The sequence below is a fragment of the Brienomyrus brachyistius genome, chromosome 16 (genome assembly GCF_023856365.1).
Source record: "Brienomyrus brachyistius isolate T26 chromosome 16, BBRACH_0.4, whole genome shotgun sequence".
Classification (NCBI taxonomy): Eukaryota; Metazoa; Chordata; class Actinopteri; order Osteoglossiformes; family Mormyridae; genus Brienomyrus; species Brienomyrus brachyistius.
In genome coordinates, this window is record NC_064548.1 from 26,808,604 (window position 1) to 26,952,782 (window position 144,179).

General features: G+C 40.4%; 1 protein-coding gene and 3 long non-coding RNA genes across 7 annotated transcripts; 3 read left to right on the top strand and 1 right to left on the bottom strand.

Annotated features, from left to right (window-relative positions):
- The first annotated feature begins 29,129 nt into the window (after positions 1 to 29,129).
- Positions 29,130 to 30,378, top strand: LOC125709585 (uncharacterized). The gene is made up of 3 exons (XR_007382750.1): positions 29,130 to 29,887; positions 29,949 to 30,009; positions 30,132 to 30,378. It is a non-coding gene; the product is annotated as an uncharacterized LOC125709585 (long non-coding RNA).
- A 2,795-nt stretch (positions 30,379 to 33,173) lies between these two features.
- LOC125709588 (uncharacterized) lies at positions 33,174 to 75,682 on the bottom strand. The gene is made up of 3 exons (XR_007382756.1): positions 75,449 to 75,682; positions 36,837 to 36,942; positions 33,174 to 33,375 (listed from the first exon to the last, which is right to left on the bottom strand). It is a non-coding gene; the product is annotated as an uncharacterized LOC125709588 (long non-coding RNA).
- LOC125709586 (uncharacterized) lies at positions 35,024 to 35,897 on the top strand. Of its 4 annotated transcripts, XR_007382753.1 has the most exons (5): positions 35,024 to 35,149; positions 35,341 to 35,391; positions 35,477 to 35,544; positions 35,615 to 35,733; positions 35,820 to 35,897. It is a non-coding gene; the product is annotated as an uncharacterized LOC125709586 (long non-coding RNA). The 4 variants fall into 4 exon arrangements; XR_007382751.1 differs by lacking the exon at positions 35,477 to 35,544 and having other exon boundaries at positions 35,341 to 35,442; XR_007382752.1 differs by lacking the exon at positions 35,477 to 35,544 and having other exon boundaries at positions 35,341 to 35,408.
- Positions 42,928 to 45,843, top strand: LOC125709583 (POU domain, class 4, transcription factor 1-like). The gene is made up of 2 exons (XM_048978179.1): positions 42,928 to 43,351; positions 43,695 to 45,843. Exons 1-2 carry the CDS (start codon positions 43,229 to 43,231, stop codon positions 44,670 to 44,672), a joined length of 1,101 nt encoding a protein of 366 aa, XP_048834136.1. The 5' UTR covers positions 42,928 to 43,228; the 3' UTR covers positions 44,673 to 45,843.
- Positions 75,683 to 144,179: the final 68,497 nt, after the last annotated feature.

The window sequence follows — 144,179 nt, forward strand, 5'->3', positions numbered from 1 at the left end:
GGATTACACTGACTTTCCATCCGGTTACTCAGCTATACAGTGGTTCACATTCCCAGTGTTACAGTAGGTAGGTGTCAATGTATTCAGCAGTTGTATGTGAACAAATCATTAAATTGATGGGTGCTGTGGTCAATATTTAATGGCTTGAAACTAAAGGTTGTTTTTGACTGAATGTGTGATATTGTAGCATAGCACACAAATTATCGTTTCCTAAGAACTTTGCGATAATATATCAATATGAAAAAAGGTGTTTTTAAAATTTCAGTTTTTAAGTTTTCTATTCACAAAGGGTTGTGATCCTGTTTTGTTTACTTGGGGGTGATGTGGATGTTGTGTGGCTCACTGGATTAGAACACCGCACCTATCATCTGAAGTCTGCTGGTGATGTGGATGTTGTGTGGCTCATTGGATTCGAACACCGCACCTATCGTCTGAAGTCTGCTGGTGATGTGGATGTTGTGTGGCTCACTGGATTAGAACACCGCACCTATCGGCTGAAGTCTGCTGGTGATGTGGATGTTGTGTGGCTCATCGGATTCGAACACCGCACCTATCATCTGAAGTCTGCTGGTGATGTGGATGTTGTGTGGCTCACTGGATTAGAACACCGCACCTATCATCTGAAGTCTGCTGGTGATGTGGATGTTGTGTGGCTCACTGGATTCAAACACCGCACCTATCAGCTGAACTCTGCTGGTGATGTGGATGTTGTGTGGCTCACTGGATTAGAACACCGCACCTATCAGCTGAAGTCTGCTGGTGATGTGGATGTTGTGTGGCTCACTGGATTAGAACACCGCACCTATCAGCTGAACTATGCTGGTGATGTGGATGTTGTGTGGCTCACTGGATTAGAACACCGCACCTATCATCTGAAGTCTGCTGGTGATGTGGATGTTGTGTGGCTCACTGGATTAGAACACCGCACCTATCAGCTGAAGTCTGCTGGTGATGTGGATGTTGTGTGGCTCACTGGATTAGAACACCGCACCTATCAGCTGAAGTCTACTGATTCCAGTTCCATGGTCAGGAGAGTGATGTCACTGTTAGGCCCCTGAGCGAGGCCCTTTAACCCTGCAGGGACTTTCTGACTCTGCTTTTTCTCAGAAAATGTACTTTGCTTTGGACAGAAAAAGCATCTAAATAAAAGGTAAGTGTAACTGAATGACCACTTAATAATGTGCAGTACTGAGCGCCACAAGCAGCGAACAATGCTGCAGGTTTGAAAGGGAAGCACAGACATTTACAACACAGTTCCCACCGCGCCCCCTTTCTGTTCCCTTGTATGACTTTTTTATCCCAGTACTTGGATAGATTGTATGGTGCAGACAATAGGATGCTCTTCTCTCTCATTGCCTTACGGGCTTGATGCTTTGCATATTTACTGCCCATGAATCATAGAGCCGTGTGAGATGTGGAAGAGGCTCAATCTTTCCTGCTAGATACACCTCCAGCCATTTAATTAAAACATGTATTATTAATAGTACTATATTTAAGTCATTTTTTTCCAGTGATATGACTGGTGCATTAAGTGTAAATTGCTCTGCTGAAATTCCTATTAAACGCGTCCACCATAATCACTATTTGTGAGGAAAGGATTAAAGCACGGCATGAAAGTATGTTTCTGTTTGATTTGTTGATTGCATATCGGCCCCCTTCATTATGCCAGTTCTGCAAATGATAGCCCCTCCGACTGACAGCATGCTGCTGCTTTGCTCTACATTCTGCTCTTTGACTTTCATTCAGTTCCAGTCCTTTTTGTCTATGAAATATTTATAAAATACAAAATATCTATAAAAAAGAATGAATGGTTTTACAGATAGCTGAATTTGATGTATTATTAAATTTTCTATATATTAGTGGATAATCAAAAAGTTCAACTAAATTATGTAAGCATTAATAATAAACCACAGAGTTTGAAATGCATTCCAACAGATATATAATTCCCTAAGTATCAAACGTAACTGCTGATGACAGCTTCCAGTGGTTATGCTCACTTGATATAACTTTAACTATGTGAATAAACACATAACCGGTGTATGTAACTGTAACTAAATATTATTTTATTGCATAACAAAAGTAAATTGGGGATGTCAAACTTACAGCAACAGTCAGGGTGTCCACATCATTTTTTCTGGACGTGTAACCTCTGCACATCCATTGCTAGATCAGGACAAAAACTTGTTTTGCAATATTAAGTAGCAAACGTTTCACCTTACAGAAATACAGTTGTATTCATTTATATACATTTGATTGCATTTTAAATCTAGTTTTTTTTTGAGCATCTGATTAACCACTATGTTAAATAACATTTCAGTTTATTTTTATTTGTGTATTTGTATGTGAAAGCAGCTTATCAGTTAGAAACAGAAACAGCACTAAATTTACTAATCAGACATAACAATGACAAAAAGAAATCAAATAGAAGTCTTACTTTATTTATTTCTTCTAGCTTCACTAATCCGGTGCTACGGTTTAGCAATTGACAGCAAAGGCCATCCAGACTATCTATGCAGTGTAATTTATGGGGCTTCACTAGTGATGTTAACCATATTGATTTTATTGAAGCAATTTGCTAGGAAATTATTTTAAAACATGAGTTTTATTGTGGAACCATTTCATTGTCATATAATGGTGTAATTTGATTTTAACAAGGAGAAGGAAGACTGGTACAAAAGAGCATGTAAATAATTCTGACAAAATCTAATATGCAGGTCATTTTGAATTTATTAGTTTTACTGATTTCCTTTCTGGTATCAGACAGATGTAATGAACACTTGGAGTGTGAAATATGATGTTTTATTCTTTCAGTCATACATAATTTACAGTTTCAGTCCATAATTCATAAAAACAGTTGAGCCTGTTCCGACACCTGTCATAAATAGAGCATTACAGTCTTTATCTCACCTTAGTGAACAATTTAGAAAATGACTGTACCCACCTTCCTGCAGAATATGCCCTAAATATGTGAGAATTCCAAAAGCAATTTTGCTGTTCTTGAGAAAATGACACGCTTGGTCCTTTCTTTTAACGTTACTAGTGGAGTCCATTTTTCACATTACGGCAAGTACAGCTGAGACACACTCTAAGTACTGACGTGCATCTGCTATGTAAGTGCTGATTATATTTAGGAATTCTCAGACAAATTTGATATCCCCCATTCATATGGTCGTTAAATGGTGAGATACTAACTCATAAACCGTTGACTTTGCAAGCAAAATCACAGTGATTAAGGGTTTCATTTTCTGTACCTCTTTTTAAAAAAGAAGTGAACATTCTTAAAAGGCCTACTCATTTCCAATTATTACTTGATTTTTCTTAAAATTTACATTTTTGCCCATAATGTCATAACCATAAAAATATCTTATATGTTTATAGGTTTTAAAAAAGGAAAAATACTACAAAAATGGCTTTAAAAGTCAAGGGTTTGAAAGGGTCGTAGGAGAAAACCCAGCTTAGTTTAGTCCTCACAACACTGCAGCCGTCCTCATGTGGAAGATTGCTGAGATGACTAATTGCTGTAACATTAACCTGCATTATTTAACACGCTGGAAGTGTCAGAATAATGGTGATAACCACAGAAGCTCATTGTAGGTAAAGGAAATTATATGAGCATGGTAATACCATAAAACAGTGTTTAAATATTTTAATTTCATTTGTCAGGGCAGCCCTAACACTTCATTACTTGGATAACCATATCTCATCAGTGGAATTAGTGCATTATTCATTACTGCTAATTATTTTCACATAATGGCTGCCCTGATATATTTAACCTCCACATTATATCTTAGATAATGGGCTGGTAAAATTGAATTGTGAGAACAGTGGAGTTTGAAGGCTCATTTAAAGAACATCAAAGAACGAAAAGGGAGGGGAAAAGAATGTTAAGTACTTTGGGATGAGTTTCCCAGCTGGGACAGAAGATTTGTTTCTGTCTAATTTACATACTGTAGTCTGAATGCTGCTGGAGAACCAAGCTGACTGTGATTGTCTTCCTGCCTGACGTTAGATATACTGAAGAGCACGTACTTTCATTATCCTCAAATAAAAGTCAGACGAACGGTTACACTGACAATATTAGGCACAGCATTCGTTTTACCTGATGAATTACTGAAGGTGCACACAGCAAAAGCACAAGTACAGTCACGGCAAGCACTGGGATATGAGACAGACGTGCCCTTCATTAAATGGGTATGATGCATGCAAATCATCTTGTCATTAAGTGGATTGTACCTTGAGCCTGTTATATGCATGCTTGGTGACGTCAATAGGCAAGAGTATATGTGATGATAAGCAAAGTGCAGGGGTACCGCTGCTGGGTCTCATAGTACCAAGGCCTCCGGAGAATGTTGGGGGAGATCATACTCAGTATGGTCTGCATAACTCACGGAAAAACAACCGGGAAGACGAGCGCAAACGAGACGCAGCACGGTGCCGTGGGGCAGCCATTGACCAAAGTTTTAACTTCTTCTTCATGGGGGAGAAGGACATTGTCTAACCGTGAGCTGTGCTGTTTCTTCAGTCCTATAGTCGATATTACGGCTCATGTTACCAGGCCTAGCAGAATTCTACATTGCTGAAGGACTGCAGGGGGATTTGGAGGATGAGAATGGTTCAGTCCACCCCTTGCTTGGTTACAATGTTCGAATCTCCTTTAGAGAAAAGAAAACCCCAAACATAAACATTCCATTGCATCACTTAAGTGACAGTATTTCATGATCACTATCTGGACAGAGTTACATCGACACATTCAATTAAACTCAAAATCAGTTCTTTTATGCGTTTTAAATCGCCATGTAAGTCATGTGATGTCATATTGTCCGTATACAGACACACACATGTATTTTTCAGATATCCGAATTTTAAAAACAAATTACTAAAATTACATGTGAAATTATGTCTCTTGAAGTTAAAACATGAATATATCAGCATTTAAACTCTTTGAATGCCTAAAGCAATCACTCTGTAGTTCTGTAAATACAAAACAGTGATTTTTTTTACAGCTTGTTTTCATTGTAAATGCGGAAAAAATGCAGAGGTGACTTGCTTACCTACTGCAGGCTACTTCATTAAACACATCTTCAATGAATCTTTATCATAATACAAATAATAGAGCCACCTTCGTGTATCAGGAAATACATGTGAAGTACAGTTGAGAAAGCAGGAATAGCCCCAGTTTCTAGGGTAAGTCAGAGTTAATTGCCTAACAGTGGAAGCCCTGACCTACTGATCACAGGCCATCCCACTGAGCGATACCCCCCCGCCCCATTACATACTAATGCCTCAACCATTCAGCCTCCACAGCTTACTAAGCACCTTTTTAGTTTTAAGTTTTTACGTTTCTTATTTAATATTAAGGACAACCCCAGTAAAGGGGCAGAAGAGGCGTTTCAGCTCCTGATTAACTTGCACAAATGATATTATGCATCATGCAAAATTAGAATCTTTACTTTGCCCTCACTTCAGTTTGTTTTATCTGTGTATCCTCTCTCTACTTGCAAACAAACACAAAGAATATTTAATCCTAAATAACAAGCAATATAATACAGCACACTTCCTGTAAGCAGCAATGAATGATACAGGATTTATTGTCATTCGAATATAATTAAATGCCTCATTATCTTGCCAGGAAGATAACAATGACCTAACAATAGGATTTTCTCGGTTGTTTTACTCTTTGTCTTCTCCCCCGCTTGGGACAGTGATGCAGGCTGGATCTGAGAGCTACTCCAACAAACGGCACATATTACAGCCACAAACCCATTTGTATTTAGATCTTTCATCTTTGTAGGGACTCTCCATTCCTCTCAATGGGGAAAACCCTAATCCCAATAATGGCAACCCTAACCTCTACCATAAGTAACCAAACTAAATACAAGTCTTCCTTAATTTTTTGATTGCAGCTACAGATCTTTTTTAAATGTGTTTCCCCACAACATCAGAGTAGCATGTTTTTATAACATTGTAGAGATTCAATATATACATAACCCCCCCCCCCCCCCACACACACACACACACACACACACACTGATTGACCTGCTGGAACCCTGTGCAGTAAAGCAATAACATGAAAACCACACAAACTCAGATTTGTGGTGGTAGATACAATTCTTTTTTCTAAAATCATTTTACGTGGCACAAATATACATTTCTATACAGTCCCATTTAGATAAATAGTTTTGTTTTCTTCTCTAAGGAGAAAACCACACCAATGCTATATTTCATTTGTTCCCGAGAATTTCCAATATGTACAACTGGCAGCCATCATAAAATCAGCCATGAGACAAAGTCACAGTTCAGAAATCTACTATCACTTTTGCAGACAGTGACTTTGAATATGTTTGCCGTTTCTAAAGTTTGTAGGTTTTTTCGTGTGTAATTTACAGTTTACATTATTCAATATACAGCAAATGTAATGACAAATACCTTCAGTCATACTAACCCTAAGCATCCTGTACCAGCGACATGCTTGGTGGAAGCCGCCATGTAGACTATACCGAGCCACGAATTCAGGATGTCAGAAATGTTAGGTGTCCACGGGAATCCCTCTTTCTCTGACACAGAATCCATGTAGTATAGATTGAATTTGATGTGTCCCGGGGGCTACCCAGCACCCTGCCATCAGTCTGAATATTACCTTGGGGACAAAGTCCAATTTAGCCACAACTGCATACATTTTCAAGTAATTTTTGCAATAACAGAATTGCCTTAAAAGAGGAGACAAGTGTTACCTTATTAGGCTTAATAAAATAATAAGAACAAGATGTGTGTAAAATGAGAGGATTTTCCCAATGACATTATTCTCTGGGACAGGACCCTCTTCATTAACCTAAGCCTGTTTGAATGGGGGGGTCCTCTGGAATTAATATTAGAAATTCCTTTGAATGTCTAAGGGCAGCTTCAGACTGGCACGTGCCCAATTTCCATGCATCCATATTTTAATAGATAGATGCATTGACAAACCCGCTGATATTACTAAAAAAAAAACTCTTGCATTTTACGTCGAATAGTCTAGCACTCTGTTATATGTGAAATATAAGTACTCCTTTGTCAGTATCCATCCATCCATTTTCCAAACCGCTTATCCTACTGGGTCGCGGGGGGTCCGGAGCCTATCCCGGAAGCAATGGGCACGAGGCTGGGAACAACCCAGGATGGGGGGCCAGCCCATCGCAGTCCTTTGTCAGTATGTGTATGAAATATTAAATGTTATAATTTACAAATTCATTTTAAGGCTAAGAAGGTGCACCATCTGTCTGCAAACTGCTCAGATATGCGTGTTTTCAGAAAGATTTTGGTTTGCATCAAAATGCATAAAAAAACAAAGACTATTGTTATATACTTGTAAACATATTGAATCTGGAATATTTTTGGAAGTTTTAGAATTAGAATTTTAAGGTAATAATTAGAAATCAAGTTGTAAAAGTATACAAAAACAAGAGAAGGTACGAGAGGAAGAAATCAAATATATGAAGGCATGACTTTATCGGCAGTACTCTGGTAAAGGTGATGCATGTTTCCGGTAAAGGAGGCCACAAACTCTTCTGGGATCTCCCCTCTCCTTCCTTAAGAACAGCGATTGGCCGCATAAATTTGCTTTTCAGCAGAACCACAGCCGCAAGCAGGATGCAGAAGAGAGAGCCACCATCCAAATATAGATGCAGTTTAGTGCTGCAGACAAGCTCCCGGAACCCACAGCAGCTTCCATTAGCACTGCATGCAGTGTGTGTATTTTCATGAATTCCATGCAAGCCTCACATTGTCCTACACCCAGTGTTACAGGGAAAAAGAAGAAACCACAACAATGACAAAACCCATTAAGCAGACCATTCCCAGTCTGGCTGTGGGGGGGGGGGGGTGCATATGTCTGACTTCTAAATGTCAATGGCTCGTGTCAGCACCAGTTCTCAGGAAGTCCGCAGATGTAAACAGCTGCAGTGTGAGCTTCAGCCTCCGCTGACACTGTCCCTCCCCCTGCTTTGTGTGCTCATGCATAATGCACCCAGTTATTGACAATAAATGGTATCATCAGCCCCCCCGTTCCATTCACGCACTGCTTATACCATTTAGCAGTAATTGCTAAAAGCTTTTCTCTTATGATGTACATTCTTTCAAAGTATAAAATAGTTTGATTGTTAATTAGATGAACAACTGCCTCATATACAGTGAATTTAGCATCTATTCAGCTATATAACACCTTCATATAATTTTCACAAAAGCTTTATTTAACAACCTGGTATTTGTTATTGTTGATGCAAAATTTGAGTTTCCGAATATTAACATTTATTCATTTTCTATAACAATGTCAAATACAAAGTAGTACAAGAGACATACAGTAAATATGACATAAAAGTCTGGAATGAGAATATTCTAATACTTGGGTGTGCTTTAATGACATTATTTTCACAGATATAATTCTGGTAAATTTCTCACAGAATTGTTTAGCATATTGATGTATATCAAATAGAACTGAATGAGCGTCAGCACAAAGCCCCAGTCCTGTCGCCTCACCTCCCCTGCATTGGCCTTTCAAACAGTTTGTATTTTTTCGCCTGGTACACGAGGTTCCCTTCACAGTCCAAAGACATGCTGATAAATTAGTAAATGTGAATGATCATGTAGGTGTATGTGCCCTGTGATGGACTGGCATCCCATCTGGGGTGTACCCCAGCCCTGTGCCCTGGGTTAGACTGGCACCCCGCCCACAGTGTACCCCAGCCCTGTGCCCTGGGTTAGACTGGCACCCCGCCCACAGTGTACCCCAGCCCTGTGCCCTGGGTTAGACTGGCATCCCACCCACAGTGTACCCCAGCCCTGTGCCCTGGGTTAGACTGGCATCCCACCCACAGTGTACCCCAGCCCTGTGCCCTGGGTTAGACTGGCATCCCATCCACAGTGTACCCCAGCCCTGTGCCCTGGGTTAGACTGGCACCCCGCCCACAGTGTACCCCAGCCCTGTGCCCTGGGTTAGACTGGCACCCCGCCCACAGTGTACCCCAGCCCTGTGCCCTGGGTTAGACTGGCATCCCACCCACAGTGTACCCCAGCCCTGTGCCCTGGGTTAGACTGGCATCCCACCCACAGTGTACCCCAGCCCTGTGCCCTGGGTTAGACTGGCATCCCACCCACAGTGTACCCCAGCCCTGTGCCCTGGGTTAGACTGGCATCCCACCCACAGTGTACCCCAGCCCTGTGCCCTGGGTTAGACTGGCATCCCATCCACAGTGTACCCCAGCACTGTGCCCTGGGTTAGACTGGCACCCCGCCCACAGTGTACCCCATCCCTGTGCCCTGGGTTAGACTGGCACCCCGCCCACAGTGTACCCCAGCCCTGTGCCCTGGGTTAGACTGGCATCCCACCCACAGTGTACCCCAGCCCTGTGCCCTGGGTTAGACTGGCATCCCATCCACAGTGTACCGCAGCCCTGTGCCCTGGGTTAGACTGGCATCCCATCCACAGTGTACCCCAGCCCTGTGCCCTGGGTTAGACTGGCACCCCACCCACAGTGTACCCCAGCCCTGTGCCCTGGGTTAGACTGGCATCCCATCCACAGTGTACCCCAGCCCTGTGCCCTGGGTTAGACTGGCACCCCCACCCACAGTGTACCCCAGCCCTGTGCCCTGGGTTAGACTGGCACCCCGCCCACAGTGTACCCCAGCCCTGTGCCCTGGGTTAGACTGGCACCCCGCCCACAGTGTACCCCAGCCCTGTGCCCTGGGTTAGACTGGCATCCCACCCACAGTGTACCCCAGCCCTGTGCCCTGGGTTAGACTGGCATCCCACCCACAGTGTACCCCAGCCCTGTGCCCTGGGTTAGACTGGCATCCCACCCACAGTGTACCCCAGCCCTGTGCCCTGGGTTAGACTGGCATCCCACCCACAGTGTACCCCAGCCCTGTGCCCTGGGTTAGACTGGCATCCCATCCACAGTGTACCCCAGCACTGTGCCCTGGGTTAGACTGGCACCCCGCCCACAGTGTACCCCATCCCTGTGCCCTGGGTTAGACTGGCACCCCGCCCACAGTGTACCCCAGCCCTGTGCCCTGGGTTAGACTGGCATCCCACCCACAGTGTACCCCAGCCCTGTGCCCTGGGTTAGACTGGCATCCCATCCACAGTGTACCGCAGCCCTGTGCCCTGGGTTAGACTGGCATCCCATCCACAGTGTACCCCAGCCCTGTGCCCTGGGTTAGACTGGCACCCCACCCACAGTGTACCCCAGCCCTGTGCCCTGGGTTAGACTGGCATCCCATCCACAGTGTACCCCAGCCCTGTGCCCTGGGTTAGACTGGCACCCCCCGCCCACAGTGTACCCCAGCCCTGTGCCCTGGGTTAGACTGGCACCCCGCCCACAGTGTACCCCATCCCTGTGCCCTGGGTTAGACTGGCACCCCCGCCCACAGTGTACCCCAGCCCTGTGCCCTGGGTTAGACTGGCACCCCCACCCACAGTGTACCCCAGCCCTGTGCCCTGGGTTAGACTGGCACCCCGCCCACAGTGTACCCCAGCCCTGTGCCCTGGGTTAGACTGGCACCCCACCCACAGTGTACCCCAGCCCTGTGCCCTGGGTTAGACTGGCACCCCACCCACAGTGTACCCCAGCCCTGTGCCCTGGGTTAGACTGGCACCCCCGCCCACAGTGTACCCCAGCCCTGTGCCCTGGGTTAGACTGGCACCCCCACCCACAGTGTACCCCAGCCCTGTGCCCTGGGTTAGACTGGCATCCCATCCACAGTGTACCCCAGCCCTGTGCCCTGGGTTAAACTGGCATCCCATCCACAGTGTACCCCAGCCCTGTGCCCTGGGTTAAACTGGCATCCCATCCACAGTGTACCCCAGCCCTGTGCCCTGGGTTAGACTGGCACCCCGTCCAGGCTGTACCCCAGACCTGTGCCCTGGGTTAGACTGGCATCCCACCCACAGTGTACCCCAGCCCTGTGCCCTGGGTTAAACTGGCATCCCACCCACAGTGTACCCCAGCCCTGTGCCCTGGGTTAGACTGGCACCCCCGTCCAGGCTGTACCCCAGCCCTGTGCCCTGGGTTAGACTGGCACCCCGCCCACAGTGTACCCCAGCCCTGTGCCCTGCGTTAGACTGGCATCCCGTCCAGGCTGTACCCCATCCCTGTGCCCTGCGATAGACTGGCACCCCATCCAGGCTGTTCCCAAGCCCTGTGCCCTGCGATAGACTGGCACCCCACCCACAGTGTACCCCAGACCTGTGCCCTGGGTTAGACTGGCACCCCGCCCACAGTGTACCCCAGACCTGTGCCCTGGGTTAGACTGGCACCCCGCCCACAGTGTACCCCAGCCCTGTGCCCTGGGTTAGACTGGCACCCCATCCAGGCTGTTCCCCAGCCCTGTGCCCTGTGATAGACTGGCACCCCACCCACAGTGTACCCCAGACCTGTGCCCTGGGTTAGACTGGCACCCCACCCACAGTGTACCTCAGCCCTGTGATATATGCTGCCTGGGTAGGGTAGGATGGGCTCTGGGCTGTATTGAATCTGGCTGGTTGTAAGGTGCACAAATGGTGTACAAGAGTGTTTGACATAATGAAGGTGCTGAACCTTTGGTGTAATTTTGCCATAAATGATCGTTTCTGGAATACTTTGAAATATTCAGCCTAAAGCAATCAAGCTGGTTTCTGAGTGAAAATTATTATGAAGACAATTATTCATATGACATATGAAAGGCAAAAGACGTATTCTTTTTAGAAATAAATGACGCATGCCGATTTTTTATTTAACCTTTCGGGTCGAGGTTAATTATAAATTTACAAGGTTAAAAAAGAAACAAGCTGAACATATGTTTGATGAAACATTTGATAAAGTATGTTAAGTATTATAATGAAATATTCCCATTGCCACAATGTGATACCGACAATTAACATTCGCATCGTTAATCCATTCTAATGATCAGTACCAATCATATGCGTATATTCAGCCTGCCTGTGGGTGCTTAGATGTACAGTGCGCCATGTATCCATCCATCCATCCATCCATCCATAAGCTTTTCATGTTATTAAGGAATGATTGCAAAACAAAATCCTGGATGAAAATCGATCTGTTCCACTGTGCAGAGCAGGCAGCTCTATCGTCTGCCAGCACATGACGCCCCATGACACTGTCTGCTGGCACCAGCTGCCTGCCCTCTCTTCTGAAGCCTGCTATGGTGTCACAATGTGTCTACAACACAGAGAGGACATGCAAACTCAGAGGGACTCGAACACTGATCCCTGAGGTAAGAGACCTCACTACTGCACTGAACCCACAATAATAACAATAATCATCCATCCATTTTCCAAACCACTTATCCTACTGGGTCGCGGGGGGTCCGGAGCCTATCCCGGAAACAATGGGCACAAGGCAGGGAACAACCCAGGATGGGGGGCCAGCCCATCGCAGGGCACACTCACACACCATTCACTCACACATGCACACCTACGGGCAATTTAGTAACTCCAATCAGCCTCAGCATGTTTTTGGACTGTGGGGGGAAACTGGAGTACCCGGAGGAAACCCCACGACGACATGGGGAGAACATGCAAACGCCACACACATGTGACCCAGGCGGAGACTCGAACCCGGGTCCCAGAGGTGTGAGGAAACTGTGCTAACCACTGCACCACCATGTCACCCCTAATAATACTAATAATACTACTAATAATAATAATAATGATGATGATAATAATAATAATAATAATAATAATAATAATAATGTTGATAATAACAATAATACTACTACTAATAATAATAATGATGATGATAATAACAATAATACTAATAATAATAATAATAATGATATGATAATTTTTTATTTTAAAAAATTTTATTGAATTTAATTTTTAACTTCTTTCTGTTAATTTGATTATGCAGCACTTTTAATTGAACCCAAAAATGTATTCCAAGGAATTTTTTTTAGGTTTATTGTTCGTCCGAAATAATCACACAGCATGGATTCACGTAAAATTAATAAAGGTGCAGCCAAATTTGATAAAGACTCAGATACATCATCGCAACAGTCTTTAGAAAATAATCGACATAGAAGGTCATAAAATAATGTCCATGAGAAATACATGCATGTGAAACATAGAATCATATTAAGGTTATCTGACACATTTCTCCTGTCCTGCGACTTTATAACTTTCCATGAAGTAATGACAAAGGTGTAAATACTCTTTTGCATTCACATTCTAAATCTCATACAGGGCAGCCAAATCAAATGTTTTATGGGTTTGGAAATGCATACGAGTCAAACCGGTATATACAACCTGGAGAAGTGCCACAGAGATTTGGCGTCTCTCGTATCTCTAAAAGACGGATGTTCACCAAGCCGGTCTGATCCGTCACCAGGCTTTCTACTTCTTTTTGTAGCAAATAGTTCAGCACATTAACATACTGATGGCTGCTGAGGCTGTGTTCAGTCTGCAAACAATGGCCAGCATTGAGATTTGTGAATGGCTTGCACAGAGAAAAACAGCTTTCTCTTCCATTGTGTAATCATAAGGGTCCCTTTTCACATCTTAGTATCCAATCAGATTGCTAGTTTCTCCAACAGCACTAACTTGTTTGCCTTTGTCAATCTGAATAACACATATTAGGCCTTTCAGGAAAGTTCCACGCCTCTTTCCATGTTTCCAGAAAATACAGGCTTTACAGTGGCACTCCATCATAATATTTATTCAAATAATTATGTTTAATTGCTGGCACTTATGAGGTTTTTATTACCTCCAGTGCTGTTACAAATTAATTGCATTCTGCAATTATACCGCAGAACACACAGTGCTACAATGAGTAAATTCATCATCCCTCCGTTTAATTTCCCTGAATTGCTAAACTCAGGGGCACCACCTTTCTGTGTCAATCTAAGAAACAAGCCGACCCACAGAACCCGCAGTGAAGGTGTATGACTAATTAGGTGCTCATGTGTATTTAATCGGCACTCTCTTTGTTTCCCACAGTGCTGGTGTCCCACCAAGGGAAGCTCTCACTGCAGGCAGGAGTGAGGGCTGAGCTGGCTGTACACTCTGCTCTGAAAGACCACCACCTTTCTGCACTTTGCTCTTATACAGTAACCCCCTTTTTTTAAAGTTATGGCTAGAAATGCCTGACCAGAATCTCAAGCTACTGTACTGTCATACCCAGAAAGAGACACGGATGATACCTCTTATATTTCTGAGATGCATTTCGAAATCTAAATACTATGTATTCCAAAGTTCATTCTGAACTCTGAAATAAGTAGTGCAATATAACAGAATAAGTATAAAGAGCCCAGTGCATTTTGTTCTCTTGCCTTGACATGTAAATGAAAAAAACTTCAAAAGACCTCAAAGGATGCAATTAAGTTTGAAATCATTTACTCACTCATTCATTGATTTGAGGAGTAGTTAGAATTGCAAGGCAGGGAATAAGTCTGGACACGCACACACACACACACACACACACACACACACACACACACACACACACACACAGTCATGTAATCATATCATTTTGGGGACCACTCATTCATTTCTACGGGAAAAATGCTAATTATGACAACCTTAACCCCCACCCTAACTGCCCTAACCATAACCATAAGTAACCAAGCAAAATAAAAGAGATTTTGTATTTTTAGTTTTTTCATTGCAGTCATGGATTTTTATAAAAAAACTGGGAACTGGTCCCATCCATCCATCCATTTTCCAAACCGCTTATCCTATTGGGTCGCGGGGGGTCCGGAGCCTATCCCGGAATCAATGGGCACGAGGCAGGGAACAACCCAGGATGGGGGGCCAGCCCATCGCAGGGCACACTCACACACCATTCACTCACACATGCACACCTACGGGCAATTCAGCAACTCCAATTAGCCTCAGCATGTTTTTGGACTGTGGGGGGAAACCGGAGTACCTGGAGGAAACCCCACGACGACATGGGGAGAACATGCAAACTCCACACACATGTGACCCAGGCGGAGACTCGAACCCGGGTCCCAGAGGTGTGAGGCGACAGTGCTAACCACTGCACCACCATGCCGCCCCCGGAACTGGTCCCCATAAAGTAAAAAAACAGGTATTTGTCAAATTGTGGGGACCACAAGGTATATCTGGACCACACACACACACACACACACACACATCTACCGATGATCTGGCAACTCCAATTCAGCTTAGCGTGTCTTTGGACTGTGGGGGGGGGGGGGGGGGGGGACCCCACAATGACATGAGGAGAACATGCAAACATGGCAATTAGACTCAGAAATCCAGGCAAAATGACAGTGACAGAAAAATAAAGCCATAAAAATATGAATGATAATCAATATGTATGTGCTTATGTATGACTGCAGGCCTCTGTAATGAACAATGCTGTAGAAGCCTTTTCACAGACAGACAGACAGACAGACAGACAGACAGACAGACAGACAGATAGACAGACAGACAGATAGATAGATAGATAGATAGATAGATAGATAGATAGATAGATAGATAGATAGTACATCATAGTGAACAAAATCGTAAGTACACTAAACAATAGAATAGCAATAGTAATAACAGATAAATAGTGCTTCAGCAAACCTACTTTTTCATTCATTAGATTCATAATTACCAGTTTCAATTAGGTAGATAATGGTATTTTCTGTAAAGTGATGGTTAGCTATATTTTAAGTTAACAATGAGCTCACCAACTGGGTTGTAATTAAGACTTAGTCTGTGATTCATTAGTATATTAAGAAAGAGTTGGTTCATGTTTAATTACGAGCACAATAGTGCATAATACTGTATGTAACCCTCCAGGTAGAGTGTGACCCCTTACAATAATGAAATGTTCCTCAGAGGGTTTTACAACTATCAGTCTTTCTATTAGCTAAAGTCTAGATTTTATATGACCGAAATAGAGTAGAAAATGCAATAACACAAGTAAAAGTTCCTAGACATCCTTCCTTTTGATGCCCCTACTCCCCTCATCATAAGTCTGCATTCTGCAGCGCTCACAAGCTTTATCCAAAACCTTCCAATCCACTCAGCAAGCCTGAAAGCATTAGCAGTGGTGGGACTGTGATGCTCCTATGCACCGCATCCATGTGATATATCCTATCTCCAGAAGCACCAAAACTACATTTCCAACATTTAAATCCTACCAAAGCTGTTTATCTTACATGTATATATAGACCATAAGAGAATGTTCAGTACAGCAAAGATTGAAAGCCCGTGTGTAATTATTTATAATGACCTTGCTTGGAAGTTAATTTTGATTAAAAATCACAGATTTAAGAGAAGAGAAAACATCTGTTAGAACAACCTTGGTGATGAACTACAGCATAAGCAAGCAGACTTCATCCATTGTGCTTTTGTGCGGGGCAGGTAAGATGAAGGGCCTTGAGTAAGAATCGCCAGGACAGTTTTATCTTCTAGGCAGGGAGATGGGAGACACTGTCACGGGAATTTGTCTCTGTTAAAGGGTTACAAGCACCTTTATTAAAGTCATTTATCATGCTTTGAATATTCTCCATTAAAATTGGAGCCCTTTCTAATTACCCAACTTTGTCATGATAGAAAGTCAGCATTACTTCAGTTTATTCACTAGAAAAATGTAATGTTTCCTCTCCTCTCCTTTTATTGTCTTTTTTTCACATTAGTGTGCAAACAGATTAATATAAAAGGATGTTTTAGCCCTTAAATATAGATTCTTTCCTAAAATGCATTGAGGTCTCTACAACATACACATTACACCACTGCTTATGGTCCTGATGTAATTATTGCATTATAGATCGAAAATCATTTATTTGAGAATATTGTTGTGATTCTACAGTAACACATTAGGACAATGAAAAAGCAAAGAAAAAACTAAACTTTTAAGTGACTCTAACCATAATTCAGTATAAAAGGCCCACTATCAACTCATCTACTTGTAATTCCAAAGAATGTCAAGGGAAGCTTTATGGATGTTCTTGAATATCTTGCTATAAAAGTGACAAATACAAGAGGCGTTGTGTGTGCTAGCTGAACAGCCCACTGGCGGAGGCAAATTAAGAAGCCACTGGGTCCCAGCTCATCTCAGGGACGTCCTTCCAGAGAGCGGCGGTCTCCGGCATCTTATTACTGCTCTGGCTAAATTGTTAGCTTTGGTCCTCTTGGGGCAGCTGCTATAAACGCCTGCCCCTCTCCTTTTTTGTATAGGCTTTTATGAACCTTTGTAATTAGCCACAAGCAGGGAAAATGAAGCTATCGCTGTAAACCATTTACAAGAGGCTGAATGGGACACATGACTGCCTTTATTTTGCAATTAGTTCTTTGAATGTGACTGATGTATCCCAGTGTCTAATTAGTTTTCTCAGCTGCTTGATAAAAAGAATACAACTAAGAAAAAAAGTGCTTGAGTGAACTGGAACTGTATTCTTAAACATTTTATTTGCTAATGCAATACCAGCTTAGCATCAACTTTTAAAGGCTCCGTTTCCGTAAAACCATAAATAAAATAAATGTGGATAACAATATGTTTTAAAAATAATATGTTTTAAAAATACAAGGATGTTTTGCAGTCTCTTCAGTGAATACAATTTCAGGTTTAGGCCTCAATCATTTATTCCTGACAGCTGAATGCATGCAAAAAGCCAGCTGCGGATTGACATTCATTATAAATATATGCTCATTTGTATTAAATGTTCATTAATTTGCTTTCATAATTACTAATAATTAGTACAGAGTATTTGTAAAAAAAAAAAAAAAAAAAAGTCAAAGCAAATGAAAAGAAATTAATTTTAAAACTAAAAAATATTGTATCAAAATATAAACAAAAGATAATTATGAACTACTCTATTATTAACAGCTGTGAAAGGTTTAAACAAAATCTATATGAAAAGGCAGGTATAATAGAATTAATATTTCATTTGCATAACTAGTAAGTCACATATTTGAAACTAAATATTTATATGACTAAGCAATTTATTTAACTTAACGTGTTACTTATATTGCTGGCTATTTTTATTGTGCGACTTGCCGACGTCTCTATAATCGCCCTGCAGTTCCCTTTCTGTCCAAAAGAGGCCTCTGTGCGAACGAAATTTATTTCCTGACTCTAAAGGCATGACTATTGGCGGTGAAAAGGGTCCAAATCATCAAGCTCTTACTTCAGCAACTAATACAGGGGCCCAAACCTGAACCTGAGCATGAATTATTACTATTAATGAATAGTAACAGGTACATATTTCAGCAAAACAGGAGCCCAATGCACTTTACTGAAAAACTCCTCAAATGTTTTCAACCCTTCAGCTGGGTTTATGGTAAAATGCCTGAGGTTATGATAAACACCTTATTGTCAATGACTGCAAATTACACACACATTCAAACTTGCTAATGTGTAGATAAATTCCCTTTAAAGCAAAGGCTTTTCAGAATGAAATCTTAATCATTGAATTTCGTGCAGAAAAACACATCAAATGCATGCAATATTATTTTAATTATAATTTTTAAAAGTTAAACAAAATCAGAATGCGTATATTAATTACACAGTACCTGTAGTATACAAATAGCAAATAAAGAGAATCAGGTCTTAAATTAATTCCTTGTTCATCATTTAAGTACAGAACCCGGACTCATACACAGAAAAAAAATCTAATTTGAAGTAAAATAACGCGAATAAACTCTATATTCATGGATTGTTAACAACTAAATGAGAAGTAAGAAGATGCATCTATAGCAGAAATCTGAAAGACCATTGCTATTTTTAAGGAGACCATTCTCAAGAAGGTACTCTATGGAAGAAGAAAATATCCTTATCTCCCTTATGTCACATTAACATACAGATTCTGTATAGACGCTTTAGATATCAAAGTGATTTTAATTACAGATCAAAAATCATTTCTGGCCTGCTTTTTCAGACTGGATGCAGTGATTATTGTTTTGTGTTATAACAATCAAGCAATGTCATCTTGTTCAGTTTACTGTTCACCACTAATATTAATGTTTATATTTAGTTATCAGCTTAATTAAAAGGCATATTGGTCCTATACAGTAGTTGTATACATAAAGAGTTTTGGATAAAGCTTGTGAGCGCTGCAGAATGTAGGCTTATGATGAGGGGAGTAGGTGCATCAAAAGGAAGGATGTCTAGTAACTTTTACTTGTGTTATTGCATTTTCTACTCTATTTCGGTCATATAAAAATTAAGAAATCCATAAAAGGACACGATAGCTTTCTGATTTGATGTCAATTGTCATTTGAACTACATTGTTTCCCAGTAATGACAAGTCTTTATGTGCAGATTTACTACATAATACCGACGGACACATATTTGATGTTTTCCAGGTATGCAGTTCAGCATAACTAAATGAGTAGATTGCTACTAAATGAAAGCATAACATATTTAATAATATTGTCTAGTCTGTTTTGATCAATCATTTCGAAGCCTTTCTGCAATTAGGTGAGATTACAATTGCTTTATGTTATTCCTTGATGATCAATACTATATACTCAAGATTCCATACATTTGCGCATCTACCAGCCAATTTTCAGTACAGGGTTGCGAGGAGCCTGCAGCCTCATTGAGACGGCATTGGCGGCAAAGTATGAGAACGAGAATTAGAATGAGAACGAGAATGAGAATGAGAATGAGAACGAGAACGAGAATGAGAACGAGAACGAGAACGAGAATGAGAATGAGAATGAGAATGAGAATGAGAATGAGAATGAGAATGAGAACGAGAACGAGAACGAGAATGAGAATGAGAATGAGAATGAGAACGAGAATGAGAATGCCCCTGATAGGCCGTAAGTCGGCTGCGGGGCCCAGACATGAACACACTCATACGCAAAGTCAGGCTATGGGCAATTTGGGGATGATATGAAGCTAACTGGAGAAGGCGACCCTTAACACATGCTAATGATATTACAGAGATTCCAGACAGCAAAAGATTTAGTTGAAACCTCACTTGTACAGTAAATTCTAGTGCAACTACAACATTAATTCTCATTAGCACAGATTATACACCTTCACCATAAACAACTGTATCATATATATGACTTTAGAGTTTGGATGGGCATTAGAGTGCATTTAACGTACAGCTACCATTTTGCATTAGTTATTCTGGTAATAATCAATGTACTGTATTGCTAATGACCTGGAGAGGATTCAAATAATTTGCAAAGGCCAACATGTGAGAAATTACAGTTAAATCATTCTCCCTAATATACTATTACTTATTGTCAAACAACTCAATTAGACATGTGGTAATCAAAAAAGCAGAGGGCAGGTACTTTAAAATCTAACATTGAAATAAAATGAGCTCACTTACTAATTCCGAGTTACAATTGATATTGCATCTTAAACTTAGTTTATATCACTTTGTTGTGTTACTGAATGACAGGGAATTTGACACATATAACTGACACATCAGTGAAGTCTGCACCTTAATTGCTGCGTGGAGCTGCCTGCCCTTTATAGTGACGGACCCTCAGCAGAGTCGTCCCAGCGTGCCTACCTGAAGCCATGAACCAGCTGTGTCCCGTACATGGTAACTGGCAGCCTCTCAGTGATGCAGGGCAGCATTTGCTTAACAAGACCGACGTGTGCTATAAACCGTGTTACGGCATTCTTCCTCATTAATCCTGCAAACCACATACAAGTGGTATAAACTGAGCCAACGCGTCTGTCCAGTGAGTCCATGAAGTGTAATTCCATTTTACTGGAGCTTAAAATCAGTGTTAACTGGTTAATGATTGCTGTTTAATGATTGCTATTGACTTTAATCACTCAGAGCGTGATGAGGCTTCGGCGTGACCGTAAAAGGAGTCTTGCTAATTGCGCCCTACACTCGTAATTATGCATATGCGAATTTAAGTGCAGCTACTTTACAATTTCACAATGTAAATGCAAGACATAAATTAGGTAACATTGCTCCTGTTATTTAAATTAACTGGAAATTTAGACGTAATTGTTAAAATTTCAATAAAAATAATGTGACTTTGAATAAAAATAAAGTAACAATTCAATAACCTCTAAAAAGAATCATGCGTGACAGATGCTGTCAGAATTAAGGTAATTATTGATTTGTTTTGCTTTAGAACTCGTAAAGTTATGCAATTTGAAATTATTTTATGGTACATTATTACTAAATATTTTAATTCATGATAACTTGTCAATCCCAGAATACCCCCTGCCCCCATCAGTAGAGGTACTTTTAAACAGCAATATAAACATTAAAATAAAAAAAAGATGTAGAATGTCAAGCTTATTTAATAATTATTTTTGAATCCATATTTTTTTTGTTAATAGTGCAGGTGTGCAAGAACATGTTTAATAACCCAGCTGCCTCTGATTCAGCTCAATTAGCTGTGGATTGATAAAATGCAAGACATTTCATGTTACATATTTAATTTATGTGTGTGTATGTGTGTGTGTGTGTGTGTGTGTGTGTGTGTGAGTGTGTGTGCATAAAATATTTTCCATGATCTAAAAACAGAAATGCTCTAATAACAACTCTTAATTCCATTTAATTTACATTTATAGCTTGTTCTATTTGAAGCAAAAAAAATGTCCACCAATCACTTCAGCCCAATTCAATCGATTCAATCTGTATGATACTGAAAAAAAAATAAACCTGAGGTATGAAGCTGTGATTGTACAAGTGACATTTTAAAATTGTACAAAGGTGAATTGTTCCCAGGTCACTGAAAGTGACTCAATGAAAATGCTGTTTGTTCTAAAAACCACACAAACACCATCGCAAGTTATTGACAAGAGAATCTTTGGAAAACATAGCATGCAAAAGAAACTGCACTCAGTCCAAACTGCAAAAGACCTTAACCTTCGGGAATAAAAGCTTTCATAGGCAGAGCAACATTCCTGTTTGTGATTAAAAGAAACAACGTTTCCTACGCTGCACCTTGCACGCACGCTCTATCCACAGCACTTTATTAACACTTTTTCACACTGCACATGGCCTGTTAGTTAGCATCCTAGTTTGCCCCCTATTAATAAAAGTATATCTTCTAACTTACAAGCAAGAGGCATGTGTCCAAATGCAATCCCCGATTTTGTAATAACAGCTAGCAGTCAGCATGTTCAATTATTTATGGACAGCATTCAATACAAACAGGATGGTGTACACACACCTTTTGCTTGACTGGCCTGGTTTTTATAGCGTTCAGTCTGACAATTCCACAGAGACTCGCTCTCATCATTGCAAACCTAGAATTGTGGGGTCCTGCCCAAATAAAAGGTCTGAAGTTATCAGGGGTGAACAAGAAAGGTGGCGGCAGAATGCGGGATCCGTCTCAGAGTTCACTGTGTAAACCCAGTTCGGGTCACTCAGATCCCAGTAACCTACAGTGCCGCCTCTGAGACACAAGCTAATGCCAGACATGAAAGCGGATCAATCTGCAGACATCGCCATTGTCTTTTAGTTTTGTATAAAATGCACTGAAAAGTCGGGGTGCTGTCCTTGGATAAAATGACTTTTTGAAATAAAGTCGAAAGTGGCATGAAATATCAAAACAACACAAATCAACAGAGGAGGGTTCTTTCCTATGTAACCCATACAGTAAAAATGTAAGCCGTAGACTGAAATCTATTTTTTTATTTTAATTTGTTTGTTAATTTATGGGTTCAGAAAATCACACAACATTAACCTGCCATTATGATAATATAATATTTATTTGCCCATGAAGTGGATTAGAAATTCCGAAACCTTCAGCTACAACAATATATTACAAATATGACATATTTAAGCAACACATTTGAAAAGCCAGATGCTGAGGTTATATAAAGACGAGCTTCAAAATTCTCTGCTGGTGCACAGATATATACATACAAAGCATCCATCCAGCCATCCATTTATTCTAGAATCCATCTTCTAAGCAGTAGAGTAGTGAGGTCATGGAGCCTGGAATCACAGTTCACAAGACGGGGTAAAGTGTGAAGGATGCGTATCAAAGAAAAAGTCTGACATTTATACTGGCTACATGTGGCTGTTTACATTCAGAAGTTGTAATTCGGCAAAACTGCAAAAAAACAAGACATCCTAAAAAAGCAAGTTAAGGACTTCAGCTGAGACTATCGTCTAATCAATAAAAGGGTGGAGTCCGACCCGGCATTAGAGGAGAACTCACCATAATCAATTAACTACTTGAGGTAAACAGATCTCTCCTGTCAGCAGCATGGTAACTGAAGAGGACTTCCCATTCCCCCTGACAACCAGAGAAATGAAACTGTCTTCCCTTGCAGCGCCCTGCTAATGTAAGAAGGCTGAACGAAGCCACATCACTGCGATCTACGTCTGTTTGCAGCCAGGTCTCCCAGAAAAACAGATTTAAAGGCAGTGGCTTCTTCCAATGTTATCGGCAACGTCGCAGCTGCATGCATTTGGCATGGCTCTGAGTGCAGAAAGGACATTTAATCTAAAAAAGCTCAAATAAATACAATATATAAACAAAATATTCATATATTTATGTATGGTGGTAATCAGAATTACCAATGAAAAAAATGTCCTTTCAGTCCAGTTCAATCTTTACATGAATCTGATTTGTTAACGTAGAAGAATACACTAACGTATGTGATTTAATTTAATAAAATATCCATTTATTGTGGGAGATGATGGATGTAGAGTTTTGTAAGATGAAAGGTCTTCTTTTTCCTATTAATTCTACCCAAGTACGGGTCAAACCTGCTTGGAGTTGTAGAAAAGGTTGACGATCATAAAAGCTCATAGTAATAACAGTAAAACCTAAATTAAAATATAATATGTATCTGGAATTCGTATATACTGAAGTAGCACAATACACACATTAAAACCATAAAAACACATTTAAATTTGAATAGACAGTAACGATAAATAAGACACAGTACAGTACAGATACAGTATCAGTACAAAGAATGTCAGGGAATGTATTGCAGCGAATTCCATAGTAATGGCTCAGAAATAAATAATAGTGTAGAGTAGGTATTGCACAGCGAACGAATGAATGTCCAGTGACAGGGTCCAAGCATTTCCGGTCCATTCTGACAGTTGGACGCCCCACCCTGCCATGGGGTGACTCGTTGTCGAGCCTCATGGCCGAAAGTAGGAAGGACCTTATGCAGTGCTACTCAGAGCAGTGCAGCTGCCCCAGTCTGTTGCTGAAGGTGCCTCTCTATTCAGCCAGGATGAGCTGTAGAGGCTGGGTTTCATTGTTCAGCACAGCCAGCGGTTCAGCGGTTGAGTGCCCTCTGCTCCACCACGATCTCGTCATTCAGGACCAGCTTCTATAACAGAGCTGGCTTTCCGAGCGAGCTGGTGGAGCTGTTTGGCCTCCCCTGTCACTCATCATCCGAGACAAATCAGCTAGCTAAGTTGGCGTCCCCTCAGAAGACGACGCCCTATATCACATGACTGTTCTGTGCCAGTACTGCAGAGGACTGGCATACTTCTGGGTGGGGAGGAGCACACAAGCCAGTTTAATAACTGGGATGATGTCAGTGCCCCTCAGAAGTTGGCCCCTCTAGGCAGCTGCCCAAGTCACCTACAGTACACTGTAGGAATGACCAGCCCTGTGCGCAAGCCAGTGTTTCAACTTTTGAACTTCTGTGCTTTACGTGTAACTCATGACGGCAACTGAGCATTTTGCATCTGTGCTTTATTAACATTTACATTTACTATCATTTAGGAGATGTTTTGTAGGAAGCAATGTACAAGTGAGGCAAGTACTACATTACAAAGATAGACGCTGCCAAGGAGTCGACCAGGCATGAGGGCAGCAAGGCTGAGCTTCCTGTGAATGCTGAGGTACAAGAGTAAACAGCATCTTAATACAGTATCTTCTTGAAAAGGAGAATATCATGCAGGGGAGCAGCAACGCTGCAGACCATATTTGCTGGTTTCCTCTAATGTAATAATGTGTTAAATACACAGACATGGGCAAATTTGTTGGTACCTTTAAACAAAAAACAAAAAAAGGCAACTATCTCTGAAATAACCTGAAACTGACAAAAGTTTAATAGCATCCTCTGTTTATTCCATATTTAACACAAATCAGGCTTTTAATTATTGATTCAGCTGAATATTTTATATAATTAGACAAATGAAAATGGCACGGACAAGAAAAGATGGTCGCCTTAATTTAATATTTTGTGGCACGACCTTTTGCAGCAATCACTGCAAACAAGCGATCTCAGTACTTCACAATGAAACGCCTGCACTACCTGCACAGGTAGTTTGCCCCCCACTTCCAGCGCAAACTGCTCAAGCTGTCTCACGTGTGAAGTGTGGCGTCTCCACAGTGCAGTTGTCAGATCTTTCCATAGATGTTCAATTGGATTAAGATCTGGGCTCATGGAGGGCCATTTAAGGATAGTCCAATGATTTTTCTCAGCCAATACCAACACCTCCTCCAGCAGCAGCCCAGCTTTCCTAATTGGTCTCCCATCCAAACACTGGCCAGCCCCATGTAACTCATTGGTTAGTTGTCCGACTTATCGTCCTGACTTTGTCATCATCATACTGAGGCATCTCACAGGGGCTGGTGACCAGTACGCCACAGCAGATTCGATTGCCATGCATGTAGGAAACGAAGGGTGGTCATTCATCACAAATAAGAAGCCATTTTTTTCTTTGGGACCTTGTACGGTGTATTTCAAATTCATTTGTTATTCTTGAACGAGTGCAGTACTACAGGTTCAGCCACACACAGCTCAGCAGCGACAGGCTGGGTTTATATATTCGTCAACAAGTGACACTCTACCTTCTAACCTGCAGGTTCCTGCTGAGTCTCACACTCAGCCGTTTCGGCTTTCATTAAACCCCCTATAGTGTGTCTCATGTTAGACATTCTGCCAACGCTTTGTTCATCAACCTGCAATATTAGTGTCACAAGTATCCAAAGGTATATTGAGAGAAGCATGATACAACATTTTACTACAAAGGAGTTTTTATGCATTATATTTCTTATTGCTTAAGAAAGAGTATCAGCATTCTGTGTGAAGTCGTTACGTCACCCTAGACTTTGAAATGTAAAGACACGATACTCTACTGAGTATAAAACAGTATTTTAATACATGTATTTTATAAAACTCAAATTTACCATATATACCAGGCTATATACCTGTAATGTCCTAATTTATACAAATGTTATGCATGTATGAACAGCTAAATTGTCCTACAAGGATAGACTAATATCCCAAAATGGAAGGCTTACATAACTAGCCATACAATCGAAATATACAAAGAAATTTCTTTTTTTCTTCTTATATTTTCTATTTTATTCTATTCTATGTATCCATTGTTAAAGTCATTTTATATTGTCTGCACTTTTTTATACTCTCAGCTATTGTAAATTGTAATTTAATTCTTGTTTGCTCTTTGAATCGGTTAGGGTTCATTTCACTACATGTTGTACTTGTTATAATTATGCATGTGACGAATAAAGTATCTTGAATCCAACAAGGACAGACTAACATCCCAACTTATACAAAAAGTGTTGCTTATATACCTAGGTATATATCCTAAAAGGGTAGACTAACATCCCAGCTATCTTGTTCCCTAGATTGAGTCCCTCTGCATCTATCTCCTGAATAAGTGGAGCGAAGATGGATAGATTAAAAATATGAATGAATATATGTATACATATTGAGAACTTATTCAGCTATGAATTGCAAAAATAATGTGTCAAGAAGCCTGAAAACGCTCTCGTAGGTCTGGTGTAAGTAATGAAACCAATTCCCTTTAATCCACATGGACAGGTATGGCTAAGGACATTCCACCACGCAAACTGGTTTCAGTGGTATTAATTATTTACTGCATTATTGCACAGGTGTGGTGGGCATAGTTAGATATACATTTTATAAAAGTATTTATCTTATTGCAGGGATGTTTCCAGAACAGGGACTTTAGGAGCAGCTATTAATGCCTCTGCAGAGGGATTAAGAAGTACAACATTTGTTGAAGTCCTGAGCTTTTTAGGTTCTACTATGGATTATCACTTGATCCTTCCTAAGCATTTTTATACAAGAGTGCATTACCCTTGGAGCCACCCTGGGCTCCATGTCTCATTAACCTGGGTGTTAGATAAATCAAAGGCAGACACTCCAACAAAGATAAGTGAACTGCAGGCCAGCCGGGTTCTGATGTATGGATCTGAGGGGCTAATAGGAATGTATTGACAGGTAAATAGCAGGCTTATCCGGCCACTGCTACATTCTGCAAGAGGAGGACCCCACATGCAGACATAGGAACCTTTGGGAACTGTCTCTCTCTCTCTCTCTACGTGTGTATGTGTGTGTGTGTGTGTGTATACACACACACACACACACATACACACATATGTATGCAACATATATATGTAAATGTTTGCTTGTTTGTTTGTTTACGTGTTTATATATAGACAGTTCTTTTCCCAAAATTAGATTTTCACGAGGGAGGAAGTGCTTATTGCATCTTGAAGGGTACGTCTTCTCTGCTTGGTGGGTGGGTAGCTACCTCCCTTTCCTTTGTCCTTGTCGTTGCCCCCTGGGTCTGGGCAGGATACTATGGCTAGTATTTGAGTGGGGGGGGGGGGGGGGCATTACTCTTCAGTGACATCAGAAAATTGATCAAGATGTAGGACTCAATTTCACAAGAAAGACCTGTAATGCTGAGGTCAGTAGATTATCACTGAAAGGCCTCCACCGTCCGGCGTTATTCTTCTTAGAAATTAACTCTTTTTTTCTTTCAAATCAGTCATGTTTTCACATGTTTAATCCTGAAGGTGCCATCCTGTTATTACTTGTGTGAGACACCTCTTCAAAACAAATAAAGTTTATTAATAAATGCAAATAAGTAATACAAGAGTTGACATAAACTCATGGCAAAGGAGATCATAATCATTTCGGTGGCATGGTCTGTAGATATCATACATGGTCTGTAGATATCATACATGGTCTGTACATATCATACACGGTTTGAAGTCTCTTCCATCCAGTCACTTACAGCCATTAGCCTAATTTCTGTGACTGACACATACGTATCATTTTGTACATTCAGTTTAAAGTGACAAATTTAATGTTCAAGTTACTTGCATCAGAGAAGTGGGTACAATGGATGGATGGAGGTAACATGAAGGTGGGTGGATGGAAGTTCTCAGTTCTCATGTTTTCTAAGCCATTAGGCCATGAGAGCCATTCTGCATATGATCAACTGTAAGATGAAAACATAAAAATAGTCAAAAAAGCTCTGACTTCATTTAAAAAGAACCATGTAATGTTAGGTACAGAGGTTTACATATCATTTCTTGTGCTCGATTTCAAGCTGTAGGCTTGCACTGATAAGAAAACTACATGGTGATCTATTTATTGTATTATTGTTTAAGCGTATTTTAATGCAAATTAAGCTTTGTCCTGTAATGAACTGAAATCCACCCATCATCTGTAATGGCTGAGTCTTAGAGTCACAGAGCCGTTTCTGGAGCTATGGCTGTAAGGTGGGAATATTCCTATAATAAATCATGGGGTGCCAACATATCGTGGGGGGGTGGGGTGGGTGGGGGGCATGCACAAACGCATGCATATACACACATACACAACTACGGACAGTCTGGTATATCTAATTCACCTTAGCAGGTTTTTGAACTGGGGGGGGGGCAACCAAAGTACCTGGAAGAAATCCCATAATGACATGGAGGGTTCATGCAAACTCCACACACAGGGTGACGGCAGAAACTCAAACCCTGATCCCAGGGGTGCGAGGCAACAGTGCTAAACATGCCGCCCCCTCAACTGAAATGTTATACAGTATATTAAATGCCATAAGTCATTACTTCTTTAAAAAAATATTATTCCAAACATATCTTGTTACCTGTTTGAATTCTCCCACTGCTGAAGACCATGTGTGGAGTTTGGGGGGGGGGGGGGGGGGTCAAAATTGAAATTAATTCTTAGCGGGCACTTTGCACCTTTGCATAAGTGGTTTATTGGTTTGTAGCTACACAAAGTGCAAACATCACTCAAATGCAAACATCAAACTCCACCTATGCTGAGGACAGGTTACAGCTGGGATTAAATGATAAATATGGTGTCATTAAACTCTACCTATGCTGAGGAGAGGTTACAACAGGGATTAAATCACCAAAAGTATGGTGTCATTAACCTCCACCTACGTTGAGGACAGGTAGCAGCTGGGATTAAATCATAAGTATTGTGTCATTAACCTCCACCTACATTGAAGACAGGTCACAGCTGGGATTAAATCATAAGTATGGTGTCATTAACCTCCACCTTCGTTGAGGACAGGTCACAGCTGGGATTAAATCATAAGTATTGTGTCATTAACCTCCATCTACGTTGAGGACAGGTAGCAGCTGGGATTAAATCATAAGTATTGTGTCATTAACCTCCACCTACATTGAAGACAGGTCACAGCTGGGATTAAATCATAAGTATGGTGTCATTAACCTCCACCTTCGTTGAGGACAGGTCACAGCTGGGATTAAATCATAAGTATTGTGTCATTAACCTCCACCTACATTGAAGACAGGTCACAGCTGGGATTAAATCATAAGTATGGTGTCATTAACCTCCACCTACGTTGAGGACAGGTCACAGCTGGTATTAAATCATAAGTATGGTGTCATTAACCTCCACCTACATTGAGGACAGGTCACAGCTGGGATTAAATCATAAGTATGGTGTCATTAACCTCCACCTACGTTGAGGACAGGTAGCAGCTGGGATTAAATCATAAGTATTGTGTCATTAACCTCCACCTACATTGAAGACAGGTCACAGCTGGGATTAAATCATAAGTATGGTGTCATTAACCTCCACCTACGTTGAGGACAGGTCACAGCTGGTATTAAATCATAAGTATGGTGTCATTAACCTCCACCTACATTGAGGACAGGTCACAGCTGGGATTAAATCATAAGTATGGTGTCATTAACCTCCACCTACGTTGAGGACAGGTAGCAGCTGGGATTAAATCATAAGTATTGTGTCATTAACCTCCACCTACATTGAAGACAGGTCACAGCTGGTATTAAATCATAAGTATGGTGTCATTAACCTCCACCTACGTTGAGGACAGGTCACAGCTGGTATTAAATCATAAGTATGGTGTCATTAACCTCCACCTTCGTTGAGGACAGGTCACAGCTGGGATTAAATCATAAGTATTGTGTCATTAACCTCCACCTACATTGAAGACAGGTCACAGCTGGGATTAAATCATAAGTATGGTGTCATTAACCTCCACCTACGTTGAGGACAGGTCACAGCTGGTATTAAATCATAAGTATGGTGTCATTAACCTCCACCTACATTGAGGACAGGTCACAGCTGGGATTAAATCATAAGTATGGTGTCATTAACCTCCACCTACGTTGAGGACAGGTCACAGCTGGGATTAAATCATAAGTATGGTGTCATTAACCTCCACCTACGTTGAGGACAGGTCAGAGCTGGGATTAAATCATGAGTATGGTGTCATTAACCTCCACCTACGTTGAGGACAGGTCACAGCTGGGATTAAATCATGAGTATGGTGTCATTAACCTCCACCTATGTTGAGGACAGGTCACAGCTGGGATTAAATCATATGTATGGTGCCATTATATTAGTTAATGTGGTCCACCTCATAACGAGACCCTCAAATCAACAACCATGATTCCTTTGATACTGCATATAAAGATCTTGAAGTTGGTAAAGGAACAAGCATGTTTAAAGGGTTCATTTTTTCTGCCATAAACACCAGAGTTGTAGCTATACATCTGCCTGATGTAGCCTCCAGCGCATCATAAGGAGCCGCAGACTTCACATTATCCGCATCGTCTAAGGTGTCAGGCAAAGTTCCTAAGCAAGCCAGTGAGCGAATTTAAAACCCTGTTGGCTGCCATATCAGAATTTGCTGTTGAAATAATGATGCCGCTAAACAGAGCATCTGGGCTGTAGCGACTGGCCAGCCGCCCACAGCAGATGTTCTCAGGCTCAGCATCCTGCGAAGCAGCTGAACAGCAGTTTAGCGACTGACGTCTCTGTGAGCGTTTGCATTCCCTAGCTGTTCATCCAGTGAGTTTGGGGGTCACCCCCATATCGTAAAAGTGACCATTATTGCAATGCAGCTTAATTATAGGATCTCTTCCTCATCGTAAATCAAACTAGTTTGCTACTCCCTCAAAGAAGATTACTGCAAATTTAGTAATCTGTCATAGAGTATAATGCAATGTTTTTTTTTCTTCTGATATTAAAATTTATCGTAATGTTTTGTTATAATGTTCCATTATAAAATAAAAAGCAAATTACATTGTGATAGCCTACTTTCTAAAATCAGCAGTACTAAAAATGCAAACTCTGGTTAAAAAGCTATAGAATGTCTTTACACCGAATGTTTTATTGCATCTGACTGTGCAGGACTGCAAGTCTTGTATCTTTTTTATTTTTCCTGCATCGTGCAGAAATCAAGTATTATCTATGAAAAGCAGATGCATTTTAATTAGTTTCTGTCAGCTACATGCTTTAGCAACCTTTAATGAGAGTAGTTAAATATTTGAGCAGTTAGGGGGCAGTAACTTGATAAGCCCTGGATTTACTCGATGAAGTAAAAGCTCCTGAGCTGGCAGCATGTGGCTCTTCGGCCCTGTGGGACCGGAAACCCTATCTGCCCGCCAGGAACATTCTCCTCGGTTAGCACTTCTTATCTGTGCCATCGTAGCAGGCTGATAGCAGGGTAATATCCAATAACAGCCGCTTTATGGGCGATCCAATACCCCAATCAATCCAATGCCTCTCTCATGTCCATTAACCCTTCTGAGTGGAGCAGAGCCTGCATCTTCTGCTCACAACTTAAAGGCCTTTTTTAAAAAGTATTTTGTGTTGATGTAAACATGCATTGTTTGACTGGGATTAAATGTAGGGCAGTAAATAATTTAGTCGAATTATTTGGCCCCAAACCCCCCCCCCCCCCCCCCCCGCACCCCCCTCGCACACGCACACACACACACACACACACACACACACACGCACACACACACACAGACACGCAGAAGCACTCAAATATGGGTCCAGCAAACACAAAACAACTCTTCCCTCATACACACTCTCATGATGTGCTTTCGTAAGGAAACAAACCGACTGTGGTAGTACAGCAATCAGTAATGTAATATTAATATACTACCAGTAATAATAATAACAATAATAATAATAATAAACTTACTACATTTTGAACTTTGTACTTTGAAAACTTTCGAAAAACAGTGTGTGTGTATATATATATATATATATATATATATATATATATACACACACACACACACACACACACACACACACACACACTGAATCCCAAGTTCTACCTTCTTTCTGTACTACTGTTTTATAAAAACACTTTATTTTCTCCTTGACAGCAGAAGGATATCCTGCCCAAAACCCACAGGTTCATATGCTACACGACTGTCAGCTTCTACTGGCGTTTTAAAACACATTTGTGAAAGCAGATTTCATATGTGATTTGACATAAGTAACAAAAAAGTAACATAATTCTTTTTGTTACTCTTGCATACATAAAAATATAGTGAATGATTTCCACGTTATAATTTTGCCTTGATTCTCACAGCACCCTGAAGAGCAGTCAAAATGAGTGTTAGGGAGTATGAAAATGCAAATATCTCATCTAATCATCCCATAATATCCCCTTGTTTTAAGTTTCACTTTGCAAAGAAATACATCCCTTGACAACATAGTGAAAGATCTTGTGAAATCACTTGTCACTTTATTCACAATATCTATCCAATCATTTTATTGTTTTTCAATATGTATAATTTATTTGATAAAAATATGAGAAGCAAAGAAAAAATTTGTGAGCATTAGAAAGACTGGGATTGTGCGTGTACCGCTGATGCATTATTAAATGTCAAATCATTATTACTTTGCAGTTAATTCCATACATAATATGAACAACATTGCTCATGACTACGCTCAGGTGTATAACATTTGATTTGTAATCCATGAAGGTTTCCTTTTATTGGATTCCAAAGGTAAAGCTTAACATAAGCTCCCGTTTCAGAAAGAGATGATCGTTATGCAGTTTAATGGTGCTGTTGAACCCACTGGTTGTAATGCCCAGTAAAAGTTGGCAGTGGGAGTTTCAACACTCTTCGTACAGTTTCCAGATACACACCCGACAATTACAAAAAAACAAACAGTCTGATAGCAATATAACCCAGAATTCAACATCCAAAAATCTTACATCCCTGATATTATAAATATGGCTTTTTTTTTTTTGGTAAAAGATACATTAAAACGTAGCAGATAGTAAACTGGCTCAGCAGGACATTTATCCAGGGTACTCACATCATTCGAGGGCCAGCGGTGGAGAAGCAGCAGAGAAAGGCTGCCGGCGATCTGGGATCCACTGCAGGCTCCAGGGAGAGGTGCAGGCCACCGAGTCAGGACACCGCTTGGGTTATGAAAAAATAAAAACAAACTGCGCTTTGGGTGTCAGGAAACCGGGCGAAAGGGTCAAAAGAAGCCCAGAAGACTGTGCTCCGGCCAGTATGAGAATGTGAAGGGAAGGTAAAAGGCAAAGCACTGTGTGCTCAAAGCCTATTCCCTGCCCTGAATGAAAGCAGTCCCTAAGACTGAATGCGTAATGAGAGCCTGGCTCCAGAGATTTTAGCTTTCTTAATCATGTTCATAATTAATTCAAGAACATTGATAATTTCATTACATTCTTTTTGTCTTATCAATAAATGATGTGCCTGCACTTTTGGTCTTGTGTACCAGGAGAAGGAGATGCGTGAGTAATATGGCAGGAAGAACAGGGAGATAAATATGATACAGACAGCAAAGTGGTAATTATAATCCCTGACCAGGCCACCAGCATCAAAACATAAAGTCAGACGGCCACAAATAATTAATAAGCTCTTATGTGGGGGAAACGCGACCCTAATAGCTATATTGGTTCTGTAAGCAAACATTTCCCCATCACACCTTGTTAAGGTGACACCAACGAGCCTGACTTGCACCTCAGCTTCAGGTAAATGTATTTGGTGATCTTACAATTAGCCCTGCCTCTTCTCTCTCTGTCTTTCAGATGAGTTAATTAGAACTTGTTTGAAGATTATTATAGGGTCAAGTTGCTGCTTCTGGTTTCTAGAGAATTCTATGCAGCTGAGCAAAAGCAAAAAAAAAAAAAAAAGTGTGACATGCTTATAATTAAATGTAATTAGACACTATATGTAATTAAATATGTAACATATATAATTAAATATTGTGATTTTTTTTCTCTAGTTCATTTTAGAACATTCAAAAGGGCCTTTCCTCTCGTTTGTCTGTAATTGATTTGCTTCTCTATTAATATCTGCATAGAATTACATTAAAGTGAAGCACAGAAATAGAACAAAGACAGAAAGAATTAATATTTGATATCACAGAACCATCTTGTTTCTTTGAAACAAAGTATATGACGACAGAAAGCACTTGATGTCATATCATGTTTCACACGGTTACCTGCTTATTTACTGCACCCTGTGGTAGAGGCTGATCATATGGACACACAACAGCAAAAAACGTGTCTCAGTAGTTGCCGGTGCTGCCTCGTACCCCCAGGGCTCAGGGTCACCTCTCTCATTTTCCACAATGTATGTGCATTTCCTCAGCAGTCCAAAGCGTGCAGGTACTGCCCATGGAGCGCGATTGTGCATGTGTCCTGTCATGGAGCCCAGTCCTGTCCCAGGTGTCTCCCTGCAGCCTGAAACAGGCTCCAAACGCCCCCCCCCCCCCAACACTTACCCATGGCAGAGTAAAGAGTTAGAATCTGGACAATTGTACAATTTATATTTGCAGATTTCACATTTTAATGAATGTTGTGTCCAAATATCATATTAAAAGCCAAAAAATATTAAAGTTCGAGTCTCCACCAGGGTTTCACGTGTGTGGCGTTTGCATGTCCTCCCCATGTTGTCGTGTCACATTTCCTCCGGGTACTCCGGACCCCCCCCCCCCCACCCCAAAGGAAAAAAAAAACATGATGAGGTTAATTGGCGTTACCGTATCGCCTATAGATGTGAATGGTGTGTGTGTGAGTGAATGGTGTGTGTGTGAGTGAATGGTGTGTGCGAGTCAATGGTGTGTGTGAGTGAAAGGTCTGTGTGAGTGAATGGTGTGTGTGTGAGTGAATGGTGTGTGTGAGTGAAAGGTGTGTGTGAGTGAATGGTGTGTGTGAGTGAATGGTGTGTGTGTGAGTGAAAGGTGTGTGTGAGTGAAAGGTGTGTGAGTGAATGTGTGTGTGTGAGTGAATGGTGTGTGTGTGAGTGAAAGGTGTGTGTGAGTGAATGATGTGTGTGAGTGAATGGTGTGTGTGAGTGAAAGGTGTGTGTGAGTGAATGTGTGTGTGTGAGTGAATGGTGTGTGTGAGTGAAAGGTGTGTGTGAGTGAAAGGTGTGTGTGAGTGAATGGTGTGTGTGAGTGAATGGTGTTTGTGAGTGAAAGGTGTGTGAGAGTGAAAGGTGTGTGTGAGTGAATGGTGTGTGTGAGTGAATGGTGTTTGTGAGTGAAAGGTGTGTGAGAGTGAAAGGTGTGTGTGAGTGAATGGTGTGTGTGAGTGAAAGGTGTGTGTGAGTGAATGGTGTGTGTGAGAGTGAAAAGTGTGTGTGAGTGAATGGTGTGTGTGAGTGAATGGTGTTTGTGAATGAAAGGTGTGTGAGAGTGAATGGTGTGTGTGAGTGAATGGTGTGTGTGAGTGAATGGTGTGTGAGAGTGAATGGTGTGTGTGAGTGAATGGTGTGTGTGAGTGAATGGTGTGTGTGAGTGAAAGGTGTGTGTGAGTGAATGTGTGTGTGTGAGTGAATGGTGTGTGTGAGTGAATGGTTTGTGAGAGTGAATGGTGTGTGTGAGTGAAAGGTGTGTGTGAGTGAATGGTGTGTGTGAGTGAATGGTGTGTGTGAGTGCATGGTGTGTGTGAGTGAATGGTGTGTGTGAGAGTGAAAGGTGTGTGTGAGTGCATGGTGTGTGTGAGTGAATGGTGTGTGTGAGAGTGAAAGGTGTGTGTGAGTGAATGGTGTGTGTGAGTGCACTCTCGGATGGCTTGGCACCCCAATTTTGGTTCTTTCCTGCTGTGTGCCCATAGGCTCTGGACCCACCGTGACCCTCTGTAGGATAAGTTGTTACAGAGACATGGATGGATACATACAGTACATCCTGTAAATGAACAACAATGTCCCCCTAAATGCTAATTTGAGGATTTGTCTACATGTCATTATGGACACAGCTGGTTTCATTACATGACTAAAGAAAATAACCACTAACAGTTAGTAACAGTTTCTCTGATATTTCTGGCATGTATCTGCGATGTAACCAGTAATCATATCATTGCCTGGATGAATTAATGCTGAGATGAGTTTTGTCATATGAAGCCTTGAGATTATAAACTCGATGTGAAACACTGTAAGTCACAGTCCACTGAAGGATGGTAACAAAAGGGATAAATTAAATCAGCCCAACTAACAGAATGACTGCGGTCTAAATGAGGAATCATTTCAGCCCTAATTTTTTACTTACCTGGCAAAATGATGATTTCACATTATATAATTAAAGAACAAATAAAAAATAGAGCCTATTCAAAATTTTAGCAAAAGACTTTACTAACAAATCCCCTTAATTAAATATAATAAGCCTCATAAAACATATACTCAGAAGCACGTACACACACATGCACACACTCACATTATCTGGATAACTTGAGCAAGGGGCTCAAGACATGCTTTACATTTCATTCAAGCTGCAAATTTTAATCACGTTACACGTGAACTATGCGTGTAGCGCTCATCCTGTGCTCCGGCAAACAGATTGTTACAATACTTGTAATGATGCGGCAGCCCAGCTGTGCTGGTGGAGAGGGCAGAAGGGCTATAATATTACCATAATAATCCGCCTGCAGTCCCCAGGGTCTTCTGATGAGAACAAGTCGCTGTGCTGCAGGGCCTCATCTGCAGAGTGGCTCGCTGACATGTGTGCCGAAACCAGCCTGAAGGCAAAGCAATAAAATCACCTTAATGCCAAATAACAGCATAAATAACAACTCCTGAAGTGCTTCAAGTGCCCTCAGTAATCCAGTGACGGACTTCGTTTGTGATAATCAGCTTCCTCCCCAAAGATATATAGCATACATTCATATATGCACACAGGAAACATTCATATGGTTCATCAGGAATGCAAGGAAATAAATGAACCTGTTTTGTTAGTATTTGCTTTGGGGAAAGATGTAGACCATGAAGGTGAAGCTTCCTTCGTGTGCTTTGGATGCTGAGTCTATGTCCGCTTGCTTCCTAACTTCAGAACAGTGTTAATAAAAGGAAGGTCTGGCTGGAATACTGCTTCAGAGAGCTATTTGCAGGATTAAACAGAAGATAATAACCATGCCTGTGAGCATCATACAAATGTCTGAAACGATGTAAATAAAATGTGGAATTTAAGTCTGATCACTGCCTTTTATTGAATGTTCCTATCTTAATTATTATTATGGAGACGGAGTACATTACTACTGTATATATCTGAGTATACTAGTGTTTATGTGAAGCAATTTAGCAAAAAAAAACTTTGGAAAGTTAAAGTATTATCAAAAATTGCTGATATGTATTGTATTTGTATTATATATGGGTATATTGTTTATATTCTGCATGACTGCTTTTTCATTATCATTACCGTAGTTCATCGCGTTAAGTATATTAGGTCTAAATATAGCAGAGAACTGGGGAAGACCTGGGAGAGATCTGGGAGAGATTTGAGAGAGAACTTGGGGAGATTTGGGGAGATCTGGGAGAGATATGGGGGAGATCTGGGAGAGATTTGAGAGAGAACTTGGGGAGATTTGGGGAGATCTGGGAGAGATATGGGGGAGATCTGGGAGAGAACTGGGTGAGATTTGGGGAGATCTGGGAGAGAACTGGGGGAGATTTGGGGAGATCTGGGGGAGATCTGGGAGAGAATTGGGGGAGATTTGGGGAGATCTGGGAGAGAACTGGGGGAGATTTGGGGAGATTTTGGGGAGATCTGGGAGAGAACTGGGGGAGATTTGGGGAGATCTGGGAGAGATCTGGGGGAGATTTGGGGAGATTTTGGGGAGATCTGGGAGAGAACTGGGGGAGATTTGGGGAGATCTGGGAGAGAACTGGGGGAGATTTGGGGAGATTTTGGGGAGATCTGGGAGAGAATTGGGGGAGATTTGGGGAGATCTGGGAGAGAACTGGGGGAGATTTGGGGAGATTTTGGGGAGATCTGGGAGAGAACTGGGGGAGATTTGGGGAGATCTGGGGGAGATCTGGGAGAGAACTGGGGGAGATTTGGGAAGATCTGGGGGAGATCATGGGGAGATCTGGGAGAGATTATTGTCAGCACCGTAAACATCCAGAGGTCTAATTTGAATTGACACATGCAGAATAAAGCCTGTGGAACGAATAGGCATCCATGGAGCAGACTGCTATCACCAGCCACAGAACGTGGAAGCCATCTTTGCAAAGGCATATTTTGAACATTATGAGTCAGTATTATTATGTAATGATGATGATGTAAGATTATCATAAAAGTTTATTCCCCACATGGACTTGTAATTAGACTAACATTCACTGATTCTTTATTTACACCTTCATACACGTGTTGTTTTAAGCTCTGGGTGAAACACTGGTACTTTTTGTTTCACTGTTTACTGAATTTGTTTTTAAATTAAGGCCATTAATGACCACAAGTAGCAAAAAGTCCCTCATGTTAAAGCAATGTCTCAGCGAAAGACGACACATGCTAATGTCATCATTTTGGGGGTCGTTGCCTGTTTTATACACTTGTTCCCTTGTATCTTGTATTAACTTTTAAGATGCTCGAAATTTTACTTAGGAGTAAATGTACATCGATGACAATTTACTTGAGGAGACACGGATAATGTAGTGGTGCATTCTTGCTTAATGCATTGATTAACCAGTAAGTAAGTGTTAGCGACATGCTGATCCCATGTTTGTTCATCATGAGGCAGCCATGATGGTTCATGCATTTCATGCAGGAATTATAATAGCTAATGATTTGTTCTTGAGCACTGAGTTACTTCTGCCACCTCAAGTAAAGTGCTACCTGTATATCTAACCAAGAGCTATACTCAGTACATAAAGCAGCCAGTAATTCCATCTTTCACAATCCAGAGACGTTACCCTGCAATGCCAATTCTGTCTGCCTTTCTTTCCAAATAAGCCTGATACTTATTTTGCGATCCGACCAATCATTATTAACCAACCATATTCCCACCAATCACTAATAAATGGATACAAGTGCAAATAGCCAATTATGTGCAAGGACACATTGAACAGTCATTTAACATTTATGGACTTGATTCACATGAAAATCTGCCTGGCACATACAAGAGACGTTTGAAAACAAAAAGAGCTACTGTTCTGTGTTGAATGGTTGGTATGTGTTAGCGACACACAGACAATGTTTAGGGGCAACTGAAAGTTACGAACATGAGAGTGGAGCGAAATAATAAGAAAAGCCAAAGTAAGTTCCGGCCGGGAGTGAGTTAATCTGAAAATCTTTACGGAGCCATGGATCACGCAGTGCATCCTGCGCTTCCCAGGGTCACTGCCAGTGGGGCTCAGCACGGTCAGCGCCGCTAATCAGTAAATGAAAGCTGCAGGTGGGCAGGACCCGGTCCCACTGCACCCAGCGGCGTGAAATGGTGGCAATGCCTCATCCGCCCCCAGCCGCTCTGCACACACACACACACACACACACACACACACGCTAATCAGCGTGTCGCCCTCCTTTTGAGTCACCGCTTGGAGGCATAGAGGCTCTGAGGACTGGGATGGGACTACAGGGGTAATTAATGCAAGCATTTGTCACTGATTAAGCTTTGAATGGAAAAGGTCAGCTGAGAGAAGCGACCACTCACCTTCTGCCTTGCTCTTAGGGCAATCTAAACCTTTCCAGGCGAAATGGTAAGGTGCCATTTCACACGGAGGGAAGCCTGATATAAAGACACCATGTGGACTGCTGATTCGCAGGCCTCCATTACCCTTACAATTCAGACCTGGAGATGTGCGCCACTTCGGGATGAAAAATAAGGCCATAGACAAGATCAATAGACGCTGCAATCAGAAGTCATACTTCTTAATTGTCTGGCATACATCTATGGCTGGAAGATCACAACACCCAGCTTTAGAATTTACTCTGTCACACAAAGAATGTATTTGTATTCTATCCATGTCATCCTTAAAAGCACCACAGAGTCCTCTCAGAGTAGTTTAACTTCAGTATTTTAATTCCAGCAAACACTTAAATGAACAGGTTTTGTCAGCAATGCACATGCGCTCATGATATCCATACTACATGGAATGCAGGGTTATATCGTTTGAGATCCTTTATGGCATCTTTATGTAGTTAATAGTACAGAAAATTAAATGTACACTTTATAAATCTGGAAATTTTATAAGAAAAGTTTATGTTACAGTAAAATCTCTCACAATTTTCAAAAGTAGGATTATTTCTGGAACTGTGAGTAAGAACTTTACGGATCCATTGTTTTTCTTACAGCAGATTCCCATAAGGAAAGATTGTACTAGAACTCAAATACTGTAAAACCCAACATGCAACATAATTGTAATAAAAACACAAATAATGGGCAATTATTGATTTTCTCTTTTTTAAGGATAAACCTTTTCATCCATGCTGGTTGTTTGTCCAGGGAACCCAGCTGTCTAAGAAATTCAGTGCCGTGTGCTGCCTGGACTGGACTCCTCTCCATCACAGGACCCTTAGACACAAACACTGACCTACTGTTCTGTTGATGAGACAGTCAACACTGGGAAAATTCCAGTCATCAATTCACCGGATATCACAAAACCTCAGAACACAATGAAAAACATAATGTCCACCATTACATAGTTGCATCTGGATTTGAATCCATAAAGGAAAGTGTGAAGCATTTAGCCTGTTTCCCAATAAGACACTATTACACATCTATAAAAATCACGGGCTCCACTGCATTGTCTATCATTAAATTAAAAACAATTACTACAATGCTAGATAGCTAGATAAATTTAACACCCACATAACCATGTACACCAAATTCATTCAATCTTTTCACAAATTCAGACCCCATTCATCACTTAAAATTCATGTTGTGATTTTATGTATCATATACATACGTATACAGACACACACACATACATGCATTCATACATGCATATATACAAATCAGTCGTACAACTAATTGCATGTATATTGTTTCGATAAAGATTTATACTATACAACGCAAAGACCCGACGTAAAGAGCTGAAACGTTTGGAGTAGATAATACAGCATACAGAGTTTAATCAGTTTGCCAGTTTGATGCTAAACCCATAAACCTCGCATTACGTAAAACGGCCTAATCAAATGCGCAATCAAAGCTTTGCCAAATTTAATGATCCAAAATGTTTAATTATATGAAGATTTTACGAGTGTTATCTTTTACACATTTGTTCACCTTCTTCATTCTCATTTTCGGCTAAGTGACTATGACGTGCAGTCAGTTGCCGTATTCAGACAGCTTCCCCAGTCGCCACCAGTCCTGCGGTTCCGTCACACCAGGAATTCGGACGGGCAGAGATTTGGAGTGACAATTCTAAAGCAGAATCAGTTTTAAAATGTTCACTCTTGGACCTACCCGTTATTAAGACTGCTACGTGACATAACCAAAAACAAATTCATGCTTGACTAGGTACACTATCCTTGACTTATAAACTGGATATTAGAGAAATTACATGAAAGTACATTTTTAATAGTTTGTTACGAAATCTACGTTTCGGACTATTTTACGTATCGGATGTAGACCCGTAAGAGTGTATTATAACGGTTGCGTATTGATACACGTACCGAGTGTGAATAGTGCAGGCAGGGGCATAAGTGGCGGAGGAGGGGCGAGAACCGCCCATTACGTCCTTTGGATTCATTCATCCCCCCAATCATAGACCTTACTATTTAAATTAAGTACCCCTCCCCATATCAAACTGTCTCTTGCACAAATGAGTATAGGTTACATAAAACTTGCATGAATATAGGTTACATAAAAGTCGCTGTCCGAGTGATCAGTTTATTATTATATTTAGTGATCAGATTATTCCTGCCAAAAAAGTTAAGTCTTATGATTGTAACAAATGGGATTTTAATGCGACATTTCGAATTCGTGATAATTCAAACGTCAAGTTTCTTATTAATTAATGGCATGTATGCCTGCATAAGTTAGCGTTTCGTAAATTTTGATAAACCACAAACATTGCTGCAGTATCAATAATTAGCCTATCTCCGCATCCATAGGTAGGTGAAAGAATTAAATGCAATGCGTTTTAAGTAATAACAAAACCCCACTTAACTTTGCAATAGCTCTTCTGTTTACTCAGAAACACTTTATTGAACTTGACGCTAATAACAAGCCAGACAGTTAGGCAAAGCTCGCGAGGCGTCTGCATCCCCCAGGGAGCTTCGGATTCATCAGGCTTCCATTTACTCCGTCCAGCAGATGTTATCGATGACGATATGATACTGAATTATTTTATGGTTTTAATAATGATGATTATATACTGTAGATTACATACGTAAGACAATCATAACTCATTATATCTATCTATAAAGTTTTAGAATATATAGCGTCTACCAGTACTTTTAATGTAGGCAAAAAATTTAAGTTTGGACGTGGTGAAACTACTTTAATTATTATTATTATTTTATCATTATTATTATATGCGATTATTTTTGTTGTTGTATTGAGATTTCCAGGTAGTAATTAACATTTATTATATTAACAAGTTAAGCCTCACATAGCACGACAAACCTAAAACAGATAAATTAAATGAGTATGATGCTAGTAGGCTATGTTTGCTTGCTCAAAAACAGTAGTCAGCGAATACGCCTGCGCACAATCTACAGGTGTAGAAGCCATGCTTTATACCTCCCGGTCCTCAAAAAGAATCCCGCCGCCGACGTGTCGGAGTGCCGGAGAGGCGACCGGACTTAAAGCGTCTGTCATCTGTCAGCCTGCACGGCTTAGTGTCTCGCGAGAGAAGCCGCAATCGCTTGACGAGATCTGAGGGACTCAGGTGTAGGAGCTCTTCTCATCCCAGCAGTAGGAAACAGCGAACAGACGAGTGCGACTGGGGCTGCAAGCATCAGCGTATGATCTGCCGACTCGAAACCTGCACTCAGCAGCCCTACTTATTGCATCACTGGTGAACAAACCCGGAGCGGTACCTTTCTCCTGTGCACTTTAATTATTTCGAGGATCCGCAATTATGATGTCCATGAACAGCAAACAGCCACATTTTGCCATGCATCCGACTTTACCTGAACACAAGTACACCACTCTTCATTCCAGCTCAGAGGCGATTCGGAGAGCCTGCCTGCAGACTCCACAGGTAAAGTAGCTAAAGTTATCTCGTGTCTCCTTCTATGCCAGGCTCTGCCCGTTTGTAATAAGAAGGAGTACTGCGAGGCACAGGCTGACAAGCGGCGCTTAATGTTTTTTTCATGTATTCCTCGGCAATCATCTGAACGCCTGTGATCTTTTTTGAAGGCATATTCACCGAAGGCTGCGACTTCTGCCTTTTTGTATTAATTTTTATGACTTCAGCTTCAGAAAGGAATATTCAGAATATGCTCTATGATGACAGTATTCCCCAGCTGAGGTTAACATATCCATTTATTCCTAGTCCTCTTTTTTCTCACCATTACCGTTTCTCTCCTTCTTCCCACTTTCAGCTGCAGAGCAACATCTTTGCCAGCCTAGATGAGACGCTGCTGGCCCGCGCCGAAGCCCTGGCAGCCGTGGATATCGCAGTGTCTCAGGGCAAGACCCATCCCTTCAAGCCTGATGCGACGTACCACACCATGAGCAGCGTGCCGTGCTCGTCGACCTCCACCGTGCCTCTCGCCCACCATCATCACCACCACCACCATCATCATCACCAGAACCTCGAACCCCCAGACCTCATGGAGCACATAAGCTCGCCTTCTCTGACCTTAATGACCGGTGGACACGACGGGACCGGAGGTGGCGGAGGCGGCGGCGGTGGGGGAGGACTGATCTCCACCTCTGCCCATCCGCACTCACACATGCACGGCCTGGGCCATCTTTCCCACCAGGCTGCAATGAACATGAATTCCCCCCTTACGCACCACGGGCTTTTACCTGGCCATCACGGAAGTTCCCAGAACACGCCAGGACTCCACACAAACGGACTTCCCTCCATTAACGACTCAGACACCGATCCAAGGGAATTAGAGGCGTTTGCGGAGCGGTTTAAGCAAAGAAGAATAAAGCTCGGTGTGACCCAGGCGGACGTTGGTGCTGCGCTTGCCAACCTAAAAATCCCCGGTGTGGGATCCTTAAGTCAAAGTACGATTTGTCGCTTCGAGTCATTAACTCTTTCGCACAACAACATGATAGCGCTTAAACCTATTCTTCAAGCATGGCTGGAAGAGGCTGAGGGAGCGCAAAGAGAAAAAATGAGCAAACCTGACATTTTTAACGGGGGAGAAAAGAAACGTAAGAGGACATCGATAGCAGCTCCGGAAAAAAGATCTTTAGAGGCATACTTTGCTGTTCAGCCTCGGCCGTCGTCAGAGAAGATTGCAGCAATAGCAGAGAAACTGGACCTCAAAAAAAATGTGGTGCGCGTATGGTTTTGTAACCAAAGACAAAAACAAAAGCGGCTAAAATTTTCTGCTACCCATTAACTGACTGAAAAAATAGTTGCTTTTGACCGTGTTTTGGGACCAAGGAGCATCCAAATAAATATAAATTTCTGTCTTCCTTTTTACGAAGGCTTTAAACGTGGTATATTAATGGAACCGGTTGTATAAGGCTTATTATTACGATATATTTTATTTATTATTTTCTCCCCAGTCATCTTCGTTTCACTGATGAATGTGAAGAATGCAAATGTTTGCTGATTCAGTATATACCCCATTCTTGGTTGGTTGGATAAAAAGCCCTCTGTTCTCTGAATTTTATTTAATTTATGTATTTCTTTTTAATGTGGTAATATGCTTTCATATAATGTGTGTCTATTAAATTGCTAAACATTGTAAAAAAAATAAGATTATCTGTTTGTTACCTCATTATTTACGACTGTAAAGTTCATTTGCTAGCTTGGTTATTTATTTATGTGATTACATAAATAAATAAACAACGTTTGAAATTGCATTGTTTTAACATTAAAAAATCCATCAAATATCGGGCTCAACTTTCAGTGTTGCCCGTAATCCGCGTAACTTTTCTCACTGGTCAATATTTCTAAGGTTTGCATGATTATAAAAAAAACTCCAAACGTAGAAATGGCCACTGTAAAATGCGACCGCAGAAATTTACTTTGAATTTGCACTAAGATATATAGTTATTTAGGTTATGTTCATTAGCTAGATATGTTAATATGGTTAACTGTATATATGTATGACACCTTCTCAGAATTCAGAATCTGAATCCCAAGTTAAAAAAAAACATGGATAAATGGATACGGAATTTTAAAATAAAAAATGGATCTTTAACACGTACGATTCAGTTTTATTAAGTTATTCAAAAATATTATTTCTTATTTTTTCCGATGGTTTCTGGTAGAACACTTTTTGGTATCCTATAATTTACAGTACAAACATTATGTGCGTTCAAATAACCATATAAGCACTAACGGTAGACCTTTGTGTAAGGCATCAGTACAGCCTGTTCTCACGTAAGAACAGAATGGTATTTTCGCATTGCCTAGGGAAAACAAAATGACAACAAAAAATACAAGTGAAATTTTATTTTTTTTGCACAGATATGTTTACAAACTACGCCCACGTGAAACGTGCACCGTGACGATGTCTCGCTGTCTTTTTCCTCGCCCCTGTATGTTTTCAGTCTTCAGCTATGATTGTGTCTTCCTGAGTTGTGTTTATATTCAATAAATTCTGTAAGCCAAATCCAACAAAAGGGAGCTACATCCCCACCACCTTGAAATGATAATAAAAAAGAATAATCATAAAAGTAAGAGAACTCCACTTACGTTTTTGAGTGAAACACGTAATATTTTTATAGTTGATAGATCGACTGCTCATTCTTGTTGTTCCATATATTTCATGCCATTATATGAAGTTCTCAAATAGGCAGTTTCTGTTTAACAGCATCATCACCATCAAAAACTATAAAAATCAGATACAACGGTGATAACGATATCGACTGTGCATATCTAAAAGGAATACTTCAACACTGTACGAACAGTTTTCGTGTACAATGTTTTTAGTGTGTGGATTGTTTAAATGAAAGTGCATGTAGTTATGAAGTTATGCTACTTACTGATTGTTTTTCAGGACAAAAACTCAAAGAAAACATGCAAGTTTACGGACAAATTTTCCTGAATAACCGCAGTATTGTATTATTATGAAACTATTTAAAATACATTTATACATTTTGCGAAACAATCTTGCCTTCAAATGTAGGCCCATAGACGATGAAATACAAACCATTTACTGTTTATTATTATTATTATTATTATTATTATCATCTTTGTTATTATTTGCTTGTTTGTTGCGACTAAATCTCACTTTGTGCAATTCAGAAAATTGGTGAAGGTCAGTCTAGAAAGAACAATTGACTACTTTAATACGTTTTTTATTATGTATTTCATTACTCTGAATTGACAGCCCCAACTATTTCCATTTACTCCGGATGTCGGAAGTATTGTATCAAAAACTGAGAACATGGGAAATACACGTGAATCGTTTGCCGCCAGTTGTTTTCCGCATAGACAATAATAAATTGGTAACTCACACCCAGTGCATGACACTGTCGATATTAGAAATGTTCTAAGATGTTTTAGAAATTTCATATATTCTAAAGCGCAGTTCGGCGGAAGTGTAAGTGTTTACTGTACATCATCCCATGACTAGTTTTTAATTATTTATTTTTTTCTAACAAATTGCATAACAAAAGCAACAGACACAAGAAGAGACATCAACAATAATAACCAGAGCAAGAAAACAATAAGTGATTTGTCTTTCAATATATGTATGTCATTTTATTTTTTTCTAGACTAAAAAAATAAATTAAGTAATCATCTCAAAATTGTCATAAGCAGAAAAATCCAACAATAACAATAATATAGCAGTAAAAACCAATAAATTCGGATATTATTATTATTATTAAAATGATTTGATAGGTCTCAAATTAGTTAGATCTATATTATCTGGTTAAATAATAATAATACAAAGCCCGCACTTTCCCGAAAACGAATTGTTTATGTGATGCAGTATTAATCGACTTTTGGTGATATAAAATGCAATATTTTCAGAGAGCTAACGGGGTTTTGACAGAATCGGCTGATGAAAGTGGTCACAGCTGTAGACCGGGGATATGCGACCTATTTATTGCTTTTGTTTGGTATTTGGCTTCGGAGAAAGGGGATGGTTGATTTGTGAGTAAGGACATTTAGTTTAATTTCTGGGAAAAATAATGAACAATTTAATTATAAATATAATAATAACGGGCTTCGGGTGTTGTTCTGTTCTTAGTATATGCCATGTGTTTTATTTGATACCTATAGTGGTGGTACGAAGAAGAAGAAGAAGAAGAAGAAGAAGAAGAAGAAGAAGAAGAAGAAGAAGAAGAAGAAGAAAGTTGTGACGTGTTAAAAATGCGCACCCTGAAGTTGGACGACAATACATTTACATATTATCCCAAACTAAGGGAGGCAGCAATGATTCTCAGCTTTTAGATCGGTCTATAAAGTTTTCCAAATTTCAGCGAGTATTACCTGATGAGATCTGATTGGTAGGTGAAGTTTAAATGAATGTTTGCAGCAATGTAACTTACGTTAAAAATTTGTTTTTCGAAAATAATTGTTTTCTTTTCAAGTGTTTTGCCAAATTCCAGAAACTTAGAAAAACGTAATCAACGTTTTCACTGCACTCTGCAATATCTAATAGTAATAAAATGACCGTCTGGTTGTAAAAACAGTAGAACCCACTTAATAAAAGTATTTTAAACATAACGGATGTCGATATTTTATTTTTATACGCATTCATTTTTTCATAGTTCATTAAAACACTATAGATTTTATATTTATTAGAATCGTTGTTTTGGTAGCTGTATTTTTATCCCTGCAGAACGATCTCGGGGAGCACTTGCTAATGTACTCATGAACGCAGGCTTCACTGGGGCTCCAGATTTCAGCCATATTTCAGTACCAAGAACAGCTCCCTCGCAGACTGAACGGTAATGCATTATTGAAAGCCTATATCAAACAGCTCTGGGGTGCTGTCTTTCTGAGCTGGGCACGAGATGAAGTCCGACTGTCTGACTGCACAAAAGCTTCTAATATGTTAATGGCCGTAGGGGATGCCTAAGGTACGATTCCCAGCTGCTTCGGCAGCCATATGTCAGGCTGTTTGCCACACGGATCTGTTAATCAAGTACGATTTCATCAGCAGAGGTCTGCGATAATCCGCCGTCAAACTAAAAGCAAAATAATAATAATAATAATAATAATAATAATAATAATAATAATACTTTCCTTTAAAATAATCATCTAAACTACTGTGGTATGAAGCACACCGAAAATCATGCTTCTGAATATTTTACGATCAGCAGAATCTTGTGTACGGTTCATCCTCCAGTCCTTTCATTGCTCTTATGAAACAGGCCAACACGCTGGGCTCCTTTCATGCAGAGACGCTTCCTATCGCTTCTCCCTTTTCCTCAAACGGAAAAAAGGGATTCTCGTCATTGTCTGTAAAAATGACTGGGAGGTTATTTTTGGGTCTTTTCGGGGCTAAAACATTTAAAAATAAATGCAATTATTCCTGTTTAAGTCTAGGTAAAGGATGAACATGATCAAGATTTTTTTTGCAGTAAAATTAAACTGAAGATTCACGCCTATGTGTTTCTTTAAGGTGAGTTAATGTTGACGTAAGCGAAATCTAAAAGCTAAGGTCCACATGAAAGGTGAGTAGGATTTTCAAATGCATAATTTGTTGTCTCCCATATACTGCGATATAGAATAAATTTCTTTAATCGAGAAACTGGAAAATATTCAGATAAAATGGTTTAGGTAAATAAAGCACTTTTTATTAGCAAAGCCGGCCATGTATGCGTGCTTTAATTTAGTTGAACTGCACGACCGCCATAAGGTATATTCTACACAGCTGCGCCAACTGTAATATTGCTTATGAACAATAATCGTGAAAAATGACCCCAAGATACAGATGTCATATGGGAACAGGAGCGTAGACCTTCGAAATCTGTATTCATTTCCAACTTTTATTTACTCAGGAATCTCGGCCAGTAGCGCCGATTCTCGCGCCTCTGATATGGGGTGCTGGCGATGTTGACACAGCGGCAAAATTCAATCACAACGGGTTCGGAATCAAGCGGACAACTTATTTATCCAATAAATCCGCCATTTAGTAAGAAAAATATTTGAGCAGCTGTATTTGACCTCTGGTCACATTTACTGCAATGCCTTTGGAGGAGTAAAATGAAAGCAAGACCTTGTGAGTACTCTGAGTACAGGGGTCCACACATTAGACTGAATCCTGTAGACTTCACAAAAAAAAAACACAAGCCCGCAATAGCAAACAGTTTCTTTTCCAGTTTTAATAATGGCACTTGTGTTCTACCATTTCTCTTCTTGAAATCTAACAGAAAATCTTTCAGCACATTTAATTGCTGAGAATGAATATACTTAACTGCTCCCCCTTTCACAGAATAGAATAATAATAATAATAATAATAATTAATAACTGAAGACATTTCCCAGAAAGATCCTCACATCAGTGAACAGCATAAGGTACTTTATCCTGTAGCCTATACCCTACTTACCCAACTATCCACCATTCTACTCACATTCCTTCATCATTGATGTTTTTTCTCTTTGTATATTAACTTTCTATCAGTCTTCGAATGCATCTGTCAAATGTTCCCTTTTCTGTACCCTTTGCTGTTTGACAGCTTGCTGCTCTGCACTTTTGACCCCATATTGAACACATTTGTCCATCATTATTACCATCACCCACAGCATCCGGAATTCACGGTCGGCATTCTTGATCGTTTTATTGCAGATTTTTATAAGTGCACTCACCTTCAGGATCAATACGTTTTATCATTCGTGTAAGATGCACAAAATGCACATTCCAAATTTCAGGACTCTTTGAGATGTGGCAGATAAAGACAACAGTGATTTCCAATGGAATTTTATTTATATAAAGTCGCTCCACGTATGAATTTTCCTATATGACCCATCTGGAATATCTATTGAGGGCATCAAGTGTCCAACATTACGATTAAGCCTTAATTATATAAGTTCAAACAAAATGAATTTTAAGAAGCATGAATCGCTGAATCTGCTCTATTTCATAGGGTCACAGAGAGTGTAGTTTGCCTAGCATATCGATTCTCTCATTTCCATGACATCATTCAACAATCAAAAAAAAAAAAAAGATTGCAAGGAGGACTGGGCTGGTTGTTTAGAAGCATATTAAATATTTTATGAGGACACTGAGAAGATAGGGAAGACTGTGGTCAAAAAGGTTAGTTCAACTCATTTGCTGAGCCCTGGTAGGCCCTCACTCATAGAGGTGGAGAACAATAATTGTTAATGCAACCTGCTTTGTCAACACTGAGAAAATGGTAATGCCTGCACTGGCCACGAGCCAGAGCCATTCACACAGCACAGTGTGCATATTTAATATCCCAACTTCTAATTTTCACCCTAAAGCTGCCACGGCCCAATAAGAATGTACAGAACGTGAAACACTGACTACTTATTACAACTCTTTTATGTGAAGCACATATTTTGCACACTGGAACCTTAACATTACTGTGTTCATGCTGCCTGGTACCATAAGGTGCAAAATTACATGCAATAGCATTCAAGCAGCCAGACGAGCAGTGTCATCTGAAGAACATTTGCATTAAATGATTATGCAATCATAACCTGATATTAAGGAGGGTTTGGGGAAAATAGCAACAACAATGAAAAACTGCGTAAACATCAGGGTACCTATATATATATATATATAGTGGTAACAAACCCAAATCCAACTAAACAAACAGGCAACCAAGCAAGGAAACAAATTTAGTAGATAGATAGATAGATAGATAGATAGATAGATAGATAGATAGATAGATAGATAGATAGATAGATAGATAGATAGATAGATGGATGAATAAATTAATACAAGCAGACAGACACTAATGAGGATGCTGGGGCAATTTTGTGAGACCATCTCTTTGAACATTAAATGAATGATAAGAATGTGATTAATAATAATACAGAGGTCGATTCTGTCAGCCAACAGAAAACCCTCAGTGGGTTCCATAATTAAACTACATCAACATTTCAAAAGAAGTGCCAGTACTATCATTGCTTTTCAGCCCCACTGTAATTTCAGCAGTCAAACTGTTCATTTGTGTAAACAAGATGAGCAACATGGGTGAAATGGAGACTATTTATTTCCTGGTGAAAAGCCAGAAGTCAACAGTATTGTTTCATTTAGTTCTCCGAATCTGCTGTATGCCTTTTATTAGTAGTTTTCATCAGGCTTATGTTTTCTACATGTGTTTTATGAAAGACGTTCTTCAATGACCCTTTAGGTTCCTCACCGGAAATGGACAAACAAACAAACAAGTAAACAAACAAACAAAGCTACTCCTTCACTACTGATACCACTATGGGGTCTGGTTGATATCGCTCCCCCTGTGTGAGGGTTTGAAAGAGGCAGAGCACCTAATCTTGCTATATATTCAAGATGGATCCCATAACATTCATTGGGACATTCATGTTAAAGCTTTGTTCCACTGGGCCACAGAAAGTCAAAGTTTTGACATCTTCTTACATTATAAACCACAAAAGGAGCCTCGTCCGAGCGTGGATTCCTCACAGGATCTAGACAGTCTCACTCCCGCTGATACTGTTGTGTGCTGTCATTAATATTCCTGCCGTGGCAACGCATGCAGCCTGCAACAGTATCCACTGTATCCCATTGCCGTAACTCTGCACTGCAGGCAGACACTGGCTGGGTCAGCAGGCTAGCTGGCTGTTATAAATCTCCAGTATCAACTCCAAAAGTGACAGATCTGGTGTGCAACGAGTTCATCTAAATTTTGCACTTTGTGGAAAATCACCTCTCCCATTGGTGAATTATACGGAAAGCTGTATACAAACAAGTGGTCATTAAGAATCATAATTAATCATCAAATAAGAGAAATCATATAGTAATTATAAAAACTGATGCAGTATTAGTCCTAGCCGACACCCCTCCACTGAGGTCCAGTGAAATTGGCTGGCAAGTCGATGCCCTAGTGTAGGCAAGTGCCTATGCTGTCTATAAGACTGACCGGCCCTAAGCATTGATTACTGTACAATCATACATTTAAAATAGTTTCTTCTATTTATACTAAAGATTTAAGAGGACTGACATATTTTCATGTTTTAAAAATGTTATACTTGATAATGGTCCAGGTTTAATATTTCATGCTAAATATCATTAAGTCCATTACCTTGAGGCAATAGATGTCCATTAGCATGAAATGATTATGCTTTCACTACTATCCCCTTAATTCAGAGTTGCAGCAAATACATTTTTAAATGGAAACCTTCCAAACTCATCACATTGCAGAAACCCAGATTTTTCCCCAATAAATATTAAAGTGTGCTCTCTATAGCTGTGTTAATGCTGAACTCATCCTAGCAAGCACAGAGCTAGTCCATCCCAGGTCATCGCATACTTTAAACAGGCGGAATCCAAGGGTAATTTGGTGCTATTAATTCACATGAAACTCATTTATTTGGACTGTGGCAAAATATTGTAGCACAAGCAGACAAGAGAAAAATAGAGGAAAACTCATCACACAAAGATCCTTGACTGATTGACACCACCCTGGAGGGGTGAGGACTGACTGTGCAGCACAGCCTGAATCAACCATTACCCATATTAACAGATGAGTTTGCACCTGAGGAAATTCTGCAAATGTGTCAGTTACCTCGCTGACCTTTTCTGAATTAAAAATGGCGATAGAACACGTCTGTATACTATGTAATAGTTTAGGAATTAATTTTTATTTTATAGAAATGTAATCTCGTTTTGTCATAAAAGCAGGGCTAATCAAACCTAGCATTGGTTACTTAAAATTTTTTGGATTAAAAATCATAACAGGAAAGGGTGCACCAAGTGAATCATAAAGAATTATGGGTAAAAATTTGTTTCTGGATTCTCCTGCCAAGTCTATGGTTTGAGTTGTATTCCTCTGTCAAATACTGCACAGTGTGGTTGAATATCCATGTACACTGGTGGAAAAAACAAAAGGTGATGCTACTGCAGAACAGATCAGCCAATACAGTCCTGTGGGGCGAAAGTGTAGCTGAGAGCTTTTATTTTGCAAAGTTACTCTGTGGGGGGATAAAGTGCTGCTGAGAGCTTTTATTTTGCAAGGTTACTCTGTGGGAGGAAAGTGCTGCTGAGAGCTTTTATTTTGTAATGGTACTTCCCCAACCCCCCCCCCCCCCCTTCAGACTTTCTTTGCTGGTGCAAGAATATGAAACTTAAATTTTGCTATTTCCAACAATTGTTGATGTTGGTTTCCACTTATTGCTGCTGTTTTATACTTATATATACTCACCAAAGTGGTTTGCATTTTTAAGTACAAGATAGACCTAAATAGTCCCCACTGTGTACTTTTGTAAGGGTCCTCTGATGGATTCAGCTCAGGATGCTCCATTCTTTAAAGTGCTTTACACCCCATGCTCAGTGACATCCTCTACACTACTGGAACACCCTCGCTGTGTTTATTTAGAAAGACAAGCCTGGGACATCGTGAGATTCCTGAATTCCTTAGTGCCTGAATGCACGCAGATATTAAGGAGCATGGCCTGATCAAGTCAAGAAACAAATACTTTAGCCCCAGGTAACCGCTAAGTATTAAAAGTGTTTAGTTTTCATTTGTCAGCATAAAAGCATGGCATGCTGCATATTCTACTTCACAAATTAGACTTAACAAAAAAAAAACAAATAAACTGTTATGAAATACGTAACATCTGAAAGAGATCATCTGCATGCAGTTTCTTTTAATAAGTGAGTGTAATGATAAGATATGGTTTTGACTGAAACAGAGAAACAATGTAAATTTCAATGTTTCAGAAAATGCTATTTATATTTATTTATTTGCAAACTGGTAGAGCATGTGGTTCATTAAACACTGGGTCTACATTTCAAAATAAATAAGAAAATTCATACAAATATACTAAATATGTATTGAGAAGCTTAAAGAGAACCAACAACCAGCACAACACAATGCACACCCTACTTTATGAAAACTGTACTCGCTACATTTTCAAAGGTTTTTACTTTTGGTTAAAAAAATGGATAAGTGATCGATGAAAACAACTCCTTCCAGATTAAGCTTTTCAATTACACTTGTAGAACTTGTTAACGGGCAAGTTGTAACTCAATTAAAGCAAAAAGTTATCCCTATGGGACTTGAAAATCAACCCCAATATATCATATGTAATTAGTAATTTCATGAACTTCATTATTGTCAAGCTGAATAAACGTGGGTTCTGTAAGTTCCCTCAATGACTTAAATATTGTAATGCGACTATAACGAACGTGATTTATATCGCAGATGTTTAACTTGCTGCCTAAATTCTCAGCAGTAAGTAAATGCTTGATGAATAAACAGTCATTCTAATGGAAGCTGATAGCAGCTTTTACATGAAATATAATAAAGGTATAACTAATGAAGCGTACATAAAACAAGCAGGAGACATCCTGTCCAGTCTTTAAAACAAGGGGAAATGCAGGTCTGCTGCCATAAATAACCCTAGTTATCCAGAACCGTTAGTCTCAATGGGAACAACAGAAATGGCAGCTTCAGTTAATCTGTCCACTCATTTGAATAGATACTGCGATCTGTCAGGTATGTTCATAGACGCAAATGGAGAGGCTTCAGTGTAGAACGGCCAGTGACGATGGTACACGGAACATGTCTCGGGCCAAATAGAAGAATAAAGAACACTTAGAATAAAGAACACTTAGAATAAAGAACACTTTTGCCATGAAAATGATGTGTTATACACTCATAACTGCATTTATGAGCGTTATTAGAGAACATATGGACATACATTTTTCTAGCATCGTTTCTTTGACCTGCTTTGACTTGAGCCGGTTTACTTTAAAGGTTCCACAGGTATATTTTAACTTGTAGTATTCCTGCATCATGGAAAGTCTGGAGACGCCGCGACATACAGTATGTGACCCTCCCCTCCCCCATCACTCACTCTCAGTGGCTTCTTGCTTATCATTAACGTGTTTCAGTTGTGAAATGGTTCACGCGACACTACTGGATATTGTTTGTTTTTTGTGAATTGCATTTACAGACTAAGTGTAGTTTCTAGATCCTCTCCGGAGTAATATTAGTGTGTGTAACATTTCTGAAGCAAGGTGGTCAATCATTGGAAGCTATGCCTAGCGCGTCACTGCAAGCTTAGCTTAGCAGCGTTTCCACTTAAATTGGCTCCTTGACAGTTGTATACTTATGTATTTGCTCCACTTGCACTTCGCTTTGGACAAAAGCAGCTGCCAAAGAAATTAATGCAAATGTGTCAATCTTGTTCGGTGATGTTTTGCCTGTGTAATCTGCAATGTTTAGGCACTCCTAAGTATAGGAATGCTTATTCGTGATCATTCATAGTTTATGGAACTTCATCAACATTATCAATGGGAGCACGATAATAAAGGTAAAAAAATACAGTTACATTATTGGATTTATTAAACAGACTTAGCTGTTTAAAGATGAATATCAAATGAACCACAGTAATTCTAATAAAGAAACCAGGGCCTCTAAAGCACAATTTGCATGTTGGAAAGAGCAGAAACATGTCAAAGTTTAACACCGTAATGATTGCTTTTCTTTACTTTATAAGAATGCAGCAATCCATGCACACGAGTCTTCTCTTCGATTAGAATAAATCTAAAATGTTACAATGTGGATTTCAGCATCACAGCAAGACTTTGCTTTCTGGTTTGGCATCTGTCAGAAATCTTAGGTTTTAAGCCCTTCGCCGCTCATTTCTCCATCACAAATTAAACCCGACGTCCTCGCTATGCTGACATAGGAATACAAAGTGACTTGTATTTGTGTGCATGTGTGTTTTGTTTTAATTTTGTGCTGCGACACGAGAGAAAGGCCTGGTGCCAGCCATTTGGTGGCTTGAATGTTTCCATTGAAACAGTCTTTGTCAGCACAAAGCATAATGCCAGCTGGCAAAATATCCATCCGTTTTACTTCAGTCTGCTGAACTGTACAGTATATTGCAAGACTTCCTCTTCTATTAGGGACAAAAAAATGACTTTTTCCTTAAAGGGAGCTCAGTGCCGAATCATGAGCATATTCTGAAATATAAGGTGTTTAAAATCACCATTACCTACAAATATGCGGATCGAAAAACATTTGTTCAATACATACATTAATTAGTGCAAGTAACACTAAAATTATCAATGAGTAGCCTGAAGGCAGAACTAATACTTATCAGCAGAATGCATGAGCAGAGAGAGCCAGCAGTTTCTACTCAAAGCCACTCTGATCTGCTAGAATAATTCATAGAGAAAGGTGCCATGAACTTTCTTTAAACAGATCATACTGTTACATTTATGGCTTCCTGATGTGCATGATTAATCCCACCCACTAAACATGCTGAACCCTACAATCCTGCCTGAAGGGTTATCATATCATATCATACTATGGGCAGGATGTTAATGCGATTCAGTTTATCTATCAAGGTAATTTTTGGTGTTGAATTCGCTTTTTGTATATATTGAATTTTAAGGCTAATAAAATAGTCATAATTAATGAACAATCATGATTTGGTTCCTTTAATGAAGTAATATATTGACGTATATTGATATTTTATTCAGACTTTTGGAAATAAAAATGAACTGTAAGTTAACTGATGGTCATTTTCATTCTTTTGATGTTTTGCTCTAAGCAAATCTGCTTGTAGAATAGAATCGCAGTCACAGAAACAGAAAGTGGATAATTAGGGATGCATGCTTACAACTGTCCTCTAGTATGAGACAAAGTACAGAAATGCTGCTATGAAATAACAATGCATGCTGGGACAAAACTGTTTCTTTTTCTGAGACGGCCACGATCCTCGTGTTTCCTGTAACCGGAGCTCCGGTTGTTAAGATGAAAACAACGGAAAACAAAGAAATGTGGAGAAAATGTTTACTGTTGTTTTCTTTTGCTGAGAAGATTTATAATATTATTTTATGCATTTGAAGGTATGTCTGAAGCAGTTTGGGGTATTTTGTTCATCATTTGTTCTTTTGGTGTCTAAAAAATAACTATTGTGTTTAAATTTTAAAGCTCCAAGTAAAAATGGCACATTGTCATAAATTTTTCTACCTTTGACAACTTTTTTTTTTTTTTTTTTTTTTTAAAAAAAGCCAGTAAGCCAAATGAGGACAACTATTATTTTTGTCCAGTTTTTACATTTAATGTTGAGAACCATAAAAAAATGAAAAGAAAGACAAAAACACCCTGCCTCGTAATTGAGAACCATGCGAAGAGTTAAGAATCTAGCGAGAGAAAGCCAATGTTCAGTGGCATATAAAAAGGAACTAAATTAGCTTAGCATGAATCTCTGCACAGCGTCTATGAGGCAAATTTGAAGACCACTGACTGCAAACCCATTTGCCTTTTCTACTAGCTGAATTATTAATGATAATTATTATGCCAGGGTTATTGCATATGATAACAATATATTCATTGGAAGAAGGACTTCTGCATGTTGCACTGCACCCTTACCAGCATGTGCCTTTGAAGACGTGGACTAGACCATAAATGGCATTTAAGGTGAAGGTATGGTGGGTAGTTGTGAAACTGACAGGGAGGCCACAAGTGAGAATGCTCATAGAGAATCAGTGTTCAGCATTTGTTTATCAGCAAACCACACAGACACAGTCATAATGACATTTCAGTCAACGATGGACCGCTGTAAGATTTTGACGGAGCAGAAAAATTCCCATTGCTTAGCGGTATCTGTCATAACTTCATAGTGTAAAGTATTACTGACACGTTTGTGGCACTGCCAGTCATTTAAAACTATAGCAATTACAATTATGCTCAGTAAATAATACTTGATAATGATCATAAACAACTATGTTTCTGGTTTATGTGTTTACTGTACATTTTAATCATTGTTTAGGCTATAACATGTAGCCTAGGTACTGTATGAAGTAGGCTATACCATCAGGTTTATGTAAGAATGCTCAATGATGTTAGCACAGTGGTGAAATCATCTAACAATGCACTTCTCCGAACGTATCCCTGTCGTTAAGTGACATATGACTGTATTGATTTTGGTAAGTGAAACTACACCAATCATACATTATACTTTATATAGGCTGTGTATTTATCATATAATTCCTGCTTTTACTATATTCTATAGTTATTTTAGGTTTTATGTATAATTTGGTAGGCTATTTTTCAGTCTGGGAATGCTCAACATTTTTCCCCACATAAATAACGGTAATTGCTTCTTCACTTTATGCCATTTCGACCTACAAAGGATTTCATAGGAATGGTCTATTTTCAGATGTCAGGGGAAAGCTGATAAGGAGAGCAACAGTGTCGCATCACATGACCTGGCCACCTAACATAAACCTAGTAGAGATGGTTTTGGAGGAGTTTGACCAGAGAGCGAAGGGAAAGCGGTCAATCGGTGCTCAGCCTACATGTAGGACCTCCTTCAGGACAGCTGGAAAAGCATCCCAGGAGGCCATAGAGGAGATTCAGGGTCAGCCTGTCCCTGGAGCAGCCACTGGGGCTAAGGGCCTTGCTTGGGGGCCAATGGTGGGATCACTCTGCCGACCACAGGATTTTTACCAGCAACTTTCTGAGTACCAGCTCACAAAGCTTTTTTAAATACTTTTTTTTTTTTAACAATTCATAACTCCCAATTTGTTATATTATTGTCTTGACGTCTTTACAGTTATTCTAAAATGTAGAGCTTTCTATGCATAGGTCTGTCCAAACTTTTGACTGGTGCTGTATAAGTATTCTCACTTGTGGGCATCCTGCCGTTCTTCAGTTTTACTGGGTTAAAGATCAGGAGAGGTCTTAAACTGGCGAACTTTTCACTTATATCGTAGTTTTACATAAACATGAGGATCATTTAAACAATTTTCATTGACTGCAAAACACTTTTTCTGCTGCATATATAATAACTTCAATAAATTTTGTTCTCAGAAAATGGAACACAGCACAGCTTTAGTCTTAGTGTATCTCTGGCTGCTCAAAAGGCTTAAATTAAAAGCAAATCCACTTATTTCTGGGAATCTAGTAAATAATTGCCAACAATTAACTCAGCAATTAAACACGCATGTATGCATTTGCTGTGCATGCAATTGCTTTTGTTTTGAGAAGAACTGAAATGGTGTTCAAGAGTTAATAATTACATCATCACATTTATTAATATCTAGATGAATTTGCAGAATGTTTTACTCCAAAATGATTTCACTACAAATGTGTTCGGGTTAAGGTAAGCTTAGGTGGAAGGCCTGCGCCTTTCATTATTTATGTATACATGACATATAAAAATATTGGCAATTGATTTTCCATTCTTTTTTCTGTCAGATTTTATTCCCACCATTTCTAGAGCTGCAGCGAATGACTGAATATCACCCCGTGCATAGCCAGAGGGCAAAGAACTACCTGGTGGTAAAAAAATACCTATCAATTAGACTGGACGTTCTGGGCAGTAGCGGGATTCACCTTTGTCTATAGTGCAATATTGATTAGACCCGGTGTAGTGTCAAGTCAGACTGAGGCAGCCAGGTGATTTAAAGGCTTTCACTGGAGACGACCAGCTTTCTTGTCAGGTTCCTGAAAATGCTGATGAGCTCTGTTTCTTCAGGACAGCAAGAGGAAACAAAAGTATATTTCACAGGAAAGACTCTGGATGAGAAAGTCCAGCGGACACACTGTCAAAACTGTGATAGCAGAGAATTGACAAGTGCATGTAACACTTTTTTTTAAATCCTATGTAGCAGCACTACAGGGAAACAAACCCACACCACTTTTTACATTTTTTAATTTATTTTTTTTCCAACTCTAGAAGGATGGAAATTGGTGAGGTTTTGCTGCAGGCATGATTCCTAAAAAACTGACAGGGAAAAGAAGATTCACTCATGCCAGTCATGTCCAGATATGCTAACTCTCATATAATAATTGGAATTAAACATCTATAGCTGGGTTCTGTAAGGATGCTATCATTCACCGACTGGGAGATACATATGATTTTCCATATCAGCTAAATGATCCAAAGTGAAAATATTTCATAGATAGATACTAGCCATATATATATATATATATAAACACACACATTCCATCCATCCATCCATCCATCCATTTTCCAGACTGCTTATCCTACTGGGTCGCGGGGGGTCCGGAGCCTATCCCAGAAGCAATGGGCACGAGGCAGGGAACAACCCAGGATGGGGGGGCAGCCTATATATACATTCTGTGTTCTACAAATATACTCATTAGTTTTGGAACATATTTTTGAAACTCTTTATAAAGCGACTGATTTGTTACATTTCACAATAACCCATGTAAGCATAATTCTGGAATGTGATTTATTTCCTGAAAGAGAAAATGAATATTCTAACTGCTGATCTCGTTTGTCAACACTTAATTAAAGCTAAATGATTATCATTATTAATGGCTGGCATGGCAATGTGTTTGGAGACATGACACAATCATTATGCTGACAGGTGGCAATAGCTTTGTACTTGGCATACTTGAGTATTATTGAGTATTATACTGTGAAACAGTAGCACTAAAGAAAAAAATGGGGGGCGGGGTGGGGGGCTACTGCAGTAACAACACCATCTCATACCTTTTCTCCTCTACACAATCCCCCATTCCTGACCAGGGAAAAATGGCTTCCCTTCAACTAGGCTTTATAGCACAGAACAAAGCAGCTGTGAAGAACAGAAGCCCCCTGTAGTTTTCTCTTCTCCTTTGGTTAAACTGTCTGTTAGAATTCCTCTTAGACAGTCACTTCTGACAGACTCTCAGTACCTCACATTTCTTATTCAATGTTATGGGTAAGAATGTAGCGGTTCACAGGAACAGAGTTTAGAAATGTAATTCAGTTTATTTTTGCTGTGTGCGGCACGCCTGCAGAGTTTGTTTGTGAATGTAAAAACATTCCCCAACACTGCAGTCCATGCCTAGTGTTCTTGCGCATATTTATGGTTCATTCTATTATTCCATTTAATTATTTCATATCATTGAAGTATAGTATACTAAGTATAGTACTGATATTATATTTCACCACATAAGGACATTCTCAAGTGATCTACCGAGCAAACACGGTTCTGTGTGTGGTAAAGAAGAAAGCTACACTCTATTGTCCATGGTAAAAATAAATAAATAAATAATAAAAATAAAAAGGGGGTAGTGCGAAATGACTAAGAAAAGAATGATCAAAGTCTTCAATCCATGTTGCTGAAATATCATTACACATAAACTTGACCCTGGTGCCCGTTTCTCTGTCCCCGTAGACTAGTCTTAAGTTGTCTTCCGCAGGCAAACCTTGCGCTCTCAAACCCTCAAATCAATCTCTCACAGGAGTGAAGCTGAACAGTGTGCTTGACTGGTTTCATGAAAACCTAATCAGGTATTCATCATGAAGATCAAACACACAATGTGTAATTATGAGAGAAAGCAATCTGATAATCCTTGAAGGGGCAGCAGTCCACATATAATCACTTCGAGATTAGAAAAACGCCTTTCCTCTTACTTTGTAAAGTTCGCGGAAGGAATAAGAATTTTAATTTGTAATTGCATGTAATGCCTTTAGCAAGCTGTGATCTACTCCTTGTGCACTTTCAAAACAAATCAGTATCGAAAAATGTTACTCAAAAGAACAAATCTAACCTTGTCAGATTTAATTTCTACTATTCTGTGACAATATCAAAAAGAGTTTAAATTCAAAATGATCTTGTTCAGGGGTACTCTTTGGTCTTTATTACAACTGCAGCAGAATAACCTGGAGAATTTCAGAAATGATATTACAATAACTACAGAGAAACACAGAAATACAAAGCTTTACAATTTACTTTCTTGAGTTTCATTTGCTATTATTAATTAATGTTATCAATATGGCAGCATAAGGATATTGCATATTATCTTTTGATAGTAGCCATAATAAAATAATAATAATAAAAACAGAACTGCAATAATCCTTATGAAATGTTGAAGTATTTCCTTGAAGAGAACTGAATTTCTACGGCATTCAAAACTATTTTAAGCTTTCTGTAATTAAACTATATCTTAGCGCAAAGTTGAATTCTTATAGACTTAGTGGCTCTTCTGATTGCACACAGGTGCATGTGGACTTATTCTACATGCCCACTTGGGTTTTAGTTAAGAGAAAAAAGACTCATTGAAATGTGGAAAAGAACCTGATGATTAATTAATATCATCAGAAAATGGAAACATAAATGAATTACATGCAACATACCAGATGTCAGTTAGGTGAATGAATTGGGAACAAATTGCGGACATGCATTGTTTCGGTCTCTATGGAACATTTGGAAAGTGCCGTACAGCATTCCACAATTGAATTAGGTGTCCCTGAACTCTGTAATGAAGTGCTTGCACAGTTATTGAGAATATGTTGGTATATTATGAAACCAAAATACATTGTATACTAACATATAATTCTAATTTCTAGTAAAAATAAATCCATCCATCTATCAGGAATGGCTTCTCTTCAACAAAAGTGACATTGAGATGTACTGTGTGGCTCTGTGCTGTCTTTTGGGACCCATTTAACATGATAGGAAACATGAAACTTGCATGTTTGTCCAGATACAGATACAGTCCATGCGTATTAAGTGCCAAACTCCCCTCAAGGGGAACAAAGTAATCGGTGGGAATGCGCCGGGGGAGGGGGGAGCGGGGAAGGGGGAGGTGTCGGGTGGGTGACTTACCATAATTAATACATTGAGGGGAAGATCATCCAGCATGTTGTCTGTATATCTGTATTTGTGTTTAGTGGTATGTTGCATGTCTTGATTCATGGTGTTTAACAAACAACTGAATTCCTCTGCTATCCCAACCCTTGAAAATTAAAAAAATGGCTGTTGTCAGTTTGGGAGGTAGCATAAATGCAGAAGTTCTTACTAAGATGCAAGCACCGATCAGCCATTAATACCACCTGCGTAGTATTGTGTAGGTCCCCCTTGTGCCACAAAAACAGCTGTGACCCATGGAGGCCTGGACTCCACAGGACCACTGAAGGTGTCCTGTGGTATGTGGCAACAAGTCGATAACAGCAGATCCTTTAAGTCCTTCGAGTTGCGAGGTGGGACCTCCATGGATCAGACTTGTTTGTCCAACACATCCCACCGATGCTTGATAGGATTAAGATCTGGGCAATTTGGAGGCTAAGTCAACACCTTGAACCCTATTTCATGTTCTTCAAACCATTCCTGAACAATTTCTGTAGTGTAACAGGGCACATTATCCTGCCGAAAGAGGCCACTGCCATTGATAAATACCGTTGCTTTGAAAGGGTGTACTTGGTCTGCAACAATGTGTAGGTAGGTGGTACGTGTCACAGTAACACTCACATGAGTGCCAGGACCCAAGGTTTCCCAGCAGAACATCGCCCAGAGCATCACACTGCCTCTGTTGGCTTCCCATAGTGCATCCTGGTGCCATCTCTTCCCCAGGGAAACGACGCACACACACCCGGCCGTCTACATTATGTAACAGAAGATGTGGCTCATCAGCCCAGGCCACCTTTTTCCATTGTAGCATGGCCCACATCTGATGCTCGCGTACCCATTGTAGGTGCTTTTGGTGATGGACCAGGGTCAGCATGGGCATCTGACCGGACTATGACTACGCAGCACCATACTCAGCAAGCTGCGATGCACTGTGTGTTCTGACACCTTCCTATCATAGCCAGCATTAACTTTGTGCTTCTGAAGCTCTCCTTTGGGATCAGAGCAGACGGGTCAGCCTCCACTCCTCACGAACATCAATGAGTCTTGAGCACCCATGATCCTGTCGCCAGTTCACCAGTTGGACTTCCTTGGATCACTTTTGGTAGGTATTGACCACTGCATATCAGGAACACCCCAAAAGACCCGCCGTCCTGGAAATGCTCTGACCCAGTCATCCATCCATCACAGTTTATCTCTTGTCAAAGTCACTCAGTTTCTTATTCTTTCTTATTCTTTCTGCTTCAAACACTTAAACTTCAAGAACTGACTGTTCACTTGCCTGCTGTATAATGGCACCCTTGACAGGTTCCCATTGTAAAGAGGTAATGAATGTTATTCTCTTCACCTGTCAGTGGTTTTAATGTTATGGTTGACTGGTGTACAATGTAAGCATTGGGGACAATAACTTAAGTTGTGCTTTCATTGAAAGTGAATTGAATTCTTTTACAAATCTGATAAATTCACAGCAGGAAAAAAATGTGATGTATGGGCAGATAGTTAAAGTAGTGCCTTTCAGCTAGGAGCCCCAGCTAAACTAAGGAAGACCATGTGCTGTTTGACAGAGAAGACAGTCCTTACCGACGACAATCTTATGATACATTATATGGACAAAAGTATTGCGACATGCCTCTTAATCACTGAATTCAGGAATCTCTTTCAGACCCATTGCCACAGTCAGGGTTAAAAAAATTTGTGAAAGATTGGCTTCTTCTGAAGAGCTCAGTGAGTGTGGTACTGTCATCCTCAACCCTTCTGAACACCTTTGGGAGAAACTAGAATGGAGACTGAGAGCCAGGTCTTCATGTCCAACATCAGTGCCTGACCTCACAAATGCTCTTTTGGAAGAATGGCCAATAATTCCAGAGATATACTCCAAAATCTTGAGGAAAGCCTTCCTAGAAGAGTAACAGCTGCTACAGCTGCAGAAGTGGGACCAACCCCTATGGATTTAGAATGGGACGTCATAAAAGTTCTTGTAGGCATAATGGCCAGGTGTCCCAATACTTTTGTCCATAGACCGTATGTTTATGTGTCATCATAGTCAGTTGTGTAGTGATGGCACCAAAGCAAACTTCAGTAACAAAGGGAGAGTGAACGGCCCCTGGGAGGCAGAGAAAAGCCATTCAATACATGAAGCACTGAGCCACATTTAGTGTTGGCACACAAAAGAAGATGACCTACAAAAAGCTAGGTAACGAAAGAGTGACTGAAAAAAACACCCAACAACCAAATGTCTCCATACAGCATTATAATTACGTAACAGTGGATTCCATATATTTCATAGTAATGTTTGCACACACAACTTGTGCACATACAACTTTTGTTTCTGGTGGCTAGTCAGTATGAATACTACAGTACATGATGTGCAACTACAAAGAACTGAATCACACCTAAAAATCTACAACATAACAGCAACAGATTTAAACATGATGCAGCAGCACAACCACATGCTAAAGCCGCGTAAGTCTGACAGGATCGATTCTGTTATGGTTGGTTAGGTTAGGTTGCTGTGTGGTGCGAAGGTAGGTAAGTAGGTTCTTCTCGCAGTCGAAACACAAAAGGCACTAAGGCTAAATGATATGGCCAGATGGACTGGTATCCCATACAAGGTGTAACCGTGATTTAGGCTGCATTTGTTTTCAAGTGGTTTGAAGATGATCAAAATAAAGGAATCAGCATTAACTACTGATCAGATTACACATCACCTACCGTTTATATATTGGTGTGATCTCTGTGACGAACTAAGCATGTTCATATCTTTGATACTTACACTAAAAATGAGTCTTTTGAACTGTTCAGATGCTGTAAACATAGCAATGGATCAGTTGGCCTCATTGTCCCACTCAATAGGCACCAACACAATGTTACAAATATGAGACTCATGCTGTCTTACTAAACAGAGAGCGTGTAATAAATAAAAATTATGCATATGCATAATACTATGTACTTTAATGTGGATCACGGATGCTATCAGCAAGGTTGTGGATGTTGGTAAGAAACATATCCTAGGAAACAGGTCTACACTTACAAAGAATACCAGCTCAGTCTTATATCATAAATGACATATGTAACCCATTTGAACCAATCTCACTGGTCTTTAGCTGACTGAGGCCATGGATTCCAGATGGACAATACATGACCCACTGGGACTGAGAGAGATAATATATCAGAGTTACAATGGAGACTATAAAAAGTGTTCCCCCGGACTGCATGAACATATATTAAACAACTGTATTCCTCTGTGTAAAATAAAAGCAAGGAACGGTTATACCAATATTTATTGTAATCCAAAATATTTTTCACTGGTTTTTTATTGCTTTAATTTTTATATTGCAAATGTAGACAAAGGGGCAGCTAGCCACAAATATTACAATACCCTGTCTTTTATTACATTGTTGCCCAATGGCAATGAGGTATTAGGGGGTGAGAGGCAACGTTAGAGACATCAGATAATCTGCGAATAATGTCATGGGGCGGCTGCTGGCGGCTCATCTATTTTTTATTTGCCACTCAGACAAATGAAACATGAGCCACCCAGAACAAGGGCACCTTTTGACACTTCAAAGCAAACCCCTATGGGTGATTTCCTCTTGAAGCTCAACGGCACCAGGCCTCAATCCCCAGCTGGGGGGCTACGAGAGGCTCATTAACCCCTAAACAGGCCTTGGCACAAACCTCAACGCATGCCTCTAATTATGCCATTGTGTCCTGTAACACTGTGCGAGCGGCAGAGGCTGCTTCCGGAATGTTTCCAACATGCCTCTAATTGAAAACCAGATTGAACCCTTTTGTGATAATTAGCTTAAGAGGACCGCCCACTTGAATACATTACAACCTCATGATAAGAGGAGGGAGTGTCATGAGGTTCCCCAGGAAAACACAAAGGGTTTAATTTAGGTAACCTGCAAATTAAGTTCAATTAACAGAAAATGTTTTAGTTAACCCATCAGATGGTTTTATTTTCTTTGCATATTTATTATGCAAAGTGGTCACACCCAGTGGAGCTTGCTAGTATTATATTAAACAAATTAAATAAACAGGGACTGATTAATACAATTCTAAACAGAGACAATTCATCAGCCAACTGAATATACCTTGTGGTGTACATTCTTTGTGAACTGGGTATAACTCAGTATCGTTTGCTTAGTTTTAATTACTCTTTCATTTATGTTTGTAATCTTTCATGATCATTAAAAGTATACATGACTTTACTGAGTAACACTTATTCCGTTAAGGCTGTAATATTTCTATGAAAATTAACCTCAGTGTGAATATGAATATGAAGACAGACAAAACCTTTTTTTCTTCTTTTTGCTATCACTGAGAATGACTCACTCAGAAAATCTGGGAAGGTTTTGTAGAATTCTTCTCAGGGAGTCCCACTGGAAACAGTGTTTCACTCAACTTTCTACCCTAAGGCCATCAGTCAGCATACTTTCTATTCATTCATTAACTTATTGATTTCTGCCATTCAAAGGGTAAGCGTTGCAGTTACAGTTACAAAACATTCTGAGTACTAAAGATTACATTTTTAGCTTGGGAAATTGCATACTCATACATGCAAACACATATACATATACAGATGCACATTAGATATTTATGCAATATGATACTTAAAGCCTTAGCATTTATAAGCTGTTGGGCAGGCAGCTGCTACAGAAACAGAACTTTAAGAGGAAACACTGACCAGTAACTATCTGATGGAGACCTTGCGTGTTGCCCCATTAAGGCTATTTAAAGGAATTAAAGGGGAACTAATAAAATGTTAGAAAAGCTTAATTCCTTTGATTCCTTAAAGCATTTGTTTTCAGAATATATTAACCCTAAGTTATAACAGTACAGTAATGATTGAAAGTTCTGTAAAGATTTCTGTTTATAATTTTGTACAGATAAAGGTAGATAACATAGGAGTGGTTGAAAATACGATTTTGCCATCTTAGCAATATTTTATCTACATGAAAATATGAATGTAACACATTGAAAAGATAGTTGTAGTAAAATAAATCATCAGTTGCTCCTGGATTATTCCATGGGAGAAAAATGAAAACGTCTTTCAGACAGTATACATCTTTGAATTATTGCTCTATATGCAAAATTTCCTGTCACAGTGCTCGTTTCCATGGTGAGAGCAGTAAATATCTGATAGCACAGCACTGTGACATTCACTAAATCATATATTACAAGTGCAATGTGATACGCCTCATTGCCACAGTTTTCGCCAAACCTGAACTTATTTTGAAGATTGTAGCCAACAACATGAAATAAAATATGAAAATCAATAAACCCAGCAAATCACAATTATAGGCTCTATCAAAATAGTTGTGAAAGGAAAAAAATGCAACAAAATATCTTTGACGGGATCAGCCACCGTTAATAAATAAAGGTTAAGAATGCGACTGACCTCCTACCTCTGCCACCATCAAAATCTGTTTGGGGGGGGGGGGGGATGGTAGGGCCTTCCTTACCTCTCCTCATATATTTCTATCAATTACAATCATTTTAATGTCTAGTGGTACTTTTCAAAACCAGGATATAAGTCTCTGCAGCACAAATCTCCCTGTACCCTCTTATTTGGGGGGCTTTTCCTCCTTGTTTTAGGATGTTGGGCAAGAAGTAGGAGGTATAGACTGGGGGGGGGGATTTAGGATGACAGTGATAAGGGGCTGTGTTGTGACAGATGTTGAACTTCAATATGGAGGAATGAATAGATGATGAGCAGTAATTAGATCTACATCGTAATCAATGCTGTTATCGTGGAGGCCTGGGGGCTACGTGGGTGATGGGGGGTGGGGGCTATGGGGGCAGCAGGTGGTCTATACGCTGGAAGACAGGAAAACACACAAACGAAGACAGAGTGACAGTTTGCACGCAGTAAGGGGTGCTGGCACCAGCGGTGGGGAAAGAGGTCAAGCACACTAATCTCCAAGCACCTGAAAGCAGCCTCCATTTGTGAGTGTTATAATAAAACACAAGCAGACTTTCTTTACTCATTAACTCCAACGGAAGGTACAAGTGTTGCTTCATGATATTTTCTTCACTGACGTAGTGTGCTTAATGCTGTAACAGGATATTGTCTAACTTAAATGTAACTTAACCTGATCTTTTCCAGTCTAAATTAATCCAGTCTCTATATCTGCTTTCAATACTGCTTATTGTGTGTCACATTCAAAGAGGAAGTGATCACATGTTTATAAAAAGGCACCTTTAAAAGGCCAAACAAAACATCCTTACATTTATATAAGTACCAATATGTTTCACCCTCATGGTAAAATCATTCCCCCAGTTCATGATGGACGTTTAAATTAGCAAAGACTGTTTTAGGTGTGGGCAGTACAACGTCTCTTCAGATCTTTGATTAAAACAAGGCCTGGTTAGCAAACTCCTGAACTAGATGCATAACCAGCTTGGGGGGGGGCATTATGGTGCATTGTCTTTCTGAGCCTGGGACTCCACCTCCGGCTGTGTGTTTCGCAGCTTCAGCCTGCTGGTTAATTGACCTGTTTATGATCTGGCCTGTCATTAACATATGTTTATCACGGTGTGTGTGTGTGTGTGTGTTGGGGCAGCCCATGCAGAACAGGTGACCCCAAAGATTTAACATGATCACAGATAAACAGCAGACAAGATCAATCAATCATTTAATCAACAATTTGTCTGTCCGTAAATCTGTCCATCCATCCATCCATCCATCCATCCATCCATCCATCCATCCATCCATCCATCTATCTGTCTGTCTGTCTGTCTGTCTGTCTGTCTGCCTGTCTGACTTTCTTTAGCTTGACATAGGTAAGACCCTAGATAAAAAAGGACCAAAAGGATAAATAAACTGCAATTCTGGGAAAGAATATGGCGTAGATGTATTACTTTCATATTTGCTAAAGGGACTGGCTAATCCAGTCCATTTTGTTGAAGAGCGTTCACTACACAGTCAACATCATGGAAGGAAGTCATCAAATTTGCACAGAAAATGGCTTGAATACCTTTTAATCTCACCCATGAATATGAAATACATCATTGACTTCACTGACTTTACCTAATATTGAAAATCTAATTTAAATACGATAAAGACATAACCCTCTCTTGTCATTCATATCCTGAGATGAATAATGTCACATGAATTTGACCTCTAGGAAAACAGTAATTATTACGAGTGAATAGTACTTATATGTCTAAGCGTGCGCTGCAAGGGAAATAAGGATCCTCACACGCACACACACACACACACACACACACACACACACACACACACACACACACACACACACACACACCACATGCAGGTTTGTAATTATGTCTTTGTGGGGGGGTCTCCATTCATTTATAGGGAGAAAACTCTAATCCCAACATGACAACTGGAACCCCTACCCAGCCCTAACCTTAACCTTAGACTTTTGGAATTTTTAGTTTTTTAACTGCATTCACTGATCTTTGTGGGGATCTGAAAAATGGTCCCCACAATGTTAATATAACAGGCTTTTATCACATTGTCGGGGGCATTTGGTTCCCACATTGTAATATAAACCTAATCCACACACACACACACACACACACACACACACACACACACACACACACACACACACATACATACACAGTTCAACAAATGGATTCATGTTTGGATATGAAGGAAAACAAGCAAGAGGTATATCTCATAACAATCACTAGCTAATTTCCGTGTAACTTGCCTAACTACCCCATGCAATCTTTGAAGGAACCGGCCAGTATATTATGGGAATGAGGAGAGTGACACACTGTGTTCAGGGGGAGGGAGTGCACTTTCCTTTAACGTCTTTCTTTGTCTGTTGGCTCTTCTGTGGCAACAAAAGCAATATAAACAGGAGCCAACGGCAAGCCTCAGTATCCCTTCTCTTCCATGTTAAAAGTACTGCAGAAGTCGAAAGGCAAGTGGCCTCTGAAAAATGGGAGTATTTCTACATAACAGAGTGATGGGGGGGCTGTGAGGGCAAACAGCCTCCCCCAAGAACTGACAGATTTCTAGGAACTCTTTTCTCCGCTCTTTTTTTCTATCTTTTTTTCTTTCTTTTTTACAGTATACGTGATGGAAATACCGCAAAAAAATACCATAACTCCGCTTTGAAGTCTACTGTAGCTCGTGGACAAAAAAAATTACGTATTAGGGAAACATATTAGAGAAAAAATGTGCTTTTATTATTAGTATTGTTGATATGATTCAGAGAAAAACTTTAGTGGAATACAAGTGGCTGCCTTGTCACACAGAATGCAGACGTGTATGTATGAGAGGAGATGGACAGTGCTCTCATAATGCATACTGAAATGATGTGGATAAGTAATGGTTCACTCATTCTTTACCTGCTGATTTTCCAAAGATTATACTTTGGTGATCTCTGTCAAACTGGCATATGTGTACATCATGTATTAGCATGGAATGATAAAGGGAGGTTTCATGTGTTATCATTTTGGGAAGCATATAAAAGAATTGATAAATTACTTTTAAAAAATGAGAAATCAATTTTCAGTGTTATAATTTTCAGTCTCCTTTCTAATTTGACAAGATAATTTCAAATGTTCTCAATTAAAACATCACTTTTAAATAGCTAAGCCAGCAAAGGACAATTATAAAGGACAAGCAAGGCGAATGGACAGGCTACGAACCCCAACTAATGACTTCATCTTAAGCAGAAAGTAATCTTATAAATAAAGGAGAGTCTCCTCAAAAGTTATGGAGGGGAGAAATGCTTACATTATTATTGCAGTAAAATAAAACACTGTGTAAAAGAAATTCATGCTATACCAGTGAAGATTCATGCTTTCAAATAAACTTGGGGTTTGAATTTTTAATTAGTGAGCACTAATTACAGTCATCAGACAGCGGTTCTAAATACGTTCCACCCCGCAATGCACTAGACCCCAGCCTCGTCTATTTTTCCATTTCATTAATATTTGATGAAAATGGCCGGGGCTGCGTCAGCTGTGCATCACCAGACTGAAGCGAGCCCATATTATACATAGCTTTGCCTTTAAGCCATCTACATTAGCAATATGGTAGAATACAAAAAAGACTGTCAGCAAGCCAATGAATTGATTCTACTGCATTAGCAGGTCTGAAAACAGCTGGGTGTGAGCTGTAATTGAGGTGATACTAATATTGACAGCAGATACTAGCTGGGGGCTGATATCAATGTGGTGAAGATATTGTTGTTTACAGTAATTCTCCGTGACTCACTTAGAATTAAATGAATCTGTAGATGACCGTATTATATTAAAAGTGCAAAGAATTAAAATTCTGTAGCTTTAGTGACAAATAAATACTCAACTGTATGATGCAATTCTAAAAATCACCCAGTGTCTCATGCTGTCATTTTCATAAAAAGATTATGTCACTGGAGTAATATCACACAAACAAGCTGTATTTAAAAGTACAAGCAGATCTTCTAACATTACAGAAAACTAAGGACGGCCATGCAGGAAAAAGTGGCATGCAGAGAAATGAAAGAAAAACAAAATATAAAATGTTTTGTTCATTTCAAGAAGTGAAATATAACAACTGTTTTCTGTTGTTGCGCTAAAGACTGAGCTCTGCATGGGTTCGCGGAAGTCACAGCTAAACAGCGTCAGGACTGACACGGTCTTCATAAGGAGGACCCCTGGGACTCACTCTGAAATAATATGGCATGTTGAGTTTGGCCCACCTGGCTCCCATTCATCGGATTCAACCCATTAAAAGTCACAACGTCAGTGTAAGTTAAGCTCAGGGTTAAATTAGAAAATGTCACCCACAATAATAATGCCATAAAACAAAAGAATAATGAACGTAGCCACATAATGTTACGTTTTTGAAATTGTATTTGACATTGTTCCATGACAACTGCCCACCGTTTTTAAGAGACCAAACAAATCTAGCCAATAGCATTACTGTTTAGAATAAATGTAGGTGGTGGTGGGAGAATCTGTTACTCCCAGAATTTTCCTGAAAAGAAATGCGGTTACTGAATGGGTCCATATTCACCCAGAGGTCTGCCTGGACTCTCAGTGTCTGCAGTGCGCACAGGGCCGCATTTACATAGCAGTGTTCTGAAATGCCACAGACAGAAGTGCACAGAGTCAGTCCCAAAGGCCCCTTGTCATTACCAAGGCAGCAAGGCAGCAAGGCAGGATAATCTGAGACATAAAAGGAATGTGTGGTCAGAGTGTGATAATTCCACTGTCCGCTGGGCAATGAATGTGGAGGACCCAGGAGGCTGAAACTTATTAATGACTAATTCAACCTTGTGGCTCCCAGCTGAGAGTCAAGCACCTGGGACTGACGGTCATGGTGAAGATTATCCTCTTCAGCATCGCGGCCACTGAGTCGCGGCTCTGATGCTTTCATTTTAGTTGTGTAACGCTAAATAAAAGGACGAAGCATTTTGCTTTTTGGTTAATCTCTGTTTTTCATGAGATCAAGAAAAAAGATTTTAAGCTTCTGCTTAGGTCGAGGGAAGGGAAAAAAAATATGACATGCTTTGTGTATTATTTGATTTTTTTTGCAGGAAAACATACACGCCCCCCCCCCCTCCCCATACACAAGTGTACACAACCGGCCACAAATAGGTTCACATGCATTATTCCATTGTCACTGCACAGAATGCATTCTTTTTGAGAGGCGTGAAATATTTATTTGGTATTATAATTTATTGTGATATGAAAAATATACAGAATAATACTTATTTTTCAATATCTTGGATTCAATAGCATTGCTTGTTGGACATTCCTTCCAGAATTTCAGAACTGATGGACAACTTCTGTGTTAATACTGTATCAGTCTGTACACAAGAAAGGAACTGAAGGTCCCATCCTCTGGTAATGTCTAATTAATTGGGACAGAAATAAGTAGAGTAGAAAGCACCTGTCATTTCTGACATCCAATTTCCTTGATTAGCATGAAACTTTAATATTCCTCTCAGAAATTCTGCTGCAAAATGGGGTCTTTCCATAGATATGTCCCTTTATAATATGAGGCATTTCAGGCGTTAAAATTCCTACCTGAATTAAACCAAAAGTTCAGGTTCTATAAAATTAAACATTATTTAATTTTTAACTATTTCTGACAAATGATTGTCCCTTTAAGCCAGGTGTTGTCAAAATGTACAGTATGTTGCAGTTATGCTGTTTTGCATAAACCTTCCACATCCTTCCAGCTGTATTTAAATTAACTTAACCAAAAAGAGTTTTAAGTAACATGATGAAATTCTCATAATTTTGTAAAACTGTAAAATGAAACAGAACCTAATATGATCACCAGAAAAAAAATCGTACAGTGTTGTACCTTTTTCATAGCCGAAGCACTGATGACATGCATCTTAACGAGAAAATTCAGAATAAATTTAAATATTCATTGAAATATTCATTATTTATTATGCAACACAATGTGATCATGTGCATTACCGTGCATGGCTGTTTTAACATGTCAAATGAGTTGAACGAAATATACGATTGAGCCACATATATCAACCATTTATATGGCCTTGTTGCTGATTGTAACATATATTGAATCAAGATTGCTGGGTCAGAAAATTGTAATAACTTCTGCTTCATTTTCTATGATTTCCAGCCAAAGGAACCATAAAATCAATTGATCAATTAACAATGTTTATTTATCGTTAAGCACAATAAGGAATGGTCGTCCAAGGGTTATCATCAATGCTCAAACCTTCCCATATGAGAACTGTTTAGTTAATACCACTCTGTATAATGTGGTCACTCTGTTAATTAGTAAATGAGTTGCTGATAGTGTAAATTTGTGAGTAGAACCATAATTGTTTTATTATCACCAACATATTAGCTATAGCAATAGCAACGCAAATGTAATACAATAGCAGATATTATGACTTTTTCCCAGTTCATATATACACATTGTCTCTCTCTATCTCTCTCTCTCTCTCCTGTCCCTCACACACTCACACACACACACACACACACACAACCAAGAGGCAACACTTTGGAATCTGCACATGACCCCAGATACATTTCTCTAGCCAAAGTGCAGAAACATGCAGTACATCAGATGAGAGTAGGCCAGGGGGACTGAAAGACCTACGAGGCAAAGCAGCAATTTAAAAAAAAAATAATAATAATAATAACAGGTCAACTACCTCGACATCAGACATCTTTTCCACCACCAGGAACCTGTCTTTGCAGACTGCATTATTCAGGTGCACGTAAAGAAAAAAACACACAGAAATTTATGTGCGCGATATGCTAGACGATCAGGATCTGTTCCCGTTTGAATTTGCCTGCCACCCGAAGCATTTTGCAAGTGGTAACTGATATAAATATTACAGCCTTGTGCTAATAAAGTCATCGCATGTCCTTCCTCACCTGAATGAACACATGTGGGCGCACACACATAGGCAGTTTGGCACGCAGACAAGCATGCATGCAAAAACCATCACACCGCTAAAGCAACGACACAGAATAGATGACCACACTTACTTCAAATGCCCCATGAAAGAACGGTCCCAGCTTTTTTGCTAAAGCCCTCAGTCCTCCATTTTCCTGGCTGAAAGAAACCCAGCCATTACCTTCTATCCACCACAGACTGTAGTTAATTATCATTCCAAAAAGTATTTCTTAATTCCTATATGAAAACACTGGGTGCTTTTCAATTTCTGCATCCTTGCTTAACACCTTCCAAGAGTGCTTGTTCTCTGCATCTGGTTGCCAAAGCACAATCAATATGGAAGGCAGCAGTGTTTTATGATTGGAGAAGTTGTTGTGTTTTTGGTGGTGAAATTCATTATTTAGTATCTGAACCCTCAGCTATTCACTATCATTTATTCATAAAGTCCCTTTTTGCCAGGAGGAAATGGATACAGCTTTAGAGACAGCGAGGGAGAGGGGGATGGGGGAGTGTGGGGGGGTATGGGGGAGATGGATTGATGAAATTGATCAGGTACCGTTCTAAAAACAAAGGCGAACGGGGGCATTTTTGTTGACAAGACTGACAGATAAAAAAAGGGGGGAAGCGTTGGGAGGAAGAGGAGGAGGCGAAGGCCTTGAAGATCACAAGCCTCTGCTGAGCGACTGAGGGGACTGTTTTGACAAGCAGGTGTGGGTTTGCTTGGAAGCATATTTTGAGCAGCCATTAAAAATTATGTTTGTTTGGCTTGGAAAAAACTAGGCTCTTTCTAAGCTGCAGTGTTAGGAGTAATAGAAATCAACAGCTCTCCCTTTTGAAAAGTTCACAGTTTTGTCTGTTCTCTTTACAAGTCTCTGTCAGATAGATAGAAAGACAGACAGACAGACAGATAGATAGATGTATTCACAACAAACATCACTTTTTTTCTTTTTATATTCAGTTAGATACATATACTAATGATGTAGATTACCTGGTTTTTAAAACTCAAACTGTTTTCTCTGTGCTTTTTGTGTTTATTCCAGACCAAAGTAATTTCTAAACTCTGTCACTTTTGAATTATTTAGTTCCAATTTAATGCAACAGTAGCTCAATAGATTGCTTAAATCTGTCTCAGTCAGTTTGCAGTATCCTTGGCTGTAAATGAACTACCTCTTCTAGAAATCATTTCCGTTGCCTTTAAATGTATTTTCTTAAAAGATAATCCTCTGAGTAATACATAGTTTTCTTTTACAGCTCTTTTATATCACGTTTTGTACAACTAAATAAGTATCTGAAGATATTGCCATATAGTATAAAACAGAATAAATAGAACATTAGAAGATGATTTCATAAAACATCATATTGATAACTTCAGTAAATCAATGTTTTATAAAGTTGACCATTTCAAACAATTTACATTGTGTTATGAAGCCAGCGTCTCTTTAGGAATTAGCAATTTGAGTTATCAATATTCTTATACGTATATACAAAAAATACACAATAATTAAGCTTAAGTCGCCTAATCTTTTGCCTTGCAGTTATTCCATACATTGTGCAAAAATGAATTTTTGTGGATTTCAGTACTCCTTTTACCAGTAAGCCAAAGCCCATATATACCATCAACGTTTCACATAACCCTTCATTCGTATTATTTCTGACATCAACACTGACACCTATTGGAAGACAGACAATTAATCACTTTTAAACTATATTCATTCATGTAAAACGTGGTAAAAAGTAACTAACCATACAAATTCTGTTACTACTGCTGTTACATAATTCTAAATGATACAATTATAACATAATTAATAGGTGTGTTCTTTCTTTTGCACTGTTGAATAAATATAATTCCGAACAACAAATGTTACATTCTTCCTTTATTCAATAAGCCAGCCTGTTGTAATGCACCAATTTTAATGCTTCAGAACCTGGAATCTAGACTGAATAACATCATAAACTCAACACAGTATATAATAATAATAACAATAATAATGTTATATATTTTTAATTAACTGAGATCCTACAAAAGTAGATCACACTCAAAAAATATATATATAATATTAGAGAAGTTGTTTATCTGAATAGAATAGGGGAATCGGTGTTACTTTGTGTATCAGAATGTGTAGCACTTATTAATAAGATCAAGTACTTACTTTTCCCCCTAATTCCACCACTGGTTAAGAAACCAAACAATAACCTCGCAAGAAGACCCTTTGGTTCTTAGCTTCATATAAAGGTCAATGGAAAGTAACATTTATACGATTTCCAAGTTACTAAAATGTTATTCTTATTTTGTACCCTCATTTGTTATACAGTTATGAGTAACATTCCTATACCACAATACCTAACACAGTGTCCTCCTGATCCCATCCTGTAGCCTATCCTTAGTTTTCCATGAATCCTTTTTTCGACAAGGTACAAAATTTCACTGGAATTCCCCTTTACAATGCTGACAACACATTGGTTATGGCAGCCTGCTTCCCAGTAGTAGCAATGCTGAATAATAATAAGCTGCAGTTGACAAGTGCCCCTATCTACTCCTTTTCCTATTTGTGTTCTGAGTACATAGCATGTAAAACAAATGCCACAACTTCTATATCTGGACTTCAGTCAGTTAGTATGGGACAGCACTTTGGCCATCCTATAATACCCATCACCTGTTTTTATGACACAGTCCGAGTTACAAACTTTGATTAATTCCTGCACATGGATGATGTAATCATTGTATAAATGCACTGATCTGTGGTTGCTTCACTCCGACAGGCCTGTAAAATGTATTTGTGTGTCCTACATACTTCCTCATGCTGTTGGGCTCAAGCACCAGCCTTGACTTCAACAGTAAAATTAAAGATCCTTATATTTAGACATGAACCAGGAAGTCAAACTAACCCACAAATAAATTCAAGAATCAAACAAATTCTGATTGCCATTCCAAGCGACTCAGATAAGAACAATTACATTTATAATTGCATATATATATATATATATATATATATATATTGCATTTCTCTTGGTAAAAAAGAGGAATGGAGATAGATGTCCCACAGAAAATATTATTAATTCAGGAGCTTTAAAAGGCACTTATATACCAGGTGGAAGCTACCGCCTTCTAATCAATACATTTTATTTACTACCTTTTCTTGCTGCCTGCATTGTATTTTAAAATAAATTGCAATAAGCAAATGAATTCCAAAAACTTTAAGAGCTTTAGGGCGTCATACTAAACTGTATCCATGAACAAAGTTATTCATTAAAACTACTTAATTAATTTGATTCTCATGACTTAAGCAATTTAAGCTTAAAAGGTTGTCTTTAAACAGGTATGTTTGACAAATGGCTCTGCAAAACATAAAAATGTATTGACCAAGGTACATTTGATTAGTGTACTAAAATGGGAATCTGCCAGTCTGCTTTTCACCTGGATGCATTTTGCAAATGTCCCGTGTATCAGCCATCTTGTCTTACATCACTGCTAAATCTTACCCCACTGGGGTCAGCTATAGGTGATTCATGTTTGCTGTCTTTTGAAATCGCTCAGTGCATTTGTAGACATCCCATTAAGAAAAAAAATCACTTAGGCGTTGATTCTCCCACATGCCAAATTCAAAGAAGTACAGAGCTGCACACATTTTCCACTTAAGAGTATTTTTCCATCCACTTAAATCTGCGGTTTGCATGCACTTTGGCTAGATGCCTTAGGCAAAGAAACAGCAAAATATTGGCGTGGTGCATGCAAATACAATACTGCAGTGTTGCAATAACAAATATAAACTCATCTAAGCTTGTGATAAACCGCCAAAAACTAGCAAAGGCCAAACTACAAGAAGCTATATTTTATGTACAATATTGTACTGTATGGAAGAACCAAGCAGGCCAAGGAATCGCGGCAAGGGCGAATGAAAACGACGATAGGCGGACTGACACAAAGTTGTTCTTTATGTTACTCCTTAAAAGTACCAGACAACAAGCAACTACACTAAAAATACAAACAGGGGTCATATACAACCGGATACACAGCATAACAAGTACCTACACTAAAAATTGCAAACGGGTCATACAAGATATAAACGGGGAAGATATAAACATACAAGATACACGCGCTCGCGAATCATGCTGGGACATGCAAGTGCCGCAACAATACAGTATTATATAGCGTATTTCAATTATACATAGTTCAGTAACTTAATTTGTACAATAACATGAAAAGCGTTTGAAACAACTGTACTGTATTTTGAAATAATCAATAAAATTTTGTAAATAGCGACACTGTCCGATCTATTACCTTGTATTCATGTAATACAGACACGTCAATTCAATGGTAATCTGCCTCAGACAGGAAAGAACGGTTAAAATGATCATTCGTTTAAGTGATCAATTTCAACCAGACAGACGTGATCATTATATGCGGATTCCATTGCATAATGTTAAAACGAGACCATTTTGTTATAACGAGCTGTGAGAGCATCTCGTTATGAGATATGGTTCTTGTTATAACGAGATACAAGATTATCTTGTCTTACACATTTAATTTTGGTCAGTTTGATAATGCAGACATTTCTGGCTAAATGGATTTGTACAATCAATCGCACGTCGGCTCTATCTCCCTTTCGGTGTGTTCGTGCACCAATGAAGCTGAACGGCAAAGCCGCCACTCGGTTCTCTGCTCCTCAGTCAGTGTGAGCGCAGTGACTCCGCCTGCTGTGACGTAGGCGCGCACCAGCCGCCGGCGCGAGAAACACCAAGCACGTTTCATGGCAACTTGCGTGTCCTCGCTTGGAAGATATTCAGATTGAACTCCAAAATGCCTCAAACGCTTAAAACACGATGTACAAACTAGGTGGAACAGTACGTTACGTATGTGTGTAGCAGCCTAAATATTTTTGGCATGCATTTTTAAGAGCTCGTATCTTATATCAGGCATCATGATCATATTGGCATCGGTGTAGCTCTAGTTTCTGGCGGGACAACCATGAAGTTGCTTCTGGGCCGCATGTTAATAGAACAGGCCGGATCTAAAGCGTTCGGTCTAAAGCGCAAGGCGCAATTAAGTGCTTTTAGGGGGAGGCCGACGCACGTCTTTGCGCAGGGGGAACGCGTGAGAAGACCGTGTACGACAACAGGATTCTAGCTAGCTCCTCTAGCTTAATTAGCATATTATTATTAATAATAATAATAATAATAATCCCCCCAGTATCCGCAGGTGACATGTTGCAAGACCAACCGCGCCGATAATGCCAAAATATCCGCGGATTTTCACGTAATTATACATGGTAAAGTTTAATTGATAAATTATGCACAGTATGACATTACCGACATTAAATACAATAATGAAACTATACATTCTATATTATTATACAGTACTGTACTATCGAATGACAGGAATTCTAACTTTTTAATCGAAATACAAGATTAGTGATATAGCAATGAAAAATATATGTATCAAGGGATGACGAAGCAATGAAAATAAAGCCTTTAGCACCCCACAAAGGACGAAGGAGCGATGAAAAACACTGTCGCCACATCTATATAAGTTAGGATGGCATTATCTTTACAGAGAAAAATATGTTACAAAATATCTTGTTGTGTGTAGTGAGTCCTCACCTTCTCACAGCCGGTCCTCGCTTGGAGAGTTTTGACACTTACGAAATTTTTCTGGAATTTTTAAACTTTTTCGGTTACAGAAACCGCGGGTACTGGGTCCAACTGTATCAATTAGCCAGTTTCATTTCTCATTACTGCCATAGGCTAATTCTGATGAATATTATGACTAGCTATTATGACTTTCTTAAAATATTTAAATTTACACGTTAGTGATTTTTAATCCTTTATATGTTTGCGCGTCATTGTGTGTTAAGCAGTGTTCGCGCGCTGTGCGAGCGCACGTGTAGGCGCTCGTTCCTTGATAACGCGCCCTTTAAATAACAGTGAAATATCGCACCATTGAAATCGGGCCAGGGCGGTGTCCCAAATCTCCATTTGTTCACTCACTCACTCACTCACTCACTCACTCACTCACTTCATACTGTATGTATGTATGTATGTTCGCTACATTTTACATTCACTAGGGGACGTTTCGGACACTCAGCGGATGTTACGCAGCTCTGTGCCGGATATTCGTAACTGATATCTCTGCTACATAAACAAGCATCAGAACATCCTCTCTGCCGTTAAACTATAATGTCAAAAAAGAACTTTTTTTCTTTACTGTATATTTTGTGTTAATGTTTGTATTTGTTGTTCATTATTATAATAAAAAACATGGAAACAAGCATTTCTATTATTAGGTAAGTACACGTTGTATCTGACATATGTCTTCACAACGTTGACATAAAATAAAACACATATAACTTTATTTACAGCATAATTATCTGTACTGCATCCATCTGCACAAGCATGAATGGGACCGCAGCTGTAAATATGGCATCTTATACTAATCGTAATACTGTAAGCCTATAAATTGTGAATTAACGCTACCAAAGTAAAGCAATAAAGTACATTAAAATAACTGTTTTTACAGCATTTGTATCACCATTTATAGCATTCACTGCCAACAAGTGATCTCTACTTCACGATGAGATGTCTGCATTTGCCAATAGGTAGTTTGGCCCACTCTTCCTGAACTCTCAAGCTGTCTCACGTGTGAAGCTTGGCGTCTCCACAGTGCAGTTTTCAGATCTTTCCATAGATGTTCAATAGGATTAACATCTGGGCTCATGGAGGGCCATTTAAGGATAGTCCAATGTTTTTTTTCTTAGCCATTCTTCAGTGCGTCTAGCTGCATGTTTTGGGTCATTATCCTGTTGGAGGACCCATGACTTGCGACTGGGGCTGAGCTTTCTGACACTGGGCAGTACTGTATGTTTCGCTCCAGGATGCTTTGGTAGTCTTGATACTTCAGTGGTCCCTGCACAGATTCACGGTTCCTGCATGCCAGGTGCAGCAAAACAAAACCAACCCCCCTCCATGATTCACAGTATGTACGCTGTTCTTTTCTTTAAAAGCTCCAGTTTTGTCTCATCAGTCCAAGAACATTCTCCCAGAAACTCTAGGGCTTCTCAACATGCATTTTGGGAAATTCCACTCTGGCTTTTTTACGTTTTTATGGTTTTCTGTCAATAGTGGAGCCCTCCTGGGTCTTCTTTCATGGAGCCCATTATTGTTAAAAATGTGATGGATGTTATGATCAGAAAGTGACGTATCTTAACCTTGGCGCTCAGCTTGAATAGTTTTGGATGGTCTCCTTGGCTCGTGGCTTCCTTTACCATCCACACTATCCTTCTGATCCACCTGGGCTTGCATTTCCTCTTATGTCCACATCCGGGGAGATTGGCTACATTCCCATGAACCTTATACTTTTTAACAATATTGGCAACTGTGATCAGAGGAAGATGAAGCTGCTTGGAGATGGTCTTATAGCCTTTGCCTTTAACATGGTTATCTATAATCTCCTTTCTGAGCAGCTCACTCCATTGCTGTCTCTGGTCCATGTTGAGTGTGACGTACACAATGATACCAAACAACACAGTAGCATGTTCTTTAAGTTTAAATATCCTGAATGGCTGATGAAAAGCTTGAAGGCACCTGTGATACTATTGAAGGTTAAACAGTTTTTTTCATCATCACTTAGTTTGAAACATGACTAAAATGCAAGGATGAATTGTCTCTTTAGGGTTACCAACAAATCTGTCCATACTATTTTAGCATATCTTATTATGTAAAATAAACAGCAAATCATTTATTTTTACAATTTAATTGGTTTACTCGATTACATACTAAAGGCATGCAGGTATACATTAGACAATTGCTTTTAATTCAATCACTTTTCAGGATAAATGAAGCATTGTTTCAATGAGATGTAAAGGTACCAACCAATTTGCCCACATCTATAGAACTTTATGTCCTACTATGACCAAGCTTTTCCCCTGCACTCCTAAACAGGATGGTGTGGTGGCTGTACTTTACTGACCATATCACACAACATTCTCTCTTTTTTATGAAGAACTACACAGTTGGGAATTCATGAATAATTCATGACCAGCAGAACAGAGGGCTGGACAGTGAGAAAAATAGCATGTGCAATACAACAGTACATTTGTGATCCGCTTCTGATAATTAGCTACTAAAATAAAGATATTTACAGTGGAGCCACCAAACCTGATTCTTTTTTCCCCACACGTGGCAACCTGCTACAAGTCTTTAAAGTGTTTTTGCAAGGTACTTTTTCAGTAATGTCAAATTTATCTGAAAATAAAAAAGTAATCTTTTATGGAAATAAGTGACTGGGTGCTCGCCCCTGTAAACCATGTTCTTAGGTTTTAGGTTAGTCATGTTTCAGTCTACAAGTTTATACCTCTGATTCCCACCACCTCTCACAAGTGAAATACCAGATAAGGCTTCAATAAAACTGACAGTGACAAGATGAGCTATGCTTTTTTATCGCTGTACATATATAAATGTAATTATTTTGTATCTAATCGACCAATGCCGCAAGACCTCTAGAATGATTTTAAAAGTAATTATTATATTATAATAGAATATGATTTACTTTTCATACTCCGTGGGATTTCACCGAGGTTCACTGCAGCACACAGGTCCTGCCTCCCAGGCTAGCAGCTCGAGTCTGTCCATAGGATTAACAGGCAAGCACCTCAATGGGCCATAAAGCTCTGAATATCCTGTGAAGCAGGCCGTCCTTTTGCACATGGACTGGATAAGAGGGGGAGCCCAGGGTTTGGTCGCCTTTGTCCTAGCCACCTGATCATCCGGATGCACGCCCCCCCCCCCACACACACACACACTTATTATTTTCCAGCCAGATGCCTGTTGATGGGTGTTAACATAATTAAAGGAAGGACTTTCACTGGAAAGCCTGAGTGTGCTGAGCCATAAAGAAGGGCTCCTTGATAACCTCATGGTTAACATGTGAAGGATACACAGGAATACCCACAATGTACTGTGCAATTCCCTCTGAGACTGATTAGCCCAAGCCTGTCACTAACAGTAGAAATAATTATAGGGACTTGGAGGTGCTGGTTATTCCAGGCGCCAAGTTCAGAGGGTTATGGTGAATGTGTGATATGTCTGAGATAGATAGATAGATAGATAGATAAATAAATAAATATATAAATAAATCTGAGAAAATAGTTACTTGTCAATTCTGGTAATGCAGTCTTACAGCGCTTCACTCACCTCCTTGGAGAGCTGTAATTTCAGAGAGGATAAATTCAAGGATATTAAGGACCGTAAAAAGCCATTTATTCAGTTCCAGTCCAGTAATTCTTTTTCTGTATAAGCCATATCCTTGTATATAATTTCTGTTAGCAACAATTTTATATCAGTCACATTACAAAAGTGCTTCTAACAAGTATAAACACATAAATAAATTTCAAATTTTGGATAATTTAAATGCAGAAAATGCAAATAATAAATAAGGATAACAGTGTGTTTTCTTTAGAAAAATGTTGTTAAAACTTCTAATGGCCCTATTATGCTCCAGGATGCCTACAACCCCTGATCAGTTACTGCGTAGATGTATAGATTCATCCATGTTGCAAATCCCCAGCATGAAAATTCTAAATGTGAACACAAAAATTTCTATACTAGTCTAGTAGACAGCAAAAAGTTATGAATAAGAAAGACCAACTCAATGAATGATTTTATGGGACTTCTTTTGGATTTATAATACTAAAGACTCCTGATCTATGTATGGATTTTGATCCAGGTCAATCATTCTGCAGGCAGTTTTCCAAAATGAAAGAATGTGTATTTTATATTAAAGGTTGCATGTAAGTTCTGTCTAAGAGCAATTTCTCTGTGCTACACTGAGCTTGAAGAGTTCAGAAAAGATGAAGGTAGAAGGCAAAAAGAGATCTGTTTATAACCCACTGTTATACACTGGATACCAATGTGTGAAAAAGCTGAAGTGGGAGTCTAGGGGTGTTTCCTTATTTCTGGCACATCTATGTGACTTTTTATGACAGAACAACTCATACATTTCTGCATCAGACCGGTACAGTCACAGTGCTGTGCATTTGCAGCAGCTGTAATGAACAGCTGGTCTTGCTGTCTGAGGATGTAGGCTAACACAGATCCTATTTTTATTTAAATTTGTTTGAGGAAACTGCAGTATCCTTCACTGCATTAAGCACAGCCGAAAACAGAAACACAAAAATATTTTGGCAGGATCACATTCCACAAAGATCGAAACAATCTTCAAAGTTGGCAAGGTGCAATATCAGTGCTGAACCAGCCGACATTCATCTTAGCCTAGTGCTGCAGTGAAACTGATCCTGAGTTTCCAGTGGTGGTTACCGAACGTATTCTGTTTCCCAGCAAGCGCCACCCACATTTAGATGTTTAATTATTTATAGTAACGCTGCCAATTTTTCTTGCTTTAATTTCCTCCAGTTTTTGCCTGTTGCACTGAAATCAGATTAATGCCTCTTTCTCTGACGGCACATCATGATTCTATATGCTCATTCTGTTTGATCTTGAGCAGGAAGAACCCAAAATTGATCTCAGAGGATGTGACCCCCAGTACTTAGCACAGTACTTTATGCAATTCTTATTTTATGATTAATTTTTATTTTCACGGCAGTGTTTTCCAGTTCATGAACAAACTTAAATAAATGGTTGATTATACGGGTTTGAATTTGAATTATACATATATGATTTTCAAAATATAGCTTTTGTTTGAGGAAATAAAATCTGCATATGCTAAAGTTTAATCGTTTACTCACAAATATGAGATGTGTTTCACTTACGATGATAGAATTTGAAAATATTAATAACAATAAACAATATTCTATTATGGGAGGATATTTGCACTTGCAATCACTCCAGTTCTCTGCATTAGCATTCTCAAGGTACACTGGCTCACTCTAGTGGTTATATTTTGCAATCACATGCCAGCAAATTGTAATTTTCTTTCGGGGCGTGTCGTTTGAAGATTCGTGGCATCTAATCAGATTCATTCTACTTCCTGTCTGTTTTCTTTTGATAACTTTATAGCCAGTAAAATCATTTATTAGCTTTCACAACAACATGTAACATTATTATTCATCTTTGTAGCTAGAGCCCGTAATGTCATCAAGGCATTCATGCAGCTCTGGTTACAACTACAGCATCTCATTAGATGTAAGGAACTGTATGCATTTAAAACAGAAACCAAAGACATACAGTACAATACCACGTAAAACAATGGTCTGTAACAGTGCAGTTTAATGGCCACTAGATCAAAATTGCCATCTGGATCGTCAGAGAAACATTATCACAGGGGGGCAATGCATGGATGTGAAATATGATTCCATGCCATAAGATTGTCTTTGATGCTGTTGTTCATTTGCCATCCAGACGCTCATCCCATCACCTGAGACCGGAAAACAGGCAGTGTGGTTTGAGTGGAGCACACATCAAGGCAACTAATGGTCTGAGGAAGAATGTGCAAGGGGGAGGTAAAGTGGGAATAACCAGGGACCACAGACAGAGAAAACTGCATATAATTGCTAGAATGTTGAACTGGATTCAGGCTGCGATAAGGAACCAGGGCAAGGTTCACTGCCAGGATCCGGATTGTGCTTCGGAGGCTGAGCAGAAAGAGAGAGGCAGAACTGCTAGCTGGAGAGGATGCCTGATAATCTGGGTGGGATTTGGGCGCACAGCAGTACACAGTACAGTAAAGGAAAGTCACGGGAAACTGACAGAGGCAGACTAAGGGTGAGAGAGGGGTCCGAAGAGTCAAAATGGAAGGTGAAATACGAAGGGGAATGGATGTGTCAGTGATAAGGAGAGAAACAAGCTGACAGAAGATGCCTGACTGAGTGAATAAACTATTAGCCCCACGGGATTTGCTTACAGTCTTGGATAGTTAGAAGTATTGGGCAATACTGTTGTAAAATGTAAAACAACAGTGCCCTCTAGGGGCTTTGTAAGTACGTCACATCTCTCGTTCAAAAGTTAACTGAAATGGAAATAAATTATTGGAATACACTAGAACATTATTACTATATTAAACGATCCTTCAAGGTAAGATTAACTCAGTCAACACATCATCATTATTATTATTGTTATTATTATTATTATTAATGAAAATCCTCGTGTCTATCTCCTAAGCCAAGACGCCAGGGCAGGTTCATAAATGTGAAAGAAATTTCCTGACTATCCATATGCCTGATGCGCTTTTGTAGGCTGTGTGTGGTATGGCGATGTCTATAATGTATGCAGTTTTGTTCTGTTTGTCCAATATTATTATTAGTGTTGTTTCATTTTTAATTATTGTTGGTTTCAATATTTTTTTTTACTTTTGTAATTTTGTTGCCAAGGGAATAATAAAAAATCTCCATAATGGTAAATTAAAATATTAAACAAAATATTTAAATTACTGAAACCACCCTTACATGTGCAGAAGATTTCCCATCTGTTCAGATGCCATTTGTTAGTCTACTGTTCTATTTTCTGTTCAAAACATACATGCAAGCTCAGGTTTCTTTCCACTGTGACTGCTGAAGCGCTTGGCACCGATACGATGGAGCACTGCGTGATTCACCTCGGCCGCAGTAACCTTGAACCCAAAGGTGGCCGTCTTGCTGCCTAGCGGAAGCAGATTATGCTCCTTGATTGAGGCTGCTTCAAAGATACAGCCCTTTGCACTTGGTCAAGCCCACCTCTGTCCCACGCCGTCTGCCCAGACCTGGCTGCCTGATGACTAATGTGCTGGCAGAGAAGTGGAAGTGGAACTCTCACTGCATTGTGATGTTTACTGTTACAGGAGTGTGCACAGGCGGGGTCAAGTGCCCACACTCTCTTATATATATATATATATATATATATACACACACACACACACAGACACACACAATCACACACAGTAGTGTAATCATATCTTTTTGAAGACCGCTCATTCATTTCTATGGGAAAAATGCTAATGCTAATTATGACAAGCCAAACCCTGTCAGTCGGGGTGAGCACCTACTGAGAGCGGTCTGAGGAGGGGAAGACCACCAGGTGCTGACGGTCAGTTGGGGTGAGCACCTACTGAGAGCGGTCTGAGGAGGGGAAGACCACCAGGTGCTGATGGTCAGTCGGAGTGAGCAGCTACTGAGAGCGGTCTGAGGAGGGGAAGACCACCAGGTGCTGATGGTCAGTCGGAGTGAGCAGCTACTGAGAGCGGTCTGAGGAGGGGAAGACCACCAGGTGCTGATGGTCAGTCGGAGTGAGCAGCTACTGAGAGCGGTCTGAGGAGGGAAAGACCACCAGGTGCTGACGGTCAGTTGGGGTGAGCAGCTACTCAGAGCGGTCTGAGGAGGGGAAGACCACCAGGTGCTGACGGTCAGTCGGGGTGAGCACCTACTGAGAGCGGTCTGAGGAGGGGAAGACCACCAGGTGCTGACGGTCAGTCGGGGTGAGCACCTACTGAGAGCGGTCTGAGGAGGGGAAGACCACCAGGTGCTGACGGTCAGTTGGGGTGAGCACCTACTGAGAGCGGTCTGAGGAGGGGAAGACCACCAGGTGCTGATGGTCAGTCGGAGTGAGCACCTACTGAGAGCGGTCTGAGGAGAGGAAGACCACCAGGTGCTGACGGTCAGTCGGGGTGAGCACCTACTGAGAGCGGTCTGAGGAGGGGAAGACCACCAGGTGCTGATGGTCAGTTGGGGTGAGCACCTACTGAGAGCGGTCTGAGGAGGGGAAGACCACCAGGTGCTGACGGTCAGTCGGGGTGAGCACCTACTGAGAGCGGTCTGAGGAGGGGAAGACCACCAGGTGCTGACGGTCAGTCGGGGTGAGCACCTACTGAGAGCGGTCTGAGGAGGGGAAGACCACCAGGTGCTGACGGTCAGTCGGGGTGAGCACCTACTGAGAGCGGTCTGAGGAGGGGAAGACCACCAAGCACCGACAGGGTTTTCGGTGGCCAGGGCTCAGTCTGTAGCCTGTGCATCTTAGCATGGAAATCCTAAGATAACCCTGAATAAACAGCTATAGAGGTAGATGATGTAATAGTGAACACAAAGCCTCTTACTCTACGCCCCCCCCACCCCCCACCCCCAATAAATCCCATGGCTGCTAGTTTTCAGACTAAAGATCGATATGTATCGTAGGGCTTCAGTCTTAAATGTACGTAGCTAAAATGCTCAAAAACAGAAAAAAAACCTCCCCTGTAAACATGGCGATGTCATCAGCTTTCACCCGTCGATTTCAGCATGTACATCTGCAGACAATTCACAGCACACGATATGTAGCGTCTCAGCCTACTGAGCGAAATGAGCCCACATATGGGCAAATCCATTCACTTTTCTCTGAACGGCAAGGCTGTCCAGCCAAACAGCTCGTCCTCCAGGGAATATCAAGCCTCTCTTGTGATGGACCTCTTGGCCAACCCACCGAATCACCTGCCGCTCTTTGAAACATGAGGAAATGGATAGCTTGGAAAAAGGCAAGTTCAATGGTATATCACAAGCTCCAGCAGATTTTAAAGCTGCACTGTCACCACAGACATTATGACCACCCAGTAGGGGGGGGGGGGGCACCTACCAAGGCCACAACTCCGTAAAATGCTTATAATGTCAAGGGAAACTCACATTGCCATGTCAGTGAGTGTGAGTTTGTTTACAACTGGACTTTGTTTATCCTTGTAAGTAAAGCTTCCTGAAATTGGTTTATGTTTGGTTAGCATCCTGTGACTGCCAGGGTTTAAAAGAGGGCATGTTTGTGCATGTTTGTTTCTATAAGTAGTTTGGGTGTTTTATGCATTTTATTTTGGGAAGGTCTGATTGCAAATGTCATTTTCAAATAGGGGGCACGGGATATGAGATGTCACACTATTTAAGACCAACGTAACCTTCAAGTTCAGGTTTGCTTTTGCAGGCCTTCAACTTTGGTCTTTCTCCTGCAGACCATAATCTGGTTTACTTACGTGGCCCCAGCTGAACCCCGTGGGGAGTTTTAAACAGTTTTTACTTCCCACCATATGGTACACAATGTGGTGTGCCCTACAACTTAACACCGCTTGTCAGTGATTAGTAAAATATCTGGGTGAGAGGGGGGTGGCGCGACGGTGGGGGGTGAGACTGAAGCTGTACGATGCACCTGTGTGCTCAGTGGTCCATTTCCAAAGCTGCTGCCCTGTGTTCTCCTGAAGCACTGCGGTAACTGTGTGCTGCTATCTTCAATGTTCAGCTTCAGCAGTCTGTAACTGAACTGCTTAGTTAAAGTCCAGCTTCACAAAAAATTACAATGTATAAAGACAACAAAACAGCAATCAACAGCAACAACAACAATAATAATAATCATCCATCCATTGTCCAAACCGCTTATCCTACTGGGTCCCGGGGGGTCCGGAGCCTATCCCGGAAGCAATGGGCACAAGGCAGGGAACAACCCAGGATGGGGGGCAGCCCATCGCAGGGCACACTCACACACCATTCACGCACACATGCACACCTACAGGCAAATTAGCAAGTCCAATTAGCCTCAGCATGTTTTTGGAATGTGGGGGGAAACCGGAGTACCCGGAGGAAACCCCACGACGACATGGGGAGAACATGCAAACTCCACACACATGTGACCCAGGCGGAGACGAGGTGTGAGGCAACAGTGCTAACCACTGCACCACCATGCCGCCCCCAATAATAATAATAATAATAACAATAATAATAATATATAAGTGATATTTCACCAATCGTGAGTCAATCCCAGGACCTGTTTCTTTTCCTTTTTATTTTTCTTCTTGCTTTTCCGGTTTTATCGTATCCATTTCCACCCACAAATCCTTTTTTCCCCATTGCTGGAAATGTTACATTAAATATATGTAAGATGAATTGAATATGTGTAGGATGCATTTCACTTTAATCCAACACTATTATTGAAGATCCATAATATTAGCTTACCTCTTAGCATCTCGACATCGGCCAGAAAACTGCAGAGTTGTGTGACTAGAGCCAATGTGTCTCTGTCTCTCTCAATACAATGTTGTATAGATTTGGCAGCATGCAGGACTGCCAGTTATCCTGACCCATTTGAAAAGTGTTTGGCCAAGAAGAGTCTATCAGGAAAACTCACTGCCGTCATCATTCTCACTTTGTCAAGGTTATGTTTGAATAAGGCACCAAATGCACGTCTGATCCAGGAACTGAAGGTGATTGGCACCTCCTGTGCTCAAGGTGGTTGGCAGAAATCGCTTTTCTAGGAGTCAGCCATGCTTTACGTTTCATTGTTTTCTTATAAGATAAACTAAAATGCATTTTCTTTTGTGTGGTTCCCTTGTTTTTGAAGGTTCCAAGCATTGAAGATTTTAATCACAATAGATTTATTTAATGCCAAAACCAACCACTACATTCTTCTCCTTAGTCTCTCAAATCTAATAAAAATATATAAAGATCTTACAGGAAATCAAACAAAGGAAAGTTTTTGGCTGCAGATTTTGAACAGCTGGAAGAAGTCGGTAAAATGAACTCAAACACGCAAATCCATGAAGTCCATTACTGATGAACACATACATGAATTTATTTCTCAGAGTTAGCTGAGAGTCGCTTACTTTAACTTTTAAAGTGGAACAAGAGAAATATTTAAATCTTTCTAGAATACCTGCAGCTGTTTTTAAAATCGTACATACATCAAAAATCAGGTCATTTAGTCGCTTGGTAGAAATTTTACCTGCTCTGAGAATATAAATGATTTAAATATAATGTCCTCCACCAGTACTACTCTTTCTTAACTGATTTGGGTTCAACATTATGCTGCATATTCAGTATGAATAAAAAATAACAGCAAAGATGATTCTTACTGTCTTACTTAAGGCATAACACATTATAGAAATGTTTATTATGCATTATGACTGCATTATAAGGCTCTTATCTATCATGCACTATAAATGCCGTCACAATATGGTACAAAGCATCTTTAATGCTTTTACTGACCATTATAATGCATTATAATAATACAGTGCTACCATTGTTTATGTGTTGTACACATAGCTAATTAAAAATTTAAAGTATATATCATTTTCTAGTTAAAAAAGGTTATATTATTACAAGAATAAAATATATTTGGAACCCCAGCTTGCTTTCTTATTTTTTTGTTTGTCTATACTTGTTTTTAGAAATATACATAGTTCTTTGGGAAAAATTAAATATCTTAAAAATATATAAAATTAAATGGAATGAAGGAGGACCTGCTAAGGCTTTGATGTAACACAATGGATTGCTATTTAACGGTTCCAGTAATTTCCCTAATGCTGAAATAAATATGTGTCTCATGCTGGACCATAAATCCATTCATCGCCTTAATGTTCAATTTTTTAAGATGCAAATATATTTTGCTTTGGAAATCGGTGATGCCCATCTACATTCTGTAGAGGCTTGTATGAAATTTTCCATTTCACAAAACACAGCTTCTTAACATTCAGGATGATGAGAAGAGCACTCTGTAGTCTCCGTGGAGACTGGACTGAATGCAGAGGGCAAAGGTCTATAAGTCAGTAACGAAACAGAAGTAAACATCTGTGGTAGCAGGGCTTGGATTTCTTCTGTCCCGAAGCCTCACTCAGAAAGTCAGATATTTCAAAAACCAAATAAATAGCTAGTGAATAGAGTCAGAAGATGAAAGCTAGGTAGATGGTTAGCAGAATGTTCTGCTTGAGCATCTCCTAAATAAGGAATGTGTTTATTCAATATTTAATCCAGTGACTGTTTGTGCCCAACAAGGCCCCATAAAAATGTGCAGTTTGAGTGGTGGAAAACCTAATGCTGCATTCTGGAAACGCTCTTATTAATGTAGGGCTGAACTGTGAATATAAGGAAACGTAGTAAAGTTTTGCTGCCGTAACCAAATAACAAAATGTAAATTATTATTTAAATTAAATAATTAAATTAAAATTATTTTTCATATTTGCATTTATTTAAGAGATGCTTTTGTAGGGAGCAATCTAATAAGATAAATTACACAATACAAAGATAGACGATGTCTAGGAGTCGACCAGGCATGAGTGCAGCTAGGCTGAGCTTCCTGTGAATGCTGAGCTACAAGAGTAAACAGCATTAGAGCAGGAGCCTCACAACATCTGCCGAACAAAGCAGGAACCTTATAAGGCTACGATTCAATCAGCACGACGTGCAACATTAACATTCAGAGTAACTCCGAGTGATATCAAGCCAGCAGAGGAAGGTCTGGAACAGATGGCTAGTAGTCTCATGTTGAAGGTGGTGCGGGAATCTGAGGACCGGATATGGTGGAGGGGAATCACACATGGGAACCATCTGGAGTGAAATGTTCTTCATGGTGGAGGGATCTCCAACCGGTACTGGTTTCCCGATGGGAGGAGGCGAGGTTGGACAGAGGGCGTGAGGAGCCTTTTGGTGGAGATAGAAGTCTGTCAATTAACGGCTCTGACAGCCAGGAACAAGGACATAATGTGAGACAGACAAGGAGGCTATCTAACCGGCATGGAATCAATGTACATATACACTGTGAGAGGAGCTGCACCTTAAACCAGTGATAATTCTTGAAAAAAAATGGATAGCATGGATGAGGAGGAGGACAGTGTGTAGCTTCACAAATTTAAATAAGGCCTGAGAAAAGCCGTACAGTGGTTGTATTACATGCCCATGGATGGGAGATCGGTTTCCTGATACAGTCCAACAGCAGAAATTTGGGGAACCTCCGCAACCCTTACCAGGATAATTGGTTATAAGATCGATGGACGGGAAATACTGGCTGAATATTTCAGCTAATCTAATTTTGAAAATCCCACCATTAGTGCAAAGCATGATTTAAATATATTTTATAGCAGATTATATTTATTATTGGAAACATAAGACTAACAGTAAATCCAATTTCAGGAAAAGAACAAAAGCAGGGGGTGGCATGGTGGTGCAGTGGTTAGCACTGTTGCCTCACACCTCTGGGACCTGGGTTCGAGTCTGTGCCTGGGTCACGTGTGTGTGGAGTTTGCATGTTCTCCCCATGTCGTCGTGGGGTTTCCCCCACACAGTCTAAAAACATGCTGAGGCTAATTGGACTTGCTAAATTGCCCATAGGAATGTGTGTGTGAGAGACTGGTGTGTGAGCGTGCCCTGCGATGGGGACCCCCCCCATCCTGGGTTGTTCCCTGCCTCGTGCCCATTGCTTCCGGGATAGGCTCCGGACCCCCCGCGACCCAGTTGGATAAGTGGTTTGGAAAATGGATGGATGGATGGATGGGTGGAATGAAAACAGCTCATTTAAATTTACTTAATTTAAAAACAACTTCATATTACGCAAAGTTCAACCCACAAGCGCAGCAAATTTCTGTTGACAGCTATGAACGGCCAGATGGGGTTAGCTAGGAAAAAAGTGAGTGACCTCTGTGGAATGAGAGTGTGCCGGTCCTGTGCACGCTGCAGGACATGCACGCTGCAGGACATGCACGATGCAGCCAACAGATGGCGCCCTCATGCTGTTCATCAAGTCTACTGAAGCTCGGCGCGAAAGACGACTGTTAAATGCAACTCCAAGGTAAAACTACTGCACAGTCTGTACAATCAATAATTAGTAATGTTTATATTATAATTTATTCACCTGCCATGGGCTTATGAAGCGACTTTTTGCTAATTTTTTTCCTGACTATTATGAATGTCACTAATATGAAATTCCATTCTAAGGTATATAAGTAAATTACTTATAAGAGATGTTTATTGGTATTATAAAAAAAAAAGGTTTTTTGAAGGAGATAAGAAAGAACTCAATGTCCATTAGCTTCACACATGTACAAGACAGAAAGGTTTACAAAAATAGACACATTAAAAAATCTATATACTGTATACATACAAGGGACATTCCTGACATAAAATATTTGCTGTCCTCCTGAATAAACTGAAAAGATACCTGGCAAAGAAGCTGTAACAATGAACGTTTTTACTAAGATTTTTTTTTTCGAATAAAATGTCCTTGAGAGCCTTAAAATTGCCCATTCACTAGAATTCACCTCCTCCTTTAAACACTGAGTTAGAATCACATATTACAGTGTATGCTCTTATTCTGTAACAATATATACTGTAGATACACACACATACACACACACAAGGGGACCTTGCAACTCAACCGCCTCTTAACTCGACAAACTCTGACCTCGAAGGTGTATGTTGGTTTTTTCTACTTGTACCTCGATAGTTCCTCCTAAAACTTGTTTGGATCGAGACCCATTCAACTCTACCAATATGGACGGGTCAGTCAAGAAAAACCTAGCTGCGACTTGACTGAAAACCCAGAACAGGATAAAACAAAACGGATCTGCTAAGACTTGTACAGATGGAGACGCGTCTCTGATGGACTGAAACAAAGGCACACAGACCTACTGGAATGCTGATGCCTATGAATCGCTCTCAGCCTCATGGTGCCTCTTCATGGAGTTCGACACGCGAAAGCTGTGTTCCTGTGTTCGGTGTGAATTTTTTTGTGTTTTATCTGCAGTACATTTAGTGACACAGTAATCATGGCCCCTAAGAAAGTGAGCAGCGATAGCAGCAAACCAAAGAGGAAAGTAGTGAGAGTAACTGTAGAAATTAAAGAGGAAATTCCAGCGAGACTTGAAGGTGGTGCACGTGTGTCTGCTCTCACTTTGGACTGTCATTTATTTCATGTTCATTGCTTTTGTATGTGTGATTTTTTTTTCATATGTATATTAGTTTTATATTAATTCTTAATGCTTTCTATCATTAGTTAGGTGGGTAGATAAGTTTAAACAGGTAAACATTTCAGGGTCTGGAACAGATTAAATCCATTGACTTTATTTCTTATGGGAAATTTGACTGGCAAACTCGACTGGCCTTCTGGAACGAATTAAGTTCGTGTTCCAAGGAAACAAGAAGTGTAATAGATTATGGTAGTACCCTGTGGTATGATTATGTGATTAATAGAATACACATCCCATAGTCACTTTCAGTTGAAACAAACCACATACAGTATATTCAACAAAATTTTTATTGATTGTTTTATGTGTATAACCAATAAAAACAACTGGAATCCAGTGCTACACTGCTCGGACACATAATGAACTCATGACGCATACGAATACGCTCAAAAAATGTAATGCTATTATTTCATTATTTTAAAAGGATTGTGAAGGACACACATAAACAAAAACCATTTCATTCATTAATAGTTATCAATCTTTTATTTATAAGGCTCTATAATTTTTCCATTGATTAAATATTTCAAATAGAGTAAGTGCATACATTACAGAATCGGATGCATTATTGATACATATCATATGTAATGCATAGTAGGGGATATGTGAACTGAGATATGTGGAAATCCAATTAATCTCTCTTCTACAGTCAGCAGAATATGTCCCATAAAATTAATGAATTATTTTGCTAGTCCATGGTACAGATAAGATCACCCAAGCCTTCCCGATTAGTAACACCATGGTCCACCAACATTAAACATTATTATCAGCATCATTATTCCTGTTACTACAACTACAACTGCAGTTTATTTTTTTTTTGAATTTTCTTTTGTTTTATCCAGTGATTACTTCTAAAACTGAATAAAAAAAAACTGTATATTCTATTAGAATAAACAGTATTTTACAGTACATATGTTCTATTAAACACACATCTATATGTGAAATGCAATTTCAGTGTTTCGTTTCACAAATTATACTAGTTCACTACGACTATTACTACTACTGCTACACCCTGGAATTATTTAACCACAGGACACACACACAAACACAAAAACGCACATTCACAATGAGCATTCAATAACCACAACAACCACAACAATAATAATAATAATAATAATAATAACAAACAAAACGGCACAGGTAACGCTGTGACCTCACACCTCAATGATCTCAATCTGATCTTGCTTTCATCACTTCAGTCTATGTACAGTAGAGTAGAGTAGAGTAGAGTACAGTACAGTACAGTACAGTACTCATCCTAATGTGCTTGTGTGTCTCTTTAGCTGTGCGAGTGTCTTATTATGAACAAAAAGCACTATGATCCTTGACTAGTGCCCTGTGCTTCCTGGAAAAACCTGTTACCTGGGTGAAACTCTGCATTGAATAACATTGATGGATGGATGGATGGATGGATGGATGGATGGATGGATGGATGGATGGATATTAAAAACAACTCCAAAGACAAAAGGGGGACTCAGCTTTCAGCTACTTAGAAGAAATAAAGAGAGGATTAGAATTGTTTTCTGTATATTACGAATTTGATATCCAAGGAGGCTGAAGGGCATAATGTTGTATCAGACAACAAATTATTAATTACAGCCTGAAGCCAGTGAGGTACTAATCCAATTAGTGAATCCTTTCCTTCAAGGAGACTTTTTCCTGCTAATGTGTCACTGCACAAAGGACGCTAGCATGGTAATTGTGGTATATCCATTTCCATTAGAGACAAATAATTATTTGACTGTATGTTCATTGAAGCAGATTGCGGTATGTGCTAGATCTGTACTTAATATGACAAGAAATCCTATTTCAAAAGGGATACCTCAGCAATTTAATAAAAATTAAATACCTGGAGATTTCTTTGCCTTTTGAGGAAGGATACCAGAAATTAGATCACCTGCTGTAGCTAATAAATTAAGCTAATAAGGAACATAATATTATAGATGTTAGGGAATATATCTGCTAATTTATAGACTTAGAATTAGAGTGGAGATCCTGTCCCTTCATTGCTGACATTGTGGAGGTATTTCATGTTCGTAAGACAGCTGAAAAAAAACATGGGAAGGGAAATGATTCTGACAGAATTAGAAACGTTTGGAGAAAATCCAAGGAGACATTTGGAATGTGTTTAGGGCAGGATTTGTGTAAGCATCTCCTCAAGTGTTCTTAAATGGGTCTTCGCACAGATTTAACTCGTCCATAATATTCAACTAGAGACAATAAATCAGAATGTATCCCCAAGCTTCAAGAGCTAAAATAAAACCAGACAGCTACCTTGACATATATTGCAAGTTGTGTTTTGCATGAAGATCATACACTGGCTCACTGGGTAGTGTTAGTCCTCCAGCAGGACCCTAACTCCCCCCCACTTCTGTGCAGGTTTCCTCCGGGTCCTCTGGTGTCCCACTACATAGATGAATGAAGTGGCAACCCTAAAATACCATAGTCTGTGTGCCTTGTAATAGTTTGGCATCATGTTTATGATGCTTGTGAAGAAATGCCTTTAGGTGAGTGCTTCTCAACGTGATCCTCACAGACCCCCAGACAGTCCATGTTTTTGCTCCCTCCCAGCTCCAGCAAAAATGTGGACTGTTTGGCAGGGAGTAAAAACGTGGACTGTTTGTTAGGGAGCTGGCCGGGAGTAAAAATGTGGACTGTTTGGCAGGGAGTAAAAATGTGGACTGTTTGGCAGGGAGCTGGCAGGGAGTAAAAATGTGGACTGTTTGGCAGGGAGCTGGCAGGGAGTAAAAATGTGGACTGTTTGGCAGGGAGTAAAAATGTGGACTGTTTGGCAGGGAACTGGCAGAGAGTAAAAATGTGAACTGTTTGGCAGGGAGCTGGCAGGGAGTAAAAATGTGGACTGTTTGGCAGGGAGTAAAAATGTGGACTGTTTGGCAGGGAACTGGCAGATAGTAAAAATGTGAACTGTTTGGCATGGAGCTGGCAGGGAGTAAAAATGTGGACTGTTTGGCAGGGAACTAGCAAAGAGCAAAAATGTGGACTGTTTGGCAGGGAGTAAAAATGTGGACTGTTTGGCAGGGAGTAAAAATGTGGACTGTTTGGCAGGGAGTAAAAATGTGGACTGTTTGGCAGGGAGCTGGTAGGGAGTAAAAATGTGGACTGTTTGGCAGGGAGCCGGCAGGGAGTAAAAATGTGGACTGTTTGGCAGGGAGTAAAAATGTGGACTGTTTGGCAGGGAACTGGCAGAGAGTAAAAATGTGAACTGTTTGGCAGGGAGCTGGCAGGGAGTAAAAATGTGGACTGTTTGGCAGGGAGTAAAAATGTGGACTGTTTGGCAGGGAGCTGGTAGGGAGTAAAAATGTGGACTGTTTGGCAGGGAGCCGGCAGGGAGTAAAAATGTGGACTGTTTGGCAGGGAGTAAAAATGTGGACTGTTTGGCATGGAGCCGGCAGGGAGTAAAAATGTGGACTGTTTGGCAGGGAGTAAAAATGTGGACTGTTTGGCAGGGAGCCGGCAGGTAGTAAAAATGTGGACTATGTCTGGCAGGGAGTAAAATGTGGACTGTGTCTGGCAGGGAGTAAAATGTGGACTGTCTGGAGGTTTCTGTGGACCAGGCTGAGAAACACTGCTTTAGGTAATGGAGGCAGTAAAAAATGCTTACATATTTATTCAATATCTTTATGTCTAATCTCATCCTGTATCATTGTATAGTGGGGATAACACATTTGTCGCTATTTTAATTTATTTGTATCAGTGAAAAAAAGGATTATTTTATTGCAATACTTTGAAATTACATGTAAATTGGTTATGGAAAATCCAGCCTTGTTAGAAAGCTCAGCCCCTTTGGTGAGTGCAATCCACCATTAACATCCCAGACTGACTGCTGGTTTTGATCTGGCTGTCCAATAGCCTTACGGAGTCATTTCAAGGAGATAATGATCAAAACTCTGCAAAACAAACAAACAAACCAAAAATATCTACAGAATCTGGCAGGAAAATCTCTCCTCAGCTGAGGGCTGTGTATTGCATGGGATATTTCCAGGTCAACATTAAGTACACATCAGAGTGTAGGGTGAGAGTATCCAAGGACTCTAGCTTTATGACTTATAGCTTGGCGCAGGTAAACTGGAGGCCTAAGTGGCCACCTTATATTCTACAGTGACCAACTTCCGTGCAGCTTCTGAGTTGAGTCAGTCAGGGAAAATATGGCCCCTGATCTACAGTGATCACACAAGCCAAGCCACTGGGCTTACTGGCCAATCCATAGACAAACTGAGCCTCTGAGGTGAATCACTCAGTTAAACTGGGTCACTGAGCTGAACTGAAGAACTGTGCTGACACTGTACCAATTTGTAGGCACCCTGCTGTCCCTTAACTCAGACTAAACTGGTCGCGTGTTGAGTCCGTGGCTATCGATTTATTAGGCAAAGGAGAATACACTGTGACATCACAATCTGGAATGAACAAGTTTAGCTAAAAGTAGGAAAAAACCTATTAGTAATACAAACATCCAAAATGATCTACCTAAACATTTAGTAAAGTATATAAATTGGAGTCGATTTCAGTTTTTTGGATCAATAAAGAGCTCAGAAGGACTTACACACACTCAGAGCTGTCCTGCCGCATTCCCGTGATGAGCCAATGGGCGGCGCCATACGCAGTCGGTATTATTATTATTATTTAATCAGTCTGAACATGTATAAAGAAAAAATAAATATATAATAGGTCTCATTCAATGTACTTTAACACTATGAAATATGACAGTTTTTTCATTAGTGAACAATATTCTTTTATTAAACCAACCTTTACTGAGACCCTGAACTGGAATTAGCATTGGAGGTAATACATTAAAATTAAGTGATTCTGTTTGATGGATAAAGCCGTTAGCCTATATAGTTATTTTTAAAGACACGACAAAGGGTAAAAGCGACCTATGTTTCCTTTAGTGTGTTATATAGCTTTATGTGCATGTAAACGGTCTGCAAAATCTTAGGGTCCACAGTACATGCCTCTCTCACCACAGAAACCTCTCTTCTCTCCTGTGCCTGAAATGCATTGTTGGATTTCTAGCTTTTCCTTCTGTGACAAGGAGAGGTCGCCCCGTGACACGTTCCTTACTGGCTGCCTGCATACAATGATCATGCAATACAATAGATTTGCTGTTCTTGTTATCAGTCTGCATACTGTGAGACTGGGGCGGGATGATTAGGGCAAGCTGGCCAATCGGGGAAACTGACCAATTAGAGCACACTAGGTTCTGACACAATGAACAAAGATGTACAGTATAATAATAATAATTAAAAAAATGTGTTTTTGGAACATTTACGCATGTAAGTACATTCCAATAGTAGACCCCAAAAATACAATTATGAACGGTAAAAATGAGCGTAATCGGGCCCCTTTGTGACTGAGACCATTGCATCAATTTCACTGAGACCATTCAAATAAGAACCAACATGAATATGTATATCTGTTTCATTAATGTTAGACAGTGTTTCTCATCCTTGTGTATTCTGTGTAAACATTCTGCGACCTGAGACAGGGCGGAGAAAAGGGGGAGGGGGCAGGATGGATTTATGATTAGAGAGTCTGAAAGAGCTGGCCTGTGGCCCAGTTCTCAGTCAATGGGGGTCAAGATGAGGTGAGGAGGCATGGCAACCTGATAATCTATCTATCTATCTATCTATCTATCTATCTATCTATCTATCTATCTATCTATCTATCTATCTATCTATCTATCTATCTATCTATCTATCTATCGATCTATCTATCTATCTATCTATCTATCTATCTATCTATCTGTGTGTTTGTGTGTGTGAGAGAGAGAGTGAAAGAGAGAGAGAGTGAGAGAGAGGGAATTTTAAATTAAGGAAAGAATCACTGATGTCAGTTTGCATAAATATTGACAGATCTGTGATTTTAATAACCTTGTTGAATGTTCGATGGTCCGTCAGGTTGGATTTTTTTTACCAGTTATAGAATGCTCAGCTAGCATTCCCAGCCTTTTGTCCTGTGTCCCTGGCATATATTCCAGAGTCACACCAATCCTAAATGTATGAACAGTTGTGGGGTAAGGAATGGATAAATTCTGCAATGATTGTCATCTAACGGATGTATCCGTGGTTGGTTTGTAGAAAGGCTGAATTTTGTGATTTGGGTGCATATTATCCTGACAGTTTTACATTTGTGACCCGTCGCCACGAAATGAGTCTTAAGTCGCACTGGTAGAACTGCACCCATAGGACTCATTTTGTGGTGATGGGTCACATTTACAGACCATTATTATGTAGAGAAATACCTAATGTGCCACAACCTTTTTCTGCTATTCTTCAAGAAACTTCTAACCAATTTTAAGAACAAAAATTCCATCTGGGAGGTAACACTGAAATCAGCTGTAAGGTAGAATTCCAGCCGACATGTAACGTCAGTTATAAAGGGGGGTTTATTTTTCTCTCTTAGGCTTGTAGAAGGTTACGAATTTTAATCATTTTTTTCTAATCAACAGCATAGGGATTTGCCTTGTTGTAGTAGGAATGCAGTCCCAGGTTAAGCTGGATTCTGCAGTTGATCTTTAACTTTTGGAGCCATAAAATACAACGGAATTCATCATGGACTGCAGCTTTGCAGTGAAGCCCAGCCTTTATAAGTTCAGTCAGTCCTAGGAGCGAGCTGAGCCATGAGATAATAACATAAGGGCATACGAAATTTACAAATGAGAGGAGGCCATTCGGCCCATCAAACTTGTCTGGGGAGAACTTAACTAATAACTCAGAGCTGTTAAAATCTTATCTGATTTAAAGGAACCCAGGGTTTTAGCTTGCGCTACACTAGCAGGAAGACTATTCCATACTCTAACTACACGCTGTGTAAAGAAGTGCTTCCTCAGATTCATTTTAAAATGTTCTCCCGCTAATTTCCACTTATGATGTTATTTTTTAACTCAGCCTGTAGACTTAGATACTCCTGCTTTATTTTGAAATCATTAGTTAATTTCCATTTGTGGAACAGAGCCCTTTTACTCCTTACTTTATTCTTAATTTCCTTAGTAAGCCACCTGGATTGTAGTTTCCTAGATTTAGTTTTGTTGGAAACAGGTATGAAGTCCTCTTGCACTTGCAACAATGTGCTTTTAAAAAATCCCCATGCCTCTTCAACAATTTTGCTATTTAACTCTATCCAGTTTACAGTTTCTACTTTCAGTCTCATACCAGATGATGGGACAGCAGGGATCTACCTAGCATCCATCTGAATGCTACCAAAAAAGAGGGAGAGGACCACCCTACACTGAGCATCTGAAGAGGATTGACGGATCATCTGCTCTCCTCTTACCCTCATGTCAGCAGGGATCCTGTGTTAGACACAGATCTTTCTTTTTTGTAGAACTGAGATTGTCCGCATTGTCTACATTTCTCCTTTCTGTCTCATATGGTTTCTGCTATTTACTTGAGGTACTGAATTATGTGATTGTGAAGGACTTTTTATTCTGTCCCTATCCTTGTGCAAAGTGTCCAACATAAGATCAATGTCCTCAAACATTATGTGATGGCTTTAGGGTAAGTTTACACAGAAGTGTGTAATATTTCAATAGGTATGATACATTCTAAATGTGTGACTAATGCTGCAATGTACCATTTTGTTGTGTATAGCTACATAATGTAATAAAAAGCTGTTATTTTGAGGTTGTGGGGACCATTTTTCAGGCCCTAAAAAAGATCTGTGAATGCAATCAAAAAACTAAAAATGCCAAAAGACTCATAATTAGTTTGGTTACTTATGCTTAAGGTTAAGGGTTGGGTGGGGGTTAAGGTCGTCATGCTGGGATGGGAGTTTTCCTCATAGAAATGAATGGAGAGTCCCCACAAAGATATAATTACAAACCTGTGTGTGTGTGTGTGTGTGTGTGTGTGTGTGTGTGTGTGTGTGTGTGTGTGGCTGCACATGTGTCCATTTGTTTTCTTACACAATGGGACAGGTCACTGTAGGGGTGGGCGAGCTGATAATTTTATATTTTGATCGATCTTGAAGACGTTGGCGATCTACCTTTCATGCGAATTGTACATTGTGATCTTTTATGACCTCCTACTAATGCTTCCAAAGTTCACATAAAACTTCGATGGGCAGTAAATTCGTCTCACTCCCCGATCCGAACCACCGTACCACAACTTCCTCGTCTGCCATGCCAACAGCTCAGACTGAATTCAGACTGATGTTTTTCCAAAACGTCACACATGAAAGAGACCCTGTGACAGAGACACGCGATATGACCGGCTATCAGCAGAGCCATCTATTAAGAAGTCATTCTGTTTGGTTTGTGAATGTAGCATGGATCCAAGGTGTAACTACCTGATCTATACCACATGTCGATTTGTACCTCACACATCTGCACCGCATCATATTTCCTGGGGCTGTGTTCAAATTCAGGTTCTGCAGCATTCTAAGGCTGCAGTTAAAGACCGATTGTATTACAGCAGTGTGAGAAGACCGTCCCATTTCGAAGGTTCCTTCAAACACAGCCTAGAAATACATCTTCCTTCTGCTGAGTCATGAAGGATCCATCCGATGTCCAACATATCCCAAGATTCATTGCGCAGTACAGTGGGTGTGTCCCAGCCAGGTGCGATGTGACTCAAGGGTAAGGGAAGGAACAGCTGGTGATGGCCAGACCCTCCCATTTGTAAATGCTTTCTCTTCGCCCGTTGAAGTAAACAGCCTACAAAGGACATGCATTCATAGACAGCATCCTTCGCAAGATGCAGCCCCCTCTGAATGCAGACACTACTTGGCATTCCCCAATCCATTCATCCTGCCATTTTACGTTAAACTATATTGTCAATATTTACAGTAAACTACAGGGGTCGATTTATTCTTTAGCAAGAACTGGTGTTAATGATTCCACTGGCTGAAAAATATCTGTTTTCTTTTGATTGTCATTTTAAGGGTTCATTCCGGTCGTCAATTTACATTTTTTTGGATCAACACTATTATCTAAGTATCTCATCTCGGAAATATTATTTTTCCATCAGTTGAAATTGCTGCTATCCAGTGACATGGTATTTTGGTATTCTTATAGCTTTGGATCACTCTGAACTGTAGGTACGTACACTGTACGGTCACCCCACCATAACAGCAACAAGACCCAAAAACACACACTCAGACACAAGCACAGGTGTTATGTAGAACTTCTATTAAACAGACAGAGAAAATAATGTAAAATCAGAATATCTGGCTGGGTTGTGAAAATGTGGAATAAAGTGGTACAAATCTTGCACCCTCGTAAAATATGCCGTACAGTGTAGTGCTGCGCATGCGCAGATATGCGAGGTACAAATCAGGCATGATAGATGTAGTGCTGCACATGCGCAGATATGCGAGGTACAAATCAGGCATGATAGATGTAGTGCTGCACATGCACAGATATGCGAGGTACAAATCAGGCATGATAGATGTAGTGCTGCACATGCGCAGATGTGCGAGGTACAAATCAGGCATGATAGATGTGGTGCTGCACATGCGCAGATATGTGAGGTACAAATCAGGCATGATAGATGTAGTGCTGCACATGCGCAGATATGCGAGGTACAAATCGTGCAAGACAGATGTGCTGTGCATGCACAGATGTGCGAGTTACAAATGGACATTTCAGAAAGCTATCTGTACATTTTGTCAGGCCATGTTCGGTATTTGCAGAGATAATACGACCAATTCATTCAACCACCTTAAATGAAGGTACTGTACCCGACACGACTTTGTTTAATATTTAAAATAAAGTTTTACTCGGGATTCAATGACCATTTAATGTCTTTTATGACCACAAATGCAAAGTTTTAAAAGGTGCTAATAGATAAGTCCTTAGACTTGTTTGAGTCTGGATATTTTTCAAAGTACATTTCAAAACTAGAGAGAAAGTTCGCAATTCAGTTTGTGGATCGCGACTGATGGCCCAGCCTTACAGTGAGTCACTCTACTTACCACAGGAGGATCTAGGACCAGTGATGATGTCACTCACATTCCCAGCTTCTAGGGTTTCCGTGTGTGTGTATGACCTCCCAGTATTTGCAACAGAGCATTTAACTCCTTTAACTGCTATAAAGAATGTGTCCTGCTAGGCTGACCCCTCCTATGCACCCACCACTATAACTTTTCTCACAGCTGTGCTCTGCCTATCACTTTATACAGCTCTTTTTACTATGACATCACTGACAATAGTGTAAAGGACAGCAGCAGCTCTGTCTTTAATCAGCCATTTTGAGATATCACTACTCAGACAGCACACATTTATATCACACTCTAAGGAGCTGAAATTTTGAGCTGTTCCTAAATCTTTTATTTTTAATTATTCACATTTAAAATGGAATTCCTCCATACGGTCCGATACCTGAGCCTCTCAGCAACACGTCCATTGCAGTGAAGTCCAGTCATCTTCATACTGGCTGTATTCCTCCTTTTTTACCTTCAATTTTTCCACTATGCTGAGTCGTCCCATAATAATCCCAAAATAAGAAAGATAACTAAACATTAAATTTGCATGTCTAATGAATAACTAATAAAGAATTGATTAATCAGTAATGACGGTTACTAAATAGCTAATAATTAACATTATTCAATCTTTTGCAGTGACAGTCACTGTGCAGATCCTTCGGCTGTAAATCCCCCCCCCCCCCCCCCCCCTGTGATTTTCCGTTTCCAGAAACACTTGTAAAGCTGTAGAGCCAAAGCCAGCGAAATGTGACAATGAGCGGTTGTGTTGTTCGATTTCTTGTATCTTCCAGTATAACATAATTGTTGACGTCTATGTGACTTATTGTGTTTGTCCTCTTTTTCCTTATTAGCTAGACTGATGCTTATGTCACAACAGGTGGAACGTGACCTATTTCCTTCTACAAAGTAGGACGGAGTCGGATCTGCCTTCCAGTCCCCCTGTTCTGAACAGACTGGTGTTAAAATACACGCTCTGTTGCGTACGTCTCTTCCTCGTACTTAGTCCTCTTCTTAAAGGCTGAATTTAATTGTGGCAAACATGAGGGAGGGTCTGATACAGACAACAGCACTTCCAGACTGAGCTGGTCACCGGACTAAATATCTAACAGAAGCGAAGACGCCAGAAGGAGAGACTGTCAGCAAATGTTCAACAGATGGCGGAGTCAGTAAATACATCTGGAGCCATATGACTATGTAAAGAAATATTAGAATAGAAATGAAAGCAGAACGGTGTGAGAGGAATAATAAATAGGTGTCAGAGAGCAATAAAAGAAGGTCACCTCGATTCATAAAAAAATAACAAAAAAGTTTTCAGCAGTGGAAGATAATGGGAGACTTGCTGGGATAATTTTAGTGTAATTTATTATATGACCTTTGGGCAGAAACTCCAGCATTATAATACGGAACAAAACAGTTATCTATTCAACAGTAAATTAGCTTGAAATTATTGTCCATGAATATTGCATTTTGGTGACTTTATTATGTATTCAACGTGCAAAATTGAAACTTTCAAATTTCGGCTGCTCGCCTAAAGGAACAGGCGCCACTTGTTTTGCGGTTGTATAAATTATCATACTCATTAGTAGAGGTACGTATTTTGGATGCTTCTGGAATTCACCAAACTGCTAAACAGACCTCCGTGATTTTTGAGCTTTTAAAAAGATAATTAAATAAAACAACACGACCATCATACACTGCCTGGATGCTGGCAGCTGGGCAGATTTTTTCTTTAATAAAAAGCAGTGCATAATTTAATCAAACCACCTGAATTGCACTTTGCCAGAACATAAGCATTCAACTGTAACCATATTTGCATGTTGTCTAGTTACGGTTCTGTTCTTCTGAAGACTGTGTGTAAGGAGCCATACATAAGGATGTTAACTGAATATTTTTGACAATGTTTTTCTACTGTATTCTTCCCAAAGGCTGATGTGGATGCAAATGTGAATAGATACCCATCCATCTTGCGGCCACTTGCCCTGGTCTGCATCTTACCGGGGCTGGTGCACTAGAATTCAGTCCTGGAGTAAACCATGGATGCCAGCTAGTGTCAAGGCATAGGAGGCCAAATTTGGGTCCAAGCGTCATATCCAAGGAGCCAGGATACCCACAAAGGGAATTTTACTTTAAGGGAACATAGAGGTGGATAAATCCGTATGCGGACCTATGGGGAACTGGAACCAACGTCTGACAATGACCGTACTGGGGCACATGCATGGACAACAAGTGCCAGGTGAAGAGCATCAACACACAATCACACATGAGGAAAAAGTGACAATGGGATCAAGCTGTGGGTGAACGACAGGGGAACATTGGATGACCAGCAGTGACCTCTGCTGGCCAAACATGAACAGGACAGGGAAGATGGATGCAGATCATGACAGGAGTCACCACCGAGTCACAAACTTTCACAGGTGGCTTTTCGGCATGTAGGCCTACTGGGTACCTTTTCCTTTTCGGCATGCAGGCCTGCTGGGCGTCGTTAACTTTTCAGCATGCAGGCCTGCTGGACGTCGTTTACTTTTCGGCATGCAGACCTGCTGGGCGTCGTTTACTTTTCGGCATGCAGACCTGCTGGGCGTCGTTTACTTTTCAGCATGCAGGCCTGCTGGGCGTCGTTTACTTTTCGGCATGCAGGCCTGCTGGGTGTCGTTTACTTTTCGGCATGCAGGCCTGCTGGGCGTCGTTTACTTTTCGGCATGCAGGCCTGCTGGGCGCCTTTTCCTTTTTGGCATACAGGCCTGCTGGGCGCCTTTTCCTTTTCGGCATGCAGGCCTGCTGGGCGCCTTTTCCTTTTCAGCATGCAGGCCTGCTGGGCGCCTTTTCCTTTTGGGCATGCAGGCCTGCTGGGCGCCTTTTCTGTCTGAAGTTGTGCCAAAAACAGCGCCAAGGGAAAGCTTACTTCATTCCATATAGGCACATTTTGTAAGACAGGTTCACGTACCCAGGGTTAGACCTGAGATCACAGACAACTTAAAAAATTAAAATGGTTAATCAGGGACATTATAGTGGAAGCGCAGATGTGGAAGGAATAGAATCCAATTCCGTATGCCTTGAGCAAATGCTGAGTCTGCTGTATTCTAAAGATTTTGGCTTGAGCTGGAGTTATTCTATACTGACACTTTATGGAGGGCAGTAAGTTTGAGTTAAATTCCACAGTCTCCCCACAGCCTTTGGTTTATTTACTAGATCACAGTGACCTTGGAACACTCACAGAGAGCAAGCAGGAAATAAAGTTTGGAAGCGATCGATACAAGGATAAAGGAAGTGATGTAGCAGAATGCAGCAGGTAAAGTTTTGAGAAGTACTCAAGCGTGGAAACGAACAATATGGAAAATGTACAGGGTGCGAAGAGTAAGGAGGAGAAGATAGCTGAGTGGCAGATGGACAGAACAGAGGGCACTGGACAGGGAGCAGATGCAGATGGCAAATTTGTTAGCCCAGAAGCTAACAATGTCAATTATATCATGAGCATGCCCATGTCTCAGTGGATGAGATATTGCGGTATGTAGCATATAGCTTCAGAAGCAAATAAGTGATGTAGAACATGTCTGAGGTATGCAGCCACCAAGGCAACTTAAGAAAAGGTCAAAAATAACAAAAGTCTCAGTTAAATAATTAAATGTAAGCTTAAAATGCAAATGTAAAGATTTTTTTTTTTTTGGTCTGCTGCCCAGATCCAGAGTGGGGGGGGGGGGGTATTATCATTGTCGCTTCATGACAACTGATAAATTCTACAAATGGGCTGAAGTAATTCCCACTCAGAATAACAGTGTGAGCACAGTGGGGGTGGAGATGGACCCACTGGGCGTGCCAGAGCAAGTCAGCCAGTGCCGTCTCCTCAGAACCGCGTGACAGTGGCATGAAAAACAGCGAAGACCCAAAGGAGTCCAGGAACTCTGCTTCCCCTGGGGCCAGCAGCCTTAAAATATTGAAGATGGTTGACATCTTTTTATTCTCGGTATTAAAATCTGTGAATTCAAATTAATTTACTTGCCTAGACATCACAATACCCCAACAGCATTTTTGGCGAATGAGGCTGATTCCGATTTTGATTACAACGCAGTTATTAACCTACACTTGATGGGGTGCATGAGAACCGACAGGCTACCACACGCCTGACTGCTAGGCAATTTTGATAACATGACAGATAAATGCCATGCTACTTTCAGCAAATCATTTCTCATTAATGCGCACTGCGTAATGAACTGTTTATCGTGTCTCAAGTGATTGAGTTGTGACGCCATTGAAATCCAAAGACATAAGTTACAGAATTTGCAGATGAATTCAGACTCATGTCTGAGTGCTGGGGTCCCACAGCACACACACACACACACACACACACACACACACACACACACACACACACACAAAGAACACACTATGAACAATTTAGAGTCACAATTAGGAAACATGAATGACATCGAGAGAACATGCAACCTTCACACATGCACATATACAGCAAAGGTGCTGAACATAAATGAAATGAATAAATCACAATTTAATTCAGTTATCGTTCTTAGTCCAGTTAACACAAACATCTGCATTTCAAATATTCTTAATTTAATTCACAAATGTGCGTGAACTGAACATCCGTTATGCCATAGATTTGGTTTTTATGCAGAGATGCAGGATGCCGTCTGGGTGCCTTGAATTATCGCGGCGTCTTTGCTGTGCAACTCACCTTTTTTTATTAAGGCACAGGTGTCTTCTGTTTGTGAGCTGCCATTGTAGGCAGAGTTGTAGAAGAGTTGTTGTCAGAATTTTCTCTTCCAGAACTGGGCAAAGTCAATAGATTCTGTGGCCTCCCAATGTGCCTTTTAGTGCATTTTCTTTTTACACAATATCCTTGGAAGGCTTTAGAGTCTCTGAATTACTTTTCTTTCTTTCTGAGTTTCAGGGCACAGTTTGCTTTTCCTGCTGAGGTGTTTCCAAGTCCGGGGTGACTTGCTATTTCATCCTAGACCTGACAGTCACCATCCTACTGGGAAAACTGTGTCTTTCACTTTGACCCATGTGCAGGTTTGTCTGACATATAACCACTATCTTCAATCATACAGGACTCCTTCAACAGCATTTCAGCTATAGGTTTAACTCTCTTCTCACTGTAAACAAACCAACAGTGCCTTACTCTTGGATGCACAGACTGACTGACTGATACTCATTCTTCCACTCATGTTTGACTTTTCTGCAAATAATGTTACTATTTGAAGGCTTGCAAAATATTGATATTGGGAAAAAGCAGAAACACATAATAAATTAATATCAAGGATCAAGTAACATATATAATGGAAAAAGATGGAAAAAATCCATACATTTTTAGATAATATATTAACTACATTTTGTAAGTAAATAAAACAAATATTATAACTGTCTACCAGATTTGCAAGATTTTGTAAGCCACATAATAATTGTGGAAATGGGGCTCGAAAATTAGACTACCCATTCATAATTTTTGCTGATTAATCATAATGACAGGATTAGGTTCTTCTCATTGTGGTGCACTGGTGATTCTTTGGGGTCCCAGGTGGAATGTCAGCATCCGGACGCTGTGCCTCAGTGCTCTGTTTCAGCATATGGTTCTGTCACTGCGCAGTGAGTCATGAAATCTTCACTGTAAAGCCGCCGAGGGCATCAATACTGCTTAGAGACACTGGAAATTGCCGATATTCTCTGCACCTTCAACCAACCCATTTTAAATAAAGAAATAAATAAAGAAAAAGACCAAATAGATGGATGCCGAGAATGAATCTTGATGCTTCCAGGTGGTAATTGTGTGTCTATATGTTCTATATAGTTATATTCTATATGTTTTAAATAGTTATATTCTATATGATCTCTTTGTCTATGGTGTTTTAAACTCCACCTGCACGTGGCTGAGTTTGCTGCACTACACTGCTTCACTCTCACATTAGTGGCTATCTTGTTTACTATTTTATGGTAATATTTTGTTATACATATTTCCTTCATTGTTATGCAAGAAGATTTTGTTGTTATTTTATTAAACACTCTGCTCTGAATGTTCACATAATTCAGGCAGGGATTGTAAACAAAAGGAAAATGAACATTGTCTGTAGTTAGAACATTATGAAAATGACAGAACGATGCTGGGTGTCTCTAAGATTAATGTTTGCACTTCAAGGCGTCTATCAGTACATGTTTGGGCTTCGTTGTAAATATTTATATTCCATTGAATTTACATTGATAAGTTCCATTGAATTTACATGTTTTCTTTTATCAGAATAAGACAATGGTTTGTTTTATTATTACTCTTCTTATTCTTCTTCTTCACCTGGAAGTACAGATGGTTACTTTTGCACAACTTTTAAAACCAGTGACCCAAAAAATGCCATTTAAATGCAACAGCCTCGAAAGATCAGCCTGTGACAAATGGCTATGCAGAGTGAAGGTGATGGCAGTGCCCTGCAATGTATGTATGTCAGTACTGCACATTGTACCTGCTACAGTGGCAAAACCACATTTCTGGTGGTAATACAATTTCAATTACAATACACAATATTAAAAACAGCCAATCCGAGTAACTGATGCATTAGTTGGCAGCCTGTTAACGGCAGGCAGACAGACAGACTGCTTAACTGACCAGAATGACTGTTTGATCAGTGATGAAGTTTGTGACTCTGTTAGTCAGCTTTCTTCCTAATGCTCTTCTTGGTCCATCAATCCATCACACATGCGGCGGCAATTTAATGTTCATAGAGCAATATTATCTTAGAAGTGTGTAGATTGAGCTGCTGGCTAATTTACCAGAAGGCAATTACATTCGTTCAAATTAAATACGATTTAGGGATTTCCTGACATCTAAGAAAATACTGAAGCTAATCAGTGGACTAAGGGTGACAGCACTTTTATTTAGAGTAAAATAATGCTTCCAATACCTCATTTCAAGCGGAATCTGGAGGAGAATGTATCAGAGGCTTGTGGTGGGGAGGGAATATTGAAAAAATACATAAAATTTTTTAAAAAGCATCAGTATATGCTGCCTCATCTGTTAAAAAGATCAAGCGATGTTTGTCCATTAAATTTTAATTAAAATCAAAGAATAAGAAAATGAAGGGTCTTTTTTCATCTAAAGATTTGTTTAATCTTCACAAGCATTCGGAATAAAATCTCTTTGATCCGACGCTCATCTTTAATCAGAACATATTCTGTTCCCATTTCTCTTAAGTGTCTCAGTTCAACCTTGTTCCCTTAGCTGATTTTATTTCTGTTGACATAACATTAGAAAACCCTCATGTCTTATCTGGGCTAATTGGCCCAGGTGGACTAATTTGGCAGCCTAATTACCACATCTTTTATACTGCTATGGGATTCCAGGCCTTTATGTCTCCTTCAGGTAATGTGTTCCCAAGGCTGAACGCTTCTTCGGATTGCGATGAATCACATAAACAATCGTCAATTGTAAAGCAAAATGTACTGAGACACGCTTAAACTTCTGTTAGCACAGATTATGTCTGATCTGCTCATCTGCTAGCACTCATTACGGCGGCAGGCAGCACCTGTGAAATCCAATATCTGTGATTGGCCACTGAGCTTCCGTTACGCTCCCTCTAAAATTCATTAAAGTAATTTGGGATGGTGGTTAAAAATGGCACTGAATGTTCAGATCGGGGAAATCGGAAACTGCATCGATAAATGTTTTACATGAGTAATAACGCACGTGATCCTTATGGATGGGATCTGTAAATGTAAGGCGAACAGATTGTTCATGAAATCTTTCAAAGAGAAAATTCAGAGAAAACCACTTTTTCTTTGCCACCTATGAGTAAATCCATTGAATGCTATTTTAGGAAGTTCACTTTAACATATAATCGACTGTGCTTATAATGGTGGCACAGTGGCTAGCATTGTTACCTCACACTTCCAGGACTAGGGTTCGAGTCTCTGCCATGGTTCCATGTGTGTGGAGTTTGCATGTTCTCCTCGTGTTGTCGTGGGGTTTCCTCAGGGTACTCTGGTTTACCCCCACATGCCAAAAACATGCTGAGGTTGACTGGACCTATCAAATTGCTCATAGGAGTGAATGGTGTGTGTGTGTGTGTGTGTGTGTGTGTGTGTGTGTGTGTGTGTGTGTGTGTGCGTGTGTGTGCCCTGTGACGGGTTGACACCCCATCCTGTGTTGTTCCCAGCCTTGTGCTCGTAGGCTCTGGACTCCCTGTGACCCTGAGAAGGACAAGTGGTTACAGAAGATGGACGGATGAAGAGCACCACAGAAAGCCAGCATTCAGCTAATAAAATATATGCTTGAAATGTATTGCATGCATCAGTGTTTCTAGTTGGAGACGGTTTCTTCTTTGTTTGACACAAAGGTAGTGACAGGCATAACTGGCCAACTATAACAAATCTGCTGGAGGTCCATGAGCAGAGAATTTCATGGCCATTTATTCACCAAAGTAAAATGCTTTGGGTGTCTTGAAAAGCACTATATAAATGTAACATTCATTCAAAGTGAAAGCAAATCTGAAACTCAATGTCATCACCAGGAAGTCGGAAAGCCAGAACAGGACAGAACAATGGTGGAATCAGAATCTTGAGAGAGGAGTCAAGAAGAAGACAGAAGGTCAGACCACAAATGGCAATCAGAGTAACGGGGAAAAGCCCAGTACAGCCTGAACTCACAGTATCTCACACTGAGCAGACGCAAGGAACCAGTGCTGGAAATGCACAACAGCTGGACCTAATGAACTGGTGACTATGGGAAGTGCAGTAGGCACTGCTGTAGAGGCAGGCTGCATTCAAGATCCGGGCTTGGATTGCACCATGGTTTTGGCACCAACAAATCCAAGTACCTTGTTAATTACAGACAGAGAACAAAAGTAAGCTAAGAGGAAACCCAAGCCATCTCACTGTAAGTTGCTGTACTGGTAGCACATATTAGTTTAGATTCAAATGGATAATGTTTTTGAACATTTCCATCTGCGTTTCAGCTGCGTGTGTGAACGTGTAGTTATGCGGTTATATAAATGTGTTTCACAATTTCAAGTCTGATACTTGAAAAAAAATGTACCACTAATTAATATATGTTTTTAAAGATGAATGAACACTGGGGAAAACATTTTTCATTTGGTCAAATGTTCATTATCTTTAAAAACACTTGCCAAAGCAATTGATATAGAAGATGAACGAAGCTCATGGCATCTTTTTCATAACTGAAACGGCTTTTCCTAGGTCAGCTTCAAATTAGACTAGTCTGCCCAAGCCAGGAGTAAATGAACCCAGCATGACCAACTCCAGTGTGAACCCGGTAGGCTAATTTCAGTGGGTGCAGTGCCGGGGTTGGACAGTGCAGGTGTATAAGTTAAACTGATGTTATCAAACCTGTTAAAGAGATCCTTTAACTCGCTGGCCCTCTCCTGACATCCCTCCTTTGATTTTCTGGTTGTCTTCTTAAAAGCCGTGAGCTTTCTCATTCTTCTCCACATTTCCCAGTCATTTTCATTCTGCCTCAGTTTGTCTTCCAGTTCCTTCCAGTGCTCCTCTTTGGCTTCTATGATCCTCACTGTGAACTGCCTCTGTTCCCGCTTCATTTATTTCACTTCACTTCATTTCATCGTCTCCAGCCCTGAAGGCTCTCTTCTTTTGGTTGAGGAGAACTTTCTGATCACTGATGACCCATGGCTTGTTGTTAGGAAAGCAACGAACAGTCTTTTGTGATATGACAGAATCGATACAGAATCGATTGTACTCAGTAATACAGTCTATCAATGTCCTCACCATACGGTTTGTGGAGAACAGCCCCTTCTGTAGCAGCAAAAGACCCCTTCAAGGCCTCAACAGCTTCTAGTGACCATTTCCTCAGTGGTCCGGGTGGTAACTGGCTCCTTCTGGACTAGTGGCTTATTCTGTAGCAAAAGGTGAACCAGGTTATGATTGGATCTCCTGAGTGGGGGAGGGTTCTGCAGTTGTCAGTATAGTTTACTCCTTCATCTTATTTGCAAGTCATCCTACAATTTGTCTCTCTGTCTCATTCCACTGCCACAGTACAGCCAGTGCACCTCATTCAGGACGTCTGCCTGCAGCAGTGCTAAGAGGGGTGAGGGCACTGCAGGACATGCAGCTTTTCCATGTACTGCTGCTGTACTTAACTGGTGCTGTAGTCATATGTATTATTACAAAAATCAGGAATGCAATAAAAAGTTTGCAGAGCAGATAAATCAACATTGTTGTAATACATAGTTGAAAATCTATACAAGCGTTGCAGCCTAAAATCAATTAAACATTGACGAACAATGCAAAGCTGCTGTAAAGGAGCTGGGCTCAATGCACTGTGTGTCGTGACACATTACTCTTGTAACCATCATCAGAATTATCTGAAATGTGGGCCGCAGTAGCTTTCTGTTGGTTTGCACCAAACAGGATAGTCTTTTTTAACATCCCACACTGGCAAGACCTGGCCATCCTAGGCGGTCTGTCATTTTCCCCTCCGCCTACCGCTCTCGGCCGGTGCTCACCACAGCTGACCACGAGCACTGCACAGGCCTTGCTCATTCGGAGATACTCTGACTTACTCATCTGGCCGTAATTATTTGGCCCTTGTCAAAGTCACTCAGATCTTCACCCCTGCCCATTTCTTCTGCAGTCCACCTGTTGGCTGCAAATTCCTTTGTTTATCTTCCTTAGTTTATTCATATATCTCAGACCTTGAAGCCCACTTTACGTGGTTTTACGAGGGACTCAACACCATTGACTTCATTCGGGGTTGGTCATAATATTTTGGTTAATCAATGTATACTTGATAGTTAAGCCAATTTCCTGCCAAAAAGGGTTCAGTGCCATCCACTGGTCAGCAGTGTCAGCTCTTAGCGAATCCAAAGGGGTGAATTGTGGGGAAGTGCAGCAGGTTGCGATACTCCTGCTGTGGGCAGGTAGTCCTCTGATGGTGCTCCATAACATAACAAAACAACAGCTACATTTTCACCAATGCTGTTATATGTTGATTATTAAAAGAATAATATATATTTTGTAAAGAAAAATATGCCTTACCTTCCAATTAAATTTTCGCGAATCTGAATTCGCAAATCGCGAAGCGCAAATGCACGAGGACTTCCTGTACTGAACTACTTAACTTGGACCTGTTTCCTTTATGCCGCGTAAGCTGCCAACCATCAAACTACCTGTATTATATGTGGCTTCTGAACCCATTACAGAGCTGAGCTGAACACATAAGGCTAAAGAACTTGATGTCTGACGGCAGATAAAAACTTGCAGATTTTTAGTAAACAGCAGGCAGCCAGTGCTTAGCTTTGTAGCTAAATGGGATGGTGCAATGTGGCAATACATTGGCTATAGCAGCCTTAACACACAAATGCAGGAATCCTCTCTATGACAATTCCCATCATAATAAATCAAGGGAAGACAAGAATATTCAATAAAATCAATTTAAGAAGTTCTTATTCAAATATGAGGAGGTGATGACATCCGGACATGACACACGTTTCTTATCCCTTCTGGATGATCTAAAACTCCTCTCTCTCCTATGCATTTCTTAATGATGTGTAGCAGAATAATTTTTGCAATATTGTGGTGGTTTGCCTATACAATATTCTCCACAGAAGGGATTTATTATGTATTATGTGTGTGCTGTTACCATGTGTGTCCTGTAGAATGACATCTTTGTAACATTAGAGAAGTGTATTTTATGTGCACAATGACCTTTTAATGAACTATTCAAATGGTTGTCCAGAAAAATGACATAAACACCTTTCAGCCCAGCTTTAACCCAAAGTGTCCTTTATTGGTTTTGCCGGTTTTTACCGTTGCTTCGGTCATGATTTCGGCACAGTAGCCACGCCCATTACTGCAGGCATCTTGCAGAATAACATAAGCTTAAGGGTCCCAAGATGCCTTTGACAAACATAACATCTTTCTTATCGCGCTCACGCTGACATACCCATATTTGTCATGCTGACATATCGATACTTGTCAGTACTTTTACAATTGAGGTTGCTGTTGTTGTCTCGGAGGCGGGGGTCGGGGTTGTTGTTGTCTCGGAGGCGGGGGTCGGGGTTGTTGTCTCGGAGGCGGGGGTCGGGGTTGTTGTCTCGGAGGCGGGGGTCGGGGTTGTTGTCTCGGAGGCGGGGGTCGGGGTTGTTGTCTCGGAGGCGGGGGTCGGGGTTGTTGTCTCGGAGGCGGGGGTCGGGGTTGTTGTCTCGGAGGCGGGGGTCGGGGTTGTTGTTGTCTCGGAGGCGGGGGTCGGGGTTGTTGTCTCGGAGGCGGGGGTCGGGGTTGTTGTCTCGGAGGCGGGGGTCGGGGTTGTTGTCTCGGAGGCGGGGGTCGGGGTTGTTGTTGTCTCGGAGGCGGGGGTCGGGGTTGTTGTCTCGGAGGCGGGGGTCGGGGTTGTTGTCTCGGAGGCGGGGGTCGGGGTTGTTGTCTCGGAGGCGGGGGTCGGGGTTGTTGTCTCGGAGGCGGGGGTCGGGGTTGTTGTTGTCTCGGAGGCGGGGGTCGGGGTTGTTGTCTCGGAGGCGGGGGTCGGGGTGGTCCTGTTCCAACAGAAACAAATCATCCTCTTGATATTTGACGGTTCCTTTTTGTTCCTTTTGATAAGCTACCAAATGCTCACAAGCTGCATGAGTTACTTGAGCTCTGATTGTTTTTAGAACATATGGGATCCCTGAAATTATTGATTCAGACTATGGACATTTTGATCCCATCTTAAGAAGACCCTTTGAAAAGAGCGAGCCAATTACACGCTGGGTTGTTTCCTGCATATGCATGTGGCACAAAATCAAGATCATTTTCTACTCTGGTTTGGTGGTAAAGCAGAAATATTAGTAAGTTCCTTCATGGGTTTAACTCCCTTCCAGTGCTGTGTACGGTTAGAGTTCCTTTGCTCCTATTGGATCTAATAACAAACAATGCACCCCCCACGGGAAATAAGTTTAATCAAAGCCGATAAGTCAAACCTATTGCCAGGAATGGAACCAGGTAGCAACTCGCACTAAGATGGCTCCTGCACTAGTTGTAACATTTAACTTGCGCTAAGATGTCTTATACTGTGTCTGTAACCTGTGAACTCTTCATTGTATCCCAATTCTTCTGCACATAGTGTTCTGTGAAATGTTCCCCCTCTACAGTATGTCTTGTAATTTCTGTCCAGCACTTCATGTGTACAGTAAACAGTTCTGCTATATTCACACATACAGTTCCTATTTCGATTCTGAGGCACACAAAGAGTCAGTGCAAAGAGGCTCGTGACTATAGATTTGTGGCTGCTGGGACTCAGGTTTGACGTATATCTTAGGGCGCTTTTCCACCGCACAAAGTACGGTACTTTCAGTACTTTCACTTTTCCAGTACCGAAAGTACCAGTACTGAAAGTTCCAGTACCGAAGTAGCAGTAGAAACAAAAATATTAAAAAAGTAAAATGGAAGGATGGACAAACGAGGAAACAAAGGCTTTTATCGCTATATGGTTAGATGAACAGATCCAGCGGGATTTGGATGGCACGACTCGAAATAAGAAGTATTTGCCGTAATAGCAAGCCTCTTGGAAGAGATGGAGCAGACGCGAAACAGCGAATAATGCTGCTCGAACATCAAAAAACTTAAGCAGAACTACAGGAAAGTGAATTATCATAATAACATTCTTTCAGCGAAAGAAATACCGCACCGCACTTTGTGATGTCAGTCAGGGGCGGTCACTGATGATGTCATTTGTCGCCGGTTTATGGAAGTACCAAAAGTACCAAAATTACGGTACTTGGTGCAGTGGAAAAGCACCTTTAGTCTCTTTATTTTTTTAGCAGTGTATCAGTATGATCATGAGTGAAAAAACTAAACTATCACTATCATGAATTCTATTAATTGTCACCATGATTGACTTTAAACAATGAAGCTGTCCTTGGTTCAATTTTAAACTGCAGTGGTCGATGATTTAGTTGAAAAACTTTCATGCTTAAATAATATTCCTCTAGGATTTTATGTGAGCACCACACACCCATAAGATTTCAGATAAACCCGCAGGATTTGAGCTAAATGTCACACACGCTTTTAAAGAATTACACCATTCAGCACGCTGAGAAGATAATGCCAAAACATAATGAACATTTTTCATTCTCAGTTTTGCTGTTTCGCTTGCGTTAGTGTCAAATAGAGGTCTGTCAGGCTTTTTGCGGTTGTCGCATGTCGCATGTCGTAGAATGCAGCGTATGATTTTTATCCCAGGATATGCTTAAATGCGGCCTGAACTGCAGCTTCTGGAAAGTTTCATCCTACCTGTGATCTTTCTGCATTTTGTGGATGAACTTTTTCCTTTTCTACAATTTATATTACATATATCTTGCATATACCTTACACGTAGATTAGCTTCTGGTTGTCCAAGCCGAACTCTTCATGTCTTCCTTCTGTTTACTTTCCCAAGACACATGCTTATGACGACCTGTAAAAAAAACCTACCATATGGCGTCCGATGTGGAATGTGCATTTTTTTCTAGATGTACAATGTCACCTTCTAATGTCTTATGATTCCCAAATAATAATCAATTATCATGTATTTATCAATTATTATGTACACTAATGTGTACTCTGAGTTTCTGAGACACGGGTTCGACTCTCCGCCATGGTTCCATGTGTGTGGAGTTTGCACGTTCTCCCCATGTCGTCGTGGGGTTTCCTCCAGGTTCTCCAGTTTCCCCCCACAGTCCAAAAACATGCTGAGGTTAACTGTTTGCTAAATTGTGCATGTTAAAGGTGTGTGAGTGTGCCCTGCGATGGGTTAGCCCCCCATCCTGGCTTGTTCCCTGCCTTGCCAATAGGCTCCAGACCCCCCCACGACCCTGGATAGGATAAGTAGCTTCATGAAAATTGGTGGATGGATGGATTTAGTTGTCATTGTTTGTCTTTACATGCTCAAATCTGGAGTGTTTAGCGAGATCCTACACTGCAGCAAAGCATTTAATGATAGTAGCAAATTTTCCAATTAAACCTCATCTGCCCATATAAATGCATGGGTCTGCTGTAATTTATCATAATCAGTTTAATAGTGTCTCCTGTTGACCTGCTCATCTGCCGTACCTGCTGAAGCCCTTCTGCATTTTGCAGTCCATTAATTTAACAAATTTTGATTGTGTGTGTTTTTGGCAGTTCTAATTTTCTTGATATTAAAGTATTATTTTATCAGGAATTGACTTTGAACTAAGGCCCCTATGTATGATAAAGACCAGATAAACAAAGGATTGTTGCCAAATATTTTTTATTAAGTGTAAATGATGACACTACCTTTCCGGAAAACTGCAAAGACCCAGCGTTAGCATAAAATGTTAATAATATTAAAAGAAAACTGCCATAATTACGCTGGGAAAATATACGTTTCAAGCAAAAGCAGTATGTTAAAAAGGTTTGAATTGTTATATGTCGATTAATCAATTTTATGAGAGTGGAGTGCTGTGTTTCCACTTTATGTATATTAATTGTATATTATTTTTAAAGGAATGGATGGTTCTGGTCAGGAAGCTGCAGGCCTTAAACACATTCACAGCTGTACTTTGCTCTAAGTTAAAGTAATATTTGTTATATTCTTCCTGGATTACAGTTCCATGTGACCTTCTTCTTTTTTCTTCTTTAAATCAGCATTATTATTGTACAATTAGCAAGTAGTTTACTGTTCTAATAATGGATAGGGAACATATTTAAACATTAGACAGAGATATGGCAAGTTTTGTGTCATGATGGCGATGGATGACCACGCCCATGTCCACAGACTGCTTAGTCACTGAAATCCAGGTGGACCTATCTGGCATAATTGACTTCTTAGAGCTTCAAATAGGGTCAGCAACTTGAAGAATGAACGAGTGAATGAATGACTGAAGAATGAAAGAAAGCGTCAGTAGTTCAAAGAATTTACAGACAGCACAAAAGGCGCAGTTCACTCAGTGCAGACACCGAAAAGTGGACAGACACAGTGTAGTATGTGTGTATGTTAATTTTTTTATTGAATAAAAAGTGTTTCGATTGCTTTTCCTGAAAAGACCATAGCCCACTTTTTATAGCATGAACCAATTATTCCACAAATCAGTGTCTCTTGATGAAAAAAGTGGGGTTTTATCCCTGTCATGGTTACGTCCAGATCACGTAAATATGACGATAAAAGAGGGAGAGGTGCGTGTAAGAGCAGTGCAAGTCTCTTCACGGGATGCAGAAATATTTAAATTCTCCTTCAAACTGTGTAGGAAAGCAAGCGCTTTGGGATGTACAAGCATTTTATTTCTATTTAGAAATCTTGCAGCAGATTTTTTTTACGTATTTTTTTTCAGGTTGAAAGTACTTTGGGGGAGAAGAGCTTCCCGAAAGAGAATCTAATCTCATAATAATGCATAACCTCTCCAGCATCATGCAGCAATAAAATGCTCTTTTTGGTTGGTTACGTTTCACAGACAGAAAAAATGGGATCTATAAATATATTTAAACTGAAAAAAAATGTTCTGGCCATTCTTTGGTTGTAGAACCAAATGTGTTTTTCAGAACCAGTGTAGTAGCAGGGCATGAAAAGGATGGAGAAAAACAGGGCTCATGCAAAATCTTATCCATCTTTATCCATTACATGACTGAATAATTCATGTACATTTACAAAGATTATTCCTGGAAATACCACCACTGTCTTGCATCCTGCGTTAGTTTTGCTCAAGGGGAGAAAATACACAACAGCAGGTTTGCGTATTTTCAAAATGTAGATGTATTCATGTTGCATTCCTTTAGAGGAATACAGGAGAAGTGGTTAGAAAATATTGTCTTTCATGTTTCTGTGTGATCTGTTTATGTAATGAAACACTCCTGAACCATGATGAATCCAGTTCAAATAGTTCTGAGATGTACGGATTACACACCAGTTCCTTTCGACCTGCAAATGCACTTTTGACAATCAGTATGTGTGCACAAAACAGGTGTTTATTCGTATGTATTTATTTATTTTAAATCATCATGTGATCAAAAAAAGTTCTGCTACTATAAACTTCTGCTATGTTTATAGTAGTAACACAATGTTATTGTCTGTCAGCTATATCGCATATTACCTGCCAGATTTCATGAGATTCCAGAAGGAGATGCCATGAAGAAGTTCTCAAGTACAGCCATCATGAAATAAAAAGCAGGTCATGCTGCTGAAAGACAACAGCTACCAACGCTGATATGAGACACACGATCCCGAATCTAGAGGCTAGACTGAATATAGCGCAGCTTGCTGCCTAGGGCACCCAGTTGTAACTGAGTCTGTGCCAACGCTGGTCATCGCAGGTAAGCCAGGTGTAACATGAAGGAAGGATAGTGGGTAACAGCTTAGCAAAACAGCAGAGAGAATCAGGCCACGTTTCAAAAATCAGCAGCGACCCATTAGCTTCTGTTTTTGCTGATATTTTCAATCTCTCTGGTCCCTAACTGCTCCAAAAACACCAGGATGATCTCTTTCCCCTAGTGAACGGCCTTAATTGCCCAGTGGCACTCTCTCCTACTGCAATGATGTGCTATAAATGTGCTATAAGATGGTTAAGTGCATCCTGCCAGGCAGTCAGTAACACCCCCTCCCCCCAATGCTACGACAGGTTCACTGGAGACGCCACTTTTCATAGTTTAACGGCGGAAAAATAGCTGAAGCGCCACCTGCATGATCCAAAAGGATCGTATTTAGTGTGAGTTAGTCATGGGCAAGCATGTGACACGCTATAAGCCAATCAGAGCTCACGCAATAAGCCAATCAGAGCTCACGCTATAAGCCAATCAGAGCGCCATCTCCCACTCCTTTAGGGGCCAAGTGTGCGGCGTGACACGCTATAAGCCAATCAGAGCTCACGCTATAAGCCAATCAGAGCTCACGCTATAAGCCAATCAGAGCTCACGCTATAAGCCAATCAGAGCGCCATCTCCCACTCCTTTAGGGGCCAAGTGTGCGGCGTGACACGCTATAAGCCAATCAGAGCGCCATCTCCTGCTCCTTTAGGGGCCAAGTGTGCGGCGTGACACGCTATAAGCCAATCAGAGCGCCATCTCCTGCTCCTTTAGGGGCCAAGTGTGCGGCGTGACACGCTATAAGCCAATCAGAGCTCACGCTATAAGCCAATCAGAGCTCACGCTATAAGCCAATCAGAGCGCCATCTCCCACTCCTTTAGGGGTCAAGTGTGCGGCGTGACACGCTATAAGCCAATCAGAGCGCCATCTCCTGCTCCTTTAGGGGCCAAGTGTGCGGCGTGACACGCTATAAGCCAATCAGAGCGCCATCTCCCACTCCTTTAGGGGCCAAGTGTGCTTGCACCTTGTCAGATTACTACTGTAACGGCAGGTTTGGCAGGTAGTAGCAAAGAAAGCTTCTCTGCTTAAGAAGCAGATCTGCTCATGCGCAAAGTGAACGTGCTTGGGGATGTTAGAGCCGGCACAAAAATCTTTAACAGCCGATGACTTGGCAGTCCTGGTCATTGTAAGTGACCACAATGGGAAGCACTTGCCTTTTGCCCATTGTGACAAATGCAACAAAGTGCTATCATACACTGGGTACAAGTCTGCCACTTCAGGGCCATGTGTATTCAGGGTCGAAAGGCCAAACTACACTGACATTCACTGCAAACGCAAGCAAATCCAAAGAGACAACTGCACTAAGAACTGAAATGACACAAAAATGTGTGTATTTTGTTTTTGCATACGACCTGTTATTGCAAACATTGTAGTGGGTGAAATTTGCGCACCACACACACACACACACACACACACACACATATATATATATATATATATATATATATATATACACACACACTAGATTACCATTGTGTTGGACTTCTGCAAAGTTTAACATAGCCTATTTGTTGAGGCTACAAGGTTCTCTTTATTTTTCACCTAAAAATAATAAATAATTGTTAACCTATAAGATGCAGGTGGGAGGAGGACAAAATACTTTACATTAAATACCTGCAACACCATATCATAAGTGAATCAAATATCATGCAGGTTCATTGGCTGAAGATCCTGAGATTAACCGTTCTAACATCCATCCATCCATCCATTTTCCAAACCGCTTATCCTACTGGGTAGCGGGGGGCCCAGAGCCTATCCTGGAAGCAATGGGCACGAGGCAGGGAACAACCCAGGATGGGGGGCCAGCCCATCACAGGGCACACTCACACACCATTCATTCACACACGCACACCTATGGGCAATTTAGTAACTCCAATTAGCCCCAGCATGTTTTTGGACTGTGGGGGGAAACCAGAGTACCCGGAGGAAACCCCACGACGACATGGGGAGAACATGCAAACTCCGCACACATGTGACCCAGGCGGAGACTCGAACCTGGGTCCCAGAGGTGTGAGGCGACAGTGCTAACCACTGCACCAGCCCCTTCAAACATAAATATCTTAAAAATATTTTAACGTACACATTGTTGTCTTTTATTACCTTTTTTAAATCTTTTGCATTTTTCTCTGCTGCTGCATGTCCCTGTGTGTAACAAGCAGTGTATGGCTGCTGTGCACAGGCACATGTTGGCGCGTGTCGGCGGATGTCACTGTCTTGATAATGCGTCCTTGAAATAACTGTGCAATACTGCGCCATTGACTTTAGAGTAGGTTTTTGTTAGTCAGTCAGACAATGGCTTTGCATTGCCTCAGGATAGCAGTACAGCACCTGACTCCGCCTCATTCCAAGACCGACACGCCCACGGGCGCTCAGACGCACACAAGTATATTTGCCATTTAAACGACGTAGAAAATGCTAACAAAGACACTAGCGTCACACCTGCCGCTGCTTTGTGCCGGATGGTACATTGGGCCCAAAGTGCTCACAGCACGCTATGCCTGATTCCCCCCAGCTCCAGTACTTCCTTAGGCCACTGAGGAAGGCTTCAATATAACCTAGAATCCTCAAAAACTTCTACACTTGTGCCGTGGAGTCTATTTTCACAGGCTGCATACCAGCCTGGTAAGACAACTGCTCAGCACCAGGCCGCTACGCACTACAGAGAGTAGTGAGAGTCGCACAGAACCTCACAGCCTCCGCTCTCAGCAGGGCGTTTACAGCACATGCTGCTTCGGAAAAGCAGCTCTTGAAGCTCTCCAGTCATCTCGCACTCGCACTTCACTCCCTCCTACCTTCTGGCAAGCGATTCAGGACCATAGAAACACTACTCTACTGGATTTAGGGACAGTTTATATCCAAAGGTCGTACTACTACTATACAGACGCTGATTTAAATTGTGCTTTAATATTGACAGTACTCCAGTGTCACGGTCACACAATCTGACTCCTGCTACAGTCACTCACCACTTTATTTCACCTCATATTGTAACTTTACACATATCACAGGATTGTATTGCAATTTAGAGTAAACTCTGTCTTTCTCTCTCTCTCTCTCTCTCTCTCTCTCTCTCTCTGTCAATCCATGAGTAGAAAAGGAGCTAAAAAGTCGACAGAACTAGAGACAGAAAAAAGTGCCGCCTGAAATGCATTAGCTTGCAGTTCCGTCAGGAAGGCAGGGAAGCAGAAAGGTGGACAGAGAGGAGAGCAGACCAGTTGAACCCAGTGTCTGAAACTCCTTAATCCTTATATTCTCCCGACAGTCGTAATTAACATACGTTCCTATTGACCAACCAAGAGACCACAGGCTTCTTATAGTAAGCAGCCAGACGGCTCTTCTGCCCAGATCAGCAAGTATCTTTGTCAGCTCAGCTGGATAACTGATAATCAACCAGCTGTAAGCTCAGGCTTCACTTAGCACCTGAATCCTGTCTAAGCTTGTTTATTGAAAAACAATGTTTTTGGCTAGATGAAGTGGGGGTGGGGGGGCACCTGTATTAGATCATAGGGGGGCAGTGGTTCCCTTGCAGGCAGGGCTGAGCAGCACATCTGGAGGGTGGGCTAACAAACTACCCCACCCCCAGCCCTCAGACTCTGTCGGCATGAATCCAAGGGTGAGTTTTAATCCCCGTCCAGGTCTGCTTACAGGACAATGGATTTTCTAAACATGATCTTGGATTGTTACATAGTTTTAAAAATAGTCTAAAATCTTACATTTGGGCAACATACTGCAATCTCCGGCTTTATTTTGTGTGTGTGTGTGTGTGTGTGTGTGTGTGCGTGTGTGTGCGTGTGTGTGTGTATACACAAAGACCATTTAATTTGTTTAATCCATTTATTCTTTGTAATGTTTCAGCATTTCTCATCTCTCAGCTTGTTTTTTTTAATGCACTTAACCTCACTTTAACATGCTAATCACCACAACAATCAGAACTTGCAAATGTCCTTGAAATGTCATTAATTGCTGCAATGTCATAATACAGTTCAGCAGTTTATTAACAACAAAAAATAAACTAACAACAAAAGTGAAAAAAGCAAGAAATAATGAAATAAAAAAAAGCTGCTTAGCTCTGACAGACCGTCTCCTTAACCCAAATGTATCATTTAAACGCCTTTTCTCCGTCTGTCAGGGAAGCAGAAGAGCATTTTGTTGACAGTATGTCATACTTTCACATATGCACACTGATTGAAAGCAGGTGTGATTGACTGCTCAGACTCTTAAGATAGTTCAACTTGGTACGGTTAGGGTTAGGGTTAGCAAACCCATTCTTTTCTTTCTGCTACTTTTATATCTTGCCTGCTCTAATATTCATTATCATTGGATCTGAGTCTTGCAGTGATGTTACTTATAACAACAGTTACTAGAAAGTATTTTTTATTGTTGAGTGTAATGTCATACACATTGCTGAACTGCTAAAATCCCCTTTCATTTTTTATGATTGGGATAATGTATATTACACTGCACAGGTAGAGGACAGAGACGAGAGATGTAGTCATATTTAACAAATGTGGCTTCAGCAGATAATGGATTAAACTTTTTCCACTAAAACTCACCTTATTTAATTTCCTGATATTCAAAATCTTCCTTTGAAAGACTGTTTCTGATGCTAGTGACACCAGTCACATAGTGGGGTGCTTCCGTGGACGACACAAAAATGAAACAGCTGTATGTCAAATAAAGTCACATGCTTTATAATGTATTTATCTATTTATTTATATTTTATTGTACAGGTGTATTTTATTATGTAAAAAAGTAACAAAGAAAAATGACATTGCATGCAAATATTGAAACGCTACGTTTACTAGACAACCATGTATGTAAACTGTGCTCAGCTATTACTTATGAAGCTCTATTAGAAGGACTATACTAGATGATCTTGTCTTCAGAAGCACAGATGAAGTTTAACATCTCATACTCATATTCTCTTGATTCTATATATTTGCTTGTGCAATCATTTGGCACAAACGGGCATATAAATGATATAATTGCACACCATTGTAAAAAAGATAAAAACAAATAAAGTATAATTGGGTTTATTTAACATATATTTATTTGAGTACGTATATATTTCTGCTTTATCTGGATAAGGGAGAACCTAATCTGTAAGCAGTCTTTACGAAGAGATTGGAATTATTTTTTTTTGGTGTCTGTTCCAGAACCCGCCTGAGCCCCTGCATTTTTAATAAGTCAGGTTCCATTAAATATAAAGTGACCCGTGGAATGGGTTGTTCTACTATAAGGTGGCCTGTCTCATGTCTGTACAGTCTGTAAAGTATCATGCCGGTTTTCTGATAATGAAATATTTCAGTACTTCGCTTTCTCTTCCTTTATGTTTATACCAGCTAACGACTGCCATTCTGTAAGATCACGCCTTCATAATTCTAATGAATGCCAAGCAACAATGCACATGATGTTAAAATGATCCTATTAATTAATGGTGTAATTAAGGTTTTGTCAGTGATACGCCATTTGTTGACAGCGATGGATTAGTTTCCCCAGCCTGTGCCAGGGATGCATGCGGGCAAACCACAGGCATAATGAATGGCAGCAATTTAACGTAGCTTTATTAGGAGGGCAGCACCTGTCTGGCTGGGCAGGTTTGCTCTCCCGCGAGCGTGACCCAGAAAAGCAGTGCCACACTGGGGCATCACAGGCAATCACAACACTCTCATTTATAATATTTATAATATTTTTCTTTTATATTTATACCTCAACATGAAATAGAGTAATTATAAAATAACATTTTAAATGCTGCCAGAACTTGGAAATGGACTCATTTGAATTTCAAAGGTCCATTATCTTTCTTAGAATGTCATTTCAATTATATTCTACATCTTTCATATCCAGGGGTCGGTCAGTCGGTTGGTCGGTCGGTCGGTCTGTCTGTCTATCACTGAAAAATGAAAACATTCCATTCCATTGATCTTGACAAATCTAATGGCAAAAATATGAATTTTATTGCAGGTTCAGCTGCTTTACCCCAATTGCTCTATTGTTTCTCCTTTTGCTAAGGACACGTACGATAAAACAGGACTTCATGCAGTGACAGGGACAGCTGTGTCACATTAATGCCCAGTTCTCTTCGTAGTCCATTGTTGTATTTCCCTAATGAAAGAAAATGTGCGGAAAATCTCTATAACTGTTTTTTTAAAAAAAAAAATAAAAAAAAACCTTGAAATTGCTCCAGGAAAACAGCAAACATACATTGTGCAGAATGTCCTTAGTATTTTTCATCAATACTGGCTATTGGGCAGGTTTAGTTCATGCAAACGGAAAGCGAAAAATATGTAGAATAAATATTAGTAACTGCAAATTCATAAATTGTATGTACATTACACATATAAAAACAGAAGCAGGTTTACCCACATTTAGCCAGAATAATACTGCACTGCTATTACCGTACCTTTTCATCTGGCACAGAATGATGCTGAAACATTACAGTCATAATATTGTGACATTTTCTCTCCCTTTATGTGACTCTTCAAACCAGAGTCAGACTAAACTTACAGCATCAGCGGTGATAAGGGTCTGGTTCCAGAACACTGGGCGACCTCTGCTAGGAGGACTTCCACTGTGGGGCCGGAAAGCACCCCGATCGCCATGGCCACACTGTCTGCAACGACAGCGAATGCCGTGCAGTCTCTCTATCGTAGGTGGAGTGGGCGGGCACAAGGTTGTTCATCATGCTAGGTATCACAAACTTATTAAAGTGGCCCATGGATGCAATTATGTCAAGACAATCACTAGTGCTATAAAAAAGTAACGTTAAAGTTACAGATGATTTCCCAAAAATAGTATGCAATTTCCTTCTTTTTTCCACAAAAAATATGATATACTTCACCAACTGATCTGGATCACCAATAATTTAAAACATCTTGGTCTATACTGTGTGTCTCATTTTTTACTTTTTGTCCCTGTATCAAACACACTTTAATGATATCGGTGAAACATGCCAATAAAAAATACATGAACATAATATTCATGCATGAAGGTAAGAATGTGCGTTCAATAGCCTAGATAATGGATATCTTAATGGAAACTATAATAACAGTGTTTATGTAGTTTTATATTGGGCTGCCGGGTCTTGAACTCCATCCCTGAATACTTTGCTCCTTTTACTCCACTTTCTCCAAGTCAGACATATTAATTCAGCGTATCAGACAAAACCTCTGTGAACCTCTCTAATGAACCTCTGTGTTGAAATTTTCACACATTTTTAATTTCAGTGGCTATGACTAAAATCCTGAAAGTTATCATGCAGCAACCAATAAAATGCTGAATCCTTTGCCCTTGAATAGAAAAGTAGTGGCCTGCCTGTGATGCCCGGCTCGTCCGCTCCTCGTGTGTGTGGGTGTCATGCCCGGCTCGTCCGCTCCTCGTGTGTGTGGGTGTCATGCCCGGCTCGTACGCTCCTCGTGTGTGTGGGTGTCATGCCCGGCTCGTCCGCTCCTCGTGTGTGTGGGTGTCATGCCCGGCTCGTCCGCTCCTCGTGTGTGTGGGTGTCATGCCCGGCTCGTCCGCTCCTCGTGTGTGTGGGTGTCATGCCCGGCTCGTCCGCTCCTCATGTGTGTGGGTGTCATGCCCAGCTGGTACGCTCCTCCTGTGTGCCACGCCCCCTGATTACCCACGTGTGCCTCCCTGATCGTCGCCAGCTGTGTCTAGTTATTTTGATCAGTCCTGTCTATTTAAGTCCAAGTCTTGCATGTATCCCTTGTCCGTCATTGATGTTCGTCGATGTCAGTGCCTGCCTTTTGCTCCCGTTCGTCCCGTCCTTAAATAAATCCCCAGTTTGCCCCGTATTCCGCCTGCCTGCCTGTTCCTGCTCGCTCGCACTGCCCTTGCGCATTAGCCCGCGCTTCCGGATCGTGACACTGCCCAGTACTGAAATACCTTTTTTAAGACGCGCATTTATACCATGTCGATGCAGTATAAAATCGCATGTCTGCATGGTTTTTTAAATGCATAGTGTAAGGAGGGCAAAAGTGCCACGTGGGGGCTTGTCTATTCTGTCTCACAGTTTTTAGCCTGACGGTGCTTGGGAACTGTGTGGTCGGAATAAAAGTTTGCACTTTTATATTCTGTGGAACTCATTTTAGCGGCGCATTGGTGCATTCCGAACCGCTTCATACCTCATTACTATAAATCTGAGCAGGTTTTAGCATCATTTTGACGCTCTCGCCCTCCCGTAGACAATGAATGGCTTCTGGTCACTCAGGAATGGATGGAAGGGACAACTGTGTGTAGCATTTCCATTTTATTTATGCCCAGGTACAGAGCGGGTTCCAGCGTCACATCACAATCCTGACTGTCCATCGGTAATGCAGAGTCCTGAAAGCCGTATGAAGTCGTGTAGGAAGCAGTTGACCGTCCTTGTACATTTAGAAAGGTCACTGAAACATCTTAAGGCACAGCAGCAGCTCAGAATAGCACTAAAATTCAGGTAATGTGGTTAATATATAAAGTAATTTATGTTCCCTTCCCAAGCAGCTCCCACGGTTTGATTTCATGCCTGGACAATTAAATCAATATGCTTTGTGAAAAATGTAAAATCTGTTTGTCAGGGTTTCTTAAGGTGCCAAGTGTTCCTTGTAAAATCATGTATTTCATTTAGACAATTAATGCAATTTGCATTCATACTCATAGCCTTATAGCAGAGGTGGTGGAACTCACACAAATTACATTTTCACATTTCAAAATGCACGTTGTAGACATTTTGCATGATAATGACCCTTCAGATTGCAAACTAATAATAAAAAAATCTTTGTCATTGTTTTGTTTTTTCAGTCTGTGTTGTATCTCGTTCATTTCGTGATAATCTCCGAGCACGGAAATGCAACGCACTGAACACATTTGCTGAATGCAAAGGAAAATATTTGGATCAGCACTAGCCTTGTCACACGCACGCCTTGCATTGATCAGTCACCCGCGAGCGACCCGATTATCTTTCTGCGGTTTGTCATTGCTAGTAATTTTTACGTAAATAAGGCAGACTGCTTGCTGTCATTGCTGGCACAGAAACTCATAAGCTAAGCAAGGGCAGCGTTTTGCTCTGTAGTTACACATCAATGTGCATTTGTTTCATTCTCTGTGTTGCTATTTCTTTTTTCTTCCAATACTGAGTTTTTTCTTTACAATTTTTCATGCAATAGTTCAACATGAAGCCCCAAATATGATGAAAAAAAACAGGTTAATGAGCTGTTGTTCTGGGACTTGACTAACAACTGACTACTTGCAGCTGTCTGAATTTAAATATTTTAAATGTAAATTCTTTAAGCTGAAATTAGCTCTCCAAAGCTATTGCCAGACATAGTAATGTTACTTAATTTTGTTAGAGCTTATACAAAGTTAATGATATTCAGTAAATATAGCTAATGTCCTGTTACCAGTAGTTTAGGTTTCTTGCTTTGCTATATTTATAACTTAATAATGTTGTTTACATTATGTATCTGTTATGTTGCTCATGTTAAAAACAAGTTTAAAAACCCTTCATAAACGGGGGTGGAGCAAACTAGATTTGAGTTGGAAAAACAAAAATAGATTTGAGTTGGAAAAACAAAACTAGATTTGAGTTGGAAAAGCCAGCAGTATCATGCATTAGGTCCACTTTAACCCTAAGAAGCAAGTCTACACAAGCCACCCACTGGTTGTCCCTTTTAACTCATTTTTTTTTCTACTTCCGGCCTGCCCTCCCTTTGTCCCTGTGGCGTCTTTCTGGCCTGCCCTCCCTTTGTCCCTGTGGCGTCTTTCCGGCCTGCCCTCCCTTTGTCCCTGTGGCGTCTTTCCGGCCTGCCTTCCCTTTGTCCCTGTGGTGTCTTTCCGGCCTGCCTTCCTTTTGTCCCTGTGGTGTCTTTCCGGCCTGCCTTCCCTTTGTCCCTGTGGTGTCTTTCCGGCCTGCCCTGCCTTTGTCCCTGTGGCGTCTTTCCGGCCTGCCTTCCCTTTGTCCCTGTGGCATCTTTCCGGCCTGCCCTCCCTTTGTCCCTGTGGCGTCTTTCCGGCCTGCCCTCCCTTTGTCCCTGTGGCGTCTTTCCGGCCTGCCCTCCCTATGTCCCTGTGGCATCTTTCCGGCCTGCCCTCCCTTTGTCCCTGTGGCGTCTTTCCGGCCTGCCCTCCCTTTGTCCCTGTGGTGTCTTTCCGGCCTGCCCTCCCTTTGTCCCTGTGATGTCTCCCCTTCCTTCCCTGCTGCTGTATCACTGTTAATAATAATACTAATTATTATTATTATTATTGTTGTTGTTGATAATAACAATAACAATAATAATCTGAGCTACACTAATACTGTAGCTCAAATTATTATTATTATTAAGCTGGTTTGTTAAATGGTTCCCCTTACATTTAAAGCCATCATGTGTCAGTGTATGCTGCCTTAATATTGATGATATTGTAAATCTGGAACGTTCTTTGGGGTTGGCCACATACAGATTTTCTTACATTAAAATGTTGCTAATAGACAAACATGAGATATGATTCAGCGATTTTTATTGTCAGGTATTCCTTGTGTTTGTTTATAAGGCAGCAGAAGAAGATAGTGGCTCAGAATTTGAGAAATTAAGTTTTCCGGAGTGATTTCGCGTGCAAGCGGAGGACCCACAGACACATTCGCAAGGAACATGAAAACATATCAAGCAAAGCTTGTGCTTTCATCATCAAAGTGCTGCTCCGCAAATTAGCATTTTTCTTGCTTTGTACTAAATTTGATAAAAAGAAAACAAAGAAAAACCCCCAAAACAATATACACACACACACACACACGCACACACACACACACACGCACACACACACACACACACACATACACGCACACACACACACACGCACACACACACGCACACACACACACACACACACACACACACACTGTATATATATATAGTGCTTTTAACTGAGCTCATACCTGCTGGGTTTGGGCAGGTCCAAAACCTTTCATTTCACACCATACAGTGGAGTAGGGTTACCATAAGAATTTAACATAAGAAGATAAGAGATTTACAAACAAGAGGAGGCCATTCGGCCCATCAAGCTCGTTTGGGGAGAACTTAACTAATACTGTAGCTCAAAGTTCTTAAAATCTTGTCTAGCTCTGACTTAAAGGAACCCAGGGTTTTAGCTTACACTACACTAGCAGGAAGACTATTCCATACTCTAACTACACGCTGTGTAAAGAAGTGCTTCCTCAAATTCATTTTAAAATGTTCTCCCGCTAATATCCACTTATGACCACACATTTTAGCATTTAAACTAATATTGAAAGTAGCCATTTGGCTGAACAGCATCCAGACCTGTTAGGATCTTATGTACCTGGATCATCCATCCATCCATTTTCCAAACCGCCTATCCGGAAGCTATGGGCACGAGGCAGGGAACAACCCATCTCAGGGCACACTCACACACCATTCACTTACACATGCACACCTACGAGCAATTTAGCAAATCCAATTAGCCTCAGCATGTCTTTGGACTGTGGTGGAAACCGGAGTACCTGGAGGAAACCCCACGACGACATGGGGAGAACATGCAAACTCCACACACATGTGACCCAGGCGGAGACTCGAACCCGGGTCCCAGAGGTGTGAGGCAACAGTGCTAAGCACTGCACCACCATGCCGCCCCATACCTGGATCATGTCCCACCTTAGTCTCCTTTGCTCGAGGCTGAACAGATTTACTTCAGCTAACCTCTCCTCATAAAACATTCCTCTAAGACCAGGAATCATTCTCGTAACCGTACGTTGCACTGTATTGTGATGTATTGCACTGGAGAAAGTCTGTATTTCCAAAAGTCTATTAATTAAATACAGTCAAACATTAACATGGGATTTTGATAAAATCACTTTCTTCCTGGTCGCACATGCCCATTACAGGTGTCCCCTGACTTCCTGCCAGTAACTTCCCTTGGATCTCTGCCTGGCTTTACTGTACCTTAGCTGTTACTGGAAAGTTGCTCCCAGTTGTGTAATTGGGTCAGTCTGAAGTCCTGCTGCTGGAGCCAGATTGGGATAATTTCCCAGTTGCTGCTGTGATTAATATTTTCCAGAAGAGTATATGGTCAGCAGGTCCATGTAGCCTGAATGGAGCCTTTGAAGTCTGAATGTGAGGCCTTAGCTTCTTCTAAAGTGACAGGTAATTACAATATTCTTTGCGTTATTCATATATCACACAGAAAGTTATGGTCTCGTATGAAAGTCCTCTTATGGAAATGTAGTGTTATGTTGGTGATTGACTTTAAAATGTGCAAAAATCATCGACAGACCACAACCATAATATCATTTTGCATCTGAAGATTAGTCATGGTGTCGGATCACAGCTGTCATTAGCGTCATTTTCATCGAATGATATAAGAGATCTGACTTGTTTCTTTGGCACCTGGCACTGTTGCCTCAAGCTACCTGTAAATTTATACTGCTTTATAAATCCAAACTTTTTGTGTCCAAAGCGTCAATAACAGATATTTTAGGCAATGACTGGTTTAGCTCCATATCAAATCGTGGGGTAATTTCATGCTGTAGGTGATAAATCAGGTTGGTTTTCACTTTTTTTTGGACATTGCACTGGGTTATACATTCTTGTTTTTGCACTCCCCCCCCCCCCCCCCCCCCCCTTCACTTTTCAATTTTTTTTCCTGTGTTTTTTTTATTTGGCGATAGAAACATATGTCTGATCTCTGGTTACTGAAACGTAGATTGAATTTCATCATGAAGATGCTTCAGTATTTTTCATCAGAAAGAACACGATCGCTCTCTGCCTTCTGAAACTTGCACATTTATTCACACTTAGGGCGGGAGGTAAATAACATGTAACTTTGTCTCCTGTTATGACCTTCATGACATTTAAACCAACTTCAATGATGCTGTTGGTCCTTCATTCGTCTTGCTGTAACTCTCCTTTCGACTAGCACTGCTGGTCTCTTTTATGCTGACTTCACGTATAGCGCTGCCAACTGTCTACATTAGTTGGGAGTTACACAGGCTGCTCCTTCAATGGTAGGTGTACAAACACAAACCATTTCTCCATTTCTTCCATTTGGCAAGAAATCTTTCTCAGTCACTGCAGGGTGATCCGCCATTTGCCTCACCACATTTGCATTTCAGTGACTTGGTTCGCAGTATGATCAAGTCTTGACCTGTCTCTTTGTGTGTATGTAGCTGTGTAAAAAATTTCTAAACATCATTTTTCAGTAAAGTGACACCACAGAAATTGCGTTTACCCCTGTAGATATTTTTCTAAAATGAAAAAAAACAACCATACTTCAGTATTCATTGCAGAAGTAACACAGTTTTAAATTCCAATAAATTGGGAGAAATATCAACAATCTAAGTGATTTCGAGTCCCGTGAATACAGCTGATAGTACTTCTTGTCATCGTATTTAATTTCACTTTTTAATTTTCACCAGTGTTCTATTCTTTTTTGACTTTGTGAAGAACAAATAATCTGTCACACTGTTCATCAGCCATTCAGACTGCAGATGGTGTCGGGCTTTTCTGAGAAGCGTAACAAGTATGAGTAAGGAGTGGAAAAGTAAACTAAGACTGGTCACCAAAGGCCATTCAACTTCTGCTGTATGGACATATGCTGGATTCCACGGAGGCGACATTGAGCAGAAAAACAAGTAATTTTTTTTTGGTACAACATGTGCAAACACCAAATACTTTTTTGACAGATAAACAAAATAAAGCCAATATATTGTATTAAACCTTCAACTCATTTTTTTTCTTTATAAATACCACAATATTACAATTGCAAAGACTTGACTTCACGGTATGTGAATCTTTTCCGTGATTGTGCAGCCCGAGTCTATGTTCAGCAGTTTGCAGCCTATATTTAACTACACAAGCAGGTCTTTAAAAATCCACCTTTATCAGTACAAATACTGTACCCATAATACATGTTTAGTAATGGTACTTCATAAGAATCATGTAATATCGACTGCAGCGCTGCACTGATTCCAACAAAGAAAGTAATCATTGCTTGGCACACGCAGGAAGGCCCCTCTGCAGGAGTTTTCCAAGCCCAGGTGTGTGTTTGTGTGAACCTCTGTGTCATTGGTCTGGCCATCTCATCCAAAAATAAATACACCTATATAAATTAAAACCCAAAGTGCAGTTTCTCACTTTAAAAACCTCTGCACAGTGACAGAACGAAAGTGATTACTGCTGCAAGCGATGTTCTACTTGCCATGTAAATTTGTTCAAACCCCATTTAAATTTGCTTTGAGCAGACATGTGGAAGCACCACTAATTCAAGAGGAGGGGCTGCCTCAATATGTACAGATAATTCTGATGAGTTTGATCACCCACCCATTATCCCCAAAGTACCAATAATGTTCAACATGATTTGTAATAACAAAATGAACAAATAAATAAATAAATGATAATAATCACAAAGATTGATTTTGGCTGCTACATTTAACTCAACAAAACAGTATCTGAGTCATGTAATCTAATGCCAAAACCAAGGGCATAGGAGGGAGTTTCGTATTATCTATCTATCCACCAGGGGGGGGGGCATACCTTTACATTTAATTTATTATGGTGCCCCTCTCCCTACAAACAATATTAAGCTGTCTTATATGCTCTTATATCCACCCATCCATCCATCCATCCATCCATCCATCCATCCATCCATCCAAATTGTCCCTATGGTAAATTCCAATGATAAATGTGTTAGCCAACAACAAATTGATAAATAATGAAATTCTCAAATTTCCTTAATTAACTGTTTATCCAGCGCAAAGTCAGCATAAATCTGGACCCTATCCCAGGAGTAAAATTACTTCAGTAAATATTCAACAGTATACTCAATCAACTCTTTTTAAAATATTTTTCTTGTACATTAGTCATAAGCATTTCCAGTTTCATGCATTTCTTTATTGTGATGTGTTATATCCTGGTATTTCAGTCTAGAAGAAACATATGTTATAAAGACAGACAGGCAAAGACTACAGGTATGACATTCTCAGTGCTATACGACAAAATTACCATAATATAGCACTACTCACAACTTGGCAGGGATATTTCATGAAAACCACATAGGTGATCTCATAATGCTACATACAAGATGTTCAAAAGTCATACCAGTGTGTTGAATTAACCAGTATATCATAATGGAGAGTAACACTGGGCATCTTTTGCCTTAATTATGTCACTGTCTAAAAATAGAATGTTGCATGCACAGTGGACTCCCTACGAACAGAAACAGAAAACTGTGCCATAGAAACATTACAGAAAATCAAAACGAAAATGCAGGAAAGCGTTGTCTTCTAGCTGTTCATCTACTTTTAAGGCTCAATACATAAATTTCTCTGTGGAGTAACTGAAATGTCAATGGCACCATTTAGGACATGACAAAAATGTCGCTTTGTCAATAATATGACAGTATTTAACCCTGTAATAATGACAAATATCTCCAGCAGTGATGTATCGTTTTTTGATATACTGTTCAAGAAAGAAGCTTTATATATGAACACTACAGTACCAGTATGTGTGTGTGTGTGTGTGTTTGTGTGTGCATATACCCACAAATTTGCAGTGTATGCATGTGCATGTGTGTGTATATAAATATATATATATATGTATACATAAATATATTCATATTATACACACACACATACACACACGTAGCATTTAAGTCTTTTAAGTCTGATTCACTCCACTTTATATCTGTATTAAGTGGGAACATTTTTTTGTAGGTTCACACCGCTGAACTTTTTAAAAGCACTTGCTTGAAGTAAGTGATGGTTGGAAAAGACATCGCTTATCCAATTACTTCTGTCTAATACATCAGAAGAAATAATTACAGACGGTAATTGGAGAATCTCTCCACCCACGTTGTATCTTTCTCATGAACGTAAGTGTTCTTTGATACATGTAAGTGTGTTTGAAACGTAAAGCCTTAGAAGCTTTGCAGACCCACTTTAGTGGGGACCCAAGGACATGGGGGGCGGTGGGGGGGGGGTCTCTGGTTGCTGTATGACTGCGAGTTGTAACATTGACACATGAGGAATCTTTCAAGTCAGCGTAAAATGCAAAGTGCATCTCTGCTCAATTAATAAGATTTAGGGATACAAAAGGCTTTGCATTAATGCATTACGTTTAAAGAATCTTTGGCTTGTTTTCAGTTCAAGTAACCTGTTGCTGGATTGTTAAGTGGAAAAAAATTATGTCCAAAAAAATAAATAAGTAGAAACAGCCACAAAAAAAGAATTGCAACACACCAAGAAACATGTCCAACCACAAGAACAACAGTTTAGTAAAAACGTCAACTGGCCATAATGATTTAGCCCTCTTGAGTGTCACTTCTAGGATGGGGTTCAGGTCTCCACCAGTGTTCCATGTGTGTGGAGTTTGCATGTTCTCCCCATGTTCTCCCCATGTTCTCCCCATGTTCTCCCCATGTCATCGTGGGGTTTCCTCTCGGTACTCCGGTTTCCCCCCACAGTCCAAAAACATGCTGAGGCTAATTGGAGTTACCAAGTTGCCTGTAGAAGTTCATGTGTGAGTGACTGGTGTGTGAGTGTGCCCTGTGATGGGTTGGTGCCCTGTGATGGGTTGGCGCCCTGTCCTGGGTTATTCCCTGCCTTGTATGAGTGAGTGACTGGTGTGTGAGTGTGCCCTGTGATGGGTTGGCGCCCCGTCCTGGGTTATTTCCTGTCTTGTATGTGTGAGTGACTGGTGTGTGAGTGTGCCCTGTGATGGGTTGGTGCCCCGTCCTGGGTTATTTCCTGCCTTGTATGAGTGAGTGACTGGTGTGTGAGTGTGCCCTGTCATGGGTTGGCGCCCCGTCCTGGGTTATTCCCTGCCTTGTATGTGTGAGTGACTGGTGTGTGAGTGTGCCCTGTGATGGGTTGGTGCCCTGTGATGGGTTGGTGCCCTGTGATGGGTTGGTGCCCTGTGATGGGTTGGCGCCCCGTCCTGGGTTTTTCCCTGCCTTGTATGTGTGAGTGACTGGTGTGTGAGTGTGCCCTGTGATGGGTTGGTGCCCTGTGATGGGTTGGCGCCCCGTCCTGGGTTGTTCTCTGCCTTGCGCCTGTAGCCTTTGGGATGGGCTCCGGACCCCCTGTGAGCCTGAATAGAATGAGTGGGTACAGAAAATGGATATGATCATATAAATATCTTTCAAGTTTATCTCTGTCTCTCTCTCTCTGTCGCTCTCTGACACACAGACACACACAGACACACACACACACACACACACACACACACACACACACGCACACAAATACCATTTTCTCCAGTGGATCCTGGCTCAGCTGACTGCTGCTTATTATAACCATCACTCCCTCACTAGCTGTGTTTTAGACCATACAAATTTATTCATATATTAAAATTACATCCATGACAGAAGATAAATTAGGTTTTCCTTTCTTATCCCTATAAAGCATATATGTTTTTGTTTTTTCCCCCAAGTGTGCTTTGGTAGTAGTTCCTTATTGTCATGTCAATGGCCACTTTCACGCGCCAGGAACTTATTTCTGTCACGCCCTGCTAATGCAATCCTCCTGTGTGCCGCGCCCCCTCGATAACCTCGTGTGGAATCCCACTTCTTATCAGCCATTTCCTGTTTTCCCACTGAGTCCTGTGTATCTTACTTTGCGTTCGAGTAGATTTCCCAAGGTCTGTCATTCACGTTGTGACGTTGTTTGCCGTGTGGTTCCTTGTCTGGCCGTTCTCCTGAATAAACCCCTAGTTCCTGATGTTTCATCTCCCCGACCCTGGTTCCCCGTTCCGGATTTCCTGCTCGCCTGACCACTCATGACAATTTCAGGAGTCAAAACCTTTTTCCATAACCAGGGACCTTTGTTATATTCACACTGTAGGAATTCAGGTGACTGGATCTAACGACAGCAATGGTTGTGCGGAAAGTGGCTTTCAGTTATGTCACATTCACAGGAATCATAGAAAATGGAAAGTCCTATAATGTTGTCATTTAACTCACAAAGAATATTTGCATCAGCCATCACATATGAATTGAACTAAATTTAATCCTTGTCTGGATTTTGTGGATATTGACATTTTATTGTTATTTCCCAGTTTGAAATTACATGGAAAGAGACCACACCTACATTGCTATTTAGACAACTTTGCTTGAAATATAAACTTCACATGGTGAACTATTATAGCATCTGGCAAACCAAGGCATCACGGCAGCAGTAAGAGGCAAGGAAACTCACTTATGAGAAGATAAAGCTCACTTATAAAGCCCTTAAGAGGAGTAACAAAGGCATAAGCAACCACCGAACCAACAGGAAACCCCACAGCTGTATATCGCTGCAGCCGGGAGCCGAGTATCAAGTGGGAGGGGCAATGTCAAGAAAGACCGGTGTATGACCAGGGATTGGGGGTATTTATGATGAAGGTTAGCCTATCAGATGATAACAGTTATAAACCCCTGCCACATTGCCCCTCCTATTCCACATTGCCCATCCCACTCTGCATTCTGCTCCTGCCTGCAGGAATACACCTCCCCAGGAAATGGGGAAAACACAGGGAGGTTGGACACCAGATGTAAGGCACACACATGGTGGGTAATTTACACAATGGCTAAAGACATGTGAGGATCAGACATGGTCTATATATATAACACAGGCAAAGACACGCGCAACAACAGGAATACAACACAAATATTCACAATAACACACAAGGGGCTATTTATATTTTCCCAGCATGCTCTGGTGCTATACTATGAAAAAATTAATGCCACCAAAATAAGCGTTGTTAATCTTAATTTAATTCATTAATACATATGTTAATCAAATGCTAATTTCTAATTTCAACTTTCAACTTGTATTAATGCAAATAATGGGGGATAAAAATAATGATTACTTCAAAGGTATGCACAAAAAATCCAGGTTAATATGGCTATTATTAATGGTTATTTGAACTATATGTGAAAAAACACCTTTCGAACCCGCAGGGTTACAAATACGAGTCAATAATAAATGCATGATAATGTGGTGCCTACTGTATATTATTGCCAGTATAAATTATTTTTGAAAGCAAAGGCTTACAAATCAAAACAAGGGTCATTATAAAGGCGGATCATTCGAAAGGAAAGTAAGATTAGGTTCAGAAGACGCAGAGGTAATCGTCTCCTACCATGGTTGACAGCCAACTTAAATTGGAACAGTCAGCTATTGTTCAGTGCAGGGTTACATTTGTCAGATTAGCTAATATTAGCATAAAGACGCAGCACAAAAAAGTAGACCTGGACATCTGTGCTGTAAATTCTGTCTTTACACCTAAATGCCACTGGCCTCATTAATATGTTTGTCTTATTCACCATAAATTGACATGCTTGAACTATAACTTTGATCAGTAAAGACGTTCAGCAGAGCGCAAAGTATGGAGCTTCATTAAATAAATCAACAAATCTTGGGTTTACTCTAATAGGTTTCTAGGTTCTCTGCTCTTGGCCCTTTTAATATAACAAGAAACCAAATAAATGTAGCACCGATAATAATTTTTGCGTAATGTATGTTCTATAATTGTTAAATATTGGTAGTACTTTAGAAGTAACATGTTATTTCACTGTGCTTACAGAATTGCATTGCTGAAAATGTGTTTCCTTTGTTCATGGAACATTCTCCCCAGAAGGATCTAGGCTTACGCAGGTTTTCGATAAGTTCCGTGAGGTTTTACTTTGCCTGCCATGGAGTTGTGCGTTCCACTGGGGTCCCCAGCTAGTACAAACTAAAATCATCAGTACAAACACTGAAAGTGATGCTTTGTAGTTGGGAGTGGGATACAGTAAATATTGGATAATTTTGCTCAGTAGGGTCTTTTGTGGTTGATAACAATTCCATGTTTTGAAGATGTTTTTACAGCATTTTATGACTGTGTGTGTAATGGTGGTGGGAGCCGGGAGGTGGAAGGATATAAGGCCCATGACTCAGTATGCAGCCTCTGCCTTCTTTGTCCAAAAATGGGCTACGGATGGAATCCCTGGAACCCCTCTGCAGCTTCTGACATCAAGTAGCTCTGTTCTCCATCTCAGAAGACACAGGAAACACTGTATGGATTTGGAGCTTGAACATTTCCATGGTCGGCCATGACTCTTCTTCTATACAATGTTTCTTCAGAACTAAGTACACAAGAGGTGAGGTAGGCAGGGAATGAAAATTACCTTCTTTTTTAGTTGATTTTCTTATGAAACGTCTCCAAAATTTTAAAAACATATACCTATTTTTCTTGAGTTAATGTCAAGACATACAATATAGAGTGTAGCTTAGCCTTGTGCTGCATGAGATCGGCAGCAGGCCCCGTCAACGTAACCAGGAGGGGAGGCTGGATGATCGATGGAAAGGGTGCCAGTAAATTCTACTCTTGATTGTGTGTGCATGTGAATGTGCGTGCATATGTGTGTGTATATGTCTGCATGTCTGTGAGTGTGTGCGTCTGTGAGTGTGTGTGAGTGTGTGTGCATGTGAATGTGCGTGCATATGTGTGTGTATATGTCTGCATGTCTGTGAGTGTGTGCGTCTGTGAGTGTGTGTGAGGGTGTATGCATGTGAATGTGCGTGCATATATGTGTGTATATGTCTGCATGTCTGTGAGTGTGTGCGTCTGTGAGTGTGTGTGAGTGTGTGTGCATGTGAATGTGCGTGCATATGTGTGTGTATATGTCTGCATGTCTGTGAGTGTGTGCATCTGTGAGTGTGTGTGCATGTGAATGTGCGTGCATATGTGTGTGTATATGTCTGCATGTCTGTGAGTGTGTGCATCTGTGAGTGTGTGTGCATGTGAATGTGCGTGCATATGTGTGTGTTTCTCTCTGCATGTCTGTATGTGTGTGTCTTTGAGTGTGTGTGAGTGTGTGTGCATGTGAGTGTGTGTTTATGTCTGCATGTCTGTGAGTGTGTGTGTCTGTGAGTGTGTGTTTATGTCTGCATGTCTGTGATTGTGTGTGCATGTGAATGTGCGTGCATATGTGTGTGTTTATGTCTGCATGT

What these genes read in the sequence shown, in the direction of transcription:
- LOC125709583 (XM_048978179.1), top strand. Translation starts at nt 43,229, where the DNA reads ATGATGTCCATGAACAGCAAACAGCCACATTTTGCCATGCATCCGACT. An exon ending in CCTGCCTGCAGACTCCACAG is followed by an intron (nt 43,352 to 43,694) that starts GTAAAGTAGCTA and finishes TCCCACTTTCAG; the next exon opens with CTGCAGAGCAACATCTTTGC.